The 121,917-nt window shown below is 40.1% G+C and overlaps 4 protein-coding genes and 1 long non-coding RNA gene across 10 annotated transcripts; 2 read left to right on the top strand and 3 right to left on the bottom strand.

The window, feature by feature from the left end:
* Positions 1–5,156: 5,156 nt before the first annotated feature.
* On the bottom strand, positions 5,157–13,416 carry MSMO1 (methylsterol monooxygenase 1). The gene is made up of 6 exons (XM_075091073.1): positions 13,316–13,416; positions 11,458–11,767; positions 10,244–10,392; positions 9,237–9,363; positions 7,288–7,442; positions 5,157–6,161 (listed from the first exon to the last, which is right to left on the bottom strand). Exons 2-6 carry the CDS (start codon positions 11,710–11,712, stop codon positions 5,954–5,956), a joined length of 894 nt encoding a protein of 297 aa, XP_074947174.1. The 5' UTR covers positions 11,713–11,767; positions 13,316–13,416; the 3' UTR covers positions 5,157–5,953.
* A 1,399-nt stretch (positions 13,417–14,815) lies between these two features.
* Positions 14,816–74,197, bottom strand: KLHL2 (kelch like family member 2). 5 transcript variants are annotated; one of them, XM_075091069.1, is made up of 15 exons: positions 73,996–74,197; positions 70,910–71,035; positions 66,410–66,516; positions 61,743–61,864; positions 37,552–37,714; positions 27,202–27,311; positions 25,664–25,780; positions 24,515–24,664; positions 23,522–23,639; positions 22,689–22,886; positions 21,826–21,927; positions 20,777–20,905; positions 16,373–16,513; positions 16,066–16,209; positions 14,816–15,598 (listed from the first exon to the last, which is right to left on the bottom strand). In XM_075091069.1, the coding sequence occupies exons 1-15, from the start codon at positions 74,016–74,018 to the stop codon at positions 15,570–15,572; spliced, it is 1,779 nt and encodes a 592-aa protein (XP_074947170.1). In that variant the 5' UTR covers positions 74,019–74,197; the 3' UTR covers positions 14,816–15,569. The 5 variants fall into 5 exon arrangements, with proteins under 5 accessions (XP_074947170.1, XP_074947167.1, XP_074947168.1 ...); XM_075091066.1 differs by lacking the exon at positions 73,996–74,197 and adding an exon at positions 73,114–73,190; XM_075091067.1 differs by lacking the exon at positions 25,664–25,780 and having other exon boundaries at positions 73,996–74,164.
* Positions 74,198–74,267: 70 nt separating this feature from the next.
* LOC142056934 (uncharacterized) lies at positions 74,268–75,491 on the top strand. The gene is made up of 2 exons (XR_012660482.1): positions 74,268–74,496; positions 74,783–75,491. It is a non-coding gene; the product is annotated as an uncharacterized LOC142056934 (long non-coding RNA).
* A 9,993-nt stretch (positions 75,492–85,484) lies between these two features.
* TMEM192 (transmembrane protein 192) lies at positions 85,485–104,513 on the top strand. Its single transcript, XM_075091070.1, has 6 exons — positions 85,485–85,657; positions 88,492–88,638; positions 92,731–92,995; positions 94,965–95,099; positions 99,516–99,618; positions 102,846–104,513. Exons 1-6 carry the CDS (start codon positions 85,619–85,621, stop codon positions 102,967–102,969), a joined length of 813 nt encoding a protein of 270 aa, XP_074947171.1. The 5' UTR covers positions 85,485–85,618; the 3' UTR covers positions 102,970–104,513.
* Positions 104,514–108,273: 3,760 nt separating this feature from the next.
* APELA (apelin receptor early endogenous ligand) lies at positions 108,274–113,409 on the bottom strand. Of its 2 annotated transcripts, none has more exons than XM_075091071.1 (3): positions 113,225–113,409; positions 112,699–112,809; positions 108,274–110,344 (listed from the first exon to the last, which is right to left on the bottom strand). In XM_075091071.1, exons 1-2 carry the CDS (start codon positions 113,298–113,300, stop codon positions 112,721–112,723), a joined length of 165 nt encoding a protein of 54 aa, XP_074947172.1. In that variant the 5' UTR covers positions 113,301–113,409; the 3' UTR covers positions 108,274–110,344; positions 112,699–112,720. The 2 variants fall into 2 exon arrangements, with proteins under 2 accessions (XP_074947172.1, XP_074947173.1); XM_075091072.1 differs by having other exon boundaries at positions 108,274–110,321.
* Between the last annotated feature and the right edge of the window lie 8,508 nt (positions 113,410–121,917).

Raw genomic sequence — 121,917 nt, 5'->3', positions numbered from 1 at the left:
TTCTCTTACCAAGATCACTGTTCAGATTTAGGATCACAGAAGGGCCATCCCTCTCACTTCTCTCCTCCCTAACAGCATGAATTGTATTGTAAATTTATTTGTGGCTTCACACCACTTCAGAATTATGTGCAGTATGCGCGATGCTCTCAGAGCCGCAAAATGAACTACAAATAAAGGTAAGTGACCTAGAACTCAAAAGATTCACATCTTTTATCAGTTTTGTTGGCTACATTCATCACAGGCTAAATATTCCTTCCTTTCTTCACTTTCCCCTGTGCCTTATGCACAAAGTAAACAAATCTGTTGACGGTGTGATTTTAAACCCACTTTGTGGGAGAACTTCCTGATCAGTCAAAAAAAGACTTTGTGCAGCGTAGCAACTCTCATTGGCTTCCCATAAATCTATTTCCCCCAAATACAATGTCACTAAAAGATACAATATTTCTTTTCACCTATTCAAGCAGAGAATTACTATTCCACTACACAAAATTAGTCTCACAACTAGGTCTGAATGCATTTCCATTTGTTTCATAATTATTAACTCTCATCCCTAAAGAAATTAAGAGAACGAGTACTTACAAAAACACATGCGTATACACACCTTGTGTAAAACAGGGCATTTTATAGACTATCAAATATTTCGAGTTTTCACATCCTAATTTCATTTTAATAAGGCATTAAGAAACAATGGGCAGACTCTCAGAGAGTTTAGGAGCATTCACAGAACCGAGCAGGAGGAATAAATTGATGGCCTCCATTGTATGCAATCCCTCTTCCCGTTTTCCATAGTTCAGAGATGATGACTGTCATCACAGGCAAAGGCCAAATTTCCTTGTAATACAGAAAAAGTTTTGCACGTGCTTTGTCCCAGAGGGATACTCTAACGCCAAGGGCATTCCCAGGCTATATGCATAACCAGGCTCCTGGGTATGGCCTTGGTAAGCTAATAATATTAATTAGAGGAGGGAATAGAGCTCAAGTGTTCCCTGTATAGAAAATGTCCTGATCAGCAGATTTCAAATCTGGTTTACCTCTCTCTTATATCTATATATGACACCAAATAGTAGATTATATTTTGCTAAGAGATGCTGCCTAAATAATTTGGTAATAGTGAAGAAAACTTCAGTGACATTTACAAAAATACAGACTTACAGACAAATATACATACAAACATATAATATTCATATATATTTACATATCATTCCATTCTTTTGGCCAAAACAATTTGCTGAATGTGAGTCAAGTTTTCAAATACTTTTGACTTGCCTGAATCGGTCTTTTCCAGCAGTTCATGACTCACCAGCAAGCATATAAATAAATCTTCAAAAAAAAACCCAAACCCCTCACGCTTACTGACTCCTGCTTCCAAGACTAGAGTAACTCTGCGCTTCTTTCATTTGTGTGGCAAGACAAGCAGGCCGAGGCAACTATTTTCTTCTATAGCCCAAAATGAGAACCCTAAATCTATGTCCGTTAGAAACAACAGAAGTACATTAGGAACAACAGAAATCCTAATCACGCTCCGTGATAGAGATCAGATACTTACGTTATTAATAAAAAAGTACTGTTAATAATGACTCCATGGAAATACTCTGGAAATTTGGAAAGAAGTGAGAGGGTGCACTATACTGCATGAGGAAGACAGTGTTTCCTAAGATGCAAATAAGCAAGTAGGATGCTGAACATAATGCATAAGGAAGAAGCGTGTTCAGATCAGCAAGACCAAATCACTAGTTGGTCTTCAAGCACAACTATTCAGAAAGAACAGCTATAAACCATGTATCCTAAAAGACCAGGTCAAGCCACAGAAAAGCTAGTAAGGGTTTCAGTTAAGAACATAATGATAGGAATAGAATAGTTCCAATCAATTTTAAAAAGACAACAGCTGATCCCGGTGTTTACAAATTACCAGGCAAGCAGGTAGAGACAACTTGTGAGACACAAGAATCATTTGCAAAACTTTCCTGAATGCTGATTTATATACACGTACTACCCCTGGCAGCTGTGGTCCCTTGAATATTTTTCTTCAAGACAGAAGCTTCTATTACCAACCTCTGAAATGTCTTGCACGACTCAGTGGCTCCATTTCTCATTTGCTTGCAAAACAGAGTTGAGATATGGAAAGTCACAACTTTCCCAGTATCTTGAGAACAGGCTTAACAGAAGGCAGGTCCAAGGAAATATAAACAAATAAAGAATTAATGTTAAAAATCCAAACACAGACAAGGCAGTTATGCAGAAGGTAACAGAGAGGGAAAGGAAATAAAGCCACCTTCCAGTTATGTATTGAAAGACTGATTTTTTTATTGTCTCCGCCTGTTAGATTACTCCCCCGTGTTACTGAAATTCAGCCCTATCGGGTATTTAAGAGCTTCCCGTGCTTTTGTCGGGGTGGTGAACATCCTACAACATGTAACAATTTTGCGTAAAGCCTCTTTATAGACTGCAATTTAAATTTCACACGAAATGTACCTGACATTCACACGTACACACTGCATACCTGCCCAAACAGCAGTGGCTTATTTCTGCCAGCTGTTTCAGACCGTGGGAGTAATCGCTGCTCCGGGGGTGATACCGGGTCCTGGACACTGAACTGCAATGCTGTTTCTGAGATGGCGTGGCTACACCACCAAACACTCACATACAGAGAAACTACCATGTGGGACCATTTGGAGAGTCTGCAGAACAGGCTGACAGGATTTTTTAAAAGTGGTGAGTCATTATCCAGCAGGAGCATTCCTCTGGTCTTCCACAGGGACTGGTATTTCAAGTCTGGGGGCTAATTTATTCAGTGATTACATAAATGTGAGTCAAAATTGATTGCAATTTGCGGAAGACAAGGAATGGTGAATAATAAGGATATAGCAGCTCTGGAATGTGATTTAGATTACTTGATAAGTCGAGCACATTTAAATATTTCAGAGCAGCAAATTGCAAATTACACTTAAGAGTAAGAAATATACAACACACTGGTAAGAGTCTGGCAAGCAATATCACTAGAAGCATCGAGACATGACAACAGATGAGTAACTTGACTGTACTCTCCAGCGCAATGCTGCAGAACAGCTAATTTTATCTTTGAATGTTTAGACAGAAGGACAATGGTTAAGAGGAAGGATGTGATTATACCACCAAGGTGGTATTAGAGAATGATCCTACCACTTCTGAAAGTTAAATGCCTCCTCGCTAAAGAGGATAAAGGACAACAGATTGTGTAAGGCTGTGCTGCATCTTGCCAAGAGCCCAAAACTATCACCTGTATGTTGCTCTCATTTTTAACTATTGCACGAAAAACTTAGTTTTTAGAACTACACATACTCTATTCTCTCTCACTACATGGGGGGGGGGGGAAATCAGTGAAGTCTTGTTTAACGAAGGCCTAAAACCTCAGAAATGTAATTGCCTAACACAGTTCTTAATATGCATAAGATACATAGTAATGAGGTTCACTAGCCAGCATCCTGTTCAGTAATAAATACAAGGTTCTCCACTTTAAAAGGCGCTGGGGTGGTGGTAAAATGCAGCTCTGTCTGAGTCCTGCAGCAAAACAAGCCTGTGGTGGTCAAATGCAAGGTCCTGTGTCTAGAGAGGTCCAGTGGGCACATTGATTCAGCAAAAAATAAATGTATAAAGCATAGCTTGCATAATTCTCTAGGAATTTGTTAAAGAGGATCAAAAGCAATGATGTGATCACATTCTACTCTAAGGATGAACATAAAATAACCTGAAAAACTGAAATAGCAATGGGTGTCAGAAAAATACAGATTCAAGTTATGAACAAACAAGAAAAAAACCCTCATGCACACTGTACCTAAAAAGATGGCATAAGTAATGTGTTAAAATTACATTCCTTATTTTCAAAACCTCTTGAAGAATGGAATAGACATTTTAACTTTGTAAGTCATCCTATCAAACTTTTAGTGCTGTGATTGAGCTCTCCAATATATAAGGAAACACCAAGCTTTTAGAAATACCTTTACTGGAGTATTTAAGCTATTGGCTCACAGTTGTACACAATTTTGTGATGCTGTGTGCACAAGCACAAGCCAGCGGGCTGAGAAACAGTGAATAGAATCGTGTACACAGGGAAAACCTGAAGCACTGAAAGCTCCTCATATTTTAGGCTAGGGGTTCAGCAAAATAAAGCTAAGCACAGCTGCAGGTTCAGGATGAGAGTGGGAATTGACAAAGCAAAGAGGATAATCAGATTTCAAGGATGGCCATTAAAGAGGTCACTTCCGCCATGGAGAGTTCAGGCTGGCAGTGCACATTGATTCAGGAAGTCTTAAGTACCTGTCCCTGCTAAAAACTGAACAATACAGGGATTTCAGCTTCCATTCACCTGCCATGGTCAAGTATTTTTACTTCCTTTTAGATGGAAGGGGAAGAGGAAGAACCCCAAATTTCAGCAGGGATACAGAGAAATAAAAGCTTCTATAAAACACATGCAGAAGACGAATGTGAACCACTCCCACATCTCAAGTAATATTTTAATCACTCCAAATATTATTAGCACCTTGATTCTTCATGAGAAGCCTGATCTCATCTGCACTTTCATAGGAGTGCCCGTTTTGAGTGTTACACCAGACTGCATGCGAAGCAGCACAAAAATTCAGGTAGTTTTCAGTAAGGAAAACACTGTAAGAATCTCTAAATGACTTACAGGGTAGATGAACTTGTATCTGAAGTCTGACGAGCAGCCAACATTAAAATACAAAGTGCAAGATCTTTATAAGAGTTTAAGCCCTTCTTATATAGTTTCAACTGTTATTTCCTGTGCAACAGACAAATACTTAGAGCAGATTCAACAATATTAGATTACTGCTTCTATTACTAGTACAACTCAAGTAGTGGATTTTGCAATTCTAGTTTCCGAAAGCTATAGCTTAACTTGAGGATTCACTTGGTCCAAAAGCTGTTGCTACACTGAGTAACTACTTATCCAAGTCCTTCAAAACACAAACCAACAGAATGTACAAGATGTTCTTCCATCTCCACTTCTTACTGCTGTCTCTGTAAGTAGCTGACAGACCGAACTGTTGTAGACCATACTACCAGATACAATGCTGCTTCATTAAAGAGATGAACAGAGTAAGACATCCTACATGGTTTTTATCACAACTTTGTATTAAAAAACATATGAAAGGTATAATACATGCATCAAACCAAACCGTATTTATTTCATCAGTCACAAGTGCAAATATAGCAACAAGTCAGTTCAGCAAATTACAACATACAGAGAAGAATGTAATAGAAATGCTAAGTACACTGACAGACAAACTTCAAAACAGCAGCAAAAAAACAGTTTCTTCAAACAAAAACTTCTATTCTTTTTACCTCTGTTCTAAAGTAACATAGTAAATCTAGATCAGGAATGTCTCTGCTAACTCATGTTTAGCCAAGCATTGTTATTAACAGTTTGCATTATCCAGTGTGCAAATGGCCTGTCCAAGCTTCCCATTAACAGTTGTTTTGATTTTAAGCAACTTTTACCCAATATTTAAACAATACAGTGCTGACACCAGTTAATATGTTCTGCTATTTGATATTACAAATTTAAGTATATATATTTAAAAAAACTAAGTCCAATTTCAGTGCACATACGTAATTCCACCTGGATCCAAAGTGGGCAACATTAAAGATAAAACTGAAATTCACTCCCCTCCACCCCCCCACCCCCCCCCCACCCCCCCAAAAAAAAAAAGGATAGACACAAGTCATCTCAGGTTTTTTGCATCATCTTTAAATCTGTAGTTAAAATATATGCAGTACTTACATATAAAATAGAAAGCATTCCCATTAGGAAGATACTGCAGTGCTAATTAGCCATTTTTCCCTACCACTTAGTAGCCAAGGAACAAGATTTATGCTTAACACCCGATCACTATTCTGCTTTATAGAAAAGCAAAAGTTGACTACCAGTATTAGCATCAGAATTTTTTACACTGGAAATTTAGTTAGCCTTCTTCTTCGTTATGAGTTGTTGCTTCTTCTCTTTTTCTTTATAGGCAATGAACTGAGAGTCTGTACCAAAGATTTTGTCCCACCATGTGAAGGTTGAAGCATAATTGCCAATAAAGTTCATGTGATGGAAATCATGAAAACGGGCCCCAGCATAGAAAGGCACCAAATGAAGAGGGTTCAGTGGAACATCGTAGCCACTACAGGGCACAGGGAGGGGAGAAAAAAAAACAAAAGCAACTATAGTAAGGATTTTTCCCAGATATAAACCACAAAATATAGATACTAACTTCTTGTTTTTATAAAATAAAAAGATGTTTCGGTTATTATAAGGCCCTAAGGTAATCGCTATAACACTGGCTTAATAGGAAGACAAGATTCCTCCTATCCTAGCCAAACGCTTCTGTAAACTACCTTGCAATGGCTTTGCCACTTGCTGAACTTTTCAGCTCAGTTTATTATGTAACACAAAAAAATTAAGTCACCTTAAAAAAAAAAAAAAGAGTAGCTGACTTTCTGCTGGCTTCACAGCTTTGACCCAAGAGTAACGTTAAGAAGGAGGAACAAGAAACAACACTATCTTTTAGTTCATAGCTTGTCACAGCAGCTCAGCTGCTCATCAAACATCTCAAACCAGCTACAATTCTAGTATTTCTACTCTTATTTTCAGCTTACTGGAAGTTCTTCAAATGTTTAGAATTAAAAGTAAACAATTAAAGTAATATTAGAACCAGCACAGTTTGCTTTAGAGGGATTTCAGCTCTTTTGCTTAGTAGTACTGGAAAGCATCTTACCACCACCTAGTGGGGCAGCGCAATGTAATTTGTTATAAACACCTCAAGCGGACAACAAACTGAAGTGATAATCAAAGGAAATTCATATTTTGCATCAATTACTTAATGATATGTCACAACATATACTTCTCAGTCTACAACCAACTAAACCAGCAACGATGTCAGTGGTTGTATAGCCTGAAGTTTCTCTTGTCCAGGAAAACTGGTTGACAAAGTAACAAACGGAAAGAACTTTTGGCTGGAATATCACATTTTGCACTTGATTTTTGGTGTTCTAATAAGCCAGACATCCTAATGAGGCAACTAGCTTCTGAAACCCTCCTTGAGATGCTCTAGCTACAGCCTACAACAAATGTTGTTGATTAAAAGAGAAGACATTGTAACTGTTGAGATTGTGTCATTCTCTGTAAGATGCATAAAAGCATTTCAGTGCAAAATAAACAGTAAAGCCGAGTGAAATAAGACAGGTAAGTTTAAGACAGACTTAGGGAGAAGAGAAAAAACAACTATTAAAAAGCAATGAGGATTTCACCTGTGTACGTCAATGGTTTCCATCAAGCGACAAATCACCCATGCCCACAGAAGAATCACATGGTTACAGAAAACAACTATTCCAATAAAAAAGCCAGTTCCGAGGATAAGTGTTTCCAGAGGATGTGCATATTCTGCTTGCATTCCAAATGGAGACTAGAAAGAGATAACAGACAGGAGAACAGTCACCATTTGTGATTTTCCATAACGCCCAAATGAGAATCACCATTCTGTGGTACTCTCCCCTTCCCACTACCCCACAAGACTACAACAGGACAAAGGGAATGATGTTGTGGGTGAAGGAAATGGGCTGACTGAGCAAGGGCCTTAACACAGCTGTTCAGCTCCTCGTTGGGAAAAAAGAAAACAGTATTCCAAGGTCATAAGGATTATCATTCCATTAGTGATTCCAAACACTTCACTACTAGTGGAGAAGTTGAAAACTTCTATTTAGGCTTACCATTACCCAAGGCCAAAGCATTATTTCAGGAATATAAAAAGTGTTTGGGAAGCTCCTATCAGCTTTGTTATACATCCAGTCTTGGAAGCAGAAGAAAGAAGGAAGCCAAAATATTCTCAGAGTCAGGATTCACTTATTTATTTTTAAAATAATTTTTTTAAAGACCACCTTATCTTTGACAATTTTTAAGATAAATTCTTACTGTTCAAATATTATTATGCGATTGAAATAAAACTTTTCTTTATACATGTATTTTTTAAATATATATACACACACACACACCATTTATTCCTACATTTGGTTTACAAAAAAAGAAATTCCATAGAGAGTTTTTAAAAGTAGCCCACCACAGAAAGATAAAAATTTTAAAAATTTTAACTTAATGCTCAAGATTATAAGTTTGATTATCAGGGGAAAAACAAAAAGTCCACTTTGGCTTAAGGGTGATTTTAAAATCATCAACTTTTACTATCAGGGAAAGTTTCTAGTGAAACAGCCATTAGCCTACAGATCACTTCCATGTCAACTGCTATGCACTCATAATGGCCAGAATAACGGCCAGAAGCTGCTCCTGCTAGAGACCTGAGGGGCTGCCAAGAGCAAGAGGAAAACAGCAGCGGCTGCTGCTGCAGATGCCTCTACATACACATGCATCAGGCAACACCAAGCTTCTCTACAATCGCAGCCTGTATAAACCATGCCTGGCCCAGAAGCCTACAGTTTACCTTAGGCACAGTATGGGGGTTATACACTGAAACACAGCAGCAGGCAAACAGTAGCACTGACTCCTGTGGTCCAGAGAGTGCCTGAACACAGCTATACCAGCTGTAAGGTGTAAGCGCTGCTGAACCCTACCTGGCTCAGAACAGTGCCACCTCCAGCCAAGCATGGTTCATTACCTTATGCTCAGCGTCAACTCCAACACCACTAAATGCGGAACCACCCAAAATATCTCCGTACTGCATTATGCTCTCGATGCAGTATCACACACTGCTTCCAGAGGCCTATATCCAAGGCTATAATCCTTCCCTGAATCATATATCCTGCACATATCAGGCTGTGCAGGAGCTGCCTGTCTGGATGGCGTTCTGGGGATTAGCAGGCTCGGGGTAACACCCTAGGTGGCAGAGGACTGACGAACATGCAAAACCAGGAATCCACCATTTTTCCCTCCCTTAGCAAACAAGCATGTAACACACTTTTAAAAGCTTGCTTTCACCTCGCTGAACAGATACAATTGAACTTCAAGAGCTGAGCGTTACCGTTCACTCCCATTAAATGAAAAAAATTACAGGTGGTGTTTTCAGAAACACCTTGGTTTTAGAAACAAAATGGGTGACTGTTCTTGACAAAGAGCTCAAGAAAAGACATCTATCCCCCTGTCAAGAGGATGCAAAATTCTTAAGACCCTCAAATAAGACCTTTAAGTAAGTTGAATGAAACCAAATACACTAAGTAGTACTAAAAAATAATAATCAAGGAATACATACAACAAACTCATGGTGAACCTTATGGATATACTTGTATATCCTCTTGTGATGCAGCAATCTATGCAGGAAATAGTGCCAGGCATCCTCAATCACTGCACATCCAAAACACTGGGCAACTAGGACATACCTTTAAAAAGGAGAAGAGCTATTAGTTATAGGATATACTAGCAGATGCACAGTCTTAAAAGATAAAAGTTATACGCTAGTAAGGGTGGGAAATGTTTATGTACATTACTGATTGAATAACAGTTCATTGACACCACCTTTTTAACATACTAAAAACATTAATTGGCAAGCACATTACTCCTTGTACCCATCAGCTCATCTGTCGATACGCTGAAGTGAATTAGCGTGCCGTATAACAAACTGTCATTTCAATATTACAGTCTATAAAGAACATCCCTAGACTGTATAAGATGTAGATATAAAAACACAGAGCTGCATCAGCTATCCAGACTAGATAGCAAATAAGTCTCCAAGGAACATGAGCTTCTGTTGTAAAGAACAACTATCAGAAAGAAAAAAAAATCAAAACAAAAAGGCATTTATCACTAATTCAGTTTTGTTTAAAAGTCTATTGGTTTAGATCAAAAAAGGCAAATGTGAAAAAGGTGGTACATTCTCTCCCTTGAGGAACACATTGCCGCTATGATATAACACAGGGTGGAGGGAAACAAACACTTAGGGGGAATCAAAAAATGTTGGATTAAAAAACCTCAGGAAGTCCAATATTTAGCCCATGCCACCATGATTCTTGCTTTGCCTCCATAAGCTCCCTCTTAATTTCCTCTTCTGAGTATCAGAAAATTTGGGGCCATTTAAAAAGAAAAGAAAAATCTAGAAAGCTCTAATTAGCTGTTACAGTGGTTAAGCATCAAGAGAAGCAAGAATAATAAACACAGTTTACCTCACCAAAAAATTACTATGTATTAGAGCTGATGACACAATTTGTTAAATACTCTGCCTCCAACTGTATGTAACTCAACATACAAGAAAAATCCACCTACCATCTAGGCATCTGTTCCCAATCATATGGGATGTTAAAATACTCTGTAAAGTAATAGGTGCCACAAATCAGAGGAAGCTGAATGAAAAAGTGATTGAAGAGGAGCGTTTTCAAACACTTCCACTGTTTTTCCCATGTTTCTGGTTTATCCTAAGAAGCAAAAAGAATCAGTTGCGTTATGCACTTCTATTGCATGTAACAAGTGCTGCAAAACAAGGCAGTTTCATTTCACCTTGGAAGATAGATGAGTTAGCAGGTCCTCCCATAATACAAACTAATTTAGGCAATACAAATTACATGGGATTGGATTCAGTTTCATCAAACCCTCTTGTTTTTCTAAGATAGTTTTCTGTAAAATTTAAAGTAGGTCTCTCTTAACAGACGTTGCCTTTGCCAGTTGCCCCCAAGTATTCTTTTTATTTCAGTGCTTGTAATTAGCAGGAACACTTCATAGTCAACAGCTTCACACAAATCTAAGATTGTATTTCCATAGCTAAAATAACAGAATGCATTACCATAGCTACCATAATACAAAGAGAAACTGAAGATACAAGCCTGTGAAGAAGTAAGTTGTCTTGAAAACATCCCATTTTTTGCAGGGAGACATTTTACCAATTACTCTAACATTTCAGAAGGTGGTACTACTGATTTCTAATTTGTATTATGAGAAACTGGGGGAAAACAATCATCTTTAGATACTGGATGTGCCTTTGATACCAATTAGGAGTGTACAGTCCATCCCTGGCTTTCTCCATTATTAAAATACTTTAAAATCCTTTCAAGCGGGTGTGCACAGAGATCCTTTGAAAGAGACACTTGCTGTTAAATAAGAACACCATGTAATTCTTTCATAATATTAAGGTGCACATCTACCACCAGATGCTGTGATTCTATTACACCTTCTCCTGCTGATATATAAACTCACATGGAGGAAATTTAACTTTGCTAACACAGAGATTTACATACCCTTTCCTCTCTATACTACCATGGTGGAAAAGATACTCTCCCTCAGAAAAAACTCCCTTCCTTCCCCATAATCCACTTCTGTTTCTCTCCTCACACACATTGTAATTTTGCTCTGCCGCTTCTAGGATGTCCACAGTGCTAGAGGAAACTGGGTCATATAAACTGGAAACTAGGATACTGCAGTTATATGTTCTACTTCACATATTCAAAGACAAATCAGGAAGTGTGTAGTTCACAACTTTGTCTTACCGGCTGAATTTTATACTTTTGCATGCACGGTATAAACTGAAAGACAAATCCAGGTACACACAGCAAGAAGTATGAAACTTCATGAACTATAAGTGATCCCCAAGTCGCAATCTGGAACTTTGTGTAGTTATCCAGCATGTAATTCCAGGCATTTTTAAATGGTTGCTGCAAGGGATTGTCAGGCAAGAAAGAGTCTATATATTCCACCGCCAGATAAGCTGAGTTCAAGATATTAACGCTGTCATTCACTGCCATTGTTCAAACATAAAGCATCACAATTACAGTTCTTCTACAGCTGTCTGTAAGTAACCTGCAAATTTTGAGAAATATTGAATAAACAGCAGTTAATCTTTGAAAACAAACAAACAAACAAAAAACCACCCCACATTACTTGTCTTAGTTGTTACTGGGAAGGGCAGGGGAGGGAAGGTTCTCTTTCTACAGAGCTGTGTAAAAGAACAAAGTTTAAGATTAGTTTGAGAGGCAATCAGCTCTGAAATTTTGAGATTAGGTCAGGGGAGCAAAAGGATAAAAAGTACTATTACCCAATTTTATTTCAAGTATTTTGCAGGATATTTGTATTCTATACTAAAAGAGCAGAGAAAAGTTCAAACCAGATTTAGAAATTAAATTAACCATGATCTCCTGATTATCCAGCCTCATTCTTCTCATAGCTGTGAGCCATAATCCATGCAAACTACAACACCACAAGAGACTGCCTTTAGAGTGCAGCTGGCTTGAGGCAATCCTCCTTTCCATACATAACAATTTTCATTACAGCTCCCAAAAGCACAGTGGCTGTGTTCCCCCAGGTGCCCAGAACTTCTGCGGTTTCCACAGAGTGGGCTGCTTGTTGGTTTGGGTTGGAAGGGACCCCTAAAGGTCATCTAGACCAACACCCCTGCCATGGGCAGGGGTGTCTTTCACTAGGCCAGGTTGTTCAAAGCCCCATCCAACCTGGCCTTGAACACTTCCAATGATGGGGCATCCACAGCTTCTCTGGGCAACCTGTTCCAGTGCCTCACCACCCCCATAGTAGAAAATATTATCCTTAATCCCACCCAAACCTACCCTTTTTTAGTTTAAAACCATTGTCCCTTGTCTTGTTACTACAGGCCTTAGCAAAAAGTCTTTCATCTTTCTTATAAGCCCCCTTTATACACCAAAAGGATGCAGTAAGGTGTCCCTGGAGCCTTCTCTTCTCCAGGCTAAACAACCCCAACTCTCTCAGACTCTCTTGAGGCAATATGCCCTCTGATCATTTTCGTGCCCTCCCCTGGGCACCCTCTAACAGGTCCATCTTCCACTCTAAAACGTGGATGCTCATTAGTCCCCAGCTGATACACTCAGACTAGGTCCAACATAAATAACACACCACGTTCAATATCCAACAGTATTAGTTACCATTTTCCTTCCTTAGCAACGGCATCAAGATGCTACCGTTTCTTGGTACCAACAGATACGTCATGGCAGATGCCATTTTATTAACGATAAGTATGTCGCAGGAAATGCCAAGGAAGCTTACAGCCGAGGTCCCGGGCTGTAAGGCTACCTACCTACCTACCCGCCGAGAAAGCGCCCGTCCCGCCCAGCCCCGGGGAGGAAGCGGGCAGACCCTGACACACGCCGCCCACGCGCGGGACGGTGACGACGTGAATGCCCGGGGAGACGCCCGGCCGCCGGCGCCCCCGCGCCCAGCCACCCGGCCTGGCGCCGCACCGCGCTGCCACCGGCGGGAGGACCTGCACGGCCGGGCGGGTGGTCGCCCGCACCCCGGCAACATCACGGGCACCGCCGGGGCCGGCCGCGAACGCCCGCCCCGGCCTCCCCAAACGGGCGGCCCCGCGCGCCCCCTCACCTGAGCGACAGCCGGTGCTCCTCGCGCCGCGGAAGCGGCGCCCGTCGCAGTAATAACAACCGCCGGCTCTTCAAGTGAGCCCTCCCCATTGGCCGCGCAGCAACGCCCAGCGCGGCGCCCATTGGCTGGCTGGCGGCAGCGGCGGAGAGTCAGGCGTGAGGAGGGACGGGACGGAGCTGCGGCTTCCGCGCGCCGATTGGCTGAAGGGGTGGAGTGAGGATAGTGAGACCTCGGCGCGCGGCCAATGAGGCAGGAGGAAGGCCGGGTGACGTCGAAGACGTGATGAGGCGGTGACCGGTGCCTCAGGTGGGCGGGCGCGGCCCTGCCCTCGCCCCGGGAGCCTCGCGCCGTGCCGCTCCCGGGGGGTCGCCGCCGGGGCCCCCCCCACCGCCGCCGGTCTCTGCGCGGCCGGCCCGGGCGTGAGCGGCTGCAGGGGCTGCCGGGAAGTACCGTCGCAGGAGGATGAGGGGCGGCGGCGCCCGGTGCCTGCGGTGCTCCTGATGCTTCGTTGGCTCCTTTCCAGGAGCGGCACGGCACGGCTGGGTGTTTTTGGGGGAGGAGAGGCACTCTTGCTTGTGCGCACAGGCCCGGCCGGAACAGCGCTGCCCGCGGCTGCAGGGACGCGTGGTGTCCGTGCGCCTACACACAGGCGCCCTTGCTTAATTACTTAATAGTGAAATACAAGGATATGTCGTGGTGGCAGTTGATTTATCATCCATTCAACTGAGCTGGGTATAATGCAAGTAGAATTCTACAAATACTACAAATGTACAATTCCAATAAAACGTTTCTAGTGAAGCCCGCTACTGGAACCCATGATATTAGCAGTAAAATGATACCATCGGTTTTATTTCAGCATCTGCCAAAAAAAATAGGTTATTCTCGACCATTAGACTGATGTCACAGATCAAGTTGTTTCACTGGAACTTGGAGGTGGCCGCTACCTTCGCTAACTGAAAACCAAGGCTTTCAGAAACAAACCTGCTGCAAATTGGTGATAGCATACATGACCAGCTCCTAAACCTTAATAATTCTTTTCAATTTGTTTGCATTCGGATCTTTAGAACACCAGCTCCCCCTTCCCCCCCAAAACCAAATCTCTTCACTGATGTCAAGATTATTTGGTTTGAGACTTGTATTGAGAAACACAAGTTTTAAGCGACTTGTTTGCTTTAGGAAACAATATACAAACTTTTATTTGAAGAAAATGTCTCAAATATGACAATAACTTTGGTCATGTTAAAAGGAGGCCATCCAAGAACGAATAAAAATTAACTGCTTTATAAGCATGGCCACATACAGTATATTCAGATATTAGCTAACAGCAGCTAAGTTTACACGCACAAATAGGCCTTAGTACCATGCAAGTTCAACGCAGTTTCATACATTCATTATAAATTTTCAGTTATTTTCATGCCAAATCACCTTTTGGATAAAAAGGTAAGAAAGAAGTAACATCTAAATGTGACCAAAATTGAACAGAAAAAAAAAAAAAACAAGTACAGACAACATTTTTATTAAAAAGATCTTGAAATTACACCTGTTCAGGAAGTGTTATACCAGCTCTGATCTCTCCTTCAGTGGGAATTAGTAGTGTTAAGCATTGTTACATATCAAAAAATACAACTCTGTTTTACAACATAGTACTGGCATATTCAAAGTACTGTGCCAAATTATAAATAGTAAAATCAGGTTTTGAAGTATTTCAATAGAAAGCAACTTATGCTCACACAAACATATGCACATATTATAGTTATGTAACAAAAGTTTTATAAAAGGAAACGTTCGCCCCATGCCAGCTTGAATTACTGAGGTGGGATTCAATACCTACTATGAAGACTGACGGTTCATTTCTTTAAATATATTTATTAGTCTCTGGAAAAAATAAGACAAAAATTTACTTTCACCAGAATACACACCATTCTTCACTGACAATCCGTTTCTCAGTCATGACTGACATCAGTCGGTCCTTACAAAAGTGGCTTTTTTTTTTTTTAAGACCTTGCAATAAAAAGAAATGGTCCACTAGACTTCAAAAATTCAATCAGCTTCTGCTCAACTGCAGAATAATCCTACACATTGCCTCTACCTAGAGTAATCTTCATCATCTGCCATCTGTAATTGTAGACAGTCACATCTTCCACTGTGACTCAAGGTGCAGCTACAAGTAGAGAAGTGCTTAGATACTCAGTCACTTCAAATACACTTGAAGACTGCTTCTAGTGCATAATCAAGTTGAAAATCCCGTTACTGATCATAATGGTTTGTCAATAACTGTAACACCTAGAGTGAGGAAAAAAAAGCACAGATCTTTAGGTATTATTTTAAAAAAATCAAGAATATGAAAAACAATGTTTAATGTAATACCTTGCAACTAGCGTAACATAAGAAAACCTCTAAATATCAAAAAACTTTCTAAATATCAAATCCCGAAGAACCTCAGAATTGGACCCCCATAGATTGAGACACAAATCTCTTGTTAAGAAAATGAAAAGGACTGGTCATACCAGAATCATCTTTCTGACTCACTCTTTACGTGCTAAATCCCTCTAGCGTACAGTTTAATACCATTTTTTTCCTTGTAGTGAGTAATTGTTTGAAGTCATCATGCAAAACATACCGTCAGATTCTTCATACCCATTCTGGTATCTCAGGTTTTACCTTAGACAGGACTTCGGCTGCTTTGCCAGATTTCTTATCCTAGTTGGTATACTGTAAAAAGTCTGTTAAAAAATATCTGTACACATTACCTGCATAGCTTCTTCCTGTACTCATACAAGATGACACAACTGTCCATTTATCAGTTGTTGGATTATAATATTCCACAGTTGATAAATTACAGGAACCATCATCTCCTCCAACTACATACAAGAGACCATTTACAGCACAAACGCCTAAAAAAAGACAGGAAACCAATAGGAAAATTAGCAATTGGCTTGTTCACCCCATAAAAGCATGGTTTCTGTTCTGCAGCATCATGAAAGCAGCAGAAATCCAGGAACATGCTATTTACACCACATGGTATTACCACTATTTTAAGCTAACTGTTGCATATACCTGCATTCCTTCTGCACATGTTCATGTCTGCAACCTGCTTCCACGTACTGGCGACAGGATCAAACACTTCAACGCTTTTTCTTACCAAAGGACCATCATGACCACCTACTGCATACAATAAATTGTTTAACACACCAACACCTGTGAACATATGAAAATACTCAAAATTAACCGGAGAATGGTTTGACTGATAACAAAAGAGAAGCAACAAATATTACATTCACTAACATAAATCCTTCATCCAGTCAACGTTAGGAACTATTTCAGAAAACATTTGGGTCAGGATGCGTTAAAGCAAAACGACAGTAACTACAGCAAGACCCTGATAAAATGTCTTGCATGCCCATCTACCATATTGCAGCATACAAAGACCAGAGCTGTTCTGCAACAGAAGATTTAGAAAATTTTGGACGAAAAATGATGTGCAGGAAAATGAGGACTGTTGAAATTTAGGACTAATTAGAAGTGACAGTAAATGAGACAGTGTGCTCAGGCAGCATAACAGAAATCTGACAAGATGATAAAGCATAAGTGAATTTGTAGAAAGTAAAAACCGTGCAGTACGGAGGATAAAAGCTGAATGGCTAGACATTATACAATAGGAATGTTTCCACTTAAGTGTTGGAATACCTTGCAAACATAGGTATATGGAACAAAAGTAAACAGAGTGAGTGCCTTCCCCCTCCGGCATTTGGAGGAGAACACCAAGGTTCCTTGAACCAAGCTTCAGTTATCAAAATATCCAAAAGGATATTAAAGGGTCTCCTTTACAACAAAAGTTCATCCAATCTGTAAGCTTGGCATGAGGGAATAGATAAAGCTGGTCTATGTCTACTTGATAATCGGGCTGCACATATTGAAAAGATGGTAATAGGGGAAGCAGAAAGGAAGGTCCATTTATTTATTCCTCACTTTATAATGCACTAGTAGAATGCAAACATAATGGATTTCAGAAATGTAGGGGGGTTTTTTGAATTGAAAGTTGTGATTGACAGACCATAAAGACAACTGAAAAAACACTACTATGAAAGATATTGGGAAACCTAATAGACATCACATTTAAGATTATAAAACTCAAAAGCTGAGATACAGTTTTGCAAATATAGTTCTGAAAGGGTACCATGGAAAGGGCACAGCTTAAAATCTTTATTAAAGGGAAACGGCAAGTATGAATGCAAAAGATCAGTTAAGTCCTTCAGAGAAAAAAAATGCTGGGTTAAAAGGAAAAAAAAAAAAAAAAAAACACAACCCTGCCACCTTAATAGCCAGCTGAAATATCTTTGAAAACTTATCATTAATACTATATGTAAGAGCCATTCCTATACAGGGAGAGAAATGACTCCTGCTGAAATAACTGAATTTTCTTATTAAAAAGACAGATTTTAATAATTAAAGGAAGAGGGGAGAGAAACATGGAAGAGTTAATTGGTACTGCAAATCTGAAAAATAGCTTCTTAATAGGACACTGCTTTATGAATCATGCAATCTAATGCTTTATCAGTGATAGTCGCTACTAACATTTCCCGATATCCTTCCCAGTTAATTTAATTCCTCTTTTATCGCTATTATTTCTAGCTATCGTGTCGCAGTATTGTGTGACAGCTTTTCTCTCTCCCACTCTGATCACACTTTATTTAGGCAGGATAATACAACATTAATCTTTTGTAGCATTAAACATTACAGAGCTAGGAGGGCTAAGACTTTAGTTTAAATATGTGATGTGATGTGATATAAATGCCCCCACCCAGGCATTCTGTATAGTCACCGACCTTCCTGTTTAGTGTGTAGAGTTTTCCCTCTGCCACATTGCCATTTTTTACTTTGGTAGCTCCGTATTTTTAAGAATGTCCTCCGTTCCTCTTTGGTGCTTCATTTTCCCTTAATCCCACACCCAGTTTCCAAGTCCTACCTTATTTCTTGCTCCTTCCGTCTGTATCCTCTTGTTGCCGTCTTCTGAGTTCTCCTTTCTTTGTTATTTTTCTTTCCTCCCCATTTTTCAGGACCCTGTCTTATATCTCTCATCCCTCCCAAATGGCCTATATCTCCATCTGAAGATCCTCATCCCAATATGTTCCTGGAAACAGATCTGTCCCCGTATTGATCAACTGAGAAGCAGTTGGTACTAAAGAAGAGTAACTGAGGGTTAACCTCTGAAGCTGAAGCAGTAGGAACAGAAGAGATGGGCTTAAGGTCCTTGAGATGACCAGAGATCCAAAGGTTTAATACAGGAACAGAAGTCTCTTTAGTTAGCACCCATAACACCACCAGGACTGATCGTCAGTTGAAACAGTTCTGGTGGTTTTGGATATTTGGCCACTACAGCCAAGCTCAATCAATAGTCATGATTTTCACATTACCACCCACTCCTCCCACACACACAAATATAATTTTCTGTGTATTTAAAATAGTGGCACAGGAGAATGCTGATTATTTTACTCAGTTATACGAATCTGAAACAACTGACTACATTTTTTAAAAAAAAAAAATGGAGAGGAAAAGTAATCAGAAGACAATGTAAAAGGCAGTAGAGAGTTGAGTAAACAAACATGGTCCTGAACGCTGGGACAAGGGGAGGGAGGAGAGGGGCAGAAAGATCCCAGTAGTTAGTGTATCTAAGGCACTAAATTTCAGAATTGTAATTCAATATTTTAAAAAAATCTGAAAATATCTAGTATATAAGTAGGCTGCAAGCACGACGAGAGTTTGCAAAAACAGATTAAGAAAAAAAAGCTGAGATAAAATGGATGTGCAGGCAGATTGCAAAATGAAGCTTTGTCACAACCCACCAACACTACTTGTCTTTATAATGATACTTATAATTTGCCCACTGTATATAAAAATCTTCCTCAAAGCTTGCCAATAATAGACAGAAGTATTTAACAGTACCCTTACTGCAACTCTGGCCAGTTTTTAATCCAGAATTTACTTCCCAAATGCACAGACTAAGTAACCAGAAGTTTCACAAGACAACTGTTTCCTTCATTCACATCATAGTTTCAGTTTAGAAACTCAGTCAAAACATTACTTTTAGCAATAAGAGACATATCAACTTGCTGATTTTGTAATGGTGTAATGCAAGTATCACAAACTAAATATCTTAATTTTAGTAATGATTTTACTACTTTTATATATTTTGTTTGAAACAATTTGGATTTAATTTAAACATCATTATAGAGATTAAAAACTGTTCAGAGTTAATAAAGAATAATGGAAAGCAAGATGAAAAGTTGGGATAACTATTAATCATTTACTGAGCATACTAGAAGTCCATCCAATTTTATTTGTAGCAACATCTCTTCTAATTATGCAGCACATTAACGCAATTAACAGCAGATATTTGAAGGATGTTGCTAAAAACCACCATTGAGTACTTGGCAAAAAAGTGACTTAAACAACTAAAAAAATAAACATAGAAAAATAGTATCATGCAATTTGACTTGAAAAAGTCCATGGGAGCGCATCTAGAGAAATAAAAACTTCTGCGAGTTGAAAAAACCTGAAATACCAAAAGACAAATAGAGGACAGTGAACAGTAAATGAGATTTGAGTCCACAATATAAATAGATAATGAAAATGCTAAAGTCAGTTTGGAGCTGTGGAAGCATAATTTCATCAAACAAAAGCAGAATACCACAGGCACTTTTGATGTCTTTAAAGAGAAATATACATACTCAGAATCGCAAGAGGGAAAAAAAATTCCACGGAAAAAAAAAAAAAAGAAGGTTTTTTAAAGATTATAAAGAAATAAATGGATATACCTTGGCTAAACGATAAGGAAGGATAACATGTAGTAGCCTATACATATCCAAAGGATGTAAACACCAGGTGATGAGAAGAATTACTGAAGATGAAACAAAGGGTACGTAAGTGGAAGTAATAGGATGAAACCAGTAATACAAACTTAAGAATGAACAAGGACAAAATTTCCTGCAGTGAATCAGAATGCAGAACAAGTCCTCCAAAGAGGTGGAAATCTAGTCACAGTTCACATGTAAAGTCAACCTGAAAATGCTATTAGAAAAATTAGCGCTACACTGGCAAAGAGACATCTTTGAAGAAATGACGTATTTTCATCCTGGCCATCTAGATTTTGATACTTCAGTATTTAGGTGATATTAAATTGATTGCCACAATCCATGCATATTAGTCTGTATGTTAAAAACATCAGAAGTTATGGGAAGAAGAGGAATAAGAAAAGTATGACAAAGCAAGGAGAGATATTTACTATTAACAGACTGAATCTTACTCTGTAGGATAGTTTTGTATCTATAACCTGCAATATATCAGCCATCTAAGACTAACACATTCCATTAGACTCTCAGCTTACCTTTTATATTTTAGATACATTTTAAAGCCACAAATTTGTTTCAGTTTTACAAGGATAGTTGATTCTTGTCTACTCACCTGCTCCACTGCGTCTAGTGCTCATTTCTGCAACATAGGTCCACTCGTTTGTATTAGCATCATAGCATTCTACTGAACTAAGGCACTGACGTGACGCCCCATCGTAGCCACCAACAGCATACAGTTTACCTGGAAAGGTAACCAACAGAAACCTACAGATTTCTAGTGCATGCAGACTACATTTGTACACAGGCTGAGGGGAAGTCATCGTTCTCTGAAGTAGCTACTAATCAGTACCTGTTGTGAGTCAGTTATCGAGTTTCTATTTTGTAAATAGTTTAAGATAGTACACTATAGTTCTTGTCATTTTTAGGATGTAAAAGGCAGCTAGCGTCTAACAAGAACAATGTGAGTCAAAAGATTTTCCGTGCCTAGCCGAAATACAAAGGTACTTTACCCTGTTTTTAATTAAGAATTGTTCAAAAGCAAGCTAATTCACGTTATGTCCAACACTGGAAGCTCACAAATAGGCTTCCTAGAAATAGAAAAAAATTCAGATGAAGATTACTTGTACTGTCTGCATTTTCAGATCAGAAACAGCAGTGGTTCCTGTGCAGTTAAAACACACACCTAAGACCCAAGAGCCAGCCCAGGTCTGCATTGTGCAAGCAACATCCAGGCTGTTCACCAAGCTGGCTCAGAAGTCAACAGTTTTCCTGGCACTGTCCTTGAGATCATCCTCAGTGTGCAACCAGCAAAGTCAGCCACAGATAACAGAGTTGACAGTACTGCAGTGCTACACCACTAAAGACCAGTTTATAAGGTCATCACTTCAGTAATCAGGCTCTCTAGCTTCGCTGACGTGTAACCTAGAGCATGCATGCTTAGCAAGCTTTTCCTCAGTTGGCCTCAGGCACAGCTGAAGCTCTGAAAAACACAACTATGCTAAAAGCTGGTCAAAACCAAGTAGAATGAATATGTGCTGTTCATGCCATCTGAATTACAGGGTTGAGCAAAAACATAAATCTGAAGTATGTTTTCAAAACTGAGAAAAGGTAGTAGGGTAAATGACTGCATTTCCCCCTCTTTAATATCATTTGTCAACTTACCTCCAACAACACCTACGCCAACACTACTTCTTCTTGTGTTCATTGGAGCTACATGAAACCACTCGTTAGTCTTTAAGTTGTAAACTTCGACTGATGATAAACCTATGAAGACATTATTATAACAACATTATTTTCTCTATAAATCTAGGTGCAAACTGTCTACCTTCTGGAAAATTCTTCAGACCTGAAAATTCAAATTATTTCATTTTAAGGACTGTTAATTACTGTGTAAAAAGCACAGCTGATGTCCTTTAGATAGCCAATTACTGTCAACCCATTCTTGGTGTCTGAAAACAGGCAAATTAATAAAAGCTTTTGTGGAACTCTGAAAAATTCTTCCCTGGATTTTCTTCTTTCTTTTTAATTAAGTCACAATGATCTCTCCAACATATGCTTCTATACTACTTATTACGGAAAAGGATCATCTCTGCACAAATGGTTTAGTGCATCTGTGAAGAGAACAAACAGTGTACGTCCAAAGCCTTCCCACAGGTCAGAGAAAGCTGTCTGTAATCCTATTTATGCTGCGCGAAAAAGCAGAGGTACATTTCATATACAAACAGGACAAAAGAGACCAGGTAATTTTTCTGCCTACATCTACCATGAGTTGAGGTCTCTGACTATAGAAGGAATACTGAAAGAGAACTTGTCAAAGGTTCACTAGTTGTTAAGCGTAGATGGGAGCAAATAGTGCCCTGCTCAGGTAGAAAGGTGTGACCACTGAAGCACATTCCACACCACAAGATGCCAGGTAACCCTTATGCTTGGTTTCATCACAGCTGCTAGGAAGGAGACACTCAAATTTGATACAATTACGTCAGGAGTAGTCAAAGCTAATCAGCAGTGTATAAAGACAAATATACCTGTACTCCCATCGAATCCTCCCACAGCATAAAGAAGGCCATTTAATACAGCTGCTCCCAGTGTGCTTCTCCTGTCTTGCATATTAGCAACACTCGTCCACTGGTCCTTCACCGGATCATAGGAATCTACTGTGCGAACTCTCAAAGAACCATTGAAACCTCCAACAGCATAAACCATGCCTCCCATGTACACCATTCCTAGAGCAGGGAAACAGGGAGGAAAGGAGTGTTTTAGTCTCTTTGCCAATTAATTTTATTCCATACTGTCCTAAGTATGCAGATACTCAACAGAATTTACAGTACTTGCTACACTACCAGGCTTTTGACAGTGTCCAAGCGCCACACTTCATGCAGGTTAATCACCAGAAGTTCTTATGCTTTTTGTTACTAACAGCTCACACTTCTGAATATCATGCTTGCTGAATTTCTTTTTGCTTAGAAGTCTCAGCTGCTTTAAGATCACATTTTCACATTTTTAGTATCGGTTGGTCACTTCTTCACAGTCTTCATTTAATTTAAGAATAATAGGGTGTTTTAATAGTAAACTTATTTGTTATCGTAATGCATTAATATTTACGTATATTTATCCTCTGTATCTATGGGAGGGAGTAAAGCCATTTATTCTAGAGATGACAAACCAAAGCACAAATTAAAATCAAGTTATCAAACTCACTTGCCAATCTGGAACACTATAATTCAGATTTTAATGGTGATCACTGAAGTCAAAGCTTAGGCCTTCTCAGATAAACACCTTGAGTACTGTTCCAAAGAACATACGATACTTTATACAAGTGCCTATATTCTGAAGCAACAACAAATTAGGTATCATTTACCTGCTCTACATCTTCTAGAAGGCAATTCAGCCACCTGATGCCAGCGTTCTTCTTTAAAATCGTAGCATTCAACACTGCGAATTGCCTTTGGTGCCTGTCCTCCAACTACCATCATCAACTAAAAGGAAGATAAATAATATTTGTTAGTTATTTGCATATATGAGAGCACCTAAAAGATCAAAAAAGTGTTAAAAAAATAAAGCAATCTTCTGTGTAAGAAATAAAGGATGGTTCTCCTAAATAAGAAATTTGAGTCTTGTGAGGTAGGCAAAATTATTTTTTTAAAAAACACATGCAATTTGTAATTATTGTGTCCAGAGGAAATATCTGAGGTAGAAAAGCAGGAAGCAGCCAGAATCTAGGTAGAGCTCCCATACATGAGGCATGCTACTCTGACCTCAGGTATGAGAATTCACTGGCTATGATGTTCAGTGAAACTGTGACCATCCATCACAGAAGAGCCTTGTCTCATTCCTCCGAGAAATGTGCTAAATCTGCCGAATGGAATCTCCTATTCCATTACTGCAGCTGTCATAATAGTACTACGAGAAAACTTCTTTACTTAATTGGAAAGACGATAACACCTAATGTTTGTTTTGTTTTTTCCTGAAATGAACAAAACACAATATTTAGCTAAAAACTGAACAAAATGTTTCAACTCAGAAGCTTCAGTCTTTGTTTTGTTTTGATTGTTTTTTAAAAGAACAGGTTTACTTTCCCATAATTGTATATTTCTCAAATGCTGAAGTACTTATTAAAAAAAAATTTATTGGGAGGGGATGTAGTGGTGGTGGTGTGTGTAGGTCTGAGATTAAAACATCTGTATCAACAGTAGTACGGAGCGTAAAGCTAATAACTTGTTATATTTTTGTGATAAATAATTCTGGTACAAAAATTTTTACTGGAATACCCCCAAGTTACAGTCATGCCCTCATGAAAACTTTTAAAATAGAGTTTGAAGAAATAAGTACATTGGAAAAATAGGGGTCTTACTTTTGGAAGGCTAGCTGGTGTTCTCAGTTTTGTTCGAGTGCTTTTCATCAATGCTCGTTGCTCAGTTGGCAGCAAGTGATACTTCATAGCTTCAATGAGGTAATCTTTACAAGCGCTGCTGTTCTTAACCAATATTTCCTCTTCAACTCTCTGTTTATTAATAGAAGTTTAACAAGGTCTGAGCATGTTAAGGAAGTAAAACACAAATCACAATCTGAAGTGAAATAAAGCCTTGTTACATCACACGAATGCAGATTAACCTTATTTTTCAGATTGTCATTTACCCACAGTTAGAAACAAATTTACGTGATAGCAATATGCAGTGATTAAAGAGAAAATATCGGGAGATGTTGATTCTCAATTACTAAGTGGAAGAAACAGTGTTAGGTAAGGTAAATCACTTTTCTTGCAGTCAGGCATATTTCTTGACTTTTTGAATACAGAGAGTACAGAACACACTAAGGGGGGGAGTGGTGGAGACTAAAAAAACTAGTAAGCTACCCCACCACAATAAAACCCACAACAGCAAAACCCCCAAAAAGCCAAACCAAACACACAGAAAAACCCAAACACCAAACAACGCACACAGAGTGGAGGAAATTCATATCACAAAACCAGAATTTCTAAAATAAGCACCTACCAACCTACTGCTACACCTACTAACCAATGTTCATAGTGAACTCATATTTTCAATCTTAAATATCTGTCCTGATGCCAAAATATTCAAAATGAGCCTAGAAAATGTGAAAAAAATGTATTATATCTGAACCAGGTAAAGGAATGTTTCCTTTATCATGAATTCCTAATCAATGTAAACAGTAGGTACAATTCTGAAGTTGTAAATTCACAAGTTTTGTATCAAAGATAGCATTAAAAGTGAAAGCTTACCTGATCTCAGCTAATTCAACAATTCAGATTACTAGGATGGTATGACAAGTAGTCAAACAGATAAATTACTTATATAAGTCATCCTTGATGTGGCAGCCCCTCATTTGACTCTGTGTGTGCGCGTGCGTGCTGGCTGTCTGTTCTTTTTACTCTCAGTAATACACTACACTGTTGCTTAAATTTAAAATTTTCCATGGGGCATTAAAAAAAGTAAACAGAAATGCTCACATGCAGAAGAATTAATATTCCTTTTTTGCTTACCTGAACTAAATATTCCCGGGAAAGCAAAGGCAGCCGAACATGCTCCATCAGGCGTGCCATTAGCTCCTGCCTTACGTCTTTGTCATGGTTTACCCACGCTATCACTGCTTCAAATACCTTCCAGGAAACAAACAAATGCGAGTCCCTTGACTTACAAGTTCATAAGTAAGAAAATACCAGTGTGCCTCCAAAAAGTTTTTGCTTACACTAACATTCGTAATGTAAATGATGACAGCAGTTACAGCTCCCATTATTTCTGTATTTATCCACTACAAAATTCTGAAGATGCATTAGACAGTCTGTTTTTATATCACTCCTCCACTGGTGTTTCAAGGATAGCTATGCTACATTGATGAAATGCACACAGTAATTTCATTGATACTGAAAATCCAATAAAACTAGGTAAACAAGCAACACAGCAGCAGCAGTATTACAATCCTCATACTTGTCTTCCTTTCTTAGGAAATTGACCTGCCACATCCTCACTCAAATGACTTATCGCCGAGTCTTACTAGGAGAAACGATCCCAAGCCTAGTTTCCCCTCTATTGCACTGTAGCTCATCATACACTAGGGCATTAAAACCTTAATTATACTGCACAGAAGCAGCATCACACGTATCAAAATCAAAGTGATAAAACCGGGCCTGCGGGGTATTATGGGAAGAGCAATATGACTTTACTAGTTGCAGTTTTAGCAGATAGATTCAGATCTTAGATTCAAAGTTTCAAAAAAGTTTTAACACAAAACACTACCTAGGCATACAAATCAGTATTCAAACATACTTGTGAATACGGTTTAGCCTCATTTGAACAGAGGTGTTAGTACAACTATAGACTCCTTGGAAAAAAGAGAACCAACATATTTCAAATTGATCACAACTGGATTAAAAAATGAATACACCTACCACCTGAAAACCATTAGAGGTTCAAAGAGATGCAGTGAGCTCACTGAAGATCAGTGCGTTTCAAAAATGGCTTTAAAAGAATGAGATCTAGCTAAAGGTGAGCCAAGACATATTTAAACTCAAGTTTGGTTATACTAAGGTACCTAGCCATCTCCTTTGCAATCCACATTTGTTCAGTTAGGCTAAACAGCCCGCATATATATACAGAGTTTTAATACTTTGTGGGAATGCTGATGTTAAAGTTAGTAGATGGCATATACTTGCTCTTCAAGCTACTGTTTCTGAGTTAATTTTTCCCTTGGTAAACCAAACTCCTGGGTTTGTGACTCACAGCATGTGTTCTGTTTGTTCTGCTTTTGAATATGAGAAGGAATTTCCATTTAATTTAGTTTCCATTTCATCAAAGAACAAGGGGCTATGTAATTTAATACATTTTGATTTTTAAGAGTTGAGATTAAATTTTCAACATCAGACTGACAACACTTTTGGGAAAAATCCTTTAAACACAATACATGCCTAATTTCACTGACAAAACGAAGAACGCATCCAAACAAGTGTACAAGAGCAGTAAAAGCAAGCTTGTTCTCTCATCCAAAAGGATAAAAAGAATGCTGGCATACAAATGGTCTTACCTTCTCTTCTGAGGCAATTGTGAGTTTGTCACTGGATATAAGACTGCACACCTGCTCTACACCAAGATTGAGGTATTCTTCACTAAGTACGACATCAGAAAAGTGCTGTTCTGTTTGGAGGAAAAGAAACACTAACATACAGTGCGAAGTGTAACCCACAACAAGCATTAAAGCAGCAGAGGAAAATAGAGGAAAATTATTCAATATGCACGTTATTTCGTCATATCTAAAAGCAATACCTTAATTTAAAACATTTTATATAGGTTAAAGCTCGGTCTCACCAACAGCTTTGATATTTAAAGATTCTTTAAATAACTGAAATATTAAAACACATTATACTAAAAGTAGCAATCATAGCAATTTAACATTTCCAGCACTGCTTCGTCTCGGTATTTGTCCTTGACAATTACTTCAGTCTCATTTTGCTAACTTTGTACACACAAATACAGCAAAAAAGATTCCAGAAAAAGAATACGCCCTCTATAGTGTTGACAAACATATTTCAAACCTGCAGTTCAGCAGGAACAAGGGCTGATTCATTAGCACTAACCAGCAGTTTTGCAGTCTAACATCAGTCAAATCAAACAACAGGTCTGGATCCTGTTGCATCTCTCAGAGCTTCTCCAAGCTCATGAAAATATTACATACTACGGTCTCTACAATGCGTAGAAGACAGGCAGTTTTTCCTCAGGTTTTTCATTTGTTGTTTTTTTTTTTTTTTTTAATGCCTCAAAGTAAACAAAATTGACAAAATTCAATGTTTTAGTTGTAGAACCAGACATCATCTTTTAACATAGAACATGTATCTTTGTCAAGTTGTCGTTCAATTATTCAGTTGTCCTCTCCCTTCCTTAAAATTGCTTAAGTCATTCAGTTGCTTAAATAGTAGCTCCGTCCAGTTTACTGCTATTTTGCCCCTCTTCAGCTATTCTTAACAGAAGTTAGAAGAGACAACTATTACTGGGAATTTAAGAATTCACTCAAAATTAGAGTAAAAAAAGGTCAAACATATTCAAACTAAAGAACTTTTTAAAGGCTTTTTTACCACTCTACTAGTGCTACTATCGTTAAGACTCCTTGCTTGACAGACTGTCTTAAGCTGTTAAAGAACGCTGAACGCTTCCAGATCAAGACTTCTGATATTTTCAGATCAGCTTCACAGGGTGCAACAGCCTTCTTTGCACTGTACTAAAGATTAGACAGTATAATTCTTGTCTTCATCTAGTTCAGCATCCTGTTCCTTGAAATTACAGCACAAATTACTTCAGACAAAAGTCCAAGAAAATATATGAAAAGTATGATAATAAAACCTCCTCCCATAAAGGTCTCACTATAACCATGAACAATTAGAGTTTGGGAGCCAGAAGGATGCTATTTTACCTTAACCACATTTTACTAAACAATTAGTTTAGTGAGATACAGTACAGTCCCCTTGAATCCTACTGAATTCTTGCCTTTAATACCTTCCTATGGTAATAATCCCACAGTCTCATTGAGCAAAAAGCTCCACATCTAAATTTAACAACCAGTTTACCCATTAATCAGTTTTCAGTTAGTATCCCCATGTTCTAATGCTGAATACGATGACAGGGAAAGCTAGAACCTGTCTACTAAAAATCGTCCATTATTCTATATTCCTTTTTAGCCTTCATCTCTACAGTAGACACGCCTCGCCTTTTCACTCCCTCATGCTACCAGCCGTTTCATTCATGCAATCATCACCACTACAAGTCCCCCCAGTTCTGCCACATTCTCTTACAATGGACGTGTAATATTTTCTGCCATATTTCAGGCAATGGGAGAGAACGGAGGAGGAGAAATACTATTGATTTTTATGAACACCACCATTACCTTTCCACTCCTTACAAATCTTTATGTCTGTTTGCTTTTCAGACTACAAACATGCAGTTTCTTGAGCTGAAGTAGAATTTTCTGAGGTATACTTACTGAAGTAAGTATCTGATGAATTTTACTATTTGCATATGGCACACAAATTGGGAAAGGTAATTTGCAGAAATCAGTTTTATGATAAACTCCAAATTTCAAGTGACAGTGCCACAAAGCAGCACGTCTGACTGTACTCAGAAGTTAAGAAGCAAGCAGAAAGGAGAAGTAACACTCATCTCAAACAAATCTGAGCTTCAGAAGCCTATTCATCTTCCCGTGAGAAAGCTGATCCAACAGTGGGTCAGATCCAACAGGATTCACTTTATAAACTGGAAAAACCCAGTTGACTTTATCGACTTAGATACAAAAGCCTTCTATTTTTAAAAGATTATTTACATTTATGACATGCTCTAAAAATAGACAGAGATCCAGCCCTGAACCAGGGGTGAAAGTCAAGAATTTTCAAAGTACTACCATGAATGTGAGGCTGTCTTCTGTCTTAATGGAGGAAGAGAACTCTAGAAGAAAATCTGACAAAACCAGACAGCACTTGAACAAAAACTGAGACACTTGGTTTTTGAACAAAAACTATGTCAGCCTCTGTGCTTAAAGCACAAAACAAGGCATGGGGCCAAGCAAAGAAAGAAGAGTGGGAAAAAGGAGAAATGAAACTACTCAAGTCAATAGCTACAGGCTCAGGTTCTCAAGCAACACCTGGAAATAAATCCTTAGCTGAATGAATTACAGAAAAAAGAGAAATAGAAGAGTAGATTGCTATATAAATTGTAGTTATCAAAGAGGTAGGGTGAAATCACTTCTCTTGAGAACCAGATCTGTTGTTGTCAAGGAGACCATCTTAACTGATTGATAGATAATCTTTTGACATAAGCCAATTGAAATTACAGCTAAATGGATTGTTCAAAATAATTAGAAACCGAAAAAGAACAAGGAAATGCAAAAATACCAATTAAGTCTGCCAACGGCAATTTATCTAAAGCTGTTCAAGTGTTGAAGACAGAAGGCATTATTTTATTATATATAAAAATAATGCTTATGAAATTCAAATTTTTTGCTTCCTTTTAACAAGAAGGTTATCAGCAACTTTGGAATAATACAATTCAGCACTAAGAGTTCAAAAAATCCCATTTAGACCCTCTTTTCCCAATAATTATGAGAAAAATATAGTATTGGGGGGGTGTATATTTTTTTGCCTTCTGGGTTAGGATTTGTACTATTCCATATTGTTATTCACATCCAGAAAGCTTTTATCATCTGGAGATACTAACATCGAACATCGTGAAACTTATGATGATTAAATATTTCATCCATCTGTCCCTTGCAAAATCTCAAATGAGCTTGGTTTTTATTAGTTGCATTAGGTAATGTACTTTTTTCATTAACATCTAGATAAGCAAACAGATAGAACTATCTGGCTGGAAGTTTTAATGAGAGAATAAAATACTTATTTTTTTCCCATATCAGAATCTTCCACACAGCGTGCAACTTTGACAAATCCATACTGGAATCCTGCCCCACTTCTTGCCACTTTACCCAGACATTGAAGCCAGCTGGCTCCAGAGTCAGGCAGCCTGGAAACAAGTTGGCTTAGGAGCTGCAGAGGCTTGGCTCCCAAATTCCTACTTCCTAAGCAAGTAGAATCCTACTTTATTATCAAAACTAAAATCTGCCTTTAAAAAAAAAATCCGTTCCATTTTAGGACATTTCTAAAACATGTTCCAAATGCACATGAAAAACAGATTTTCACATTTTTGCAACCGATAGAGACAGTTTCTATCTGAATGGCTGAAGATCTGTCCTTGTCTGCCCTGTACCAGTAGGATGGGACTTCAGCTTCAGGGACAAACTAAAAAGGCAAAAAGGAAGTTCTTAATAACATGAAAAGGGCTAGTTACAAACTCTTAGGAAGTACAATAAACGACGCCAGTGCAGAGAGCACAGGAAGATAATAGGAGCTGTAAATGTACCACTTTTTGGTATTTTTCGTCACGAGTCTGGAAATGTGTATTATATGTACACACAGCAGCAGTGAGCACTTGACCTACCTCTTCTATCCAAAAGGCATATAGTCTTGCTGGCCATAAAAATGTTGACACCGACTTTGTGTTTTTCAGATACATAGGAAGGAAAGCTACATCTGAAATCTGCACAGGACCTTTTATGCAAAAAACATTTGTGGATTAATTCACAAACGCTTTCACTCATTTATATGCCTACAGTCAGACCTTCTCTGGCTTAATCGCCTTTACTAATTGGAATAAGCAAATACAGAGCAAAGGTGTGCTGAAGTTCCCTCAGATTAAAAACGTTTCAGAGAATCATGATGGCCAAAAATAAAAGCCTGTAACCCATCTTCTCCTTTTTCTTCTATGACAGTGGTTGTTGTCAGTGTTTGTCTGTGCCCGACATTGTTGAAGACTGCCTAAATTTCTCTTCCATCGTTAATAGACTTCAGTCATTTTCTAACATTTTTCCGAGGTGTTCCAGCAGCTGATGACACTTAGTATCCATTTCCAGAAATCTTTTAAACGCTTTGTGCACTTTCAGAAATCTTCTCCTAAAGATCTTCCCAAAGCCACATTAACATGTATGAAAAAAACGTGGGCAGATCTTATGAGTGCCAGAAGCTGCAGCTGTAAAAAAGGGAAAAACCCCTCATATTCCACAGATCTTTTCATGACAGTAGTCTAATGTATATTAGAAACAAAAATATCACAATCAAATATATTGAGTCTCATAAGTGTCTTTTGTCTGGATTAGGCCAACTATTTCTATTCCACAAAACAGATGATATTTTGTATAAACTAAATGGAGTACCTGCATCTTTCTGATGTGGTAATGCTATAAAACCAGCTGGAACTTTCCAGAAATTGTAGCTTCCTTCTGAACTGATAACATCTTGTTTTAGAGCAATGCAGATCATGGGAGCTTGGAAAGATCTAAGCCCTACATTCACTTAAAAGAACAATGATAATTTCTCAAGTGGATGAAAAAAATATTTAGCAGGAATTAGTTTAAATTATCGCTTTAATTCACAATGTCACATTGTGATTTTTTTGGCTAGGGACATAAGGTCTTTGCTGATGGCCTAACATAAGGCACTGGTCAAGCAGGAACCCCAGCCTTATTACAGAGGGATAGATACTAGCTCTGCCAGCTGGAGAACCAGCAGAAGCTAAACATTGCAGAAACAATTTAAAAAAAAAATAAATCTGATTTTACTTGTCAGTTTTATGCTTAAATAACTGCTTTTGAGAACACCATGAAATTCATAGCAGCCAATCTATCAGAAGCTTAGCAACAGACGTTGCTACTCAGAATAGAATCGTAAAACCGCTTCTGCTAACTATGTCCTTTCAATCTCATCCATACGAATGTACACAAGAATAGTCTACAGGAGATACACATGCTTCCAAGTCTAGTTGGGGCTTAAAGTTTTAGACTCAGAGAACCAGAATCGAGAACGTTGTATTCCACAGCTAAGTACAACACAGCCATGCCTGCTTTGCAACACATGCTAAGATTCTCTAACAAAAGCTTGTTCAACACCTCCTCAGCATGATGCTGAAAGCCAAGAATGTTTGCTGGGTAAAGCTGGTCCTCAGAAAACACTTCTTCCAGAAATAAACCAATGTTTCCAAACCCCATACTGGCCTATGCAGTGAGTGGAAGTGCATTATTATTCTTTGGTTATCACTAAGAAATATGTCAAGGCCTAAGCATTGTGCAAATTTTTCTGTAGTCCAAGACGGCATACCCCTCTTCATTAAAAGGATTTGCCAATCTATCTTCAGGTTGTACACAACTTTACGACAACTACAAGATGCACCATATTCTCAGGAAAAATTATTATTTTGTGAACATCCTCTAAGACTACATAAAGGTATCTCAGGCTAAAACTGTGGACAGGCTAGCAGCACTTGTGCCACATACTCTTCGTAGGAATCCTCACACAAGAAGGATGAGAGGCCTTAACTGTACCTAGTCCCTGACTGTGCAAGTACGACAAGACCCAGAGCAGGGCTGCTTTCTGGAACATCACGTGTTTTTATGCTATCATTGTCTATTAGCAGAAGTATCTCCCTGCCTCTTTTTCCTAAATATAAAATACCGAGTGTAACAAAATAAAGACTAGAAGTTAAACATCCAAATGCGTTTCATTTTCTCTAGCAGGGAAATATTTTCACTGCGTTTTCAATCTAATAATCCTCTTCTGTACTCATTCTAGTTTCTGGAGTCTTAATCCCAAGATGTGTGCCCCTGGAAGTTCACATGACTGTGATACATGGTCTAATTCTGAAATGGCACAGCCACGTATCTTTGGCTCAGACTTGAGAAAATTTTTTCAGCCTTGACAAAGTACAAAAAGCCATTTGAGAAAAGAACAGGAGGAAAAAAAAAAAGAAGCTATGATGGTTGAGATACAGGCAGTAAGAAGCTTGAAAACTCAAGCGGAAAAACATTGACTTGAAAAGGTATAAAGCAGTACAGAAGAAAACCAGGGAGTGTGCAGACAGAAATCCAGCAAGACTGATGATCAGCCCATTCCAAGGAGAAATGAAGGCCAACCCTTCCGCCCCTAGGTGCTTTTACCAGGAGCACCAAGCATCCTGGTGCTCAGGCTAGTAGCTTGCATGTCCCAGCTAGGACCTTTTCACTTGTTTGCATCCTCCTTGCAGCATCTCTCTGAGCACAGCAAAGGATGCCTGAATAAAATGACCCACAAAGGGAGGGTTACAAGTCGGATGCAGTTCCTATGCTCTCAAGCACATTTAAGCAATATTGCACTCAAGGTCTTACCAGGGGGTCTTAGATTTTCTATTTCTAGAAAGTAACCTATATAAATATTAGCTTCAACTACTAAATTGAACAAAGATTGTTTAGAAGTAACTGAAGCAGTTTAGAAGTTACTAAGCCATAATCAGAATAGAAGCTGGAAAAAGTCCATTAAAATTAAGCAACAGCTCTATTAAAATGTATTCCCTAAAACATTAAATGTCTGAACATTAACTCTAGTTAATAGACGTACACCTTGCTTCCTATTGCATAAAATGTTAAGAACGTAATAGCTCTTTGGATTTTATATTACAATACTCAGAGAAAAAGAATAAAAATTTTTTTTGCATAAGTGTCTAAATACAGTTCTCACAAAGTCATTCAGTCACATACACATTAGAACTTCAAGTAAGGTATGCGTTACAGAACCTAATGCTTTCAGAAACAATCTGAATAGGTTTTGATTTTTTAAAATTGATATGTAAATAATTTGAATACAATTTCACCAGACTAAAAACTTCTGAGTATGGCTGGTTTGTATATCTCAGTTTCACACTTAAGTCAGCAACTATGGATTCTGTTGACAGACACCTAATCATATGAGTTTGTGGCATTTCTGTTTTTTCCAGAAATAGCCATTCTTGACAGAGATACTATAATCTCCTGGAACTGGGTAAAAAAAGAAAACATCATCTATACCGGAAAACAGATTTTCTAGGAATTAAGAGAACTGAAAGCATTCATCAAAATCCTTTATATGAGGTCTAAAATTACTCAAGGCAATAAAAAGCTATTATTTGGACCTAGACACATGAATTGAAGCACTTAGTGCTCTGTTTCAGGAAAAAATCTCCAGGTTTAACTCTGCACTAATTGTCAATTATGCTAATTGGTCACTGTACATTTTAGAGTAGTTATAAAAAGCAATACAATATATTATTTTTTTCTGCAGCCTTACTAGGATATTTCATTTTTAATTCTCTTTTCTGTTTTGCTCTTGTACTAAGCCTGACAGAGTGCTGGGGATTAAGGAAGGCAGCACAGAGTGTAATGCGGTGAAGTAGCTCACACCCTGACTATGCACAGCATATTCATCTCAAGAGTAAGAACAGAGTGTGCATTGCTTTAAAATTCACCACACAGATACAGCAAAAACGCAGTAGGAGTTGAGCTGGCAGCTCATGGTATGGGCCAGCAGGACTCCAAGAATACGATGACAAAAAGGGAAACATAGATGAGGAAAGTGCTTTCTGGAGGAAATTGACAGAAATGGAAAGTGGTTTGATTACAGAAGAAAAAGAAGGTTAGTTCCAAGCACAAAAATAGTAGAGAGAAATATGAAATAAAAGATTCAAGTGAGGGTAAGTCTGCTGAACTGGAAAAGCCAAGGATGAGACATTGGAATTTGAACCAAAGGGAAAAGGAATATTGCAAAAGTAGTAAAATGACCTTAGCAAACAGAGGAAGTTATGGTGGAGATAGATTTTCATTGCAGCAGAAGGGAAACATGATGTAGAGCAGATTTGGTAGGGAGGGAAGAAACAGAGGAACACACAACTGAGTAGTTGAGAGAAAGTGGCAGAGGAGAGAAAGTCATCAAGTTTACAAGCCTGAATGACTGGGAGGAACACTGAAGTCACCAGTGACAGAGGAAGACGGGGAGGAGGGGAAAGGTTATTAGATGAAAAGCAATTCAGTTTTGCTGAACCTGAAGTAGAAATGACACTTCCAAAAGACACTGAAAAGACAGGAAGAGATTTATGACTAGGCAGATAGTGAAAGTTGCATGAAAGGAGGCATACCCGAGAGTCACACCCAACCTATGACTTCTGAATTTTTCAACAAATTTGTCCTCCTCTCTGAATATTCACTGTCAAAGCTCTAATCAAAATATACTACTTTGCCAGCTAGTAAGTTAAACACTATAAAAGAGGGTTGGGGGATTTTTTCCGCACTACAAAAGGCTTCCATTAAGAAGTAATTCCTCGGTGTAACATCTTCAGTCTTGATTCAAATATCAAGACCCCAAGGCATTCTACACACAAAAGAACAGTAAGATCATTGCTACTTGAACAAATTAAAAGCCTTAGTTTTGGTTACAGTATTATGCTACAAACTTACAAGCTTACACAATGTTTTGTTTACTTTTTTAGTAATCTACATTATGCAACTCTTCTTGGCATCAAGAGCAAAGAAGGCTTTAATCCATTATGTTAAAAATTACCGATTTAGTAATACTTTACCTTAAACTACATGTGTATCAGTTTCCAAAAGCAGAAAATGATGGAATATAAAGGAAAAAATATTTTAGCCTTCACAGAATCATAGAAATGTAAGCTAGAACTTAAAATCATCTAGTTTTGCACACAGACGTGATTTAGATAAATCTAAAGCAGAAGTTAGTCTAACCATTTTTTTTTCAGCTGCCTAACAGTGGAGAGTCCATAACTTCCACAGCCAGCTTGCCTGATCTGTGATGCTTTTACATTTTTTCCTTAATATATGAAATTACTTTAGAAATACCTCACAAGTTAGTTAAGCTTACTCATTCTCAGTCATTTTTACGCACAGGAAGATTTGCATGCCTTCTCATCCTCCTAGCCTTTTAGTTTCCTGACTGAAACTCTTCTCTCAGTCTTTGTCATAGGTCAATCTGTTTTCTTAATATGCTCCTGTTAGACTTCCTTGGATTCACTGTTTGCATCTGTCTTAAAGTCGGTTCAGTATTTTTCCACCTGAAGCCCTACCAGCACAAGAAAAAGGGAATAATTATTCCCCCTTATCCCACCCATACAACACTACTGTTACTTCACCACAGAATCACAATGGCTTTTCCATTCACAACAGCAAGCAAAATGAGAACCTAATTTTCAAAAATGTCAAGCCTTGACATGAGCCAGTCCTCTTATAGATATAACACAGTCTTTAAGATGATCATAACAATATAATGTTTTTAGTAATAACGTCAAGAATTCCATGGACATTTTTTCATTTAAAAAAAAAAAAAGAGAAACAATTCAATTGCAAGTTCCCTTGACAAGGAAAGTAGAATTTTTTGGTTGAGCTACATGGTTAGTTAGAAGATGCACCTCTATCTACTTTGTGTCAAGATAGAAGAATGAGACTACAGGTACCCTTTATGGTAGGAAATTTCAAGTCCTGGCCTAGGTGAGTAGGATTTTCAGAAGACATGTTGATAACACAATACTTATGGTATGTTTCTTGCTTCTCAGCCAGTGCAGTACAGGGGCTACAGATAGCCCCCCGCGCGCACTCTTCTTTCTTCCCCATGTACTTCCTACAGACTTCGGCTTGTGGCAGTTGCCAGAATTTTAATTCTTCTTTCCTGATTTCCTCCCCTAAGTGATGGTGCAAAATTTTAAACAAACTAGATTCTTTCTGGATTACAAATTGCTTGGGCCCTGTATGGCCCTGATAGGCCATGAAGATGCTGTCCCTTTGTGCTTATTATAACTATGTTGCAGCAAGGAGACTTTATTTGTCTTAAAGATGTTCATATCAAATGTATTCTTCATCAGAAGACACACATCTGCAATATCCTGGATAAAATTCAGTTTCCTCAAGTTGGGGTTGGGTGGGCATGGAACCCATGTGTGTGCGCCCATACACACAGGTATTAAGCTATATTCTACACTAACGGTAACTTGCCTGCATATGTGTTGGCCTTGTTCAAGAGATCTGTGCACGCATGCATGTCAGCAAAAGCACGAATCCCCAAGCAGTTGATAGGATGAAGCTGGGATTCCAAAAATTCACAGCAAGTCCTTTTCACATCCTGCAGTTGCAAGAGACCAGCTGCTGGGAGCAGTACCTGTGAGAAGCAACAGGTGGTTAATACCTCAATTCAATTCTGAGCTTATACAAAAGTATTCTCAATATTAATAAAGAAAACAACATAATCCATTAAAAATTACATGACTAAAACAGAGAGGAAAATGTCAGCATTATGTGACTGAACATCTTAAATCCCAACATTAACACGATTTTACCTCCCTGCAAATAGCAGTTAAGATTTAAAATAACAAGCAACACCTCTACCACCATGTTCACTGGGAAATCATTCCATAGATTATAATTCTCACACTTCATGTAATCCTGTTCCCAATATTAATTCACAAGTTTCCGTCTTTCTGTTCCCAACACTCCATAATTACATCTCATTTCCAAACCTTCAGCATTACCTATTTCTTTAAATCAAAGTTTTCTAGACCATGACAGAATATGTAAGTCTCTTCTGCATGCAAGCACTGGACCCTGAATCATTTTTTAGCATCAGTTACAAGCATCTTTATGCAACTGATTCCAGTAAGGAATCAACTCAGCTTCCAGAGAAGCCCGTGACTTCCTTGAAAGAATGACAATTCAAGCATTTAAAAGCCTGAGTATACAAAATATTCTTATAACTCACTAAAAATCTGTATCAGGAAGGAATTAGTATAAATGACATATTTGTCCTTCAACTTTCACAAAGCAAGCAAAAAGTAAAGAATTTTAAAAACTGTGTAACATACATATTATTTGCCCAGTAAAGCTTAAACATGAGATTTATATTAACTACAGTTGTGCCTTTGAATGAAATTCCATACTGCTATCTCTAACTTCTTCTCCACAATGTTTTCATTTTCTGTGCCTTTGACAGTTATTTTAATGAGACTTCTCGTTTAGAATGTTCAAGTGTAAAATTAACGTTAGCTTCCATCTTCAGTGGATGACGACAGGCAAGATTTTGACACTGAAGTCTTGCAACCATTCCCTTACATATAGAGAAAACATATACTATAGGACTGCATCAATAATTAGCAAGCAAAAAATACACCAAAGACAATGGCTGCACTACTCTTGCTAATGTTTGTTTTTCATTTGAACAGTTACTTGGGTAGAATTAAAGAGAGTCAAACAAGAAGAAAACCAGAAGAAAAGAATAAAACTTAGAAACCTGTGTAACACTACATGAAAGCTGCAGAATATACTTCTACATTATTGCTCTTTGGAAGAGCAATCTTAGTAACTGTCTGTAGAGTCAAATATTTGCCATCATCTCTGTAAGCACCTATCTACTTGGCTTCTAAGGAGCTACTGTTTACTCTTCAGACTTTTTACTTGGATTAAAAGTAACAATTATGACCCAGACTAAACCAAAAAGGACTTCAGGTGATACAACCTTGTAAAGCTAACGTCTGCCTCAAACTTCATTTTTTGATCCCGCTTCTACACTTTATGGCTGTCCCTCTCCCTTCAGCCTGCCGTATATGAAGCCTGCTTGAAAACCATCTTTCTGTTCCTCAAGATCTTAGTCCCTAATTTGAAGCAATAATCCACTAGAGACTCTGTTTTACACTTTTGGCTATCAATGTAGACAGCTAAAAAAGAAGGCTCATATATTTAACAAGAGTTTGTTCTGAATATGAACTGTTAATGAAAGAGAAATGAAGGAAAAACACAAATGTGATTGCACTGAGATACACGGACTGCTGCTATGCAAAATAACTAAAAACTAGTTTAAATCTTAGGTGATCCTGGAAAATATCAAATAAGTCTAAGAAAAACAAACAGGGAAGATCTGTATGCAATAAGCACAAGTGTTGGGTAAAGTCACACAATTCAAAACCAATTTAGTAAGCTTAAAGATTACTGACAACAAGGTTAAAACAGTACAGTGAACTAATTCGATTTTAGCAAATGTTTATGAAAATGTGAAGATAATTAGTAATACATTTGCTATTACTAGAACTACAGTATGAACAATTATAACAGTGAGTGGATAATTCATTTGATAGTGAATTCTAGGATAAGATATGAAACTACATACCAAAAATTAGGGCTAGAAATCTACTACAAATATTTATTTACACCACTTGTCCCAAGGAAGCAAATATTTCACACCTGCTTACAACTTCAGTAACTAACTCAAACGGTCCTAGATAATTTTAGGCATGTTATCAGTATAGTTGAGCAAATAAGTCTAAGAACAATCCTTGACTGCTTAAATGGATTTATGTAGCAAAATATGTAAAATCATCTTCAACTCAGTATACAAAGTGGAAAAGTTGTCATGGTTTTGGCTGGGATGGAGTTAGGTTTTTTTTCACTGTAGTTGGTGTGGTGTGTTTTGGATTTGGTGTGGGAGTGGTGGTGATGGCACACTGATGTTTTAATTGTTGCTAAGTAGGTGCTAAATAGGCACTAAGTGTTGCTGGGTGGTGCTTGTACTGGTCAAGGACTTCTCCGGCTTCCAGGGCACAAAGGAGAGCTGATTCAGGCTGGCCTGGGATATTCCATATCATATTAACTGTGGGGAGTAAATTGCGGTTTGGGGACCAGCGGCGTCAGTCAGCGGGTGGTGAGCAGTTGCATCACTTGTTGTTTCATTGGTTTACTTTTTTTATTCCCCCCACACCCCACCCCCGGTTTCACTCCTCTCTCTCCTTATTTTCCTTTTCATTATATAATTGTTGTTACTATTACTGTTTTATTTTAATTATTAAAATGTTCTTATCCCAACCCATGAGTTTTTTCTTACTTTTGCTCTTCAACTCTCTCCCCCATCGCACTGGGGCGGGGGAGCGAGCGAGCAGCTGTGTGGGGCTTGGTTGCTGGCTGGGGCTAAACCATGACAAAGATGAAATCTGAGAACAGTATGCAGAAAAAAAAAAGAGAGTTGTATGTACAAAACAGTCATGCTGAGACGCTTGCTCATTCATATGAACAGCAAAGCAATGTTACAAGAACTAGATCACTCTTCATTATGGGAAATTTAAATCAGCTCTTAAATCATTGTAACTGAGTTTGTAAAGTTACAGATTTCAATATATTTTACTTATCAGACAATAAGACATATAAATATATTTATGCATATTCTGCTACTAAAAAGGAAAAGAGAGGCAAAGAGCATCAAATTTATCCCACTGAAATCATGCATTCGGCTTTGGTTACTAGGCAACAAGAGCTGCGATAACATCTAGACATTTCCCATTGTACCTATAGAACTGTTAACCTGGAAGCTGTAACAACCCGCATTTAAAAATACAGTTTCATCATAGGCCAATTCACTCTGCTGAAGCAAGGGAGGGGTGTGGGCGGGGGAACCCAAACTCCTTTCAAACCCATTAAAAAAACCCTATGTTAAAACTGCAGCACACATTAAGTTTAACTACTGCTGACTACAAACCGGTAGGCTATAGCTCAAATTTACTTCCAAAGATAGCCAGTAGAGGGTACCCTAACTTTCCTTTAAAGATCAAAAATACTTTAATATGCATGCTGCTTTGTACTGCAAGAAATGCAGAGAGAAAAAAAACACCCAAAACATCTCCAATTGCTTCTTCTATGAAAACATATCCTCATCACAGCGGTTGTTTTTGTAATCAAAGAAACTGAACAGATTATTATTACAGATGGCAAGTAAGAAATTACATATTCTCTTTTTTGTGTCAAAGTCATGGTGATGAGTCTTGGAATGACTCCTACATTTCCTAGAGCAGATCATTTAACCCTTACAAGTGTTTGAAGACTATTCCCTGGTTATCTCCTCCTGGCTTTCCTTCCTGAAGTATCACTCCTATTCCCAAAGCTGTGTGCACCCGCCATGCCAAATACACCTTTGCAACTCCACTGAGACTAAAAGGACTGCGATCACATACAAGTGTTTGTTTTAAAATCCACCTGCGTAGTCAGGAGGGACCCACTTAAGGCCCTAAACTTGGGTGCTGTTTACACTGGTGTAGATTCAAGCCCTTCAAAATAACTCAGCTAGATCATCAACCCGTACTTCAGGCTGCTGCTCTCTCTTTTGGTCCTTCAGATACATGGCGGGAGTATGTTGAGGGCTGAGGGTAATCATGTTTCCTGCAGCTTTTCTCCCTCTTTTTTTCCAGACAGCATCATGACTCTGTTCACCCTTTTGCAGCTGGACATATTTAACCTCATGTGACCAAAACATACACATAATGAGTTCTGAGGTGAGGAGCAGCTGGTCCAGGCAGTCACTTCTCCAGTTACATGTGACCCATCAGCTCCCAAGGAACACATTTAAAAAAGCCTCAGGGAGATAGACATGTAGCAGTGTGACTGACCAACAAGCCCCTGCAATTGAAGAAGGCTCAGGGGAGATGAACTCACGGAAAAACCTAAGGAATGAGCTGCACCAAGTAGCGCAAAGAAAGCTGAACTTATCTAACACAAGGGGGACTGGAGGACAACCTTTGTTTTAGATATACAGTTGTAATAGTGAGTCATCAGGTTGTATAAACAGAATTGTCTGAGATTACTAGTTGAGTGCAATGTCTTCCCCAACTAGCCAGACCAGCAGGGGGAGAGGTATGTGTGCAGCTCAGCCCAACGCAAAGTATAAAAACTGAACAACCAACAGAAGTAACTCTGAAGAGAACAAGAAGCTTGAGCTGGCTTTATCCCACATATTCCCTCCTAGTGAAATAGGGATGCCCAGCATCCTGACGGTGGGCACACAGAGACCGGTAATGGCAATCGCTTTTGCGTGGTGATCCAAATGTATATTGCAATTGCTATATTTTGCTTGTGTTGTGATTTCAGTATATTGCTGTATCTCTCTGCCAAATCAAAACATAGCATACATGTAGCACCAAGTATCTTTAAATAAGTAAATTTTATATCAAACATTACACCCACCTCATGGGCACACCCACCTCGTGGACTATCTACAAGCAGCTCGTCAGAGAGGCTGCCCTGGAGTGCCTCCACACCAGACGAGGGAGTTCATCCTGCCCGAAAGGCTGCTGGATGACTTAACAGGCATCCCTTCCCAGTATATTTGCTTCACAAAGTTTAGTGCTACACTCACCTTCGCACAGCCCCTTGCTCCCACAAATTGGTACCACTTTATGCAACACATGAGCTTTTAGTACCTGTCCTGCTAGTTGAGAATGGAGGAACAAGTTCAGTGGAAGGGGCCACCAAAATGATCAGAGGGTTGGAGCATATCATATTACAAGAAAAGGCTAAGAAAACCAAATTTGTTCAGCTGTAAAAGAGAAGACAAATGGGAGATCTTACTACCACCCACAACTATCTAATGGGAGGGTAGAGAAGGCTGAGCCCAGACTGTTCTTGAAGATGCACGTAGCAGGACAAGAGGCAAGTGGGAACACAGGAAAATCTGACTGGAAAAAAGAGTTAGGTTGGGTTTTGTTATTTTGTGTTGGATTTTTTGGGGTGTTTTTGTTTGGTTTGTTTTTTTAAACCACAAGGGTGGCTAACCCCTGGAACAGGTTGCCCCTAGAAGCTGCAGAATCTCCACACTTGGAAATATTAAAAATTCAGTGGACAGGCTCCTCAACCTGCTTTAACTAGACCTGCTTTTAAAAGGTTAATTCAAAGTAAAATTTAAATTGATTAAAGCTTTCTGCCTGCTGATTTAAATCAAATTGATTCAGTAATTTTATATCAATCCATGCTAACTCCTCTTTGTACTGATAGATTCTCCTGTCCAGAATACACTGTGCTACCTGCAGTATGAAGATGCTTAAGGTAATATTTTCATCTCCCCTATTTTTAAATTTCCTGGTATTTCTTTAAGATTTCTGTCATGAATTCTTGCCCAAATTCAGATTGATACCCACCAACAATGCAGTAAGATCAGTTAAATGCCAATTTGAAAATAATGAAAGAACCTATTGCAGGTTTCAGGAACAAGAGCCCACAGCGTAAGCGAAACACAAATTACCCAGAACATTAAAGTACTTTGCAAGCAAATAAGCCAATAAAAATCGAAGTGGCATATGCCAAGAGAATTGAATAATGTGCTGTCTAAAATACAGAAGTTTCATTCTTTATCTCGTGGAGGGAAAAAAAAAAAAACAAATCTGTAACAGTAAGAAAGAGACTAACCTAGGAAAGCAGACATGCGAGTATCCAAACACAATACAATGCAACATAGAAGCACACAGGAGAGCAGGTTACGTCCTCGTTGCAGGATTGTTCCTTTGCTCCTACAATCCAATTGCAGGATTGCAATTGCTAATTGCAGGTATTTCATATTTTCAGTTACCACATTAAAATTAAATCAAATTCAGACAGCAGCAGTTAATACCCGTCGTAAGACAAATCTTGAGGAAATACAGTAAAGTTTAGTCTGAAATTGTTATTTATACCTTAGAAACAGAGGTTAAACTCCATCACTTGCTGTTTATACTACCATGGCATGCGGAAGACAGAAATTAAAATAATGGTCAAAGATCATCCAAATTCTTTTTTTTTTATTCTCATCTACACGCATCTGGCTGGTAATTAAGACTGTGGTTTGTAACTGAAGCCTAGTCTAAGTTCTAGTGAAATCATTCAGCACTGCATTGAAATTATGCTATTTGGGAGTATGCATACAAAATCACTAAAATAGATACAAATATTTTAACACTTGCATCTGTGGAATAAAATGTAGAAGTTCCAATTTTGGAAAATTCAACCCTGCTAGCATTTCAGTATGAACACGTGTGCGTTAAGTGCACTGTTCTAGTGTTAAAATACACACAAATAAGATACTGCAGTAGATTTAAAGTTGTGCATGAGCTGCATATTTAGAACATGATAGCATGTATCTTATAAAATACACCTTTTGGGTATGTTAACACCCTTGACTTCATGGGCTATGTGAAGACTTGGATGTATGAATTTATCATTTAGCTTAATGAGCCCCATTCAATTAAAGGTTAGGTGTGGGTGGCAGTTTTAGAGTATCAGAGGAAGGAATCAGACTGCTAATCAAGATACAGTCCTATACCTCCACATTCCCTTAGTACTAGACACGAATTGGTTGAGCACTGTTCAATTGAAAACAAGCAAACAGCCATGGCAGTGTATTATTTTGAATGACTGACACGATCTACAAAATACTAAGCAGCTCCCAACTTGGCAAGCAGCATCACAGATTAAAATGGAGTGTAAGGAAAAAGTAATTGTTCTACATAGCTGCTTTTTAGCCAGCATCATAATCTGTACTTAAGAGCCCACTTCAGTCACAGTGGCATGCAATTTATAGGAAGCCACTGATTTGCTCAAAAAATGGCTTTAGAAGACATACAACTTTAGAAGATGAATCTGAATGAACAACTATTAGTTAAAACATTTGGGGTGGAGGTAGTTGTTTTATTGTCTTCTTGGGTTTTTTTTTAAGGGGGTCAGTATGGAAGTTTTGGGATGGATTTGGGATGCAGTTCAGGGTTTCTGAAGTGCAGAAACAAGAGTCACAAAGTAAACAATGTAACAGAAGGGTGGTTTTAGTCAAGTAGTACACTATAATTAATGGTGCCTATCTGGTCTACAAGGGAGAACCATGCAGTCTCGTTTCACTTGAGGGTTCTCCTACATCTTCTTTCCTAGAACAGTGCCCTAACCACCACATAACAGCACATTTTGGCTTAAGCCTCCACACAAGAGAGACAGATTGATTTTTCTATTCTGATGGGTTATTTTTGTTAACAGTCATGAGCTTAGCCTTTCATATCCTCTTCTTCTGTTAAAAGATACTGAAAATAGAACTGAAACCTTGTCTCACTTGGAGTGAAACATTCTTGAACCTAAACTAATTTTAGTTAGAATTTTAGATTTTTCTTTCAGTGAAAAAAATTGTAGACATTGTGATTTGATAGAAACAGAGATTTTGATTTGAAGTTTGGTCACTGAATTTAAGTATACGTAGAGTAAGTAATCTAAAATGAAAGCTCAGAATCCTTCATCATACTGTAAATCAATGCTTATAAGATTATACTGCTGCATAAAAATACCTTCATATTTTCTTAGGGACAGTGTAATTTAAACAAGACTAACTAGACTCTGAACAAAGCCACTTGCTGCTACTATTTTGTAATTCAGAAGCTGGACAATTTATTCTTTAACTATGGGAGCTGAAGTGCTAGCCAGTCAAATATATACAAAGGATTAGAAGAGGATAACATAACACACTATGTGATCTTCGGTCTTTCTGCAGAGGCAGACCCACATAAAGAATCACATCAGCTGATACTTTTAGCTAGTGTGCTTCAGCTATAGGATGTACCTCTAACATCTCACACCTTCAGTACCAGACCACCCTCAGTCTCAGACCCCACTGACAGATACACTGAGTTTGATTATACCAAAGATGACTGTGATAGAAATATCGTTAAAATATTCCCTAAAACTAAGGTCATAAAATGCTCACAAAAGAATCAAAATGTTGACATGCTGTGTTTCCTGAAGAATAAAAGACGACTTTGGAGGGACTGAGGGGCAGGGCTCTGAGGAAGGAATTGTTTGTTGGGGTTTCTTTCTTCATTACAGACTGACTGACTTGCTGCAAACAAGGCTTGTTCTACCATAACTGCATATTTGCTGGCAATCTTAAAGAGAGGGATTGAAACACCATTTGCAAAACCTTAAAGCCTGTGCTGGAAAAAATAGCAACACTGGGACAGTATATTGTGAATGTCTGCTTTCTCCATTATCCCATTGCCTGGTAAAGAATATACATCCATACTACCAGATTTTATTAAAATATTCATTTTTTAAATAATTAAAAATAAACTATTAAATCATTATATAAAACCAAGAACTAAGGACAACAGAAATATATTAAGTAGAAATGCTCTGTGTGCATGGTGCTTATCTTCAGTACAAAACTTATGTCAAGATTGACACCCAAAGTTCAATAAATGGCCCTTCAGTAGACTCAAAAGACATTTGATTACTCTGAGCTTTTAGCATTACAGTTATGTTTTTATATTTTATTGAGCTAATCCTTTACTTACCCTGCAGCAGACCATATTTATAGTCTCCTAGAAATGTCACAAGGGAATACCTCCTCAAAAAAAAGAAGACGTATTAGCCTTAGTGTCACATTTCATAATCACTTTAATCTAGATGTTGTGCTTATAAAAATTCAGGTATGTAGGGACAGAATTCCCAAAGCACAGAGCATCTCTAGCCTCCCACTTGAAATTTTTTTCAGATGAAGGTTTAATGCATACATTTCATGATTTGAAGCATAACCAATATCGAGGAAAAAAAACCATTTTCAATAAATCCTTTAATCAGCTTCCAGAAATTTAATCTTATGTGTAGCAACATATTGCTAAACATACTTGCATGTGAGAGAGGTCAAAGATGCAGTTTCTTCTTGAAGTGGTTTAATTTACTCATAATAAGCACCTTGAATTTCACAGGGAGGTAGACGGACACACATGCTTTCGTTTGCATAAAGCGCTTTAAAAATGAGCAAATGACCTCTGCGCTTTAAGTTGGTAAGGGCTGTCTTTCAGGTTTTGCCACAGGTAGCTTTATGGTCATACACAGAAATAGATACATGGATGCCTACGGTAAAGGTCATAGCTGGGACTGAAGTAGCTGCTTTCATCTGACTTGACAGAGGGGAGTCTCTAACAGCCTAGCAGCGTGATGATTTTTAAAGATCACAGACTCAGAAAAGTTGCACAAGCTGTTCAGTCTGAGAAGGCAGTTTACATACAAAAGTTCTTATTAATGTCTAGTTAAAGGGCAACCACATCCTAGTGAGGCAGGATGCAGGCACCAAGTTTTAGAATCAGAAAACTTGTGATCTCAGTCCTGATTACTGCTGACCTATCCAGGGATCATCATATCTCTGTTTCCCTTTTTTCTTAAAAGAAAAAAAAAGTCTATTCAAGCCTGTAAAGTCTGTTGCGCCACACCATACTTATAGCTTGTTGCTATAATACCTCTCACAACAGAATCCCAACATTAGCTGGCCCATAAATCAAACAGTTAAAAATACTTGCCAGGCTAGCCTAGAACTTTACAGTTTTCAGCTAAATGTATGTTCAAATAATGACTAAAATCCCCGTCTTCTAAAAAGAAAAGGCAATGCATCCCTTCCTAGTCAACTGCATAAGAGAGTAATCTCTCTGCCATTTGCATGTTCTTCCCACCCTATCTTTAGAAGGGCAACACCCTTCTGGTGTAGAAGCTGAGCACTTCCAATCAGTTCCCAGACCAACCTTAAATCATGTTAATAACGAAAATACAGGGATAACTATATGTCAGACCAAAGCAGTAGCCTAAATATCCCAGGTAGTCTAGGAACACTCATCTTCACCCACTATCAGGGAAAGGTACATGAAACCTCATGGTCTAGAGTAAATCAGCCACAACAGAGAACATTTCCTTGAAGTGTAAGGAATAGCTTGCTCTTGAAGCACAAGGATACATCTTACCCTTTGAACAGCATTTCTAGTTAGTTAAAACAAAACTTCACTTAAGAGAAATTGGCAGCACCAGTGCTTCACAGGTAAATAAATGTAAAGGCTGCAATGGGACAAGAGCCTTCCAGCTTTGAAAGAGGAGAGTAAAAGATTGTGGTGGTGGCTATGGTTGTGGTTGGTGGGTCAGGGATGCAGGCTGCTTTTAAGAGTAGGAGGAGGGTAAAAGGTGAAGAAGAAATGGCAAAAATTTCGCCCTTCTAAGAACTGTTTTTGTCTAGCTCTGCTGCAGCCAGCCAGGGATCTCCCCACGCTCAGCCACACTGGAAGTTTGGTGGCTGGCTCGAGACAGAATCTGTTATCTCTTCCTCCCTTCCCCAATATGTGGTTAAACCCCATATTTACTGAAATGAAGCTTCATAGCACCGCTCTGCTTCCATCAGCACCATCCCTTCCTCTATATTCTCCACTTCCAAGGAAAAGGTTAATAAGAAACCTAGGATGGAGGAAAGTAGAACAGGCGAACCCAGCCCAGACCTGGACCTCATATGCTCTCACCTAATTAGGGAGGTAAACCTTACAGGGTGAAAATACCTGCTTTGAAACACAATCTAATGGTAACCCAAGGTTCACAGGTAATTATTTCCAAACCAACCAGCGCAGCTAGAAAAGTACACTGCTCACCTTCTAGGCAGCTCCTCTCGCACATCTTTCAGCAACATGTTCTATTCATTAGGCATCCACTCTAAGCAAAACAACAACAATAATACATATGCACAAGTATGTTTTTGTGCACTCCTCTCTCTAGGTATCCTAAAGAAAAGCTTATTATCTTTCAGCCTAAGTAAATAACTCACTCTTTTACCCTTAAAAACATGGAGGGGTGGATGTGGAGCCTTTCAAACAAATAGATGCTGAAGGAAAAAATAGATTCCTGGTTCAGTCATCTCACAGTCAACCTAAAAAAAGGCCTGAATTATTTCCCTCTCTTAAATGACAGCTTTTTCGTGTCTTTAACAGCTTTAAGCATGCTCTTTCTGTCATATTTTAGACCATCCAGCAGTGTTACAGGTAAGACACAGATTTACAGAATGAGATACAGTTGCTGCTGTGCTTTTTTAATTTAACACTCCTTTTTAAAGCCACTGTTTCACAATAAGCAGAAGTTTTTCTAAGGTGACTACAGTATGTTATTCTATTCTAGGAAAAGTTGTTAATGTAAAACATAGCAATATGTAGGAGTAATTCACATTTTCCTTTTAATGCATTACTTTACACTTTCCAACATTAAATTTGGTCTGCAGTCATGCTAGCCCGACATCTAGCTTAGAAAATTTCACTGCTTTCTAGCTATTTTTCTCTTGTCTTGAAATAAATCCTTGAACCAGTTTATCACCTACATCTTTTGCTATCTACTTTTCAAAGCTAAAGAAAATCCATTCTTCTTTGGAAGCTTGTGACACATTACAACCATTTTGATATAGTGAAAACCAACTATTTATTCCAATTTGTTCCTATGCTCCCTAGGGATTTTTGATCTATTTATTGCTCACCACGTGACAATTTAGGAGGGACTATAACAAACTTGACTTTCAAAAGCCTTTGATATGGTTATTTCTGGACCACTCAAAGAATTACAGGAGGTTTTTAGGAGCGATGCACAACTCAGAATTCTAAAACATATGGGAGGTTTGAACCTCTCATGTTACCTGACAGTAACAAAAAAAAAAATATCCTTGATAGTGTCTCTAATACTCAGGACCACTAGTGACATCGTACTGATTTACTAAGATGTGAGCTGAAACTGGAAGGAATAGCCAGCTAAAGAACATAACATTTTTATACAGTCTCAGCCACCTCACTTTAAAAGTTTCTTCTCCGTGGGTATGCAAGGATTATTTTTCTTTTTTTACACCTGTGTCTATAAAATCCTTTTTGCCCTAGTGATCTGATATTCTTTTGCTTCAGTGCCTCATTTTTTGACCCTTTCTGTAATCCTGTCCTTGATCTGTAAGAGGATGCACCTTGCATGGTCCGTTGGCATAACCAGGACTTTCTACCTTGATTAGTTTTTGGCACCTTGCTACTGCGTGGCTCTGGCAGCCTACACTCTCTCCTAAATCACTCATTAAAGAAACAATATGCAGGAAATGAACAGCTGTTATATTTAGAGCAGCAGTGCTGAGTAAAAGTGTTTTATTCTTTTTATCATTTAAATTAAACATGGCTGTTTAAATCCCTCAGTGGCTTCCCATTCACCTCCCACAGTAATCAGAATCACATGCTTCTGAAATGCAGGATTACAGATCAGTATCTCTCCTATAATGTACTCCTGCCTCAACCCCACTTCTGTCTCACCCCATCACCTCCTCCGTGAGTTTCTGATTCATTCCTTGGCTCTTGCTTAGACCATGCTGACACAGCCAACCTACAAGCCTCTTCACCGCCTTTGCCCAGAAGTCTCTCTCCCAAATAAGCAGAAAGAACTGCATTTTACATCCCCTCCCCACCCCAAATCATCTTCTGAAGGAACAAAGATTTCACGACAGGGAAAATCTGTGATTCAGTTCATAAGACCTCAGCCTCTCTCCAGAAGTTGTTCAAGGCTCTGCCTCCCACACACACTGGCATTTGATAGTCCAAGACAGTCTTTTACAGCCTCAGGACAATTTTCATTTACTTCCCATACCTTTTGATCCAAATTTTAGATTCAACTTTTATCTCTTGTGCTCATTCTCAGTTCTCTTTCTCCCTTACATATTTCCCTTTAGCAACTACAAGCTGGCATATGACAGCTCAAATTTCCATTCAGGTATCTTTTAATTCTTACAAGGCTCAGACCCTTCTGCCTACCCAATTTTCTTTATGAACAAAGTTCTGGGATCTCCCATTCAACAAGACCGTAGCAAACAAAAGATGCTATAAAAAGATTCATTGGCTGGAAATTGCCAGCAAAACGTGAATAAAGCATCACCTGGAGGACGCAGAGAAATAGCAGGAAGATATCTTCAGAAAAGAAAAAAGGTAGGAATGTAAAAATGTGAATGCCTCAGGAAAGAGTAGTTGCCATATCTGTGCAACACCACCTTCTCCTGGTTCTGATCTTCCTGCCAGCATTTTTATATCTGCCTTAACCAAAACTACAGCTGTACAGAAGCAGCAGTTGCCTTCTTTATGAACTCCTTTTGCTACCTACCTCCCGGAACTTCATCTTACCATCGATAAGGGAGATAATAGTAAAAATTTTATCCCTAAATGAGGAAGCATAAATTGTACTTATTCAGCTTGGCATAAAACATAATTTGTGAAGGTCTGCTCTAGGTGTAGCACCACAAGGCAAAAGAAGGTGTTGAGCAGACATGTCCAAAAGACTTTTGGGGAAAACTGCCCGACTCAAGAAAGAATTGAGGCAACAGCTGAGTGTTTCTGCACTGACCTGCGTGGCTGGGCATGGACACATGTGCTGTATACACGTGGCTGTGTATGTACCTACTGGAAATACATGACCTCATACCTCATGACCAGCTGGAGCTTGGAGACAGAGTTGCAGCCACCTTGTCATTATCAGGCTACCTGATTCAGTGACCCTTAACACTTTTCTCACGGTAAGCGCACACATTGCGATTGCCTTCTGCCACATATCACCAGGTATGAGGCTGTGGAATACACCTTCAACCAAACAAAAAACCACCAGTTTCTCGGTCTTAAGGAAAATAAACACAGAAAGGGGAGTGACAATATAGTAACCATATCTATTCTGTAGTGGACATAATAATATTGTGGCCAAAAAACCAGGCAGTTTCTACTTTGCACATACATAATAGCTGAAGTCACAAAAGAAATGCTATGGAAAAAAAAATAGGTAAGGAAAAATACATACTACTCAATACACATTTAAAAACCGACAGAGAGCAGAATATTAAGTTTGCCCACAAAGTTGTTTGCTTGGTATTTTGGTCAGCGGCTCTTTTATGTGAAGCTTACTCATTTAAAGCGCAAATTAATAAAGCTTGTATTAGTAATTAAATATGCCTGTAGAAAGATCACACTCCTCTTTTCCCTTCACTCCTACACTCACTCCCCTGACAGGCAGGCATGTATAAGCAAATGAAGAATGCATAGTAGGATTATTTCACTGGAAAAATTAGATCATTTACTGTTGCCTGACATGTCTTACAATGCATATAAATTCAAGAAGTGTGCCACTGTCTCTCCTCCAGCTAAGCCACATATCAGTTGCGCCCTCACATGATTAAAATCCTCAAAGCTGTTGTCACAAATACAAAAAAAATGGGTCAAAAGAGGTAAACCAGATGGTTGCTTGAGGGATAATATATAAAATATGTACAATAGCAAAACACAGAGGTACTCCACTGGTCCTCTTTCAGCACACAGTCAAACAGTATACTATAAGGCTGTTTAGTCCAACACTGAATTCTTGCCCAGTAAGACTTAAAAATGTTTCCATTAATAGAATTTGCAATGAAATTCATGTCAGCTTGGATTTAAGTACCTCTCTGCAGTGTCAGCAAGCCCCTAATATTATTAGAACTGTGCTGGGATAAGAGAATAAAAGTGAAAGCTTGGATTACCATATAAAGAGCGGTTTCAACACATATCAGGATTAACTGAATTTTTTTAAATTCAGTTTTAATCACGAAGTTGTTCAGATGAGCCAGTTTTTGTAAAACATTTTACCTTGAATAACTGCATACAACTTCAGAATTTGCAAGAGCTTCCAGAATTTAGTCACCACGCCACTGCAGCCATGATGGAGATAAGCAAAAAAAGTCCAAAAGCTTGTTTACTTTTACAGCTCTAAAAGATGATCCAATAAAGAACTGAATCTCCTCCTAAACCTTTAATAATATCTGTGCCAGGGAAATAAGATAACCAAGTACTGATAGCTTTTGACACTCAATAGCTCTATTACATAAAACACTTTTTGTAAAGGAAAGTGCTTTTAAGAGTTAGTGCAGTTGCCTGAAAGGTATTAGCAAAGAAAAAAATTAGTTTATGGACAGAAGGTTCTAGGTCTCCATGAAAGCAGTGTAAAAAGTGATGGTTAGCTGAAATATGATGGTGGACAGCACAAGAAAGGCTTCTAGTCTTCAGGATAAAGCGAAGTCCAGCAAACACCCGCTGGTGGAAGATATGGAAGATGAAGGAGCCAAAGACCAAGACAAATATTAAAATTCCCTCAGAACCAAGCAGGATTGTAACCTGTCACCTCAGGTTCAATAATTAGCACCTTACTCATCATATATGGAAGCGGGGAGAGAGGGGGAAGGAGGGGATGTCTTCAAATATTTTATAAGAATTATCATGTAAAAGATTATTAAAGGAACACTAAAGCTTTCACATCAATTAGAAGGTTGAAAGCATCAGTTGAGATACCCTCTGTTCTTAAGACCTCTACATATACTGCTGTCTTACAACCTTTCTCTTCCCTCTCTTCCCAAAACGTTCTCACAAGGGCATAACCCATGACCCATAGTGAAAAAACCAACCAGTAAAGCTGCACAGCTCTGCATGCTGGGGCATAGCACGTAGTCTTCAAATGCCTCAACGTGCTCAAAATGGAGAAACATTTTATATTGGCATTCCTGAATTTTAGCCCTGACTCTAAGTGTGTGGTCCAATACTTAAAGCAGTAGTTACAGGCAACAGTGTTAATTACTCACTTTTTACAACAGTATTTCATCTAAAAACTAATGCAGCTGACAATTTAGTCTGTCAGTGCAAAACCTGCATCTGCCTGATGAGAAATGACATACCTGTACCTCATTTATAAAAGTCACATCTTGACAAATTTTCTCCTACCTACGGAAACTCACAGACTGAAAGGGCCCGGGTATGTAGTTTAACACTTAGCCCTTCAGCTGAAAAATTGAGACACGTGTACTTGCTGCAGGGGCAGGTATGACAAGCTGTTGTGGCATGCAAGATGATTATCAAGTCTTAACAGGTCAAAACATTGAAACAAGGTTTCGTTTGTGCCTATCTGAGGCATCAGAACATAGTGCAAAGACCGTTTTTGTTTGAATGGCTCTGAGAAATTATGCAGTATGACAATTTGGTAATTCATGTTCTTTAATCTTATATGGAGAGAAAACTCATCTTTGAGCAATATTTTTTGGTATCCATTGTCCAAATCTGTCCGAAATGTTAAGCTTACAGGAGATTATGTGGGTACCAGATTTCAGTATAATCTCAGAAAAATAAAACTATATGAACAGCTAGAAAGATGCTTTAATGAACATTTGGCCTACCAGTCTGTCTAAAAAACTATGTGCTACTTCACCGAATGTTGCTGGCAAGTTAAATTTAAGTCAGAGGAAATATGCATTTACAGATTTCAGCTCAAAAGATATTGTCAACGATATTTATACACTTTAATACAGAATCAGAGCTATTTTCATTTTAAAAATCCTACTGTAGCTATTGACAGAGAAATCAGTGCAATATTGCTCCGCTTTCTTAGGGAGAGTAAAAGAAACAACTTAAACCTACTCACTCCAAAGAAATGTTCTTGCTAAAGAAAAAAAAAGTATCACTCTTACATTCAATAGTGCTGGTATTATCTGACCTAACTTCATTCTTCTTCAGAAGCATGCAGAGTTTAGCAAGAAACCAGCTCAGGAGGATACTCACATGGCCCAATATTCTGTCTCCAGCACCAAACATGCAAGCAGCCATGTATCACAGGAAAGATTTTGGAAGCTAAACCAAGATGAAGAAGTTGTAAAAAGTGGCTGTCCAGGTACTGTTGAGGTGCAAGAGGATAGCTGTACAAAGAACTGTCGGGGAAAAAAAACCAGTGGCTTCAAACATGCATCTAGAAACTCAAAGTTTTATTCAATTAATAAATAACATAGTGAAGACTTCAGTGGGAAATACAGGTATTCTCTAAAGAATGATTTTCAAATGCTGTCACCAGGCAACTATGGTCAATAAATAGAGGCAAATAAAAGTAAACAAAAGGCCTTTATCAACAAGCCTGCAAACTTAAGGGATACCAAATTTAACCTGTGGGACAGCAGTAGTAGTTTTAAGTTACCTGCCTCTGCTAGAAGATTGTGATTGCTTCTAGCCATGAAAATGCCTATCATTACCCAAACCATCAAACTGCTCTATCTAGTGTACTGTAGTCTGAAAACCATTCAGCGATTGCTGTTAATTCACAGTAAACTCTTCTTAAGGAGCCCTGCATTTCAGTAGAGTGCATGGCTGGGGAGATACTGGATCTATAGTAATTATCTGTTGGTCTCTTGGTGACATGCAAGGTGATAATCATGACCAGTAGGGCAGTAATTGCCTAGATCCATCCTACCTAGCACTCCCTCTTTTCAAGACATACCGTCACTTAAGTTGTTTCACTTTCCCTGATTATCAAAAAGTCCTTAAAGAAGAGGTTGCTAGAGAGGCATGTCTGCAAATGCCTCAAGGTCAAACTTACCCCCTTCCTGCCCTTTTTAGGTTCTTAAATCAATTGTAGCATTTTTCCAGGCATCTCTTTCATAGGCTCTCTGAAAGAGAGCAGCCAAGTTCCCGTAGAAGCAATTCCAGCATTACTTTGTCTCAAAGCAGTTATATATAAAAATATATATATAATGTTATTTTTAAAACAGAACCTACTGTATGATAAGATTCAGTGAAAGCTTCACAGCATTTAGTTCAGTTGAATAAATATTTCTTTTATCTCTCCCACCCACTTACATAGCAGCAGGCATACTTCCAGGACACAGAATGCATGTCTCTGTTCAAGTACTGAAATGAACTCTCTCCTCTTACGATGCCCAGTCACACAGTTCTAAGGCATAGTCAGTCTTCGGATCTAAAAATGAAAAGCCTACCCCATTTAAACCAGAAAATTTCCTATGTTCAGCAAGAAAGCTGAATATACCCCTTTGAAAGGTTAGGGACATCTTTTGAGCCAGTAAGGGAGAAGAGATACTCTTTAGTGTTCAAAGGTATAATTTACTGGTAGGCTTTAGAAGCTCTTGAAAAACATTCGAAGTTAGGTATCTAAAATGAAAAGTTTCAAGAAACATGCTTTATGCTCTTTACACATCACAGTGTTGCTAACACATATAAAGACTGTTAGTTTAGTCACCAGTGCGTATACACAATATTTCTTTTAAAGATAAAGCTTGACAAGTATCAAAATATACCTGGGACCGTTCTGACTCTCAGCTCAGACACAGACACAGTATGGCTCTGAAGATTACTAGAATTTAAGCTATAGTAATTTGATCAAGTAAGTACTCAAAGACTGTGGCAAATACTAAGTAAAGCAATGAGTCTTACAAACTGGCTTATACCAAGTCATTTTATATTTTCTTCAAGCTAAAAGCACACACAAACAACTGCTGCTGTTCAGCTGATGTGCAGTATTAAGTTGTTAAACTGGTAAATCCATCACAATCCTGAAACCTCTTTTTAATTAAGCTCCTGTGAATTGGTGTACCCATCCCTTAGTGGAAAGGGTACCGAAGGAGGGAATCTGAAACCATCATGAGGCACAGGCATGAGGAAAGACCCAACTTTGTTATCAAATCTGATATTCTGATAATGCAAATTTCAGAAGAAACTGGTAGCCCCAAAACAGACATTGTTTCACATGTCCCACCCACATAAAACTGTCTGCATTAACAAGGCCTCAATGGACCACCAGGACCAATTTTGGTCATCACGTTTTAAAAATGTAGATATAGGTGAAATGGAAAGAGTCTAGAAGAGCAAGAAGAATAGTAAAAGATTTAGAAAGCAGCACCTCCGAAGAAAAGTCTACGATGGCCAGTCTAAAGAAACAAAGTAAATGACATGAACAAGAACAGTCTTTCAACACATAAAACTGTTACAGCAAAACTAGCAACAAGTTGCTATACAAGACAGCAGAAGGAAGTACCAGAAATGGGTCTAGTACAGACCAAAGAAGATTTAAGGCAGAAACTATCTTTTGAACTAGAAAAGCTATTAAAGCAACTGGAAAAAAACGCATAAGGATTGTTATAAAGTTTCCACTGTTAGATTAAATATGCTCTGCCAAGACTAGATACATTCAGTCACTGTTTCACTTCAGAGTTCAATAGAAATTATCTTTTACAGTATTCCCTGGAACCTCCCATTCCTTCTCCTTTGTCCTCCTCTAACATACCCTCAGCCCTGCCTATCCAACTGTTTGTGGGTCATGCCTTTCATAAGCTGTGGGACTTCTCTGCGTCTTGGTGTGGGGTATCTGCTCATTCCCAAGCTAGAGGACTTCTCAGGATTCAACAACCCTGCAAAGTGTTCAACCAGTAGACCCTACAGGTGATGGGATGCAGCACAAATAGTCAAAACCCGTGTTACCAAATATTGTATTGTAGAATGACTGCCTTAGTAAAAAGTTTGGACAACATGAGGATCCTCTTTTTTGAGGATTTCTTAGGAAAGCCAGCTGCTTTTTCAGACCTTGTTTAACAGCACCTCAGATCAAATGTTGTGTCAACTCTTATGCCTGTGACACCATACAAATAGAATCGTGTCTGTTATACTTTAGATGGCAATCTGCATGAATAATAAGATTTACAAATGAAAGATGCAACATATTGTGTGTTAATGCGTTTACAATATGCTTATTACTATGCAAACATCGTTCTTGAGTTATTTCAGGAAATTAACACAAAAAATAATACATATTAAAACGGATCCTATTCAGGATTTTGGACTTTGTTGGTTGTAGCTAACAAAATTCTTTAAAGGGAAAAATATGCTGGGATAGAACCTTGTAAAATATGATTATTTGTGATTTTTCTCTTCTGTTATCTCTCATGCATACTTTTTCAAAAGCAAGATAGCATGTCTATCGGTAGGTCCAAAGTGAAGCGACATGTAATGCTTTCCTCAAGCAGCAGGGAAATGTCCACTCCCAACACAGGTGTACATTCCCACACTTCAATACACTAACTCACAATATTGTGTATGAGCACAACAGCTGGCAGGGCCATGCTATAAACCAGATTCTTGAAGTGATCCAAGTTAAGAATAACGCAAAAAAAAAAAAAAAAAAAGGCCAGAGAGGGAGAGGGGGAGCAAGGGGAAAAGGAGTGGTGTGTTTGGGGTTTTTTTTTTAATAAGTTCAGTGATGTGGTTTATAATGCAGTCCAGCAAACAGTTGTATCAGCACAACTACAGGAACGGAGAACTGTAGCACAGAATAAGAAAGGCACACAACCAATTTTATCCCATGTTTACCCCAATTACATCCCACTCACCCTCTATCAGGCTGACCTCTAAAGCCCACAAATCCACAGCCCGTGAATAACTGCAGGAATTTCTTCTCTGATATATTTGTGCTCAGTAGAGGCCCGAGGTATAAGGCTGATTAAATATGTGCTGAAATGCATAGGCATAGTGTGGGAGAGTTCCTCACGCATGAGCTTCTTATAGTAACTAACTCTCCCACATTGTGCACTGTGTGTAGTTAATACCTATATGTAAAATGAAAAATTTTGATGGGCAAGAAAGCTGATTTGCCTTCTGAAAACATTAACTTTGATGCTCCCTTCTTAAAACATGAAACATGTGACATTGCATTAAGTCTGACATTTAATTAAATTTCTGGGAAAAAAAAAGGAAAATAGAAAGGAAGAACAGAGAGCTGAAAACGTGACATAATATGTAAATATGACAGAAACGCTGGTAAAGCATTATGAGAAGTGAGTGCCATTAGAGACGAATGATAATATAACTCCTTCTAAACGAAGGACAAATACCAGAAGAAAATCAAGAATGTACATTCATCATGTTCATACACCAGCTGTTTTACCACTGGGGGCTGGGGGGGACCTATTGGGCCAAGAACTGAAGAAAAGAACAAATGTTCTTTTGTATTTAACTAATATAGTGATAACAACCAGTGCGCAGGGCCTCCCGTGTCAATAGTTTATGCACTACATGAATGTGTTTTTCTCGTTAATCAATGATCACACCTGACTTTTCTACACCTTCCCCTCCCTGCCCAAAAACATACAAGTGAGAACACGACAGTGGGGAGCAGGAATGAACGCCTTTTATTCAGAAGCTGTGAAGGCTCGGTAAGGAAGCAATCTCCTGTCCACATCTAGATCGAGTAAGACACTAATGAAAGAAGCTCATAATTACCCCCCTCTTGAGAAAGACCAGTAAGCTTGGCTATACTATTAAGTATTAATTTATAATTAGGATTCATAAATATACAATGTAGCTGTTAATACCAAGGAGTACTTAGTATTTCTGCATTACTTAAACATGAAGTGCTCACACCCTTTTCAAACCAATATTGTATCACATATTAGAAATTAATTCAATAGCAATCCTTACTATATATAACCTGAAGACACAAAATAATGCACTTGAAATCCCATGAAAGGAATCAGAATAAGAATCATAACCAGCTACCTATAAACTGAAGCTCCTGTTTAGCACATTAGCCCAAATATAAAAAAAGTTAGAGAGGCAATGTTACATGGCATCTTAAGCATTCATGGTTCTGTATTCCTACGAGATAAAACCTTAACCATTACCAAAATTTCACAATATCTTCTAGCAATACTTGTTATATAGACAAGAAGTTAAGAGCTAGAATTAATCTCAAGAACACGCAACTTGTTTATAGAGTTTTAACTAAGGCCTGACAGTCTGTGCTAGGTTTCTAAGTTTCCAGAAATTCACAGGAACAATTTTCCCACCTTGGCTTTCAAACATAAGGACTTGCATTAGTGCATTGCTTTTACCCATAGTGTTTGGTTCTGCCATAATGCTAACAAACAGTATATATCTAGTACTAATAATGCAAGAAGGATGAAAGTGGCAAAGAGTAGCTTTACATTCATTACCAACCATACTACAAGTATATTCAGTATCAACAATGAAGTACAACTTTATTGCAATAAATCCAAATCCACTTAAAAGCTTGACTATCTTCTCAGTACTCAAGTAACCACAAACTTGTAATATGACTCACAAGACTGCATTATTTATATTACCATCCCCAACGCCTTTAGATATTTCTTCAGACAGATAATCTGAAGCCATGAAAATGAAAGCCTTATCAGACTCAAGAGCTTTAAACCTAGAGATTTCTGGCCTTTAATGAGTCCAGTATGAGGGGAAGAAGCATAAGACTGACTTTTCCTCCCCATGAACATGGAAGAGTCAGTATCACCAACGATGGGCTAAAATGCACCCTCCCAGGCAGCACCTACAGCCAAAACATAGCAGGCTGCCAGTTTGGTATTATGCATCAGAAGTACAAAATTAAGGTAATTAAGGTATGTCAGCAAAACAGAACATTCTGCTTTAAGGATGAAAATCCAGCATGATCAAGCAAGAAGAGGTCTACTAGGGAATCTCTGACACCTCTGGATTTTGCTCAAGGTCTTCCACAGTGATACAGAGGTTTGTGCAACCCCCAGATGAGCAAAATACAATATAACTTCAGACAGTTTTTTTCACTACATACACCTATGATCAGTAGTAAACAATTCCTTAAGAAGCAGGTGACAAGAAATTAATCTTGCAGAATTAAAAGACTTATGGTATGACCTGAGACATGGAAGGTTTAGTAATAGGATATTTTGTTTCAAGTTAGTAATTTCTCTCATTTCTAGGCCTTCAGTCGAGTATAGCTAAAACTAGCAGTGACCCAATCTGATTCAGCAGCCAATAAAAAGCTACTAATTTCAGCCTAATGCCCAATAAAAGCAATTAATTTCAGAATACAATTACAACAGAAGTTTTTACTGCCAAGTAGAGCAACATGGTGGTGTCCCCCGTAAAAGCGGCAAAGTAACTGCTAGTAATCTGGCATTGGGCAAGAGAAGAAGCAAAGGCACAGGAACAAGAAGAAAAACGGGAGAACTAAATGTATCACCCACCATGCAACGAGTTTTAAACTTACCAAAAATCTATGCCAAATCTCAAAAGATAGTGGAAGGAAAATCTACCCTGTCCATCTTCAGGATCTGTGGTTAGAAAACATTAAGGGCAGGAAGCTATGTTTTCTAAGCTTGTGTTTGTTTTATTCTCATTGAAGTTTCAGCTTAAGGTACAGCTGATTAGAAAAACTGATTAGTTCCGTTTGCGCGGGATAGGCGGATCTTCATGCTAGATACTGGTTGATTAAAAAAAATAAAATAGCAGTACCTAAAATTTTCTGCACAACTGGCCACTGGCAAGGTACAGAGACTGAGCAGGAGAAAGTAATTTATTCTGCAGGCTAGCAGGAAAAAAAATATATTAAAATAAACAGAACAACTTAATTGGAGAACATGATTTCACATTTAGGAGCAAATCTACTTTGTTCATGTAAATCACACTAAAGTATCAGAGAGGGGGTGGCACAGAGGTGGCTGACAGCATTAATTTTAGGCAGAGTAGACCATGTATTTTATTGTATTACATAAGGTTTGGTTGCAAAGTCCATTAAAGTCAGCTGACTCTTCATTTCTTTCAAAAGTCTCTGAATTTGACCCAGAATTTAAACAGCATGACTACTTGCTTTGTAAGCAAGAGGTCTGAAAAAATTCCAGTTTGCAGATGAGATTTCCCATGTTGGAGTTGAACCACACCGACAAAATAAATGACTCTGCACACTACCTCTTCTGTTGTAGAAAATATTCTCGCTCTTACCTGCACGTTTTCTTCTGTAACTTGAATTTCAGCAGTATAAATATAATCAATAAGCATCCTTAGAGTCCAGCCATCGACTTCCTTTATTCGAACTCTCTTTGCTCGGCTTTCACTCATCTCACCTACAAATACAGTTTATTAGTCAAGTAAATTAGATAGAAATAAAGCACATATATAAAAGTTTAATAGTAACTGCTCCTGCCAGAAGAACTTTGCGTATGAGCAGTTGTAATAGTAAAACAACTTTAATAATAACAATAATTCAATTTCTTTTCTTTCTCCCTCCCACGGGAGAGGGAGACTTTGTTGTTCCCATCATGCAAATGCTACCCGGGTTAACACTTTTGCCGCAGGTGGCCTATTTTCTCCAGCATTCAATATCAGGAAAATATTGTTATCAGACCTAAATAAGACTCTTCAAATGCATACAAAAACATTTTGCTGGCAAAGCAAGCTATTAAAATACTCTAGCTTCATTACCTTCTTAATCGGAGGAGTATACCAAATGCAGTCTGGAGTCATTTTATTTAAGAAAGAAAAATTATATCCCCACAGATGAATTAACATACGTATTTCTTTGCTTGCCTACTTATTACTCCCTTAGCAATTTCACCTCTGTTACAGATCTGATTTAACAGTTAAAACTCAAGCTAAGATAAAATGGTAAGCAAGGGAAAACTTGTTGGATCTCATTTTGTGGAGGCTGACATGTTGGCCATATGCCACAACTGATCTTCACAGAAAGGCCTGCAAAATAGCTTCTGCCTTCTAAAATATTATGTTTCTCAAAATGCAACATTTTGTTTATATCTGAAATAACTGCCCAAAGATACATTTTGAAGTAATGATTATAACCTTGTCCATGACTACCAACCACACACCCGGTCATCTCAGAGCTTTAACCCTTTTTGCATTGACTTGCACTGGGAAGCGAAACATGAACTAACCAGTTATGTTGGTAGATGTATCATCTTTGACTTTGGAAGACTATATATCAGGCTCTGGATACATCCATTTCTTAGCCTTCTATATTGGATATATTCTTATTTCTTTCCCCTAGGCATTTAGAGATAAGGGTATTGATGAGGTAACAAATTTCATGTATACAACAGAAGCAGACAGGATGGGGAAGTGAATCAGAAGATGCATATCATTGCTGATACTCCCTTATGAATTGCATATGTATTTTCATTGTTTGTTACCCTGTGGTCTCCAGGATTGGTGCCAAACAATGCATTCTATCCAGTGCATTTGGCAAAAGGATCATCACTGAGAAATTTATTCTTATTCATGCTTTTTTTGAACTGAAGGGTAAGTAATGGCATTCTAAATCAACCCTTTGAGCGGTAGGAAGTGCAGAACACACCATCTACAGCAACGTACTGCTACTTAATAGCAGCATAGGCTGCTAGCATTGCAGAAAGCAATGATGATGAACTACATCAAACCCAGCAAAACTGGGAAAATGCTCTTTCTTTTTTCACCTGCTCTTCTGAAACATATCCCTACGCCTCTGAAGGATGATTGCAGCGTGTTCTCCGCAGGGCCCTGTATTCCAAATTTCTACTTCTAGTTTGACACAGATTAAACCTATTGATCTTCAGAGCATGCATGCTGCAAGTTATTTATTATGCAAGCTGCTGTGGAGGTGGTCCTCTGGGAAAATTGTGTGTGTGGGAGAGTTTGATATTCTGCAAGCGCATTAGGTTTGTTTTCAGATTTTGTGTCAAGGCTTCCAGAGCCATGGGTAGGGACCTTCTCTGTTTAACAACAGAGCCCAGAATATACAAAAAAAAAAAAACCCACCCCACACCCCAAAAACAAAGACTTGCTTCTACTTTTCATGCTAAATGGTCATGCAGTCTTACTACAACTCTAAATCAGTCCTCTTGTGGTCCAGACTTGTTTGACAAATCATAAGCAGGAACCATCGATTCACTTGCTAGGCAGTCTCAGTCTAGAATTCAACCTGCTGAAGAACATGGTTCATGACTGGGAAGTTGCACCACAGAGTTGTTCGTGACAAGAAAGCGCGCACAGAAAGGAAAGCGTTGAGCTGATCCAACCTCCCAGGGCAGGAGCAGCTGAGTACTAGCTGAGCTGAAGTTACTAAAGGGCTATCTAAAAAGCTTATATGGCTCCTCACAAAGTAATATAAGGAAGCCTTTTTTTTTTTTAAAACAGAATTTTACAAATGGAGAATGGAAGCAAAGAGAGCAGGCAATTTCCTAAGGATGACTGCCATGGCAGAAGAGAAAATTAAACCTTGTCCTAAGTCAGGCCCAAGGCCACTGAAGTGTCCCTTCACTGATGTTTTATAATTCTTTCCTCTAATCATTTAAGCATATTTAATTCCTATCACAATACCTATTTCTGAAGAATTTCACTGTATACAGAAGGAAGAATTATTCCTGGTAACACAGTCCCAAATGTTTAATCTTTCTTTTCTCATCTGCTTGTAACTGTTACTAACTTTGAATGGCAGCAACCTTTTTTTTTTCCCCCCCTCAGTATTCAATGGGGCTACTTCTACCATCACAACAGGTGGAAACAGAAAAAATCCCCAGAAGAGGGTTTGATCTCAGTTAATGCCATACCCCGTTCTGCATAGCAGTCAGTACCTAATGACTCAGAGAAAGATGCAAGTAACCTGCAAAGATGTGTTCAAATATAAGCTTCTAATTTCCAGTCAAGAAGTAACCCTGAAGCATAAAGAGCACAATTTTTTTTACTGTCTTTTAAGTCACTGTTTAATTCTGGGTGGAGGAAGATACTTTTCCATTTGGTAGCAGCCGGTTAAAGGATCAAACTTGCTTATTTGAACTTGCAGATTAGTGAATGAGACAACAAATCCACCTGAGAAGTGTGGATTGCAGGGGTCTTGGAGATAACAATTATGATGAACTTCAGGATTTCTTCTGTGAGGAATGATTGAAATGCACCAACACCACAGCTGGGCCCTACTGAAAGCAGCCTATGATATTAGCATAAAATCTGTTGATAAATCCTGAAGCCACAGCTGAATTCTATTTAAGCTCCCACTGCACTGGTTCACCAACTACACAAATATTGCCACAGATATATGGGTTAAACTCTTCCTACCCATTATTCAGGTGAGCATTCCCAGTCCCCCAGCACCAGGGGACAAAGATGACCTACATCTAAAAACATAAAACAAGCAAAAAAATTTAAATGGGACTGAAGCAAGGAAAGGACCAAGATTTCAGCAATTCCATCTAGAGAGTGGCTACACACACCACTGCACTGGCACTCCTAACCAGTCGTAAACCTCTCCTCAGAAAGGGCAGTTGGGGCAAGCAGAAATGTCTTGTCTGCCACAGAGATCATAATATAAAATGTATACTCTGAGTGAAGAATATTTTCAGTGTGACAGTCAACAACAGTTAATCTTTAATACAGAACTAACGTAAAAGGCTTCTGTTACTAAGGTGATGAAAAGGAACTGTAGAAGCATCTGTTTTCATTCTAACTTTCAAGAAAGCAGTAAAAATTAAGAAAGAATGTATCAGTCACCTGGAGTGTTTGTCTCAACCACAAATGCAAACTTGAAGAACTACTAGAGGAATAGATACTTAATTTTACACACAACTGTAAAGCACTGTTGCTGATAGCAGTGACTCCACTTCTAGCTTTGGTTGTGTCAAAAAATTTGTATGCAAAATCAAGAATACATCAGCTGCTTCCCCAGGACACAACAGTATTTAAGATTTCATCAATCTTCCAGTTGTATACAATTAAAGTTATTGAAACTCCAATTTATTTGTACACTGGCAGGCCAAGAGTCACATTTCTGCCTCCACCTGAGGAGGTGGTCAGAAGCAATTTGCCACAGAGAATTCTTTTCATTTCAGACAGTGAGTGTTAACTACCAAACTGGCATGAGATTTGAGAAGGAACAGACAACTTCAGAAGTTATTTTTAACATGCATTTAGTAGCATTCTCACTTTGACACTGAATTCCACGTGATTTCAAAGTGATTTATAACCATTATGGAATTAAACCCACAGCACAGGAATTCAGCTGGAGGCTCCTATGAACCTGAACCTATCTTAGCCTTGCAAGCCCTCAGCATTCCTTTTGTAGCAGCAAAGCTGTAACTTGGCCAGCATGGAGCAAGCAGAGGCAGAATCAAGCCTGCACAGAAAAGCTGTGGCAATGATGCAGAGTACATCTGTCATGGAGAATTACCCTAAAAATACCGAAACATGCACTCCAGCTATAGGCTGCCAAAGCCACAGAAGCTTTCATATCTACCAACCGCCTAGAGTACTCGGGGTCTGAAGAACATAGCAGCAGTAGTTGTTAAAGGACATAATTTACTCCAAAATTCACATGAAAGTTATTTTAACCTTCTTTTGGACAAGTGAGATCACTAGAGCCTTAAAGGGTATGACAACTCTACTATTCCTGGCTTACTTAACATATAAAATTCTTTAAATGAGACTTTTTAAAGCATTCATCATGCTACCAAAGAATAAGTTGCCAGTATGTCCTTAGACTGCTGAAAAATTCACTGAGAAACGCAAATGTTCCTATTGGCTTATCTAAAAATTAAATGAGATCCTAAAAAGCAAAAGTAATTTAATTTTGTGCTTTATACAGTTGGATTGGATTAGAGCATAGTAAGTATTGAAACATTTGGTACCTGTAAACATGGCATGGAAGTAGGGGCTGCAGGCGGCTAGCACAACTCTATGCGCTGCAATTTCCATGTCTTCAGCTACTATCGTCACATCACACAGCAAGTTTTGACTATTTGGAAATACCAGAGAAGGCAATTTCACATAAGTAAACTACAACAGAAAAGTGTATAAATATCACACACAATTTCTTTTCCCATGCCCTCAGAAGAGGCAGGCAGACAGCGTTGATGAAGCATTGTTTTTAAATGCGTTACACAACCACATGACTATTACTCAGTCGGATTACAGATGGTCCTTGGGTACACAGAAATTTCTAAAAATCAAACTACTGAATTGTGATTTCTTACACAGAAGTTTTCTGCATTGAATAACCAAAACTCATATCAGCCCAATTTATAAACCTTCTCACTGGAAGAATAACTAAGAAAGAAAAAAGAATTTTATATACATAAACACTAAAACATTTGAGGTAAGAAATAAGACTTTACAGACAACAAAGAATCCAAACTTCAGTTGTGATGCCTGTGTCACATTACACTGGAAGCTCATGCCTACTTAATTGTTCAAAATCACTGCTCGATCACCTCCATGTTTACTGTTTTTCAAGCATTTTTTTTTTCAGAGCCCATGTACACAATAGCAATTGTTTTTTCCACTCTAACCAGTTTATCATTTACTATGGTTAACTTCATATCTTGCCTGACTTTTTGTCTTCATTACATCCATTTCCATTATCATGCTTTGTGACTGTAATGCACATTTCCTCCCTCCTCTGTTGCAATAAAGTAACATCTCATTTATCATAATTCCTAATACAGGTGTTTCCAATGCAGTGTACAGCTACTGGATATACCTCTTCCAGTTAAACCCACCACACTGTGTACTCTTTATAATCCAATTTTCTAGCTGGAAAAGGGGAGAGAAAACCATACCACCACACCACCAAAAGGCTGTAATTTCCCAGCATCTAAATAGCCAGAGCCACAGTTTCCTTTAATTTCCTTCCCATGCTAGCACTGTCCCTGTAGAAGTAGCATACAATCCACAAAACTCAGAGCCAGGGCAACAAAGGGAAGAGGGGAAAGTACAGTTTAACAAAACATATTCCTTAGGAATGGAGCTAGAGTTGTACATCAATTCAGTGATGTTGATTGTCAGTACTTTTGGAAAGATAAATTTTTATCTTTCCTGAATATATATTGCAGTTAGATGCAGACTTTCTGATAGTTTGCAACTACCACACACCATTGTAGTAGGGACTGGGGTGAGCAGTTGCATTTTGCCCCGATGGAGCTAGAGGTCTCAGACAAACTGCTCAGGTATCCATCTCAGTCCAAAGAAAACTCCGAGATCTCTTAGCCTCTGCAATCATCCGATTTCTTTGATCGCAGCTTCAAGTAAGGTGGCCTTGTGGAGGTCACACCCCAAAAATTTTGGTGGCCACAACTAAGCTTTGGGGCTATATTGCAACCCTGGCATTAAAACGTTTTCCTGCTTTCAGCTCTTAATACCTACAGCAACTATCCGAATCTCATAAGCTTAGCCTGCAATATGGTTATTATCAAAAAAGATATATAAGGTAATGACTGTACCCAGATGAAACACACAATTCAGAGGAGCTTGAAAACCATTACATTTATTACACAAAAATTAAAACAGAAAGCTGCACGTAAGAGGTCATCAGATACCCAGCTTTCTTAGGCACCTGTACTTACCCTGACAACAGGAACAAAAGGTTTTATGCTTAGCTGCACAGAAATACCAAAGATAACAAAGCCAGAAGCAAAAGAATTACATCAATGCAAAATTCCAGCTAATTCATTCCATTGCTTGTGCAGAGACACAGGAACTTAGAGGTAGTCTGGAACAGCATTAGGTGGATGAATGTGCTGTGTTACTACAAAGCTGACAAGCTAAATAAACTACTAAAGAAAGAAACAAGTTTATAAACTTAATCATGTACTCTGCTGCAAGTGTTTTGTGGCTTCCACGGCAACTCAGAGCCTTCATTTCATGAGGGCACACCAATTTATCTCAGAAAAGTTTGCATTCTGAAGTGATATTGTACTAATTTGCTTGTATAGAGCGAGTAAATGAACCGAGCTGTGGGGGGTACACCATCTTTGTAAAGGAAATGAGAAGGGGGGGGGCAAAAAAGTATAGGTTTAAGAACAATAACTGTTTACCAGCTTGCAGGTATTCTTCATTGGTTTATATATAGAAAGGTCATTATGCACATCTTCAAAAGATTTTGGTAAACTGTTTGTAAGAATGGGATTTTAAATATAGGTAAGGTCAAATTCCATTGTGATAAAAGCAAATTATAATGAAGAAGATAGGCAGGCATCAGAGGGTAATTTCTTCATATGTCAAGAGCTAATTAACTATCCTAATGATCTCTGTGACTCAGTGTTGAGGTGATGGTGAGTAATGAAATGACAAAAGTTACAAGGACAAAATTACTCAAATTTGTCAAAATTTGAAGGCACAGAAAACCCCTCTTATGAGCTAATAGAACCAGGCAACTTGACAGCAGCCAGATATGTAATATAAACTCAGAGACTTAAGCATTCCAAAATCAATATATTTTAGATGCTTAAGGAGATGATTTCTTTAGCAGTTATCTACCTTCTGGAGAGTGTATCTCTGGCAAATACCTGCCTGTGCTACACCTAATGAAAAGAACGGAGATAGAGCCCACTTTAAAAGTATAGTCAATAAAAATGAAAATACTATTTACTTGATTTATATTAGGTCTTCATTTAGAGTAACGAAGTCTGAAAAATTTCTAAAATACTTCAGTTTATTATTTCAAACAAATAAATGCAAATGTTAGCATTTATAATCTTATCTAATTAGCATTTACAGTTTTAAAAGCTGTAGTCAGCTTAAACAGTAAACGCTGCTGCATCAACTGCCTTATTTAATAAGAACTACAGTTAAGGTTTGCATGGCACTGCTCCTCTTCCAACTTTAACTATTTATACATGTATAAGACAAAATTGCTCAAATTGCTTCTACAGCAATTCGAACTTAAGTAACCATGGAAACCAAAGTATATTCTCAAAATAATCCATGGCCTTCAACAATGCACTCTACTGGGAGACCGTGTATCTTTTCCTCAACACAACAAAACACAGGTAAGGCTTCTGACTTCCAAAATTGTTCTAAGATTCATTCTGGGAAACTGTTTCTTCATCTAAACTCTTGCCCATCCTTAGGAAGTCAGAGCCTGGCTAGAGCCAGTAGCCATATTACACTCCTTAAGACACTGAATCTGGTCCCTGGGATCCCTGAAAAAGCCAAAGGTGTAAGTTAAGGTAAAGCAACAAGTATCAGCCCTTCCAGCATAAGGTAACCAGTCTGTTAACATACCAGAAAAATAGTCTCTGTTCTTATCCAATCATCCTCAGACTATGGAAGTCTTTGAGCTGAATTTAAGTCATTTATTGTCAGGGTATGATTTTCTCCAATCTTCCAGTACAGAACAAACTGTCACAGCCAGATAAACACATTGATCTGATCACAGTATCAACCACAGTATTAAAGATTTACCCACACGGAGCAGTGAAGATCAAAGGCAGAGGCATGTTTAATAGGGTATCAGTTGCTGTCTTTTTCAGGTGAAGCCTCTCCAGTTTTTAATCATATATGGGAAATAACAAAGGACTACAGGATTTTCATACCCTCCAGTATTGTCTATGCTAAAGTAGTGTTTTATTTATTTGATTTCTCAATTGTTGCTGTTAGTTATAAAGCTGAATTACTGTCAGTGATAGTTGTGAGTCCTAATTACCAGAGCTCGGTTGTGAGCTCTAATTACCAGCTGTCACAGTTTTCAACACCATCTCACCTACTCTTATGTAGAAAATAAATCAATATGGGTGCTAAGAACAGCATCAGCACCAGTTCCCCAGTTTTGCTGAAACTGATGGTAGTATTACTCAAGGTCTTAGAAAACTTTATTGAGAAAAGTTACTTTTAACATTTGATTTGGGAGTTCATCTATTTCTCCCAGGGGCAAGTAAAAGATAACTAAGAAAGCGTACTGTCAGTTGGTTTACATTTGTTAGACTGAGACCTATGTTTCCAGACTAGAAAATTTTAACATTTTTCCAGTTCACAGCCTACCACAAAACTCAACAACAGGCATACGAAGAGCCTCAGGCTCAACTAAAGAGTCACTTTTCATCTATCCAGGATCAACTACATACAAGACAGGATCAGTAGCTGTAACTCCTTGTATACAACCTCTAAGTATTTTTCAAGTCTCATAAACCTAGTTTTGATTAATTTATGAGGGGCAGAAGCATACTGCACACATTACAGCTATCATCACATGGCTATCATTCAGCCATCACTTTATCATATATGTAATCCTTCTCATCAGCTACACTTCTGGAATTGCATGTTCTTAATAAACAAACTATTAACTCAATAAATGCAAATTAAAGTAAAAACGTATTATGGACTCCAGGCAGATGTATGCAGTGAAGCAATACCTTCTTAATTCATTCATAACTTTAAAAGCTTTCTTCATGTGCCATGGATTTACTGTAACAGGACAGTGAATTTCGGTGTTATCATCTTTCAGATCCAAGGGCTTCTGATGGCAAAGTTTGGTACATCTAGAAAGAAAGAGAAAAAAAAATGAAGAGAGTTAATACTTCTGTCTAATCTCAGTCACTCTTATTGTCCCCACCTTCATCTTGGGGAGGAGGAGATTTGCACTTCAACTTCTTTACTCCAAGCAATTTTGGTTTCCCTTTTACCAACAGTGTGGAGGAGCAGGTAGAATTCCCAAGGAAGCGATAAATTGGTGGCCAACATGAGCAAGGCTGACAGAGGCACTCAGGGCTAACAATAATCTCCACTAAGGAAAACATGAAGATGATGCCCTAGAATATTTCCAGTAAGCCCTGAAGTGAGGGGAGAAGCAGAGGTTCAGGAACTTTTAGCCTGGTGCCCATACAGATCGATGGCAGAACACAGCATCCATCACCCTGGTCTCTCAATGCCTTCACCACCTGCGAGGCAAGAGCCACTCTCTGCCCTTCCGCCAGGGTCTCCCTTACTGGTTCACACACCTCCCAGTTCATCCCTGATGGGAAGACTGCATGATGCCTGCTGTAATTGTCCAGGCTTTCCTTAGCAGCAGCATGAGACATAGGTGAGTATGAGAAAAGACGGGTAGTTTTGCAGATCCATTCAATGCTTTGAAAAGCAGAACTGACCAACCTCTTAGTTTTTCTTGCTCTCAAAAACCCACCCAAAATAGCAAGAGAAAAACTAAGCAGTGTGGAAAAATCACTAGCTAGTTACCTCGTTCTATAAGAAATAGCCAAGTTCTGTAGACACTAACTTCTGTAGGAAAATGATTATGTACACCCCCCAGGCACTAGGACTATCCAAACAGCAAGTGGGTTTTTCACCCAGTGCTAAACCAAGCCAACGAGTTTGGTGTTTACAATCACAATGTTATTCTTGTCAGGCAAATTACATTGTTGCAGTACTTTGAAAATGCTTAGTATCGGTGATGTTTTCACCTACACTATTGTAACCATATTCCTGAACCTCTGAGCTAGAAATAAGCAGAGTCACTGAAGTCACTTTGTTGGGCAGCTGCGCTTGGTACATCAGAGACCTGATTTCAAATGAAAACTCAATCTTACTTGTTTCAGGTAATAATAGTCATATTGAATGCATGTGTTGACTCCCATAATTCAAGCCTCTCTTCTACCATACCTAAAATTTTTTACCTGAACATGTCTAAAGAAGCTTAAAAGAAAAATTCAACGATAATTTAAGATTTTAACCTAGAACTCTGTGCTCTACAACAACGTGCAAAGCAAAGTAGTTGGTTCTCTCTACTTTTCACAATTCCAGAACTAGCTACAAAATTTTAGAACAAAACAGCATGAAACTGCATCAAGCAACAAAGGAATAGAAAAGGTCTCTGTAAAACACTGGCTACCAAAGTAAGGTCCATCTACAGAACCCAAACCACTACCAGCTTATTACTTTGTACCATGAAACTGCTATGAATTGAAAGTTTCATGCTCAGTTTTGAAAATGGTACAACTCATTACTGAAAGGGGCCACATAACAGACAGCAATTTTGCATCAATCACGAAAAAAAAATCATGTAACAAGTTACAGCGCACACACATATGCTGCTGTATGGATGTAAAAAAAAATCCTTTCTAGTAAACTCCTTTAGACTGAATATTACTTTTCTAAATTATGTGACACGTAGTGATCGGCGTTCAACAAATATACACAAAAATCGGTGACTTCAGGAAACATTAAAAACACCAAGAGTAACTGTGAGGAAAGGACCCCGCTACTTTTAATTATAGCACTGAGTTATCAAGTCCAAGATAAGAACACTTCTTCTATGGCACCTTTTTACAATTCTAAGCAATGCATCAGATACTAACGATGTGCACAGGTATACAGCCTATATACACATCCCATACAGATATGCAAGAGAAAAAAAGTGGTCAGAGTTGCCTGTAAAGAGCTGTCAAGCAACCTGGATAGATGGAGGAGTTCCTACAAAGTGCAAATTCATTTGCCGAAGTTTCATCAGTTTGTCACAAAGGATGACTTTGTTTCAAGGTAATGAAGCCCACAAAACCGTCAGTCATATGCCCTCTGTTTTGAGAGCTGCTGGTCTGCCTGAAGTTACTGGAGTCTCTCTTACCATTTCACCAGTTGGGTCAAAGCTGTCTGCAACTGGCTCCCTTTGGTTTCTTCTCAAGGGCCTCACTGACCGCGTACCTGAAATCACAGCCTCCTGAAGGTATGTGATGAAGCTATGCTGAACTGGAGCATATAAAATACTGGATGAACCCCACTGAAGTGCAGCTGGAAATACACGGCTCGCCTAGTGTGCTGCTACTAAAAAAAGATGTTTAACTAAATAACCAGAAAACCGATAGTGTGATGGGCACGACTGCTGAGTCAAACAGGGAGTAATTTGGGACCGCATATGGAGGAAGCAGAAGGAGGGAGGAGGAGGAGGAGAAAAAAAAAAAAAAAGGCAAGAAAAAGCAGCAGCAGCCGCCGGTTCCCGCAAGCGGGAAGGCGCGGGGGGGGGAGGGGGGCGGGGCGGGCTGCCGGCAGCCCTGCCCGCCCGCGGGGACCCTGGCCCCGCTCCCCCGCCCCACGGCCGCCACGACGGGCCGCCCGAGCCCGCGGGCGGCGGCGCTGAGCGTGGGGAGCCCCGGCCCACGGAGCATCAGCCGCCACCCCCGGGCTCCGCCGCCGGTCGCCGACAGCGCCCTGCCCCACGCTGCCGCGGCCAGGTCCCGGTCCGGGTCCGGTCCCTGTCCCCCCGCCGGTGCAGAGGCTGCCCGCGGGCACCGCTCCCCGCCGGTGCCGAGGGGCCCGGGTCGGGCCGGCCGCACCAGGGGCCGGCCGGGCTGGGGAGCGCCGCCGCAGCGTAGCTCGCTGCGACGCGGCCGGGCCTGGCCCCGCGCCCCCGGCACGGCTCGGCTCGGCACAGCGCTCTGCACCGCTCCGTGCCGCCAGGCTCCGGGAGCCGGCCAGCCTCCCCGCCCGCCCGCCCCACCGCCGCACTCACACGGGCGGCAGCAGCATCTCCATCGCGGCTCCGCTCGGGCTCCCTCCGTGCAACGCGGGAGCGGCACGCTGCCGCCAGCACCATGCCAGCCGCCGCTGCCCCCGCCGCGGGGTGCCGCCGGAGCCCCCGCTGCCGCTGCCCGGTGCTGGCCCGCCGGGAGCCGCCGGCGCTGCCCACTTCCGGGTTCCCGCCCGCGGGAGGGCGTTGGCGGGGACGGGCCGCGGCGCGCAGGCGCGGCGGCGGCGGGCGCGCGGCCCGGCCCCGCCCCCGGCCCCGCCCCCGGCCCCGGCACGGGCGGGCTCCAGCCCGGTGCGGGGGGCCGTCGCCCCGCGGGCGGACCGGGTCCCTGCGGCGGGCAGGCGCCCCAGGCCGGGAGCCCCCGCTCCGGCAGGGCGTGGGGTGCCCCCCACGCTGCGGGGCAGCCCGCCGCCGCTCGGTGGGGCAGCCCAGTCCCGGGGGCGGACGGCTGCTCTCCCCTTGGCCGTTGGGAGGAGGCGGAGGGTCGGTGCTGCTCCCTTTGCTGGAAGAAGCGTCTCCTTCCAGGGGACGAGCCTGTGCCCGGCCCCGGTCCCGGTCCTGGGGCACCCCGACGCCCATCTCCCACCCGCCAGGAGAGCGGTGGCTCAGGGCGGGGCCGGAGAGCGGCGCTCCGGAGCTGCCCTCGCCGGGACGGTCCCGCGGAGCGCCCGAGCCAGGGCGTCCTCGGCACCCGGGAGGATGGCTTGGGGCGCTCGCGTGGGGACGCAGAGGTGCTCTGGGCCCTGGAGCCAGGACTCTTTTCTTTTAGGAAACAGAAAGCAGCCACAGGTCTGTTCTGTGAGGAGACGCACCCCCAGATGCACGCCGTGGCATCACCACGCAAGTTGGCCCCAGGCCGGCGAGGAGCTGGCGTGACACCAGCTGGCGCAGGTGGTTGCAGCTCGAGCAGGGGCCGAAGCAAAGCCCAGAGTGCATTGGGGCAGAGAAGAGGGATGCTGCAGTTGAACGCCAGTGCTCCAGTTCACTGTGACCTGCTGTATCTCGTCCGCCTTTATTTGATCCAGCCCAGCAGAAGAGCGGCTGTGCCTCTCAGAACAGCTGCCCTCCTGTCTCTAGTCACACAGTCGCAGGCAACTCCTGACCTGGGGCACTTGAGAAGAATTTACTGTACTTAAACCCCTGCATGTTACTTCTAAATTTTAGAAGGTTGTGCAGTGGAAGATGTGTTTAGCAAGCTCAACACAATTCAGGTATTTAAGTCTGATAGTGTCTGTAAAAATAAAGTGCATCTTCACTGGACTAAGAGATTTGATAATGACAAAGGAACTCTAAAACTGATAAATCTGTCACTAACTGACCAACACTATTTTTCTCAGGGTGAGAGGAGTTTGACACCAACACATTTTAAGTAGAAGGCAAAACAGAAAGTGGCAGGTGCGTTTCGGGTGAATATTCTAGATGGATACATAAAGCCTTCACCAATGTTTCTAATAAAATCATAGGTTATTAAAACAAAATGTATTTTAATTTCTTTTTTCATGTTTGCCAATCTCTAGTAGTATTCCTTGCTTGGAAAATGCCATTTTAGTTTTCTCAGTTAACCATTCCTCTTTCACTACACTGTGATGTTTGATCTGGGAACACTTCAAAATTTTTCAATAAGTTTCCACTGGAGGATATTCTAAATTAAATTAGCTTAATTGTCAGTGCCTGTTTTTACAAAGTCTGTACGTCATAACTTCTGACTTTGTCTTTTCGTAAAAGACAACTTTATTTGCCTCTGTGTTCCACTGGTGAAGACAAGCTACTTGTTGAAGATTTGAAAGACGCAACAAAACCTTGCAGGGCAGTCTGCTCCGAAGGGGCCAGCTAGCAATAATGCGCTCTGAAATGGAGGTTTAAAATTCAGCCAGCTCCATGTGTCACAGCGTCAGCGAGTTCTGAGTTCATAAGCAGGTCTGGCCTGGGTAGGTCAGAGAGTTGCTGGTGACTGTCACATCGTATTTTCAGGTTTCTATATCCTAGATTAGACTCCTGAACGCGTTACTTTGTACAACAAGGATCCTAGCTTTTACGGATACAGAAGACCAAAGTGAATCCTGCTAGTAACAGACTGTGCTGTGTTTAAGGGTCCACATTAGACTATACAGTCATTGTAAACTTGTCTGGAAGCTGACAAGGGCTTTTGTGTGCTACTCACATATAGATCCTGCAAGCATGTAGGCAGCTGCAGATTCTGCCCCTTGTTAACATGGCAGAACTGTTTAATAACATTCATTCTTAAGTGAACATTAAGCATTTCCAACCAGTGACTTCTCTCATTTTCTTGCAGCGTTGTTTTAGCTTTTGAGCCAAATGTTTAACGTTAGTTGAAGTAACTACTGTGATGGAGAACATCAAAAAGAAACACAAATAGGGCAAGGTTCTATATTTTTTCTAAAATCATGTCTTTGTGCTTCAGTAATCCTGAAAGGAATCATAAACAGCTGAAACAAAAATGACTGTATCCAAAATTCATTATGTGGTTATGGCAAAACAACTTATATACCTAACCATGAGAAAACACACCCTTTAAATACAATGTTTGGATTTCTTAGAAAAGAACTTTTAGAGAGAAAAAACCTAACTATTCTTTATTTATTTAGAGAAAAAAAATTATATATGTGTGTATTGTATCTAAAACCACAATACATCTAGTTTTGAAAGGAAATAGGCTATGTTTCTTAACTATGATGAAACAGCTGCCATTTTTGTTTATGCTGCAGCAATTCAAGTCACTGCATTTGCTGAGGAAATCCCTCTATCCTGTTCAGGATAGCCCGGTAACAACTCTTCGTCCTTTCCCACTTGTTTCAGAGAGTTCCAAAGGAATGCTGCCAACGATTCTTAATGGTTTGGGCAGAATGCTTATGAGAAGATGCTGCTAAGGCTGGAATTCTTTTCATGAAAAAGGAAGAAGAAAGGAAGAGGCTAGAATTTAATACTTAAGCACCTGTCTGTATAGCTATTGCTTCAAACAGACAAACAAGGTCTTTCCTCCCTTTGTTAGTAGTTATCCATTATATTTGTATCTTACTGAATTTAGGTGTGGGTAATTTATGTATAAAATTTATGTAAAAATAAGTACGGTTTTATCCAAAATCATTCAGGGCACACATTCTTTTTTTTTTTTCCCTGTGCATTTCACCCCTGGTAACATTACCATCCAGCAACAGACTTTTATACAACCAAGGCCCCTGCATCTAAATAGATCCACAAGGACCTACGTGGAATTAACGACAGGGCTTGAGGTCAACACAGATATTAGCTATTACTGCATTCTTTTGTCCACGCACTAATATCAGCATTAATCCAGCATTAGCTAATCTTAAGAAGCCTTACTCTAGTGTAAGAGACTTTTTTTTTCCCTCCCTGGAAGAATGGAATATTTAAAGTTTCAGAGAGCCATTGAGCTAAGGACATGAATGCAGTTAAGAAGAATTACATTGAAAAATAACGTGAAAAAGAGAAGCAAGAAAGTGCATGCAGCAGACTGAGGAAGGGACCAGATTGCAGAGGAATATGTACTGGAGAGTAGGCAGAGAGAAAAAATAAGATATGTAAATTGGAAATGTGAAATAAGGAATAGCAAAGCAGCTGCTATCAAAAATAAATTGTACTGTGACCAAAATCAGTTAAATACAATTAAGCATGGATAAAAATATTTAGTCTTTTCTAGCACTATTCTTCTGTGTAAGCAGTTGCTGGAGCACCAAGAATGATACGTACTTAATGAAACAGGTGAACAGTAACATTTATTCCGTAAAGTTCATGGACCTTATACGATGATGAAAATAAGTAATCAGGAACTGGCTTTTCATTGTTCAAAACCATACATGGTATAATTTCCTGGAAGACTTGTTATGGTACCAGTCTAGTATACAGGCTTTAAATACTTCAACCCTAGTCTTGCAAAAGAAGGGCCAGATAAAAAGCAAACAGTATGAAGCTTCTGAGTTCTACTCAATGGAGAAGTCAGATCCTTGTGATCGGTGCTGAGCAGTGCAGTGTTCCTGTAGAGTACAAGTTCATTTTAGTGCCACAGAAAAAGGAAGTCCTAGTTCAAGCAAGCATTATGAACGGAAGCAAGTGTAGGTCATGTCTTTGATTCATATTAGCAGTGAAAATTACTAAGACGCAAAGTAGAGACCTTGATGAGCAGGTCTGAGGCCCAGTACTTTGAAGGTTTTGATTTCATGTATGGTGTACCCTCGAGGTAACTGTGGAAGAGGTGGACCAGCTCCTACTTTCAGACTTAGGTTACTTCCTGCACACTGGATGAGGCAATTGGGTCTCCAGACTGAGCAGGTTCCATTCCCTGAACCAGCAGAAAACCCATCAGAAATTATTAGACTTCACCTTGTAGCCATGCAATAACTTAGACAAGAAGAAAAGGCAGCAGCAGAAACCCACAGCAGGGATTTCCTGGGGAAAGCTGGACCACCCCAATCAGCTACAGGCAAAGCTGATGATGGAGCTCCACCCTTCAACACAGAGTGATACCTCACTGAAATAAGTCTGCACAGGTTTTGTGTACAGCCTAGACCAAAACAAAACAAAACAAAAAAAAAGGGATTTGCAAAGAATATATCATTATGGATAATCTGTTTAGGGTACCCGATCATTGGTGGTTTTCTCCTGATCACTTTACTTTAAGAGAGTGTAGATTATTCTTACGTTCAGTCGTATTTCTTTAATTTGTCAAAACACTATTTTCTTGAAAAATAAAGCAAAATTAGTTTTCTAATTTTTTACAGTAACTGTAAGGTATAGTACCATACCTATCAGTGCGAGTCCATCAGAGTCAGCGTACTTCTGCTCCATCATAATTATTCTACACTCTAACAGCAATATTATAAGATAGTCCTAACCAATTCAATCAACTGTTACACAACTCTTTGAGAACAGGTACAGCGAAGACACATTGCGTTTATGCAATTGCTGTACTGCCATCTAGCGCTTACGGACGCACAACCACACAGAGACATCCTGGTAAGTTGGGTTTGCTATCTGTGGTTGGCCTACAGCAAAAGAGTCGTCAAGCTCCCCGATTTGCATGTAGTCATGCATATACTGAGCTTACCTAAGAACAGAAATTGGGAGCAATGTACGCTGTGAAAAGTGACACAGCCTGATGAAAGAATCAATCTGAACACTTATTGTTTCGTACGCATAGAAGTAAGACTGGGGGAACAGTTTTTGCAGAGTCTACAGCACTTGTGGGGGCATTCAATGAAAATGAAAAGCGCTGTAGACTGGGAAAGAGCAAGTGGGATCTAGTTCATACATTGTACAAATTCTTTTGCTGTACAAAAAGGCAATGAAATCAAAGACATTAAAACATTAAAAGATTATATTCAGGGAGTCATAACAGTAACAATCACAGAGGTGTAGTTACTGCATGTAACTTTGCACTGACAAGTTGTTCATAGAAAGTGAAAAGCATATCGTGCTGCTATTCAAGAAATTTAATAAATCCTTGCTTGGAATTATCTTTTTTTTGGTGGATAAGAAACACTAGAAGGTATTGCAAACTCATTGTAAAGATTAAGAAAAGAGGTCAGGATCAGTACACTTAACTATGGAGAATGTCTAGTAAAATTGGACTCCTGTTAAATAAAAAAATTAAGGGGAAATCTAAGTCAAAGATAAAAGTATGAAAAGGCTTATTCCAATAATTCTGGTACAAGCTGATGCTCATACAATGAGTAGTTTGTCACAGTGTTCTTGGAGTAGTTTTCACTGGCATCAGGAAAGTCTCTTGCCAGTTTTCCTATGCAAAAGGAGAACACTGTGATCTGGACTGATATACCAGGGAAAAATAGGTATCCTCAGAATCTAAAATATTCCAGTTACCTTGCCAGAATGCTAATATTTAACCATACAGCCTAATAAGTTAGTTTATGCAAATGTGTTCAGTATATGATTTTCAGAAAAAATACTTAGAAAATGGAAAAAGAACTGGGGGGGATGCTATTTTTTCCTTGATATTTCATCCTGTGTCTTTATTTTAATTTTATCAGTAGTTTTCTTGAGGCAAATTATCTCAAATATTCCTCTTTTTCAATGAAGATCAGCCTAGATGGTATATAACCTAAACCCAACTAATTTCCAAAACATCTTTGCATTTCCTTTTATATAGTTCAGGTAAATGCTTGTCATATTGTGATGGCTTTATAATATAATAATAAACAGAAATGTGATTTTGCAAATCAGGAGATAAAATCCATAGTTAAAATTACTCTGCAGAGGGAAAACTCTTCACCCTGCAAATTAGGCATTTGCTTAAGCCCTAAACTGTTTAAAACTCTCAAACTCATCTTTAGTGCAAAGTAAATAAGATACATTGTGATACTCTGTTTCAGAGTTTGATTTCTCCTTCTAGTGTACATTTCTAAAAACAAATATGAAATCAAGAGTTGTATCCCTTCTTTAAACTAAACTTATTTGCTTTTGAATATAGCTGGAAATCCAGTAGGATTAGAAAAGTAAGCAAGGTGCCCATTCTGTTGTTCACAATTTTTCCGTTCACTGTTCCGTTACATCCTTTACCTCATCTGCATTAAGCAGTCCAAATTCTTTCTCTACAGATGTATTAGCTTTTATCTACCTGTTTTCATCAGTCCTATCTCTGGGATTCATTATGGACACAAAGGACATTTTGCTAAATGATTTGTACTAATAGATTAGCTGAATTAACCAATGACCACGCTAAGCCTCCAGCATTCAAATTTGTATAATTGGTGAAAGAGAGTTTTTATTAATACCAGTGTCATGCTCTTCTCCTTTCAATAGCTTGCATTTAAAGGCCATAAAATTTTAATGGGCATTTTATTTATGAAGCCAAAGCAAGTGGCAGTTTTTGATTCCATGACTACAGCCCCATGCTGTTCACTACAAAAAGCTTACACTTACACGATGTGAAAATCTGAAACTGTACATGGAGAGAAAGGTTCCTTTATTTTAGAAGTATTCAGCAGTGAACTGGTTTTTAATGGCCACAGGATTTTAAAAACTTGCAGAATCCTGAAATAAAACAAGTACCTGTGAAGTGTATGTAATTTGAGGTTAGAATATAGACTACGCATACTGCAGTATGACTGTCAGGACTATTACAACGAAGTCATGCAAATAAAATTGTCTTTACTGTTATTTTTACCTTTTCACTTCCCATTTTTATTTTTAGTCATGCTAGGATCTGTCACAACGCCATATTCTCAGAGCAGAGGCTGTGTTCTTTACATAGAGCTGAATACAGTTTAAGTACTAATTGTACCTGCAACATGAATAAGAAATAGTAATAATAATTACACCTCACAGTTGAATGTGGAAAAGGTTGTAAGCCCAATTCTGTTTCCATTCATGTCAAATTTTATATAAAACTCAGAGGAAGAAAAGTACATATCAGGCCTCTTTGTGAGGATACAATTGTGAAAGTTAGTCCCAAATATTGTAATTATTACTGATATGGAAAAGGCTATGTCTAAGTATAGGATTTAATCCTGGGTATCTAACCTATGTTAGATTTCCTTAAGGTCAGCCGGCAAGTGGTGCAGCCTCACCTCAAATGCTGTGTGCAGTTCTGGGCGCCACAGTATATTAAGGATACAAAGCTACCAGAGAGTGTCCAGAGGAGGGCCACAAAGTTGGTGAAGGGTTTAGAGGGGAAGCCATACAAGGAGCAGCGCAAGTCACTTGGTTTGTTCAGCCTGGAGGAGACCAAGGGGAGACCTCATCATGGCCTGCAGCTTCCTCACAAGGGGAGGAGGAGGGGCAGGCGCTGATCTCTTCCCTCTGGTGACCAATGACAGGACCCAAGGGAATGGCAGGAAGATGTGCCAGGGGAGGTTTAGGCTGGATATTAGGAAAAGGTTCTTCCCCCAGAGGGTGGCGGAACACTGGAACAGGCTCGCCAGGGAGGCAGTCATGGCCCAAGCCTGCTGCTATTCAGGAAGCACTTGGACAACACCCTCAGAGACATGGTGTGAATTTTGGGGCTGTCCTGTGCAGGGACAGGAGCTGGACTTGATGATGCTTGTGGGTCCCTTCCAACTCAGGACATTCTATGATTCTATGAAATAAGGACAACATAGCATGGCATTGTTGGGCCATACCACAACTTTTTATCGTACCCTTATCATTACTGATGAAGTTGCAGAGGAAGTAATTTAAGAATAGGCAACATCTTGATCTGTTTTAGACTCCACAGCACAGGATCGGCCCTCAAGAGCAGACCTGCAAGTCACATGCACTAAAATGACAATGTATGCAAAATCTGCCAGAGGATGGAACAGGAATTGAGCAGAAGAGAATCTTGGTTCATTAAAATGTTACTTACATCATTAAAGCCTCTCACTATAAAAATTACCTGTGAATCTAGTAATTAATATATCAAAACCAAAACACAGATTGGGTGATCTACTAAGAACAAGGGTAGATTACTACTATAAAGATTATATACTTATTTCAGGTAAACCAGTTGAAATTGGCAGTCACATATTTCTAAAAATGCTAACTGGTGTTGCGTAGAGTAAATATTTATGCACTTCAAATATTTAAACTTGTAATATTCCCCCAACTGTGCTCTTCAGTAACACATTGAGACCACTTCATTTTCCATTCAGTAGAAACAATACTTACAATTAGATATAAAATTATACATATTCCAATGTATGCTGATAAATGCAAACTTCCTGGGACTTTAGGATTCTAAAACTATGCTTAGAAGAACTTATTTTATTTGATTTTGTCTCAAACACTTGTCTAAAGGCATGTCTCACACACACTGTGTATAGGGGTGCAAGCCATTGAGTAGAGGTGTTTTGTAAGTATACAGCCGTTTGCAGTAATGGATTATACACCAGACCAAATTTCTAAATCTCTAAACAGAGACTGTTGGAAAATTATCTCTGAACAAGCACAGATAAATTGCAACTACTTAGCAGCAATTCTGCGCACTTTTTAAGTAATATGCTGCTGATACAATATAGATGAAGTATGTGTTTCTCACCTGACTGTACTAGATATCTGAAGAAACAGGCTAAAACCAAGATTATAGCTAGCCGATAGTGTTTTACAGAGACTGGCAACAAGAGGAGTACTTCCACAACTGAAATTATCATGCTAATAAAAAATGTAGTTGTTTGAGCTTGGGTATCCAAGTGATGACTCAAATCCATGATTTCTGGCTCCTTGGTTCTTAAGTCTTTGAACAACTCTTCTAAATCCCTTCATATTTTATTATTATATCTCTTTCCCCCCTTACTCTTTCCCCTCAAATATTACCCTTGCCAAACTGGAATCCAAACCTCCCCAGATTAAAGGACAAAACCATGGGTCCCTTCCTAAGCATGCACGTAAGCAAACAAACAAAAAGTAGGAAAACAAGAAACAAATGTGCAGTTCAGCAATTTATTTGGTCATCGATGAAAGCAATAGCAGCTACACAACACGAGATGATATATGACTAATTTTTGTAAAAGACTTGGGTTTTGATTTGGGGGGGCTTTTGTTTCTTCAAAAAGTTTAATGCTATTTTAATTATTTTTAAAAATAAACCACTATAAAGTATTTTTAATCAATAGGAACCTAAAAAACAATATTCTAGCTATTGTCATTAACTTAGCTTCCTGGCTGTGTGACTAGGTACAATACACTGCATGCTAGCATTTCTGGTTATTCCAGAACAGACGTGTTAACCAGAACACCAACATTGTTGCTTCTTGCAAAACAAACAAATGGCAATGACTTCATGCTTTTCAAGCTGAGCAAAAGCTCAGACGAAGGCACTATGCAGGTAGGTCGTATAGCTGTACAGAGATGGTAAGTTCTGGCAGTCACACGACATTCTTGTGAAAACCGTGCAATCAAGATTCAGACTGATCTATTGAACCACCCTTATCTTTGATGTGTATCAGATCTGTGTAGATGTAGACCACACCTGCCAAGCTAACTACTTGGCAAGGCAGAACACCTTACAAAAGTAATGCCGATTACTTGAACAGCAACCATTGAATTGTGGCCTTATTTCACTGTTAGAGAAAAACTTTGTCCTCTGGCTGCTGGTCAGTAGGATTTGTGTTCTTGTGAGGGAGGAAAAAAGAGGAAGCACAATGAAGAGGAAAAAAGAACATCTGGGCTGAGAAAGTGGAACTGAGCAGGATCTCATCATAGGAGCTGGAATTACTGAAACATCTTACTGAAACCAGAAAGTTTAAGGCTCATTTTTCATTTTATATAGTTGCCCATGTCATTAAATATGCCTATCTATGTAAAACAAGAACAAATGAATGCATGTTACAAATGTAAATGCTCTGGGTGGGAGGTTTCAGTTGGGTATTTTTCTACAAAAAGATACCCAAGAGAAGTCAAAGAAAGACATATGGAAAACATGGGACAGCCTGAGGAAATCCATACCTCAAAGGCAGCTTTTCCCTTTTGGCACTTCTGCACTCTTTCAAGAAGTAGAGCTATGCCAGCTGGTCAGTGTGACAGCCCTGGCTTCTCTTAAATAGTACATGAAGAACAATTCCAACGTGGAGATTATGCTACCTTGCTGTCTTTCAAGACCCTGTTACAGCTTTGATCCTCCTCAGTGTCCCCACTATCATCAGGTCAAGGTTTAGGGATGGTCTCATAAAGCAAACAGAAGGTTAAGAAACATCAGCAGATGAACAGAGCACAAAACAGATAATAAATATGCTGCTTTATAAACTCATACTATGCACGTGCTTGAACACTGTGTCATTCCCATCATCCCTGTTTCAAAAGGGATATAGATTAAAAAGGTCAGGTAAGCTAACAAAGATTACCAAAGAATAACTGAAGTGGTCAAGGAGTATGTGGCATACAAAAGGACATAAGAAGTAAAAACAGAGAGATTCACAAAGTGAGTAGCGTGGACACCGCGAGTGCCATAGCCTCTCTCAAGAGAAAAGGGTTATAAAAAGAAATTAGCAGTTGGCAGGTGTGAAGAAAATGTGTTTCTTCACAAAATATACAACTGCGTCAGAAATATCTTTGATGACTTACTATGTGCCTTGTACATGCTAAAACTTTCCATGGTCTTAAGGGGCAACCAGACACGTTCATGGAGAAAAGATCCACTGGAAATAATTGAGCGCGTAGACTCTGTCCCTTCCTCAAGAAGTTCCTGCAAGACAAGTTGTTGGCAGTGGGAAAACATTCTGCACAGCAAGCTGAAAGCAGCACTACGCTGCTTTTAATCCCGAGTTTTTATGCCAGGCACCTGCTACGCCTTATTCTTACTGTCCCCCCTGAGCCACCCGCCTCGCAGGGACACCAGCCCTGCGTTAACTAGACCCTCGTTTAAACTCAGAGCGCGGCAGCCCGGGGCGGGTCCGGCGGCCGGCTCACGGACCCCGCTCCCCCACCGGGGAAGCCCTCAGTCCCCGAGCACGGAACGGGGCCCCGCCGCCGCGGCTGCCTCCACCCGCCGGCTGCGGCCCCGCCCCGGGGCCGTCGCTGCGGCGCGGCTGGGGCTGGGCCGGCCATGGCGGGTCGGGTCGGCGGGGCCTGCGCCTGGCCAGCCGGCGGCCGGGCCGCCGATTAAATACAGCCGGGGCGGCTGGGGCGGGGAGCGGAGATGGCGCTGGCGGCGGCGGGGCGGCGGGACCTGGACAACGTGAGTGCGGGCCTGCGCGGCGGGCGGGCGCGGGGCGGCGGCTCCACCGGGGCTCGGCTCAGCTGGCGGCCGTTAGCGGTGGCCGCCGCTGGGAGGGCGTCTCGCCTTCCGTTTCGCCTCTTCCTTCCACTCCGCCCAGTTGTTTGCTGTACCGGGCGCCGAGGGGCTTACCTCCTTCTTCCGTGGGGAGCAGCCGGCCGAGGCCCCTCGTAAATGGCCGCTTCGGAAGCGAAGGGGCCGCTGCGGAGCTGGGCCATTGCCCCCCTCCCGCCTCGCCCGCGGGCAGGGGCCGCTGCTCCTCCCCAGCCCTGCTTGAGCCACCCCCAAACAATAGGGGCGGGGGGTTATTTTTAATCGAGGTTGTTAATTGACTCGAGGCTGGTCGTGTAGCTTGCTCAGTTCTTCTGGGTTATTTTTTCCACAGGCAGATCCTGTAAGTGCAAGCTTTGGTTTACGCGCTGGTGTGGCCGCCGCGTTTTTCTGTTTATATGGGTGTTTCCCGCCCGGCAGCTGGAAGCCTGGGCCGGCAAGGCTTGCTGGCGGTGGCTCTGCCTGCTCCTGCCAGCCCCCCGCCCTCCTCCTCCGCCTCCTCCTCCTCCTCCTCCTCCGGGTGCTGCGCTGCTGCGGGGGTGGTCACATGCTGGAAATGGGTCAGGGAGCCGAGAGGCTGAAGCCTTCATCTGCGCTTGTGGTAGCTAACATCAGTGCCTGACAGGAGGCCCATTTTTTTAAGATGTTTTGACTTATCTTAATTAAACGAAACCTGTGTTTCATCTAATTGGGGCACTTTATAGTTTTTTTTTTTTTCCCTTTATGTCAGATTGACTGCATGGCTTCATCATCTCCCTTGCTTTAATTCCTCTCCTCCCCACGTTGTCTGTACTAATACCTACTCGGGGAGGCTGTCATCTAGCACTTCCTAACACTAGCTGTATTTCAGGATGCAAAGATGGATTGTAGCTGGTCTTGCAGTAAGTAACATGGTCAAACATGTTCTGATAAAGCTGTCTGTGAAGGAGTGCGCTCATCTGTCATGGTGTTGCAGAAGTAGTGAGTTCACCTGTTCCCAAGAGACAAAGGATATTGTACTAAGGAGGATCACTGCCTCTGTGGGAGGTGTGAGCTGTTAACTCTACTATTAATTCTGTGCTGGGGAGGAATGAGGCAAGATGTCTTGGCTGCTGTGGTGTTGGTCCTGTGTGCTTGCTTTCAGAGCTTAAAATTATACCTCGCCCCTGAAAATGGGGATGGGGGCAGGAGGCGTCTTTGTACTTGTGCTTCTGGATTTTTATATTGGTGATGTAAGAGGACTGCCATTGGTAAAACTTTAGGTCTGTAGTAAAAGGTCATCTTACTAGGCAGGTATTTCAGCAAGGGTTGTTTGTAGTCAAAGACTAGGCTAATTAAAAGGTTTCAAAGAGGTGAGGGAGGCCTGTTCACGCTCTGTGGCTTGGCAAATGTGGCATTCATGATACTAAAATAAAACTGATTGCTGACTGAAATAAGCCTTGATGAGTAGTTCCTTTGCTGTAGGCAGCTGTCTGTAGGTGAAATAACACTGGGGAGTCAATCTACACTGTCCCAGTAAATATGAAGTGTAAACCTAGGTCTAATCCAAAAACTTCTTTATCTCCTTCTAGTGCTTGTGTTCGGAAGAATGGCGTGCCTTGCTTGTCTGGAGGCTTATGCTGCTTTCGGTCATGGCAAGGGGAAGTCCTCCGTTAAAAAACAGTAAACATTCCAGTGAGCCCTGGCCTGTCTCTCTGAATAGTCAGAAGTCTGGAGTGGGATGGGGTCTGCCCTTGTCTTGTTGTCTGGGCTGTGGTTGGTATCGTTTAGGAGAAAAGCAGCCAAAACTTGATTGGGAATGTTGAGTTTCTTTTAGCTTCTGAAGGAAACAAATCATAGCATGGAACATAACGGGGTGCGAAGAGGGGAACCTGAGCAGTTTGAGCATTCATAGTGGTTGTGTATGTTCAGCTTAAGGTGTATTGAATGACTCTGTTCTGGCCTGGAAGGAGCAGAGATGCATAGCACTGGGGCAAGTTCCTTGTCCGCAAGGTAAGGTTTTTACTTCCACCCATATTTAGTTTTACTTTTACTTTTTTAAAAAAAAAAAAAGTATTTCTGGAAATTGGCACAGCTGAAATACCTGAGCTGAATGTGAAGTCAAAGCCCCAATACTTGGTGCCAACAGGACAAATAAAGGCTGCGTGCTCTCTCTAGTCAAAGCAGAGAATGTCTTGCCCAGCACCTGGTAGCATCTCCTCCCATCTGTGAACTGCTGTGTCTTTCTTGCCTGGGTTCAGGTGGAAGTACTGCTGCAGGTGTTTTGACAGGTCGTGTCAGTAGTGTCAGTGGCTGAACCACTTGAAACCATTACTGGTACACTGCAGCTATCTTTGTTAATCCCTCTAACTGTAGCTGGATGGAAGTAAGAATAGCAAGGATTTTTTTCAGTACCTGTAAAAAGTATGTGAGAGACTGTAATTGTCACTTTTTCCACCTTTTCATGTAAACATACTAATACATCTGGCCTCTCTCAGGAGTGATGCTTAAATACTTGTAATACATTTTAAAGACTAAAGTTCCTGAAGACTCAGTGAGATGCTGGTGGGTAGATTAGTGTTAGATTCCTCAGGGACTGAGTTCTTATATAAAGATGTGGTGTGAGTTCACCTAGAATGTAAGAGCTTTTCTCAAGATATTAACCTAGTTTCCACCCCCACCCCCCACCCCCCCGAGATTTATTTGCTACAGAAAATTGCTAAAACTTTGTTCTTTACTTGTAGAGTTCACCGATTATTACTCTTTGCCCTCCCCTTTTGTTCCAGGGTTCCTTGGATATCACACAGAGTTTAGAAGATGATCCTCTACTAGATGCACCGCTTATTTCATCTCATACATTGCATTCCCAACTGAGGCCAAGATTTCATGCTATCCCAGCAGTTCTCCTTGCCAATTTTCTGTTGCTAATACATGTAAGTTTAAGAAGCATTATTTCCTTATGGAAATTTGCTGTCCTTATTCTGAATTCTTACAGGTCACATAGACAAAATAGACAAAATTCTCCTTAGACTTGCATGCAGTGTTCTTCCAAAGCAGTTAGTCTTACTTGCCAATGAATTTTGATAATGTGTATGCTACATGATACTTGCTGTGTTCTCAGTCTGATTTTGTTGGTGCTAACATGTTATGACACACCTTTCTAGGAGGAAAAGCCTTTAAGTAGTAGTTCTTTTATGCCATTGGAAATGTACTTTTAAAAAACATTACTGCTGTAGAAGTGCTTAGACTAGTTAGAAAGGGTTAAGGTAATTTTGATGCCATGCCTTCTGGAGGCTGAACATAATGTCACAAGGAAGACTTAAGATATTTTTTACAGTAACTAAACAAGTAAAGTTTGGACTTGCTTCAGGGGCTTTGCATGGTAGTGGATGGAGAGATAAAGGAATCCAAATATCACTTCTGGGGGTTAAGGGTGAAAAGTACAGATAAAGGACAGATCTTGTACCTAACAGTATGAAGGCCTCTTTGAGGCTGGTAGACAGAAGTAGAGAGACTTCTGCCTAGTAGTGAGCTTATCCTTTATAAGCTGAAGTGGCCTATTGTTGCTTGTGAGCATGTAGAAGCCAAACATGAAGAAGGAAGGGTGACGAGCTCTGATCCTAAGATCTAACTGAAATAGTACTTGCATGGTGCTTAGGGACATGGTTTAGTAGTAGACTTGGTAATGTTAGGTAAATGGTTGGACTTGATGATCTTATGGGTCTCTTCCAACCTAAACGTTTCTATGATTCTATAACACCACTAACACTGACCTGAAAATAGTGTGTGTATAAAGCCAGAGAGTGCACAACACGTGCGTGTGTGGTTAGCTATTTTGGAGCTTCATTTGATCTCTGACAAAAAATGCTGTGCCCAGTGCTCTGCAAAACATACACTCTGGCAGAACTTTAAAAGTACATACCAACCTCTTAAGGTCTCTGGGCAGCTGCATAAAGCTGTTCAAACAATATGCCCTGGCCTTCTAATTTTAGAAATAAATGTTTTGTTGGCCTCTTAGTAGTATCAAGAAATGTCCCTCTGTTTGTCAGGTAGACTTAGGAAAGACTTCTGCTGTTCTTTTGAATAAACTACCAAAATTCCCAATGGAAACTGTGTATCCAGCCTTATTCCCTTCCGCTATCAGAAGAACACTTGAAGTTTGTGTTACAAAGGTAGACCCTCCTGTTGGTGGCAGAGCAGTAAATGTTTTTCCACCTAGCCTTGGGGCTTTACTATCTATTACCATAACTGATGTAGCCAAATCTCAGTCACCCAGATCCTAGGAAACTGCTGCCTCTTCTGTACCCATGACTTCACCTCTCCTGCAAATGGAGACAAGTATGGGGAAGAGAAGAGAGAAAACCGCTGAAGCCTCTGTCAACACACACATTACTTGGGAAGTCTTGCTGCTGTTGCTGAACCTGCTGCAGTAGCTAGTTAGTCCTTGGAGCAAAATGGAGAAGTATCCTTTTCTATTTGGTGAAATACATCATTATAACTGACATGTGACATGTGACAGACATGAAATGGTGCTGTCTCTTGCTGAAAAGATGGGTGGGGAAAACAAGCTTATTGGATTTCCTTCCCCTCTGCTTCTGCAAATGTGCACAATCCTTGTGGAACATGGAGACACCAGGTTAGCTTCTAACACAGAACCTGCCAAAGGGGCAAGTATCCTGGAGAAGTTAAGCCGTCATATTATGTGGTAGAGTCGTAAGGCACCTCTAAAGTAATTTGTGTACAATTTGGAGTATTTCTTCTCTGCCCTCCTGTACCAGGAAATGGGGTTAGGCAGCAAAGAACTGCTTCAGCGCAGCTGTCTAGTTACATACAGTTCTGGAGCGTGTGGGTAGGGTATGCTGGAGTGTGGTGGGGCTGGGTTTTTGAGTGGCTTTCCTTTTGCTAAGCCTTGCTTTTTTGCAGGCTTCTGACTCCTGTCAGGAGACTCTGGAGAGCAGTGTAAAGTGTACACGCTAGAAATAATTTCTTTATATCAACCTTGTCTATCCTTAATCCCCTCTGTTTATGCCAATACACAAAACTGAACTTAAATACTACTCCAAGAATATTTTTGTATACAAAAGGTTACCCTGTACTGGGGTGAAGCACCTGTTGTTGGACTACCCTAAAATGCAATCAAAACATCTTTAATAAATACCACCTGTAATGCCAGCTACCTGTTTCCTCTTGTATATGCTGCTGTAGTAGATTAGTACAGCTGCAATGCTAGGCCATTGCTGCTCGCATCAGTTTAATACAGCCATTTTCTGTACTGAAATACATTCCGAACACCTGGAGGGAATAGAACTAGATATGTTACTGCTTTAAAATGACAAACGATACAGTAAACGGACCAAATAAAATAGCTAGGTTAGCTGGATTATTATTAGCTTTGTAAGAAAATGAGGTTGTAAAATAATAGATTAAACAAACGTTTTGTTGATAACCCTCCCTCTTATTTCACTTGATCTATTTACTTAACCCATCTCAAGATAACTTGGGATTTAGTTTGCATTTGAAGTCTTATGGATAATATAGAACACACTCTTTTTTTTTTTTTTTTTCCTTCTCACCTTCCACCCTGTCAGTCCTCTAGAATGTCTCTTAAGCATTTGTGATTGTGTAAAACTTATTCCTCCTCCTTCTTCTTCCCTCCATTTCCCTAACTCCTGTTCACAACCAGAGCAAGCTAAGGGCAGCTTGTATCAAGAGTAATTAAGTGGTTCTGAAAGCGTAATTTCTGTGAAGTTGTTTGAGAAATGACAAAAATAGGAAAAATATGTTTAAGGGAGTGTGGAGAGGGCAGTGAGCTCTTGGATATCCATAGAATTGAGTATGGAAACAAAGCTAGCAAATAAAAATCAGATATTTTCATCTGTCTTCAGTTCTGATGCGTTTCTTTCAGCCATGAGATGAAGAACATTGGACACTGTTTTTAAGCTAAGTATGTTAGAGGTATTAGACTTTTGCAGACTTGAGGCAAACTAATTTTTTTTGTTTTATATAGAAGCTCTCAGTTTACTTCTGTATTGATGGAAGCTGGTTTTGGTTTCAGTTCTGTTTTAAAATATTCCTATTCTGTAGAATGAACCAGGATGAGAAAGTACCTTATTTTCTTGTTCACTGAATGAAAACAGTATTTTCTACGACAACAATATTCTATAAAGGTTAAAAAAAGCCTTATGTGTGTTCACATACCCCAGATAGTGTGCACCCCAAAAGATTACTGATGCTCACAGCTGCTGCTGATGAAAACTTGGAGAAAAGCCTAGAAGACAGGAAAAGTTACGGCATAATGACACTAGTCTGAAAGGACAAGTGTAGATGTACTTATCTGACTGACTATAGTCTGGTCATTCTGCCATAAGTTCTGAGCAAAATGGAAATAGTAAATATACTAAAGAACGATTACCAACTGGCAAAGATGCCTCCCCAGTGTTAATTTGTAAGTTACTATGATGATGTTTCACTTTTTTCTAATGTCATCACCTGGATATTATTTTTAATGGATATACTAACATGTTCATTTCCACTTAGGAAATGTCATTTTAAAGAAATACAGACAGTACCAATAAGACATGAGGCTGTCCTGCAGCACAGTAACAAGTGTAATTGAATGAGTCTAAAGAGATGTAATTTTCTTTTGAGGGAGTATAAATCAAGTTTCCCTTAAAGTAGAAAGACATAGTAAAGATGGTCCAGAAATAAGAGAAATTCACTATGAAGGGGAGACTTGGGGAACAATGAAATCTATTTAGAGGAAATTCTGTGAAGAGTGGTGAGTCTTATCTCAGTTCAGCTGGGACTGGTTGCCCTCCTGGAAGACAATCTTACTACTTAGCAATTTCAGTCTTCAGTATGTTCCCAGAATGGCATGTAGCGGTAGTAGTAAGTGTCTAATATTTTATAATTATCTCAAGTCTAATAAAATTTATTAAGTAATGCATGATGAATAAATTACATAAGCCTGTCTGGTTTTTTAAATGTTGACTTTAAGAGGTTCTCTGTCTTCCTTTCTCTTCCAGGTTGCTTTTGTTGTTCTAGCATTTTTAGCAGCTATGTTTTGTTCTTACCCCAATCCAAATCAGGATAAGTGCCCTGGAAACTATACTTTCCCACTTAAAGTGCAGACTGTAATAATCATTGCAAAAGTAATTCTGTGGATTCTACATGTTTTTTTTGAACGATACATCCAGCACCACCACAGTAAAGTCAGAAGCAGAGGTTACTTCTCAATATACCGATCAACAAGACATCTAAAAAGGCTTCCACTGCTGATACACTCCACAGGTGAAGTGTACTTTTCTTTCTGTTTTTTCTGCTAAAGCTTTAAGCTATGACACAATAAAAGACTGAAGAGTTTATATATAAATGTATATTATATATTATGAACTTCTTAAACCTGTCTATGAGCATTTGTAAATGCTATTTATTCTAGTCAGGTGGACCTCCTGGCTGACCTTTCTGGCCTGCCAGATGCAAGTTGTAAAGAACTCTTTGTAGTGGAAAAATGCCTGCAAGTGTGAAGTTGAGTAAAACATCTAGTCTTCAGCCATAAAATGTTCAGCCAGCAAGATCAGTGTTTTGCTGCTAGTGATCTCAATTTGCATACTCATTTGTCTAGTTGGCTATGTGGCAAGACTGCTAGTCCTTCCAAGAAGAGTGCTACTCTTCTTTTCAAGCTCGGCAATTCAAGTAGAAACAGATGAATTGCCTGTTGCTCAACAGCTGTCTGAAATCAGTAAAATAAGTAATTTTCTACTCTCCACTGGGGCTATGTCTAACATTCAGCTCTACTTTCTATCGACAAAGGGTGGAGTATAGGAGTGGTTTAACTCCGTATTCTAAGTTACATCGCTGGCCAGTGAAGCTGAAAGAAGTGTTGGTAAAATTAGCTGGCGTAGCTTTTCTAACAAACTACTTCAACAAATCTAAAATCCATTTAACTTGAGGGGATTTATCACACAGAAATAGCAGGGGAAAAGGGAACAGTGGTAGCTTTTACAGTATTTTTGCCTCTTACAGTCCCACCTCTCTTCTATAAAACTTCTGAATAACTGGAGTAGATTTCTTTTCACCAGAATTATGAAGTTAGATGATCCTGCTTTATATAAAAGCCTATCTTGTTTCCTACTGAGTACTAAAAGAGCTAGTCAACTTGATGAATGTGCAAAACTTCAGGCTCTGGCCACTAGATAGAGCTCTGAAGATAAAGATGTGACAAAATCAGGCTAGAGCAGGCTTAAGGATGTTTCAAAAGAGTAAAGGGACTGCTTCAGTCACAGATGAAGCCTGCTTCTCCCCTACCAGACAAACTTTGGGCATGTGTAAATGTTCAGGTGCAATCAGTGTGTGCTGTGAATTCTTCATGTAAATAATCTATAGTCCAGAAGGTGATTAGCTCCATTACTGCAAACACCCCGTCATGCTAATCGCTGCTGATACCACTTCCATCCTGACAGTTCAGTTGCCTAACGCAGTATGAAAGGTAACTGTACAGTCCCCTAGCTACATTAATGGTTTTAATGAGTGCCTGGGTAAAGCACTACGTGTATTATAGCGTTTGTACTTTGAAAGAAAAGAACCCTTCACACTCTGGTACAGAGAAGAGGGTGTGTAAAGAGTTAAGAATGCTTGTTAGTTCTGTAATGCAACACTTGCTTTCCCTGACAAATTGTGCTCATTTCATTTAAACTGTCAGTAACTTGCAAGTATTAAAATAACAGCCAAGGAACTGGAAGCCTGTGCAAGTATCTCGCTGCGAAAGGAAAGTGTTTAGGTTTTTTGCTGTTAGCCGCACTTAAGTACACTCAAATCCACCACTTGAAGGAAAACACCCTCTCACTGTGAACTGACTGATGTGACCCCTTAGTAATTGAAAGAAGTGAATAGCCTCCAAGTAGTTTTGGGGATGGATAGCAGCAAGAAGGCTGGAAACTATTTAAGCCCACACATGTATATTAAATATTTCTAGTGCATTTCTTCCACTCCTAAGTCAGAAAAATCTATAGGAAAACTCATCATTCTCTACTTACAGTCAAATGCTGAATGAAACCTCATTTTGCTGCCAGCAGTTGTAAACTTGCATCACCTGCGTTAAGGAAATTGGCCAAAGAGGCAAGTAAGGTATGAAATGTAAAAGCATTACTGAAATGTTGCAGCCTAATGCAGATACCGGGGACAAGAGAGTACTAAGTTATTTTCTACAGCTAATTAAATTGTTACATTTCATTACAAACTAAAACCATTTGTTTTCTAGGTAATGCAGCCCTGCTTTTGATTCTGTCAGTGCAACATTCCTTTCCTGATCGCAGTGAAGTGTACCTGTATCTTATCCTGGGAGTCCTGGGCCTGGAGCTGATTAGCTCCCTGACATGCCTAGTGATTTACACAGGTGAGAGAGACAATTTTTGCCTTCTTGGGTGAGGCTTGTTACAGCTGCTGCTCAACTGTTTTGTTTGCCCTCACAGTAGCTCACTTAGTGTACCTCAAGACATTTAACTGCAGCTATAAATACAGAATGATTCTGTACTTGTAGAAGGAGAACTAAGGCAATTCCAAAATAAATGGGAAGGTTGTCAGGTTTGATCTGGTTTCCAGGCGCTGCTTGGAGCTTGCATGAAAGCTTCATGTTGCATCAAAGCTGTTGATCCAGTGATGATAAATGCATAACTGTTGCAAAAGTGTCCTGTGAACAGGCTTGTCTGTTTAGCAGCGTGTTCTTAAATATGTGCATCAAAAGCTGTGAAGCAGTAACACCTAGCTGGCTTTACCAGAACTGCTGGGATTTACATGTGGGACTTGCATCGTTGATAGTGTGATGTGCCTTACTGTCTAGGCTCTTCCTCTTTCCCTGGTTCCACCTCAAAAGCTCCAGTTCCTCTTTGTCACTAAAATGGAAGATTCCCACTAATGAACGTTAAAAAATTGTGGCTTTTGGAATCTGTGCTAATACTAAAATAAGATACTGCATCATAAAATGGTGAGGCATTGCTTTGTACTGTCACTGTTGGCTTGTAAGATTATCTGCTTTTTGGTGTAATTTTTCAAGACTTGATAAACATTTTTCCATTAAACTATTGTAGGAGTATCTAAAATGTTGACTAAAATGCTTGAACCAAAAATAGTTTTCTCTAATCTCATCTTGTAAGCCATAAACCCAAATAGTATTTATTAACCCAAATGAAAATAACTGGGTTGGAAAAATACCAAACACACACACCCCCCAAAAAAACCCCACACTGAAATGGAACAAGACATTAAAAAAATGCAATTTTCTTATTCTCTGAAAAAAACTAGATATGTTTACTGTGAAGTCCATGTCTGTTTAAATGACATGTAGTTCCTGCTCTTGAGTTAGAGAGTTTACACTCCTGCTTCTGAGATGCTGCTTTCTGATTATTTAGAGCTAAAATCAAGGGGGTGACACCTTAGCTAAGTAGCCTCAGTAGCACTGTTTTTTCTGGGAGTAAAAAAAAGAACAAAACCAATGGGCAAAACTTAAAGAGTTTGCTCCTGACTTCTAATCAAACAGGAGGAAGGATGGTGGAAATGCCTTCTTCGGGACTGCGTGAAGCTTAAAACTTAAAGTAAAAGCCATTTCCGTGGTGGTCAGTATTTGTTACTCTGACTTCTTTTGAAATTTCATAATTAGTAATTAATCTAGGATGTTTTTCTTTTGGAAAAAAAAACACAAACCTTTGTGTTGTTAGTAATGTAATGATGCACAGAGAAATACTGCCAAGTAGCTTGGTCATCTAGGAAATAAAATCTATTCTTGACTCTCTGCAACAACATGGAAATCAAAATGCACCAAGAAAAAAGGTCCCAGCTCTAAATTATGTCCTCCTCTTATAACTGCGCAGAAGCCTGAATGCTGTAGGCTTGTCAGGCTTCCCCCTGCATGGACCAGAGTGGCTCAAGCAGACTAACTGTCCTCTGGAAGAATAAAGCAATGACGAGGAAACACAAACATGGAAGTCGTGCAGAACTATTCCAAGAATGCTGGAGATCATCCCTTTTTTGCATACGCTTACTTTCATGGAAACTCAGGAAATAAGAGATAAATTGCAAAACTGTAGTAGAACATCAGGAATTCCAGTGAAAAGTTATTTCTACCCTGAGGCCTCTTTGAGCTCAAAGAACCATATTGTGTGTCTCTTACTCTGGCAGGAAAGGATAAGCAACTGCAAGGAAGTTGACCTTCATAGTAGTAAGGTCTGAGCCTGGACTCAGCTCTTCAGCTACTTTTCTGCTCACTTGTCACCAAAAGGGTCTTGCTCCCTAGCTTGTACTGTGCCACTTCCTGTGCCTGCCAAATCCCCTAACCAACTTACATTAGGAACTTGTGGGATGTAATATTTTGCTTTGCAGCTGAAGGAGGCTTGAGGGTTCAGTGAGTGCTGGAACCAAGGTGAAGAGGGGACAGAGCTGCACTGCTAGGAAGGAGTAAGGCAGTTTCTTTGACAGATACCTCATTTCCTCAGCAGCCCCAAAACAACAGTCTAAGCTTCATTTTCTAAAGCTTGATATGCAAAAACAGGGTTCATTTTTGTGTAACTTAACACTTGTCTCAAGATGGGGAGAACTGCCAATCACCCTAGGTTGCCTTTTCCAGTGGTAGTGTAACTTGTTTCCGTATTTTCCCTCCCAGTACATGTTGAGGTAAGATAAGAGACTGCCTGCATGTCTGTCCCTTCTGTGTAGTGGTGGGGTTTTAGGGCTTTTCAACATTTTAAGCATCAAACTAAAGCTCTACTGAAGCAAAGCAAATGTATTTGGCCAATTTTGAAGGTAGCCTGAGAACCTGTAGTAAGTGACACCCAGATAATTTTTTTTTTTCTCTCAAACAGAGCAGACATGTGACTGGAAGCATGAAGCTTCTTTAGTAGGATAATTTTAAGGGCAGTCCTCTGCTCAGGGTTAGTGTGTTTCTCTCCAAAGCAAGCACTTAGCAGATACCACTTACATTAGCTGATACTATCTTAACAGTAGCTGAGCAACAATGGGGAGATTAAGGTCACTTTACACTAGCAACTCATGATCAGCCCCTTTCTTGTGTTAGTCTAGTATTCATAAATTTTGAAGTAAAGGTAGCCCCAGTTCATACATTGTTTTCCCACTGTGGAATAATTACTTCTGAACTACTAGAATGAGGTATAAATGCTTTATCTGTAGAAGGTTCATGTATCTGACTTACTTCCATTTAAATATTACTGCCTCACAAGTGAAAGTGGTGGCATGGAATACTTGATTTTAATTCTAGGTATTTCTTCTTGCTTGTTGGAGCGATTTTGAGTTGCAAGATGCACAATGTCCTGTGAAGTACTACTGCATTTCTTAAAAATGTCTGTTCAGTGGTTTATGTGTGTATTTATATAGCTGTAGGATGCAGCGACAGGGATTCAGAAATCTACAAGGAATTGCTGTGATTGACCTATAACAGACTTGACATACATAAACTGTTTGAGTGAGGTAAATGTGCATGGAATGAAGTATGGTACAGACAGCTCTAAATGTCAGCTTACTGTTTTGAGTTTGTTATTGATAGGATAGGGAGTCAAGCTTTAAAAGGCTTACTAAATATATGTATTTAATGACTTTCTTACATACTTCTAAAAGCCCCTGAATAAAAGACTAACATTCCCACACCCAACACATGTTGGGAATTCCACATCCATTCCTTCGTGGCTTTATTTGTAGAGGAATACCGTCACAGAAATAACTAACCTTTGAGCCTAACTTGTAGTTAACCTCTGGAGGATCTTAGCATTGTTTTAGCAGGATGGCCTGTAATAAACGCCATCATATTATTGACTTGTAAGGACAGTCTTTCATTTCTGCAGCAGTGTGGATTTCTCACAGAGCCAGACTAATGTTTTTAGTGGCATTAGATGTATTGCTTCATAAGCAGCTCTAACAGCAGAATCTAGAATGCGTACTCTGGATCTCTCGGTACATTCCCTTAAGCAGGATCTGACATTGAATGGCTTCAAATATTTTCCACTTCCTTCCAGATATAATGCAGAAGGTGCCTCAGCTTCTCCTACCCCCACACATCCCTGTTCCATATCTGTTAAATTTAATCTTAAACTTTATTCGCAGCTGCCCAGGAATGACTTCTGGTTTTGATAGCCAAATTACAAGGTTCACAACGTGAAGCTGATCGCAGAGCCACCGTGATTTGAATACTTAATGGCTTTCTGTAGCAAGTCTGCCTTACCTCTACAGCAGGCAGACAAGTTGCTGCTTCATTGCAGGTTGTCTAGTTAAAATAGTGTTTATTAAAGAGCTTAAGTTACAAGTTCTGACCTAGATACTAGTATCAAAACTTTTTACAACTTTTTTTTTTATAGCATGTTGCTTAATTTATGGCCTGAATTTGGAGCCTGAATCTCAGTACCCTCACAAAGGCAACTAAGGTTTCACCCTCTCTTAGATGACACACTAAACTCTTAAACTCTGCAGATATTAAGCAGTGTTCAAGCTTCCCCATCCAGGCCTTCACTGTGGTCTTCTAAGCAGCAGTGCTGGGTGGGGGGCAAGGGACAGACACCAAAACCAACAACAACCAAACAAACAAAAAACCCCCCACCACTAATTTATCAAAGCCATTCCAGAAATGAGCACAGATCCATTCTGCTTTCTTTCCTTCTTCCTCACTCCCCAGATTCCCTTATTATCTTTCCATCTCCTAGCTGAAGGAAATCTTATAATCATCTGTTACAGATTTTTTGTTTTTTATCTTGCAGCCTGTTGATAATGTGGTTTTTTGGTTGCTTTCCAACTAATTTGTAAAACTTCATTGCAGTGAAAATAAGTAACTTCAATCGTGCAAAGCCAAGACCTGACGTAATTGAAGAAGAAAAGATGTATGCCTACCCTAGTCACATTACCTCAGAAATTGGATTCAGGTAAGATTTCATATATTAATCTTGTGCTCTGTTCAGCCATGGGGTATAGGTAACTGACTACATATAAATATACAAAAGGTAATGCAATTACATTAATCTTAAATCTGTCAACCAAAGCAGAGGTGGGAATAATAGTTTTAAAGGAAACCATAAGCTTAAGGCTGCTATTTTACATGCAGAGATGAGAAGTAGCACAATCTTGTACTTTATATGCAGTAACGGCATTTTGTTACACAGAAATCCTCAAACATGAGGACAGAAATGACCATTTATGGCTGGTTGCATGGATCTTTAACAGCTATAAATAACTGTGCTTAATCTGTGTTAGTTGACTTTATATGGGAGTTTGAGGGGAGATACTGGTGTCTTACACTGTTGCTTATCTAGACAAACTAGAGAGCTGGGCAATCACCAACTGTATGAAGTTTAACAAAGAGCGAGTGCCAGATTTTTGTACCTGGGGCACAGCAACCCTGGATGTACATACAGGCTGGGAACGAGAGGCTGGAGAGCAGCCCTGCAGAGAGGGACCTGGGGGTTCTGGTCAATGGCAAGTTGAACATGAGCCAGCAGCGTGCCCTGGCAGCCAAGAGGGCCAACAGTAGTGTCCTGGGGTGCATCAAGCCCTGCATTGCAGCCAGTCAAAGGAGGGGATTGTCCCGCTCTACTCTGCGCTGGTGCAGCCTCACCTTGAGTGCTGTGTGCAGTTCTGGGCGCCACAGTATATTAAGGATATAAAGCTACTAGAGAGTGTCCAGAGGAGGGACATGAAGTTGGTGAAGGGTTTAGAGGGGAAGCCATACAAGGAGCAGCGCAAGTCACTTGGTTTGTTCAGCCTGGAGGAGACCAAGGGGAGACCTCATCATGGCCTGCAGCTTCCTCACAAGGGGAGGAGGAGGGGCAGGCGCTGATCTCTTCCCTCTGGTGACCAATGACAGGACCCGAGAGAATGGCAGGAAGATGTGCCGGGGAGGTTTAGGCGGGATATTAGGAAAAGGTTCTTCCCCCAGAGGGTGGTGGAGCACTGGAACAGCCTCCCCAGGGAGGCAATCATGGCCCAAGCCTGCCGCTATTCAGGAAGCACTTGGACAACACCCTCAGAGACATGGTGTGAATTTTGGGGTTGTCCTGTGCAGGGACAGGGTTTGGACTTGATGATGCTTGTGGGTCCCTTCCAACTCAGGACATTCTATGATTCTACTTAAAGTATGCCTACAGAAGCCTAGCTGCTTCAACCAGTTTCAGGCAAGGTAATATATCACATGCAGTTGATAGATGAAGAAGAGAACTTTGCAGCTTTGTTCTGTGCCAGCAGTTGGACATGAGATTCTAGCAAGGGATTTAGAATATATTTCCAATTTGGGAAGGAACTTTAAAGGTGGGTGGGCACTTATGAGGTAAGAAAGTTGTCAGTGAGACAGAGAAGCTATCCAACATTAACTTCACAAGTACTGAGACTTATTTGTTTGTCCTTTGTGTATCTTCTGACTGCTTGAACATCTTCCAGTTGCTGAGATCAGTGTGGTATGACTTAACAAAAAACAGTAATCAAAACTAACATGGATTTCCATATAAGAATTTATTTAGGAATTTTCTAATATAGTAGGATTTGCTTCTGTTTGTGTAGCTTAGTAAAAAGTTGAAGTGCAGAGATTACTAATACTTTAGCACTACACTGGTGTCACAAATGCAGCATGCATACATGCTTTTAGGGACCTTGGAAGTAGTTGTCCAGGATACAGGAAGGATTTAGAGTTGTCTTGAATTCTGATACAATATCTGACTTCCATCTTGATATAAACACCATGGTGAATGCATGTTGGACTTCATTCCTTTCTCATTCAGCTTCTCCCCTGAGAAATTCTTAAATGCCCAGAGAAGGAATCTGCAACAATGACCAGCTGAGGAAAAGACTGATTATTTTTGATTAAAGAGTTGCAAACTTCCTGTGAGAACTGATTGCAAAACTGTTATTTTAATTCAGCTCTATACAAGTCTGACTCTCCCTTGAGAGTTAAGGTCTATTGAAAAATGAATGTTCTTCGCAGAAAGGTTGGACTAGATGATCCCTGAGGTCCCTTCCAACCTAAGATTCTGTGATTCTGTGAATCCTGTCAGCCCTTCAGTTGACCCTGGTTTATAAGAATATTTTTTAGAATATTATGACCTCTACAACCTAAGCTACTGATCAGGACTTCTTCTGGTGCTTTAAATTGGTAGTGCAGATTACTGGTTAAGGCTGCAAGCTTTCTGTCTATGAAAACCTGTTTTCTTTATTTTTTTCCAGATCAACTAAGTAGGTTTTTAATTGGACCTAAGGGTTTTTCTACTCTAGCTATCCTGCTCCACCCTTCCTAAGGACTATGAAAATGACAGTGTTCCTCCACAAAATGCCACAAGGCTGAGGAACAGCTTTCTAAGTTCCAGGATGCTCATGTGTGAACTAAGAGGGCAGATTCCCAAGTCAGCTAGGAAGAAATAATGTGTAAGGGAAGACTGGTACATGCTAAGGCATTGGTACTTGTTCTTGCTGTGTTCTTAAAAGTTCCTAATTATAGATTTGACAAAAATCTGTATTTTCATAGAATTTTCTCAATTTACTTGGCTTTACTTAATGTTGCAGTGTTACTATCCTAGCTAAAATGAAGTATGTCTGAAAGCTGGAGATTCTTGAAGTAGGAGGTTAGCTGTACGTGAGGTAGATCAGAAATAGCACAACTGTTTGCTGTTACAGTATTGTGACAGATCACTGTATACAATAGTACATCATGTATGCTACTGCAGGTTAATCAAGAAATTTCTGTCTTAAACAGCTTATCCCTACAGCTGAATAAATATTAATGCCTGCTTAAAATAAGCTTCCTAATGTATTTGGAAAAAGTGCAGTGGATTTTAGTACAATTCTAGCATGTTGTCTGGCTCATAACTTTAAGTTTGTTAAGCAGTAAGCACCCTCATGCTATTACAACTTTTCTGTAACCATCTAGCAGGAAATATGTAACTTGATTATACATACATGGCGTGAAGTTTAGCCAAACTTTTTCCTCTTCCTACCTTCTCGTGCAAAACGGAGGTTAAACACAAAAGTGTTGTAGATTGCCTCTTCTCTCAGAAGAGATGAACAAAAGCAAAGCTGAAAGAAGCAACTGTTAATTAGCTCTGACGTTTCATATATTGGAAAGCTTTCATCACTTATTGAAACCCATATTTGCTTTTGTTATTTCAAGGGAAAATTCAAGTTTAGAAGAAATAGTTGAGAAGCAAGGAGATGTAATAGAATATCTTCAGCGACACAATGCACTGCTCAGCAAGAGACTGTTGGCACTAACATCTCAGCAAACCAAAACTTAACACCTTTTGGAAAACTGCTGCTGGAGCTCTGGAGGGAACACAAGGTATTGTAATATCCAGAGTGATTTGTACACATGACTCTTCAATCATCTTTCACATTTTGAAATAGAAGTTGAGCTGGAAGGATGAGCTCTGCATACACTATAAAGCTATTATGACTGGACACTCTGGCTCTCTTCAAATCATCTGTTCTGAAAAAAGTTCTGGAGCTTCAAGGATTTTTAACTCCTAATAGGTTAAAGTTGGAGCTGAAGTAGTGGTCTAACTGAGTTGTTGCTAGAATTTTGTACTGCTGTAACCTTTAAGCTTCAAACTACCAAAGTATTTTGTATTTCTAGAATACAAATTTTTTCCTCTATAAAAATCTGACTCTGCAAGGGATACATTTTCAGTTGCTAGTACTGAAGCTGAGACTAGATGTGTTCTGTCACTGAGTCCCATTACTTCCAGTGTTAGAGGTGGTATACTTCAATAATCCTATACAAGGTAGATACTTGCTTTCTAGATCGGTCTCCTTTTCTCCTTTGTCAAGAAAAGGAATGAAACTGTTGCTTCTGCTACTGGGGAAATGTGGCGTCCAATTTATGATTTTAAAAAAAGTGGTGGATGCCCTAGAATGGCAGAGCTCATGTAAGTGTGCAGTACAGACAATGTCATAAGCAGTGTGAGCAGTTGTTCAGAACTTTGGCTTTAAAACCTGTAAAAGGGATCTTCAGGGCTGATGACTTCTCTGTCACTAGGAGTCTGTGTCAGCTAATAATTGACAGGATTTCTACTCTGCCAACTGAACTAAAGTAATACAAAAATACTTGAGAGTAAGGTTTTTCATCGACCTAGTAACTAACTTGTTTTGAATGGGTTTAAAGATCCAGTTTAAGATGCATCGGTTACAGGCATCCTTGCTCTTTCCTTTGACTCTTCCAAAAAGTCAGCATCTTGATTCAAAAGCTAAAATGGCGTATGTGGGGAGGCGAAAAGCAGCAGAAGACAGAAAGATCTTCTAGAAGTTGGGGAAACAAGGATTTTTGGTTCTATTTTATGGATTTATTGGGAAGGCTGGTCAAAGAATCATCGTCTTCTGGGTACTAGTTTGTCTGCCAATGTAGACCAAGAATTATTTTAGAAGCCAACACTTCTGCGGGGAGACAGGGTAATCACTAGTCATAATTGGGGAAAAAGGCTCTCATGAGGAGTGGTCTTGCAGTTGAATATAATAAAATAATCCATCCTACTTTGGTCCTAGGGCACAACTTCAGAAATAACTAAACTGTTTAGTGTGCAACAAATGTGGGGATTGTCTCATTTAAAGGAAAACAACAAATACTGGAGGTTTTGCTGCTATCCAACACTAAACTGTTCTCCTCAACTGTTGTTTCTTGAAAATGCAGCCAGGATTTTATAGTATACATGTGAGGATTACAAATGTTTTTGGTTTTAGAACTCAGGTTTTGATTTGATTGTGTATATCAGTTTATATAATTTCTATGAAAAGCAGTATAATGTGACTGTGAAGTTCATGCACAATAAATGCAACTAAAGGAAAAGCATGAATTCTGTCATTTCTGAACTCATTTACAGCTGGTGAAAACTGTTCCAATGAGCAACCTGTGCAGATTTTCTGTTACGCTGAAGTTCTTGCAGTGGTTTTGGTGCTGAAAACTAGCCAAAACCTGTTATGGCAAGGATAGCTGTGCACTCATTTTGAAGCTATAAGTTTAGTTTTATTCTCTTTCCTGGGTAATGTTTTTCCATCATACTTCAGGCTTTCTGTACTACTCCTGTTTTTCTCCAACGTAAAATATGCTGCACGGTGTAGCAGAGCAACTTTATGTATTTTGAGGGCGTTGCTCATATCCCCCCTCCTCTCCTTCATGACTGCTTGAAGTAAAACTTGGAATAACCAGCAGTATTGCTTTCTGTGGAACATGGCAGCTGGAAAGCAAAATGCAGGTTGCCATGTGTGAACGTGTGCATCTCCTGCCCTTTGTAATTCATAGCTCTTCCTAAGTACACAGATGATTAACAACTTGCAACGACCACGCCCCATTTTCATATCTTTATCATACCCCCACTGTATCTTGTTTTCTTAGTATCTTTAAGCTGCTGGGGGGGAAAAAAGCTTTTCACTCCTGCATGCTCCCTCCAACTCGGAGCTGGCCCTCTTTCCTGCTTATCCTGGACACTTTCTAACTCCTGGCCATGGTAGGGCTACAAAGCGTTTCTCAGGAGGAGCTGCCGGAGCAGGGCAAGGACCGCACACACCCGTGGCATCAGCCCCAGGCCCCTCCACTGGCTCCTTGGCGCCAGAGAGGACGAGGACAGGGACAGCCCGTCCCAGGCAGATGCTCTCCCGGCCCCTCGCTGGTTCCACCGGCGCCACAAGGGGAGGCGGCGCAGCTCCCTGCCCGGGCGCAAGGCACGCTGTGATGCTACGCGCTCGTTGTGACGTCGCCGCGGGGTGGTGTGGCGTGGCACGCTGCGTGCCGCAGGCTGGCTCGGCAGCGGGGACCCACCTGCCGCCGGCAGCTGCCCCGACCGCAAGAGGGTCCCGCTGAGCCCATCGGTCCACGGCGGAGCTGACCAGGGAGACGAGGTGTGCGAGCCTGGGCTTAACACGCAACATAAAAAGGGCAAGTGGCTGCTGTTATGCCAGCGAGAGAAGGCTCAGCTGCAGCCTCACGGCATCTGACACACCACAGCTCTGAAATCAGAGGCTGAGCCCTGGTTTTCCTGGTTATGCTGCATCTTGTTCAGCTTAACCTTACCCTCTGCCAGCGTAAGGCTCGCTGCTGGGCGCTGAGGAGGCTGGTGCCACCTGAGCAGGTTTGGAGAAACTCTTGGCCCGTCACCACCGACACAGCCTGGGTAACTGTCCATGCAGCCCACAGCATCAGCACCTCATCGCAGGCTCCACCTTCACTGTCCGAAGTAAAATCCATAGCGTGCTGCACACTCAGTATGCGGGAAAGCATTGGGGGCAAGTTTTATTTAAAAAAAAAAAAAAAAAATCGCCTTGCGATCACCATAGTTTGCGCTGCAAAGCGGTGCTTTGCTAACCACCAATGCAGCCCTTCTCGGCCACAGTGTGGCAAACCTGCACATCGGTGAATAGACGTGAATCTGAACAGCCAAAGATGCTCTTTATGTAATTACAGCTGCTATAAAATGCATAAACATTTACAGGTCCACGGTCTTAACTTGGTAAGATGAGGTAGGTTGCAACCTGGGCAGCAAGAAGATAGTGAAAAAGAAGGAATGTTTCCTGATATATGTTGCAACTGTACATTAAAAAAAAAGTGGTTTTTATTCTGTTTTTTATTATTATTCAGTTTGTACCCCAATAGGTTTTTGTTTCTCTAGGAAAACAATGTATATGTTTTTCAGGTATAGGAAAACAGGTATTTTGGACCACCTAAGAAACACAAAAGATTCAGGGCTGCCCCAAAAATGTTCAGGCTGCGGGTTTTTAATAATTTCTGGATGAAATGCTGACATATGCTAAATATTTTGTACATTTTAAAGACGTGGTGGTGATCTCTTGTGAATGCACATCATATATAAGGGAAAAACTCTCAATCGATTATTTGTGTTTTCTGTTTCTGAATATCTCATAGTAGAAATTCTATATAAACACTTCAGTATTTCACCTCACAAAGGAAATCACTGATTGCAAAAGATATTAATAGGATTTTCATGCTTTAAGGTTCTACATGAATATGCAGTCAAGCAGGCTTGTCCCACTGAAGGCCATTCTTAATTAAAACAGAAAGTATCAAGAACGAGGGCACTTGGGCCGACAACAGCCTAACCTTGAGGTAACACAAGAGATGAGAACAAGCATCCTTGGCGTTATTGCTAACTAAAGACGTAGGCCGTTTCCCACTTTGCACAACTGTTTGGCAGCTTGATCGCTAGTAAGAAAGATAAAGGCCACCGACAGCAGTGAGAGATCAGTATGCGAATTGTACATGTCTGATGACAGTCAAACATTTGCAACTTATTTACCATACTAATGCTTCCCCTGATTGACGGTTATAAATGTATGTGACCCTTAGCAAAATTTGGCTTTGTGTGTACAGACACTGAGATATTTATAGCATATGTATGTGGCGTAAGGGAAATACTTCCAGCCTTTATTCTTCTATAATTTCCTTTTTTCCATACTGGAAAGGGAAGAGGTGAATTGTTTATTATCCTTTGGGAACACACTAATCTGCTGTTTCTCACCGCGGCCTTACATTTACCTCTATTTCCTGTTGACCTGCTGTTACATCATTTTGTATTTCACTCTGAAATAGCCAATATAATTTAAAAGAGTTAATGAAAGTGACTTTCAAAGACAATTTTAAAATTTCCTATGTAACTCTACAGGACAAGGCGTTAATTCTGAGTTTCAGAAACTTATAGTTTGGCTTTCCAAGTCTGAGGTCTGAATTTACTTTTGGGTCAAGCCTTCTGTTAGACTGCATCCATGCAAACGTCAGTTCTGACTTTCAATACGCAGCGATCTGTATTAGTACAAACGTTCTTTAAACGTACACCGATACACGCGCTTGGAGAGTTCAGTCAGTTCAGCTGCTGTAGCACCACGTCCAAATGCTTCGTGTTTATCTATGTAGTCACACGTTATCATGAAAATGGTTTTTACCAGATGAAGCTTATGTTGCGCAAATCAAATGAAAACCAGCAATTTCAACAAAGTCAAAAGCAAGTCCAGCCCAGGTGAAAACAAGGTCCCTTGAAACCCTGCTCCCACTGAACTCAAACGTCAACAGCGTTGTGCTGTAGCAGCAGCTCTTGGCTCTATAACTCTACTGTGCAAGACATCTAGCACTTAGAAATTTATAGTATCCAGCCTCTAACAGGAGACGTTACCACAAAGTTTAGCTTCTGCTACACTTCAGAGTACTTCTGAGCTCGTTTTTGTCCTGAAATAAGGAAAGGTTTTCTTTAATTTGTGAGAACATTCAGATTTCTTGACCTACCACTCTGAGATAATCTAAAATCTTGCTTATTCCAGGCACAAAGACAATGCATAGTCTGGGCTCCGCTGTAATCCTATGGAGGTATGGTGATGATGTCAGGTTAGAGCATGCTACGATTACACCAACCAGTAGTTTTAAACTAAGTTCTTTCTATATGACTTGTATCAGAATTTCATGTTTTTAGAAAGGTAGAAGGATGTCTGTTTACTTATGTCAGAAACTGAGCAAGTTTTACACGCTGCTCCCATACGAATCCACAGGGAAATGAGACAAATTCTCCATTTTCTTTAGCTTCACTGCCTTTGACGGCTGAAGAACATAAGTTTTGAAAAGTGTACAAAGTTTATTTGAGATGTTATTTGAAATGCATACTATCTTCTTACAAGTTATACAATCAACCAGTTAGTTTATAAACATATCTATCAAAGATCACAATCAATGGCTTTTTAAAGATTTTAGGGTATCAGCATGTCTAAAAAGAACAGACATTTACAATAATTTTCCAAACTGACACCAGGCTTCCTAGGACACTTTAGTTCTTGTTTTATTTATTTTTTTACATCCGTAAGGGAAAACGCATATAGAGATCTCTGATACATTTTTTCTTACAATTTTATCAAAGTTAATTGCATACTTATGGTTACATAAAATATCCAATGCAATGCTAAATCCATGTACTTGTTTGTAAGACAAAACTGTTAAATAGGTGCTCTCCACCCTTCTTGCTTTTCCATACTCTTTGCCTGTACTTTTTAACAGAGATAGCCATGGATGCACGTGAAAGCCAAGTGAAATAAATAATTAAAAAAAACAAAATGAGGGGTAATATGCCTCTCATTTTGGAAAACTGCCTTTTTGAAAACTCCAGAGGTTTACCTGCAGGGCTGTTTGTTGGTATAGACAAATTTGACCATCTTTTATGGCACTGATTATTTTCCAAAGCTCCAGAATAGGGTGTGATTTTAAATTTTAATTGTTTTCCTGACGACTGTTCTTTTACTTATTAGAAACTATGTGTTGCAGGACAAAATTGTAATAGTAGATTTAAAATGGGACGCTGCTAATCTTTGCTCATTTTTATGAAATTTTCAAAAAATGTAGACATTTCAAGACCGGTGCAGTGACTTGAAAATCTGGGTATGACTTATTTTCAGGTTTGTTTTAGTTCTGCTAATGAAAGGGCTACTGTGCTTCGCTTTGTATGTGGGTTTGTAATTTCTGCTGATAGAAAAAGGAGATGAGAAGCATATATATTTAAAGACAAAAAGTAAACTAAAAGCTCAATGTATTCTTGACCTCCAGTGCTGAAAAGAACTGCCTGTTTTCTGTTTGAAGTTCTCATTCATTGTATGCCGTGTTCCAAATATCCCATTCATTTAAATTACAGGAATAGAGTACTACGCAACACTAGGGTTGACCAAACAAAGGTTTCTTTTCAATGGTCTATTTTTATGCTCTATTTATAATACTGTAGCGGGTATTTTAGGAAAACTACTATTAAGCAAATAGTTCTATAGTACTGAATTTTCAAGTATGTTTTAGCTGTCTGGTTTGGCAGCCCAGTTTAAGAAAACAAATGATAGGCTTTGCAGTAACAGCTCATTAGACGGGAGGATGGGCTTGACCTTAAGGCCTGACTTAAGAGATCTGAGTTATCAGTTTTGCATGACCCTTGGCTAATCTCTTATCTCTGTGTGCTTCAATTCTCTATCTATAGAATGAGGGATAATACTCCCTTTGCTTTCTTATATCGTGAACTCTTACTATGCCTACTATACACGAAGCCAGCAGGACCACTAGTGTGGTGCCCAGTTTGGTACTACTACAGTAATACATTCTACGTTATTATTCAGGTAATGCCATAAAGATGTAACGTTACGTGTTAAAACATGTATGCATATATTATTAATATATAAAAGTATAAACAAAAAATGGACTTCACAGTTCTGTGCTGGAGTCTGACATTATTTTACCCTAAATACTGCCCTGCACACAGCCTGAACTGAGTAGTCAACAGCACGTCCAATTTCTCGCAGTCTGAGTCGTACAGACTGTTAAGAGTCCCCTTGGACAGATCCTTCATAATGCCACTGGAAATCCATCTCAGGCACCTGATGTTTGATTTGGTCTTTAACTTTTGCTCGTCGTTATGAGAGCCAAAGAATTTATAGGGAATGTTTCAAACACCACCCTCTGGTTCTTCCCCCCGCCCTTCCTAGGGTGTGAGCCAGGGCCTTTGTTCCAGATCTTGCAGGATGTGACAGGCAGGACAGCTGATGATGGGATGATGGTGGCTCTATCAGGTCAGCTGTTGTTGATCTGGACTTCTAACTTCTCCATCGGTTTAATTGTTGCTCCTTTAAAACACTAAGAAGTCCATTATGAAATTGCTGTGGAAAAGAAGTAGATAATTAGCCACTAATGAGATATTTAGTAAACTGTCTCATACAAAAGAAATTATTTATGAAATACATGGTTGAATTTTGGGATATTGTTTCTTAATTTTGAAATTTCTGCTAAAAAGGTTCAGAAAAAAAACAATCAAAAAGCCAAAAGCAAGAAGACCTCTAATATAAGGGCTTTTCCACTTTTTTTTTGTCCCGTGTTTTGCCTGTGTAACTGATGAAAAATCAGGTTCAATCCCCTCATCATTTCAAATGTTGTTGCAGAAGAAGAATGCTGCTACATTCATCCCAGTTCCCAACCACCTGTTGAAATTCAGGCTTAAGGGTCCATCCTGTTTGCATCTGCAAATAGCTTTATCCATATGTACAACTCCATTGAGATCAATAAGATTATCCACGTGAGTCAAGTTACCCAGGCATGTAAATATTTGCTGAATTAGGACTAAAACTGGAAGGGAATGTAAACGTAGATGGTAAATCCTACTTAAAGATAAAGGAGCTGAGCACCCACAATGATGACTGGAGCTGGTTCAGGTGCCCGTCACCCCTTACTCCCCAGTCAAGTTTTACGGATTACTAAACAGCTTTATGAAGCAGAATTATCTGTAGCTAAATGTCTAGAAAATATATGATTAATTAATAACTACACCGTTTTGCTTCATCGTTGACTTTTGTTACAAGAAATTGGCTCCCCACATAAAAGGAGATAACACTGAAAATAGCTTTTATCTTTATAGTCCGTCAGGAAAATAAGTCCAGTGTAAGTGCACACGTATGGTGCAGCTACTGCAGTCTCAAGCAAAATGCACGATACGCTGTTTTGGAGCACGTTAGAGAAAATGTAGATGTTTTCTGTACAACCTCCAGATTACGGATGCTGAACTGGAGGAAGGGGGGGTTAAATTTACTTTTCGTAAAACTGAGGCAAGCCATTCAGAAGTGATTCAAGATGTCTCTGGACCTAAATTCCCCTGTCCCTGTCATTCAGTCTCTGCATGCTGAGTGAATTGATCTGATTGCTTATCTTTTTAGGTTTACGCTTAAACTGATGAGGGAATCTCATTTCATCTGTCTCTTGTTGAAACGACCGCAGTGAGGAGACATGGCATTCAGTAGTAAAGCATCCTCCTGGTATGTCCCTCTTGCTACTTGCAGCTCAATTCTGCCACTCAGTATGCAGCCCGGGTTTGAGATTAAACCTAAGATACGATAATCTTTTTTTAGCCTCACTAACTTGCCAGTTTACCATCCCATATGCGCATTCCACTTGTTGGTAGGCCAGCGCTATGGAGTGGAATGGTACCTTTTTGCATGGCTGTTTTGGGAGTGGTGGTAGACTCTTTTCACCACGGCAATTTACGCGTTGACAAGATTCTTGGTATAAGGTCGTTAAAAGTTTGACTTTGGTCTCCTTTTCACTGTTAACCGCTTAGTAAATCGAAACCTCTTAGGTCCACAGAGTGCAGGTTCTGCCGTCGTTTATTTATGATGCTGCCATGCCTGGGGCTACAACATTATTTTAATAGATAATGAGTTTAGAAGATGCAAAACTACTGGCTGCATGTTTTATTCATCCTTAAATTGCAAGAGTGCCTCGGTCTCCTTTTGATGCCTACCCTATTTGCATATGCTACCTGTGTGCTTCTGCAGTCACTTAGTATTTGAATGTATATGCCCTCATCAGCTATAAAGCATTAATGTTTTGCACTTGTATAGCCTTTCATCCGAGGAGCTCAAAGTCTTTTGCTGACAATGATTAAGAATTACAGTCCCCTTTGAAGTGGCTAAGTGCCGCTACCTCCGTGCTGCCGACGGGCAGAGCGAGGCGACTTTGCCCCGCACCCGACACGAAAGCAGCGGCAGCGCTCGGAGCGCCGCAGCACCGCCTCCAGCTGCGGCTGCAGCTCCCGCCTCGTGCGCCCTTTACACCCATTGCACCGCTTGCCCCGCAGCTTTGCCGGCGGTCTTAACGCTTCGCGGGGGGCGGCTCGCCCTCCCGAGCGGGGCCGGGAGATCCGCGCGCGGCCTCAGCGAAGGCGCTCGCGCGGGAGCGGTGGCCGGGGCGGGCCGGGATAACGCGGCGGCGGGAGCCGCGCCCGCGGGGACGCCGGGGAGCTCCGGTGGGGGAGCGGCCGCCCGTGTCCCGGCCGCCCGCCCCTCCGCGGGCCCTGCTTGCGGAGCGAGGCGCGGGGGCCCGGACGGAGTCACAGCCGTGGTTCGGCTTGCTGCGTCAAACGCCCCTTAAAGCGTTGCGGACGGCAGCCGCGTGGGCTGGGGGACGCGCTTGGCCGGCGGCGGTTGCGCCCCGCCGGCGTCATGACCCGACACGCGCGGATTACCTGGCCCGCGCTCCGCCGGGGCTCAGGGGAACGGCACCCGGGAGTGGAGCGGCATGCAGCGCCGGTGCGAGCAGCCGTGCCGGTGGAGCTTCCTGCGCAGGGCCAGGTTGGCTGCGGAGAGAAGGGGGCAGGGCGTGAGTGGGGGGCGCCGCCGGTGAGCCTCGGCGGTGGCGGCGCGGGGCGAGCGGTCCTGCTGCTCCCGGGACGCGGCCGCGCCGCTTCCCGGGGGTACCGCTGCCCCCCCCCCGCCGCTCCTCCCGCGCTCGCGGTGCCTCCCCGCCAGCGGGCTTGCAACAGCTGCCCGCCCTGCGCCCGAATTTGTTCCAGCCCCCCCCCAAAGTTGCCGGACCCCTGCGATACCTGGTGCGTCACGTCACGCTGCCGCTATCAGTGGCGGTGAAGCGCGCGCGCGCGCAGGCGGCACAAACCCGCCGCAAAACGGGCGCTGGATGCGGTGAGAGAAGCCCGCCGGCGGCAGGCGCGACCCCCCGGCACGTGCAGCCACCCCGAGGCACCCACCGCTTACCTGGCCTCTGCCCCCCGGCAGGGAGGAGGCTCCCCAGGAGGAAAAACACGATACAAAGGAGCAGCTGGAGTCTCATGTCTGCGGCCAGCGTAGAGGCGCTCTCTGAGGGTGCGTGTAGGGGTATATAAGCGAAGACACGCACAGAATACCGGCCCGCGTGGGTGTGAGAGTCCGGCGGCGCGGCCCGCAGGCCACCCCCCCCACCCCCCCCCGCCCGGCTCACATGCCCGTGACAAGCTGGGGAGCCAGCGGCCTTTTCCTGCAAGGTTAATGATCAGGCAGGGGCAAGGTTCCTGCTTTGCACTGCGATCAGTGCCTCCCTCTTCCCTTCTCCCTTTCCTCTTTTCTTTTTTTTTTTTTTGTCACTCCCCCTTATTTTCCATACGCAAACAATGCAGGAACGAAAAGTCCGTGTAAACAGTAGCCACCGCCAATGCGTTAGGGGCGAGGAGCCTGAACAATGCCGAGACTTCGCTTTAAATTCAAGCCGGGCAGGAGAAAAAAAAAAAAAAAAAAAAAAAAAGAAGACGTAAAACAAGCCCCGATGTTCCCTCCCCCATTTGCAACTGTTTAAGCTTTGCATTGCCCATATTGGTGCCACATGCAGAAAGCAATGGCAGGGGCAGGAAGTCCTCCCCCCCCTTTGTCCCCACTGAAAGCCGGGGCCGGGACCCCCCCAGCCCTGCCCGCCGCGCGGCTCCGGCGCCTTCTCCCTTCCCTGAACTAGCTGCCAAGCTGTGCCTATTCAAAGTGAAACCGCTAGCAGTTAAGGCTAATGGGTGTCTTTTGTACCCTCAAGTATTTTTAAAGGATCGGAATATTCTGGAATTAATTTGAAAGTTTTGGTTGTTTGTTTCTTTTTTTTTTTTACCACGCCGGGTGAAATAGAAGGGTGACGCGAGGTAACTGCTGCGCCAGAGCCATGCTGGGGAAAGCAGCTTCCGATACGGCGTTGTGTGTCCGTGGCCCACCTGTACGCTGCATTATATTTTTACTGGGTTATGGTGAGAGCTCGCTTTAACAAACTACGCTGGGAACAGCTGGGGTGATAAAAGTGCAGGCATGCAGGCCCGAGGAGAGGGAAGGCAAACCCTGCGAAATGTCTTAGCAGCAGTGGCGGTTTTGAAATCCAGTGAATTACTGGCATCAGTTAAAATCCGTCTGGTCCCTCCCTTTCCATCTTTTCAGCCTGCTGATTTCTCAGGATGGAATAGCACCTAGTGATTTGGAAAACGCAGATTTGTCCGGTTTTAGAAATAGTTTGTGTTTTAAAAGAGCAGGAAAGTGAACACTTCCACATAGATGAAATACTATTATTGACAGATCAGTATTATTGAAAGTGGTCTAAAGTTGTTCTTTGCCTAATTCCCTAAGAAGTTGAACATAAGGTTTTTTAATTCAATTGCCCCTGTGTTTTTTCCCCTGTTGTGGGTTTTCCCATTTTCTTTAAAAGCCTGTTTCACTCAATAGCGGATGCTAGTCCCCCCCGTAGAGTTATGCACCATTACTGGGTTACTTGATTTGTCTACGTAAAGTATGTCTGTATGAATTAAAAGACAGCTTGCAGCTTGACTACCTGGCGGGAATAATTTTTAATGTTATTTTAAAATGTCAAGACTGCTGAGGAAGATGTCTCAGACGAAAGAGTAACAAAGGAAATCCTCTGCTGATTGATCACATTGATCTGCCATAAGCCGCACATGCTTCCCAGTGTTCATCTGTTGAGGTCGTTATGTTTGTTCTGCGCAATCTCTGCCCTTCAAGCTAGACTTCTCTTCAATATCGATGACGCTAGCTCAGCTGAAATCTGGATCCTGTGGTGCCAGTGATAGATTTGTCCTAAAGAGTGTATCATTTCAAGTAGGAGGGTGGTGGAGAAGTGGTGTGGCCAGCCCACACAGTGAGCTCAGGGTTGCACAGGGAGAATTAGGGTTACGTCCTCAATATCCTAAATCTCATTCCAGCGTCGCCTCCACAGGGATGCCTTTAGGGATGCATTTGCTTGTTTGCCATGAATGAGAACACGCTGGCCACCTCGTTCATGCAGCCCTGCAAATGGTGACGACTTCCGTTCAATGGTGAGCTGTATAAGGTTCAGACTCATAACCTTAAAGTGAAAAGTAGTATCGACTTCAAAGTGATAGGGGCTCTGTAAAGGGCTAAAAGGGCAGAAAGAATGCATAGACCATTGCCAGTCCCTCAGGCTACCTAGGCCTCTTCTGCACCTGTATTTGGTGAAGTTTACAGGCATTCTGAGGAGACATTACATTTTCAGGGAACTGAGTATGATACAATATTTAAGTGCAATATTTACATATATATATATTTAACCTTAGCTTACCTTGAGCTATTCAATCCATGCTTACTCTGTGCAAAAGTTTACAAAGGTTTATATGAATCCAAGTCACCATAACACGAGCATCACAGATTTCTTGTAATTTTTGTGTAAGGTAGAGTAATATTTTGACGCTTGCCAACTGAAGACATTTCTAAAATGTATTATTACAGACCCACTCTAGAATTTATAGTTCTTTTTCAAGCAGATTTCCTTCAGGTGCTTACTTCCATATGGCATACCATTGCTTGAAATTAGGCAAAGAACAACTAGACAAAATGTAACAATGTAATGTTTCTGGTTTTTTCATGGTTTGCTGGGTTTTTGCAGGGGGTCACGTTTCTTTTTTTTTTAAATTTACTTTAGGGGAAATTTTATTTTAGGAATAAGATTGGGAGAAACAAGGGACAAGTGACTGAGGCAATATCAAATTATTTTTGTCACATAGAAGAATATAAAATATAAAATCTTTTGATAATTTGAGAAAGCAAGTGATGTTACATTTTAAAGTCAAATTTTGCAGGGAGAGGGAAGGACTGAGTATAGATGCTTTTTTACAGAAAGATGCCTTTTTCTGAGAACAGATGTTGTCTGTGACAGGAGTTATACTGAGAGAGGATCAGAAGCACAAAGGACACTAGGTAGCAGCAGGAAAATGAATAGTAATAAGAAGTAGAATAGGCAGAGTTGGATGATAGCAACAGGAGAGAAAGATAATTGGGCACCTCTGAGTAAGGAGTAAGGTATTAATTAGCATTCCCTGTTGGACTGCTAGTCAGGAGTTGAATCCTACCTTTCCTTTGAAGGCTAGCACATAACTATAACCTCTAGTGAGAAACAGTGCTTGTCACTGATCTTTGAGAACAGCTTTTGAATCCTATCAATGCCAAATGATAAATAGAGCTTCTCAAGTACAAGAATTAATTGTTCTATATTCTAATACTGGTTTCAATCCCTGTATTTTAGATATCCCCTTGGATAATAACTCTTCCCCTCCTAGAGATCTGTAAAAATACATTGATCATTGTGGATCTCTACTGTGCTGTAAGAAGACTTACCAAATGCTCAACCGATTGATGATAACTATGAAAATTTTTGTTTATTTTGGCTTGGAAGTGTCAGGTAAGATTTAATATCAGAGTTTCTAATCATATTTTCTAACTCTGTGTTCCCCAAATTCATCCATCCTGCTGATCAGGAGGAATTATTTCACTAACCAGACAAGATCAGGGATAAAAACGTTTACTTCAAAAGAATTCGGTGAAGCACATAATCAAGTCCAAGAGCAGATGTCATTAGGAAAAGTTCTAGGCTTTTCTTAGTTCCTTTCTATTACATTGCAAGGCGGTATATAAGCTGTGCAATGAATGAAAGAAAAAACGCAAAAAAAATTATGTGAGTCGCTGCTTGAGGGGAAAAAGTTGGCAAAGAAATGCTCAACGGGGTAAATTGTGAAATGTTGTTTAGGGGGCTGTGATGTGTTTTTTTTCACCACAAATTTCACTGGGATTATTATCCCATGGTTTTATTGGGTCTATGTGCCAGCCACAAATATAAAGGATGGTTTTTCCTCAGCCCAGGGTACAGCATCAGAAGCCGAATATAATGTTTGCCTTCTTCATTGACTATAATCGTGAAGACTACTTTTCCTAGACAAAACTCATTACCTTGAAAATTACGATTTCATGAGAAAATTATGGACTTTGTCATGATTGTAATCTGTGCTTGGAAATGAAAACCTACTCAGAAACCAAAGCCCCTTCCTCCTCTTTTGCATTTTATGCTTTTTTGGGAGGAAAAAAACCCAAACCACCACTTCCCTGCCTGTTTGTGCTCAGCTGCCTCTCCTGCCTGGGGGGGTGACAGTGCTCCGGAAGAAAATGGTGGTCATCAGGCAGAAGGAATGCACACCAGTAACCTGACACTGGAGACAGATGTGCTCAAGGAGCGGAAATGGGGGATTGCTCACACTAAGCTAAACTTTGTATAATTTTTTTTTTTTCCTGTTTGAGAGGTTTTCCACGTGTGTTACAGAGATGAACAACCTAGGAAGTACACTTTCTTTCGTTTTAAACTGGGAAGAAAGTTTGCTGCATCCATGGCAGCCTCTCCAAGGTCTTGCTGCAGTACGTCATAATTATAATTATTAGAATAATAATAAAAAGGAAAAACATTATCTGGTAGACTTCAGTCTGTCTTACTTCTGTAATCCTACAATCTGCAGGGTTAATTTCATTTCATACAATGAAAATAATACTGGCCACACACATGAATAATCACAAAGTCTCACCTAGACAAATGATAACTTCATGAGATACCTTCAGAACTATACTGATGGATTTTCCTTTATATTTAAGGAAAATGGTCTTGAAGTTGCATTTATCTTTCAGTTGTTTTCCAGTCTTAACAAGTAAATTTGATTCTAAGATTCATCTAGGAAATACATATTTATATTTTTGTTTTAAATAGGAAAACAAAGAGGCAAACTCTGGATCAGTGGTGCCTGTGATCCCCACCAGAGCGACCACATGTTCCATTTCAGGCAACCCATTCAGGGTTAGATTCTTCTCTGGCACTGGTCATAATTTCAGCGCTTTTTTAATTTGAAGAGACATTTATGTTGTCTTGAGTTAATGATGTTCCAGAAAAAAACCGCAATGCTTGCAAAGCACAAAGTCCTATAATTAATTTTTATTTGCTGGTTAACTTTCAAATATGTAACTGCCTTACATATCTAGACCCTTTGTGCCCTAGGTTTCAGCAGGGAAAGTCTTTAAAAAGTGTATTTTTCATGTTATAATGAAAACTCTCGTAAGTGATCATGTAAGTAAGGTAAATACGGCTACAGCTTCTAACATACACATTTAGGAAAGATAGGTGCTTACTGCAGTATTTAATGTACATGTTACTGTTTATATTTGCAAGGGAAAGTTCAGTAAAGAAATACTGGTATATTTTTGTCCTAAACTCTAAATTTTAGAGCTTCACACGTGTTTGGAGAATTACTGTTTTTATCAAAATCTAGTTGTACAGATTTCAGTAAGTTTTTCAGATGGAAAGATTTCATTTCCTGGAGATAATTTCCTACATAACTGATCTTCTGTTTTGGATCTGGGCAGCCACTAGCCACCGCAAAATTGTAATGCAGGAAGTGCTAGGATGTGCTTGGCAAATTTCTGTAGAGAGTAGATGAGTAATTACTTGAGAGAGAATTTCCAGTGACCCTCCAGCTCTTTGCATATTTATACTTCTGACTTTGGGCAGTAAATTTGCTTAGCAGTTTCAGTAGATTTTCTTTTTTTCTATGTGGCTTGCAGTTTATCATTAGGGATATGGTGTCGCATGAAGCAGCTCTGTAGGAAGAAAGAGCTCAAGTTCCCATAAGGGGGTCTAGTGTGATGTTTTAGTAATCCAAAGAGTTGTCACCATTAATATTAACCCTCTGCAAGCCTGGCCACCAACTTGCAAAAAGGTGAAATGTGCACTTTATGCATGGGTTTTCCCGTGAGGGTTTGGACCTTTCTAGTACGGCCCTTTTAACTTTGCCTCCTGGGGGAAAGATTGTGTCTCTGCCTGGCTCTTCATCAATGGCTAGGCTTTGGTACTGCCTTTTCGTATATTTCCTATGAATTATTTCTTTATTTGCCGTGGTCAGGAAGGTCAGCGTTACTGTTGCCCACACAACTGGCAAGAGGTGCAAAAGGAGAGAAGGTATGTATGATTTTTCACTTTTCCAACCTTCAGGCGAACTGAAAAGCAGGAATTGCAAGCTTGCGTTCAAATAAAAGATACCAACACATGGAAAAGAACAAAAGCAATGAAGTCAAGCTTTTATTTGGGAAAATGTTGAATTTCTCATTGAATTCCTACATTGCTTATCCCTTTACTGCTGTGTGGGAAAGGCCAACATTTTCCAGTTGCATATTAGAAAGTTTTGTTTACTGAAATGTTTTGCCATGCCTACTCTTAGAGTAACAGCACCTACATAATAACTAGTCTCGAGTATCCTATTGGCTGTTCTAGATACTGTATACTTCTAACTAATAACAGATTTTCCAAGGGACAAGATCTATGTTGTAGACTTGAGACCTATCTGTGCCACCATATTTTTTTAATTACATACTCTGGCTAATTAAGTTACCGTGCAGTCATAACAAAGTCCACCCCACTGAAAATACTGCTCTGAAGAATCTTTCAATGCTTTGACTCCTGCACTTGCCAGATGGCTGCTGTGATCAGTGCTTGCCGTGGATCTCGTACAGTAATGATCCTATTGTTTCTCTCACTGTTGAAGCTGCACTGATAGGAAAGGTGGGAAATCTTGAGGAAAAAGCCTACTACAAGACAGAGCACCGTAACCTGTCCGCCCCTTCTAATCCCACAAGGTGATTACTAGCTGTACAACACCTATGGATATACCCAAATATGGTCCAGTAATTTTTTTAATGGAACAGGGTTATCTCTATCAATGGAAAGACCAAAGACTGAATTAGCAGAGATAATGTAGTGGAAACTTTTGTAGTGTCTGACGTTAAGTACAGGTTACAGTGAAAGAATTGCTATAGAAGCTGAAGCAGCTATGCAGCAATTCAGCAATGTTTTGGGGGTTTATTTTGCTAGTTTTGAAAGGTGACGATGATTTGCACTGGTTTTGCTTCTGCAATATATATATGTATTTAATAATAATAATCTCTAATGTGAATAAAAGGTACAAAGCAAAACTCAAAGTAAATTGAGTTGTTCTCAGCGTTCACTACAAGGATCCTGGTGTTAAGCCCTCAAAGAAGACCTTGAGACTTCAGGCTCATCAAAGTTTTGTAATCGATACTGTACTCGCTCAAAAATAGATGAATCCAGGAAAGAAAACAGCAGCCAAAAAAACCAGCCCTCAGACAAAATACATGCTTCGTGGAAGAGAGGTTACATTAGGTTATGTGACCTAATGTCACGAAGTGCAGTTCATGAGGTGTGTTGCATCACAGCTTTAGAAACTCAGTTGAATTTGGCAGTGGTTTTATTTGCTTTTGAGGCGAGGAAATATTTTCACCTCGCAAATTTCTACGAAATAGTCATTAAAATCTCTGTTACCAGAGACCCTGAGGAACTTTCCCTTTGATGGGTGCTATTTTATAAAGTCTGCTTTGCAAAAGGATATGTGGTCCTTTCTCCTTTCAACTTATTCCTGATTGCAGTGTTTGAGTCCTTTAAAAACATAAAGATGATGTTATTATTGATACAGAGGTGAAGATGCTAATGTATATAAATACGTATACAGGGTCAAGGAGTAATTAGTGATTTCATTGAATTTCTTAACTGTGTAAGTTTTAAAAATCTTTATTTTAGCTTTCTGGACTGATACTGCACAGCTTAAATTCAAATTGCATTGCTCAGCTGTAACACATTGTGTGAGACAATCATCTCATTTGTTTTCTGTGATTATACACATAATGTTTTTGCACCAAGAATGAACTTGATTGAAATGCTGTTTCTAATGCTCATGAAAACAGTTATGTATTCTTTAAATGTTTTCAAGAAGAGCTCTATGTTGAAAAGAAGTTGACATCGAAAGTAACTGTAGAAGTACATTCCACTGAAGGTTGACTTTTGATGTGCTTTTGAAAACTGGCCTTCACATTTGGATGCTATTGTGCATATGTATGCATACTAAAGGCCCTTCCCCCCCCCCCCCCCCCCCCTTTTTTTTTTTAAGTGAGCCACTAAGGTGAGTAGTGGATAGCTACCAGTGGGCTTACAGGATATATCTGGAGACTAAGTGATCTGTGCCTTTGTAGTTAAAATAATAAAATAGCTTAATAGTTTTCCAGCATGATACATGCGGGATAGAAAAAATCCCTGCATGAATGCCACAGCTCAAGTATATATTGTGGTGTTAATAGGTAGTAAAACACAGTTTTTCATTTCTACAGTGAGCAAATTAAATACGGAAATCAGAAGGCTTCCTCTGGCCAGTCCATAGCCCTCCTGAGTGCAGTAGGCATGAGGTGGCTGTGCAGTGTCCTGGCTGCCAGAGCTGCCTGTGGTTGCTTTAGCCCCTGCGTTACTTAGGTTTAGGTTAAACTGTCTTTAAAAGCCTCCAAGGAGTTGTGTGACAACAGACAGGCATTAATGTGATGCAGGAGTCCAGGCTTGTTTCTGTCAAGGAGGTTGAGTACGCAGTGAAGTGGTAGAGGCAGCTATCAGTAGTTCTGCTGTTTCTGTGCTATCTGGGTCTCCAGTCGTCTCACAGGGGCTCAGTAACCCTTCCCTTCTCGCCCTTGTGGTGTCCCACTGCTACAAGGGCACCATAGGAAAGGTCCACTGAATATGAAATCAGACACCATTGTCTTTGCAAAACTGT

The sequence above is a fragment of the Phalacrocorax aristotelis genome, chromosome 4 (genome assembly GCF_949628215.1).
Source record: "Phalacrocorax aristotelis chromosome 4, bGulAri2.1, whole genome shotgun sequence".
Lineage (NCBI taxonomy): Eukaryota > Metazoa > Chordata > Aves > Suliformes > Phalacrocoracidae > Phalacrocorax > Phalacrocorax aristotelis.
Note: the sequence above shows the minus strand (reverse complement) of the source record. Positions and strands in the feature narration are given on the sequence as shown.

Excerpts from the sequence above, each read along its gene's own strand:
- MSMO1 (XM_075091073.1), bottom strand. The coding sequence starts at position 11,712 with ATGGCAGTGAATGACAGCGTTAATATCTTGAACTCAGCTTATCTGGCG. Across the intron at positions 7,443-9,236 it reads AGGTTCACCATGAGTTTGTT|TCTCCATTTGGAATGCAAGC; the intron begins GTATGTATTCCT and ends ATCTCTTTCTAG. Across the intron at positions 6,162-7,287 it reads GAAACCATTGACGTACACAG|TGGCTACGATGTTCCACTGA; the intron begins GTGAAATCCTCA and ends TGTGCCCTGTAG.
- KLHL2 (XM_075091069.1), bottom strand. The coding sequence starts at position 74,018 with ATGGAGATGCTGCTGCCGCCCGT. Across the intron at positions 27,312-37,551 it reads CAAGGCCAACACATATGCAG|AACAGCACTTTTCTGATGTC; the intron begins GCAAGTTACCGT and ends TCCTCCAAACAG. Across the intron at positions 22,887-23,521 it reads TTCTAGAAGATGTAGAGCAG|GAATGGTGTACATGGGAGGC; the intron begins GTAAATGATACC and ends TCCCTGCTCTAG.
- TMEM192 (XM_075091070.1), top strand. The coding sequence starts at position 85,619 with ATGGCGCTGGCGGCGGCGGGGCGGCGGGACCTGGACAAC. Across the intron at positions 92,996-94,964 it reads ACTGCTGATACACTCCACAG|GTAATGCAGCCCTGCTTTTG; the intron begins GTGAAGTGTACT and ends TTTGTTTTCTAG. Across the intron at positions 95,100-99,515 it reads ATGCCTAGTGATTTACACAG|TGAAAATAAGTAACTTCAAT; the intron begins GTGAGAGAGACA and ends ACTTCATTGCAG.
- APELA (XM_075091071.1), bottom strand. The coding sequence starts at position 113,300 with ATGAGACTCCAGCTGCTCCTTTGTATCGTGTTTTTCCTCCTGGGGAGC. Across the intron at positions 112,810-113,224 it reads TGCCGGGGGGCAGAGGCCAG|CCAACCTGGCCCTGCGCAGG; the intron begins GTAAGCGGTGGG and ends TTCTCTCCGCAG.